Source organism: Phragmites australis, chromosome 14 (genome assembly GCF_958298935.1).
Source record: "Phragmites australis chromosome 14, lpPhrAust1.1, whole genome shotgun sequence".
NCBI classification, from domain to species: Eukaryota; Viridiplantae; Streptophyta; class Magnoliopsida; order Poales; family Poaceae; genus Phragmites; species Phragmites australis.
Window position 1 is genome coordinate 4,927 of NC_084934.1, and position 112,222 is coordinate 117,148.

Genomic DNA, 112,222 nt, shown 5'->3' on the forward strand with positions numbered 1-112,222 from the left:
CCGCTGCCGACACACTTTCCGACCCCCAGCAGGTGGTCGGGACCCCGGCCGCTAGGTCCGCCTCTGGACCACGTCGGGTGCCACCTCGGCGCAGGCTCGCTTTCAGCGAGGCCAGCCCAGGGAGCGCGCTGCTTGCAGCACATGCTCTCCTTAGGCACCCGCCCGTTCAGGCCACGCCGAACACTCCGGAAGGTCGGTGGATCTAAGATGTCGTTGCTTTGGTCGGCACTGCTCGTCGCCAGGTGCAGGCCGGGAGTCCTCGCACCACTTCCCAGCATGGTGCCGCCAGAGTCGGCTCCTCAACGGGTAACACCCGCACCGGCCGAGGGGTCTCTAGGCGGAGTGTCGTCCCCCTGGCCGTATCTGAAGCCCGGGATCTTCGTTTGAGCCTTGACGAGCGGAGGGGCCACGAGGATGCCCGAGTTACTCTCGAGCGTCAGCGGGAGACTCGGCAGGGGGTCGGGGCAGAGGACCAGGCTTCCTCTCTCCCGGCCCAAGGCCACCGGGGATCCCCGGCTCGCCGCCACTCGCCACCGAGGACCCCCGCTCGCGCTGCGGGGTACGCCACCGGCTGTCGTGCCTTCACCACCGAGCTCCGCCGGGTCAGGTGGCCTTCCAAGTTCCGCCCCGAGCTACCGGAGAAGTACGACGGGTCCATCGACCCCGTCGAGTTCCTCCAAATCTACACGACGGCCGTCCAAGCGGCCGGAGGCAGCGAAAAGGTGATGGCAAACTACTTTCATGTTGCCCTGAGGGGCTCCGCCCGCTCTTGGCTTATAAACTTACCCCCAGGGTCTATCGGCTCCTGGGATGACCTGTGCCACCAGTTCGTGGCCAACTTTCAGGGCACGTTTACGCGCCCCGGTTTGGAGTGCGACCTTCACGCCGTCCAACAGCAGGAGGGGGAGACGCTACGGCGCTTTATACAGCGCTTCAGCCAGGTTCGCAACACCATTCCACGAGTGGCCCCCCATGCTGTTATTGTTGCTTTCTGGCAGGGCGTCCGCGATGAGCGGATGCTCGAAAAGCTAGGTACGCACGAGATCGAGACCACTGCGAAACTCTTCGCACTGGCCGATAAGTGCGCCAAGGCTGCGGAGGCCAGGGCGTGGCATGCTCCTCGCCCCACCTCCGACCAGCCAAGTTCTTCCCGCTCCGACAAGCGGGAAAAGAAGAAGAGGAGGAAGCGCGAGGCCGCTCCCGTTGAGCCAACCCAGGTCCCCGCTCACAGGGTGCCGCAAGAGCCCGACCACCGGCAAGAGCGCCGGCCGGGTGTCGATCGACGCCCCGTCAGGGCCCCTGCTCGGGCTCCTCCTCGGGCCTCCGTGCCCACAAGGGCCCCGGCTCCAGCAAGGGCCCCGGCCCCCGGCCGAGCTCCTGCTCCAGCGAGGGCCCCCGCTCCCGCGGGGCCCGAGCCAGGTAAATGGTGTCCCATACACCAGACCAGATGGCACGACCTCACGGAGTGTCGTACGGTCAAAGGACTCGTGGAGCAGCGCCAGAGGGAGCGCGACGAGTCCCGCGGAGGAGGCGATACTGAGGTCGCCCCCGACAACGCCGAGCTCGGCTTCCAGGAGCCCGAGCATGCCGTCGCCTTCATCGACGGGGGCGCTTACACACCCTACTCGCGCCGTGGCATCAAGGTCATGCGACGCGAGGTGTGCTCGGCAACCCCGAGCGAGGAGGCCACAAGGCCCCTGAGGTGGTCGGATGCTCCGATCACGTTCAGCATGGCTGATCACCCCGCCAGTACTGCAGCCGTGGGACGGCTACCTCTGGCAGTGTCTCCCACTATCTGCAATGTCAAGGTCGGCAGAGTGCTGATCGACGGTGGTGCCGGCCTCAACCTCCTTTCCAAGGAGGCTTTTGAGAAGCTGCATGTGTCTTCCCGACGCCTAAAGCCCTCGCTCCCCTTCTGTGGAGTGACCCCTGGGCACTCCCTGCCCCTCGGGCAGGTTGAGTTGCCTGTCACGTTCGGGAGCCGGGACAACTTCCGCACGGAGTGCGTCCTCTTCGATGTCGCGGAGCTCCCTCTCCCCTACAACGCCATCCTCGGGCGTCCGGCGCTTGCCAAGTTTATGATGGCCGTGCATTATGCATACCTTACGGTTAAGATGCCCGGCCCCGCAGGCTCTATCTCTGTGATCGCCGACTCCGGCGGCGCCGTCTCCTGCGCTGAACAATCATACATGGCTCTGGTCTTAACGCAGGCCGAGGTCGATGGCTCTACAGGGGGCCCGGGACCCTCTTCATCCAAACCCCGACTCGTCGCCGACACCTCTGTTCCAACGAAGGAGGTCGTGGTGGGCGAAGACGCTACCCAGGTTGTCCGTATCGACGGCGACCTGGGCAGCAAATAGGAAAGCGCACTCGTCGCCTTCCTCCGGGCTAACATAGACGTGTTTGCCTGGCAACCGTCCGACATGCCCGGGATCCCTAGGGAGGTGATCGAGCATCACTTGGCCGTGCGTCCGGACGCCCGCCCGGTGAAGCAGAAGGTCCGGCGGCAGGCGCCAGAGCGCCAGGAGTTTATCCGCGAGCAGGTCAGGAAGCTCCTCGACGCTGGATTCATCCGAGAAGTCCTCCACCCCGACTGGCTAGCAAACCCAGTCATCGTCCCGAAGGCCAACGGCAAGCTTCGCATGTGCGTGGACTACACCGACCTTAACAAGGCTTGCCCTAAAGATCCCTTCCCCTTACCTCGCATTGATCAAATTATAGATTCAACTGCGGGATGTGATCTTTTATACTTCCTAGATGCAAACTCTGGGTATCACCAGATTCACATGGCCATAGGGGACGAGGAAAAAACTGCTTTTACCACTCCGGTGGGGACTTATTGCTACATGTCAATGCCTTTCGGCCTGCGCAACGCTGGATCATCCTTCCAGCGCGCTATTCGTATCACTCTTGACTCGCAGGTTGACCGCAACGTCGAGGCTTACATCGACGATCTCGTGGTCAAAACCCGAGACCGCGCCACCCTGCTCGAGGACCTTGCCGAGACTTTCAACAGTCTCCGCTCTACCCGCCTCAAGCTCAACCCGGAGAAGTGTGTCTTCGGGGTGCCGGCGGGCAAGCTCCTTGGTTTCTTGGTCTCTGGCCGAGGGATCGAGGTCAATCCAGAGAAGATCCGGGCCATCGAGCAGATGCGACCCCCAGTTCGACTCAAGGAGGTCCAGCGCCTCACCGGCTGCATGGCAGCCCTCGGGCGCTTCATCTCCAAGCTCGGGGAGCGAGGGCTCCCTCTCTTCAAGCTTCTGAAGAAATCCGGTCGTTTTGACTGGACGCCGGAGGCCGAGCAGGCCTTCCGCGACTTAAAGAAGTACCTTACTTCGCCACCCGTGTTGGTGGCTCCCTCTCAAGGTGAGCCCCTACTACTTTACGTTTCGGCCACTCCTCAGGTCGTGAGCATAGTGCTGGTAGTGGAGCGCGACGAGTGTTCGGGGCCGGGTGCTGGGTCCCAGCTCCCAGAGGCCCACGACCACTCACTTGTCCTCGTGGCTCCCCCTGGGCAAGGGGTCGAGCCCGAGCACGCTGCTCTTCCCAGCCAAGGAATCGAGCCCGAGTGCCCGGCCAGCCCCGACCATGCCGCCGACCCTGGGGGCTGCTGCAGCCCCCCGGGTGGGGCCACCGTCTGGGCCCGCCGGATACAGCGACCGGTGTACTTCGTCAGCGAAGTCCTCCGGGAAGCCAAGACAAGGTATCCCCAGGCGCAGAAGCTACTCTATGCCGTGCTCATCGCCTCCCGGAAGCTGCGCCACTACTTCCAGGCGCACAAGGTCTCGGTGGTTACCACTTATCCACTGGGACCCATTCTCCGGAACCGGGAAGGCACCGGGCGCGTTGTCAAATGGGCGGTCGAGCTGGCGGAGTTCGACCTACACTTCGTCTGTCGCCAGGCAATCAAAAGCCAGGCACTCTCCGACTTCTTGGCAGAATGGACACCCGTCCCCTACGTCGTCCCAGAAGAGATCTCTACCTATCCCGGGCACGACGCGCCCGGGTACTGGGTCATGCACTTCGACGGTTCCCTCTCGCTTAAAGGCGCAGGGGCCGTAGTGGTTCTCACCTCCCCAACATGTGAAGAGCTCCGGTACGTCGTGCAGTTGCAGTTCCGCGCATCCAACAACATGGCGGAGTATGAAGGTCTCATCGCCGGCCTCCGGGCTGCGGTGGGGCTCGGGATTCGTCGCCTCCTGGTCAAAGGGGACTCCCAACTAGATTGTGGCACATATGTACCCAACGTTACCATTACAAACATAACATTTCGCTTTTTTTCTCTCCCTTCGCTCTCTCCCTCTTGATGCCGATCCGAGCTCCTGCTGCCCGAACTCCTGCTGGCCCAAGCTCCTGCCGCCAGAGCTCCCGTCGGCCAGAGCTCCTGCGGCCCGAGCTCCAGCCGACCCAAGTTGCAGTTGGGATCACCAAGGTGGGGAGGTGGTGGATCCGGTCGGAGTCAGAAGAGTGTCAGCGGTGGGGTGCCGGGTTTTGGGGCGGTATCGGCATTGAAAGAGATGGCCAGAGTCGCGGCAATCAGTGGCGACAGTGGTGCTGCGTGGTGAGCGAGTTTGTAGGGGAGGGAATGAGAAGAGAGATTATAATAATTTGGTGTTATTTATTTTAGATTGTATAATCCATATTCTAAAGATCCATATTCTAATAATCATAATCTGGACTGTTAGAATCATAATAAAAAATAAACAGACCTAAGACTAAGCTAGCTGTCGAGGAAGAAATCCATGAATCAGCTAGCTAGCTGTGCTTTGACTGAACAAACCTTGCATGCATGTTCTAGCATTGCCTTCATCCATTGATAAAACAAAAGGGGAAACGAGCACAAATGAGCTCCTTTATTCTTCCTTACTGTATCACTTTGGGTTCAAGCACGCATGGCATTGGCACATATTCCTAAGACAAATATAGACGATTGATTGCATCTCACTATTGGAATTGTTAGCTATTTAAGCAAAGAATGGCGAGGTATCGTGTTTATGAATTATTGTACTATATGGATCGGCTTCCATGCACGCATGCGTGCGTGTATATATATACACATATAGTGTATGCATGCCTTCACCCTACCATAGCTAGACTGCTAGAACCTAGAGGATGGGTTTGCTGTCCCCTGCTAGGATTAGCCAGCTCGACTACTGTTTGAGGTATTTCAACATGACATGGCGCCAGGGCGAGGGCGAGTCCAACTCCAATAATCATATGGAGGGGGACTTGATGATGCAGCGTGCGGTGATGTTCACGGCGGTGCTCATGGCCATCCTGGGCGGCACCCTCTGCGTGGTCGGCCTCGAGCGCCTGATCCGCGGCCGGTCCACCCTCTTCTCCATGGTGCGCTTCCTGCTGCGCTTCACCTTCGTCCTCTTCCTCCCCCTCCTGTCCTACATGGCCTCCCACGCCGAGGGGAAGGAGGGGCAGCTCCAATTCGTGCTTCTGTGGTTGCTCCTCATAGAGCTCGTCCGCAAGAAGGTGGAGGTGATGGTGCGATCGGCCGACGGCTCCTTCTCCAGGGCCGCCGACCGGTTCAGGCCGATGGGTCACTCCGACGAGGTGACCCGCTTGGTGTGGATCGGCTACCTCATCTACTCCAGCATTATTGGACAGGGCTCAACTCTGGTGATGACCATGTTTTCCATCCTCTGGTTACTGGCCCTGGCGAAGCTGGGGCAGAGGGTGCTCAACGAATGGAGGGCCCAGGAGTCGTTGGCTGCCGCGGGCAGCGCTCACCTCATTTCAGGTTATATGCAGCATGTCCTAGAGGAGGAGGAGAGCCAGAGCGGCGGCGGTGGCTCAGGCTCTGGTGCTTCCACCGACCCCATGGCCAACTGCAAGTACTTGGTGATGGGGGAGGAGAAGCTCGTGCTCAAGAAGACCGGACAGCAGCCGAATTCCAAGGTACTCACGACCCCTCACTGTGGCTACGGTGTGGGGAGGTTTCCTCACGACCAAGACGAGCAAAAGCACGTCCATCTCCTCATCGACGTCAACAAGGTCAAGAGTTTGGTCACCGTGAATCAAATATGGTCGGAGCTAAAACAAACTCCGGCGCCATTGTGTTGCTTCAGCAACAGATGGCGAAACTTCATCGATCACCTGCGCTTCTTGTGCCTCTCTTTCTCTTTCTTCAAGCTGCTGCGGCGCCGCTTCGAGCACTACCCCATGGTGGAGGTCGGCTCCAAAATGGCGCGGAGGCTGATGCTCGAGGGCCTACTCAACAACCATGAGAAGGAACCCGACCGCAACGCCATTAATGCATTCAGAGTGCTTCAGCTGGAGCTCGACTTCCTTGATAACTACTACCAGGCTGGCGTCCCGGTTGTGATATCGGCTCCTTGGCTTTTCTTCGTCAACTTTCTCATGTCCCTCCTCTTTGTTTCGATATACGTCTTCGCCGTTCTGGTGATAGTCACACTCGGCGCCGATGAAAATTTAGGCAGATACATCATCATTGCCATGTTGCTTGTGATCACCCTCCTTTCCATTGAAATCACTGAGCTCCTCACCGTATACTTGTTCTCCAATTGGTTTCTAGTGCACCTGCTATGCTTATACACTGCCCCGGGGAGCTGCCTGTGGAACTGCCTGGCCAAGCCAATCATTTGCTCCTTCATTGCATTCCGCTTTTTGGTATTTAATTCATTCAAGCTTATGCTTAGACTTACCGGAAGGCAAATTAAGACAACAAAGATCAAGATCAAGCAGGTATCCATTCTCCAAGATTGTGAGCCAATTAAGAAATTGTTTGCATGGGCATCTCACGTGACACTGGCAACTGAAGCCAAGGTAGCCATTGTCGAGTCCTTGAAGGGTATCGACCTGGGCACCGGCAATGTCAGCCTGCCCCACATAAGTGGCTTCAATAGCCGTGGAAAAACTGCTACCGAGATCATCCTGGCGTGTCACCTAGCCACGGAGCTACTGGACATGGCGCATGGCAAGCGAAAGAAGAAGAAGAAGAAGCAGCAGCGGCAGCCCGAAGACTGCGACCGGACTGTCGCGACTACCCTGTCAAGGTTCTGCATGTACCTCGTGGCGCGCGCGCCCGAGCTGCTGCCGGACAACGAACCATGGGTGTCCGACAGGTACGAGGAGGTGAAGAGCTGCCTGAAGGAAGCGTCGCGCCGATGCTACTGCGGCGCGTGGGGGCGCCAGTCCTGGAAGGCGGTGATGGAGACGAACAAGGAGCATCTCAAGAACCCAACGGCATGGGCCGGCGTGAAGCTGTTCCAGCAGGTGCGCACAGAGGACTCTGCAGCTGCCTGGAAGAATCTGGCCGAGTTCTGGGTCAAGCTGCTCATCTACCTGGCGCCGTCCAACGACGTGGAAGGCCATGCCAACGCGCTGGCCTCCTCAGGTGGCGACCTCATCACCTGCCTCTGGGCCTTCTGCACGCACGCGGGCATCAGGCGCCAGCATGAGGACGACGGCAATCAGGTGTAGTAATTCCATCGGTGCCGTCCGTCCGATTAATAAAGCCATGTGCTGAATGCGGCATGCATGCATATATGGCGTGGTGTGGTGTTGCTTTGATTTATGCCGCCATTGGGTTCGTTGTGTTGTCTGTGGCGCGTGTCTTATGTTTGCTTGCATATGTCATACATATTTAATTTTTAAGGGTTGTTCGGCATTGTATTATTGTATTTTATTTGTTTCTTTTCAAAAATGTAATGAAATGATATTGAGGATTGCTGCAAATTAACATCAGTCGTCGTAAAGGTTAAACACCACATTTCGATCCGTGTAATTTACCATGGCCTCAGAGAACATTAAGATTTCCAAAAAAAAAAGGAAGAAATATACTTTGCTATTTGGTTGTTCATACCGTCGTGTTGTTCAATTCTATGCTAGTATATATACATGTCACTGCAGACATCATTAAGCTCTTAAAAATGTTCAATTTTGACTGTTAATTTTTCTAGTCAGTCACTACACATCACTACCGGAAACGAGACCTATGCTGCCGAGTGCATTATATCGGGTACTCGGCAAACAGCCACCTACGCCGAGTTCCCAACGAAAGCACTCGGCAAACAATTAGGCACTCGGTAAATTCATCAAAAAACACTCGGCAAACAATAGCACTCGGCAAAAAGAGAAAAAACACTCGGCGAATTCGGGCACTCGGCAAACAACGCGCCACGTGTCCCTCCGTTCGGCGGCTGACGGCGAGTCGCCCCTTTGCCGAGTGTCGTCTAACGGACACTCGGTAAACATGTATGTTTGCCGAGTGCCCGATATTAGGCACTCGGCAAACTATTTTTTTTCTTTATTTTCTTTTTTGTTTCCTTTTGTTCTCTTTTCTTTCTCGTAATAACAACCGACCAAGGGCCGCCACACATCGATTCCGGTACTACTGCAGTATGGTTTAAGGATGATATTGTTATGAACTTGGAGTTAGAATTCAGTCGTGCTTCAAGATTGAGATGCAGCAGATGTGGACTCCTGGGAGCAGCCCTTGGAATCAGTTGTGCTCTAAACATGTGTCAAAGATGCTACCGTGTGATGAGCTGAGCTCACAAACAAAAGAGAATGACAATTCTTCTTGCTTGCCTTAAAAAGGAATTTCTCTGCTATATACTATCATTCCAGCTGTCATCCAGACAAAGAAGGAATTTTCAATACTTGCCAAGTGGAAGAAGCAAAAGCTGTCACGTACGATGCTTAGAAACCGAAGCATCTCCGAAAAAGAATCGTGATTTCGAGAGGGAACGGATCAGGTTTGAAGCCAAAGTGACGGTTGAATCATCGTTTGACCTTGAAACTTTTTCTACACTCAACATACAACATAGAATATTCCATGTTAAACTTTGGCATTTTTCTGGGTCCATTTACTATTTTTAATTCATTAAGTGCATTTCCTGGCTTTTAATGGATATAAGTCAAATTTGATCTGCAAGTACATGAAATATTGAACAAAAATGGGTAGAAAAATCATATTCATGTTGTTGAGTCTATTTTTAGGCCTTACCCAAGAAAAATGGGTAGAAAAATCATTTTTCTACTCCGATTTTATTTCCTTCTCCCCGGCCGCCGCCGCCGCCTACCACGCCCCAATCCGCCGCTGCCGCCAGCGCCGCCCTCCCTCTCCTCCCAGATCCCCCTCCACTGCTGCCGCCCCGCCTCGCGCCGCCCTACCCGCACCGCCCCCCTCCGACGCCGCTCCGCGCCGGCCGCTCCGCGCCGGCCGCTCCGCCTCGCGCCGGCCAGGTCCCCCTCCTCCGCTGCCGCCCCGCCTCGCGCCGCCGCCTGACGCCGCCGCCCGACGCCGCCTCGCGCCGCCCCGCCCGCGCCGCCCCCCTCCGACCTCCTGCAAATCAATAAGGTATGTGGTCTCTCCATGCACACCAATTGTTTGTTCAATTGCCAATTGTTTGTTCAATTATTTGTTTGTTCAATTGTTCAATTGTTTGTTCAATCTCCATGCACACCAATCGGACGACCTGCCGCACCGATGGCTTCATTGAGCTTCTTGCTGGTGGACTCATGGGGCCCTAGCCCAAAATGAATGTTTGGAAAATGCGCCCACTGAAATAAATAAATAAATAATCAATATAGTGACATCGACTAAGTTGGAGCAGTCTATATATTGTTTTATGTACTTGTATACCTTAATTAAAATTTTAGAAATTTAATCAAATCTTAGTTAAAACAATAAGTATTTATGATCGGAGGGAGTAATAATTCATAATATTGGCTGTACCTTGTTTCACCTAACATATGTTTATCTACTTACTTACACTTAACGCCACATTTCACCTAAAATATATGCTAAAAGTTAACACTATATCTCACCTCAACTTTATATATACGGATGTCTTCTATAACCTTACTTAAAGTTGTATCCTGAAGCACATGCATGAGAAAGGAAAAAAATGGCTTCTCTCCCTCTCAATTGCTAATGCCAACTTGTGCATGAGAATTAACGATCTAGAATGCTTATTTCAGAGATTAATGGTCGTGTTGGATCAATCAGCGCCTCTTCAAAATATAAAAAGATCTAGACAACACAAAAGTTATAGGAGGACACATATAGTTTGTTGACGATCGTATGAGTCCTAGCCAAGTACATAAAATAAATTTTCAGCTAAAGTTCAATAAGATATGTCACTCTCGATATTTCTATTTGACTAGTATTGTAAATTTGAGGGGGGCCCGAGGTAGCTGGGAAGGAAGTTTCGTTAATTGGTGGTTTGACGTAACTTTCTTTGCGTTGCGTGCCCCATGTTGCTGAAGCAAACAACTTTCAAATCATGAACACAAAATCTAGTGAAAATCTACTGAGTTCTTTTTGGGAGGATTAGCTAAAATACTGATTATTATTATCTGATGCGTGTTACTCAGGGGGGGTTGGAAGATCCCTGTGGACGTACGGCGAGAAGTACGGCCACTTATCTAGTCAAAATGTACTTCTTTTTGAAAGGTTATCAAGACACAATCTTTAATAGGAGAAACTGGTTATGGTATTTAAAAAAAGTTGCTTGTTTGCTCGAACGAGTTACGCTTATTTTCTTTCTTATTTTCAAACTTAGAGGATTTACATAAACCTGGTCAACCCATCTCACTGTCTAAATAAAAGCCAAGTCTGAATTCTTCCAAGTACATGATTTGTGTTCCTTGCAGAAAAAAAAAAGTTATGTGCGTTGTTCCCTGGTGATAAGATCCTTGTTTTATTCCATTTCACCTTTTTGTAACTGATAAATTTAAGATAGAAATTAGTTTAATGATTTGTTCCTGTACTCTAAGCGAAACCAACCTTTCCGAACTACAATTTAGAGACTCATAGAATTAATAGACACTGATTGCTAAGCATAGAAAGCGCACATGTTATTAGTTTAGAAATATCGATTTTTGAAAGCTTCCACCAATGCTGCGTTTTTTTCTTTAGAAAACTTAAACAAAAATGGGTTTTCCTAGTTGCGGACATCTATGGGAAACTTATCTCCACACTTGCGATTGGTTTGATGCTTAGATGAGCGACATCCTCTCGTTACATGTGAATTTTCTTTCTTTCTTTAACATTAGACCGATACATTATTTCTCTAGGTCATAGTTAGATGTGGTCGTCTTGATGAATATATAGGGACGAGCTCCTAGGAAAATATGATCGGGAAGGAGAGGATCAGTCTGGGTTGTGGGTCATGCTAATCGAATAACTTTTCTATGTCAGTTTTGCTATTTATTACAAATGAGGTGCCGCCGAAATTTTGAATTTTGGCTAATTTAGGGTTTAGGATGTGCATGTCGCGTAACCTATGCGTCTCCCGTTTGAAAGAGTTATGGTTATAAATATGCAAGTCTTTGCATATCTATAACCGTAACTGTTTCGAATTGTCCACATTTTTTGGACAGCCCGAGGATGTGTAGATTGGGTTCGTTTCAATGCTCTACTCCGATCCGAGACAGAGTTTCGGCAGCGTCTCCCCGTTGTTCTCCGGATACACATTGTCTTGGCTTGTTGCCGAGACGTGTATTTGGAGAACAGCGGGGAGGTGCTGCCGAAATTCTGTCTCGGATCGGAGTAGAGCATGGAAACGGCCCAATGTACACATCGTCGGGTGGGATTAGGACCTATCTTTACCTATTAGATAGTTTGATGCATGCCGATTCCCTCTTATGGTAAAACACAAATATTTGATGGAAATAATTAATTGTATAGTAGATGAAATTGATTTTTATATTACTTGCTGAATAAAAAATATTATATGTGTATGTTTCCCAATATGTTAGAGCATGGATGATCGTGAGTGGATGTACACTGGCCGCTCTAGTCAGGGTTTTTTGACCGATGAATGGATCCAGAAGACCGATACATTTTTGGAATTAGCATTTGCTAGGCCTAAGGGACCTTGTGGAACTTGGTGCCCCTGCAGTATTTGTGCAAACGCGCGTCAACAAACAAAGGAGGTCATGGGTCAACACCTTTGTAAGAATGGGTTTATGCCACACTATACCCGGTGGACCTACCATGGTGACTCCGAACGTGCCAGAGAGGAGGTGGTGCGTCAACGCACCAACGACTATGATGTCGGGGTCGGAGACATGCTAGATGACTTTCATGACGCACATTTTAATGAAGCACGTATGGAGGAAGTGCCGGAGTCAACCGCAAAGGACTTTTATGATATGTTGTCTACGGCGCAGCAACCCCTTCACGGGCATTCCAAGGTTTCTCAATTGGATGCCATCGGACGCCTAATGGCTATCAAGTCCCAGTTTAGCTGCAGCCGAGAAACCTTCAACGCAATGCTGACAGTTGTTGGTAGCCTTCTCCCAGAAGGTCACATTCTGCCAAAGAGCATGTACAAGTCGAAGAAAGTCCTCCGTGCACTTAAGATGCCATATGAGCAGATACATGCTTGTCCAAAGGGATGCATCTTATTTAGGAAAGAACACGCAGACGCAAAGTACTGTGTGAAGTGCAATTCCTCTAGGTATCTTGAGGTAGACTCTGGTGATGGTCAGAAGAGGCAGCTCGCAATCCCCGTGAAGATCCTTCGGTATCTTTCATTCGTACCGAGAATCCAACGTCTGTATATGACTGTGGAATCTGCTAAACAGATGACATGGCACAAAGATGGGTGTCGATACAATCCTGACAAGCTGGTACATCCATCGGATGGTGAAGCATGGAAGAGGTTCGATCTGATTCATCGTGAAAAAGCTCTAGAGGCTCATAATGTACGAATTGCGCTCGCAACTGATGGGTTCAATCCATATGGTATGACTTGTGCCTCATACAGCTGTTGGCCCATGTTTGTTATTCCCCTCAATCTCCCCCCCCCCGGCGTCATCTTTCAACGAAAGAACATATTCCTGTCGCTGATAATTCCGGGGCCTGAATACCCGGGGAAGAATATGAGTGTGTACATGGAGCCGCTGATGGATGATTTGGTCCGTGCTTGGGAGGATGGGGTCTGGACATACGACCGAGCTACAAAGACAAACTTCAAAATGCATGTTTGGTACCAGTACTCCCTGCATGACCTACCGGCATATGGGATATTTTGTGGCTGGTGTGTGCATGGGAAGTTCCCATGCCCAGTATGCAGGGCGGCTCTGATGTTCATTTGGTTGACAAAGGGTGGCAAATATTCTTCCTTCGACAAGCATCGACAATTCCTTCCTCTTGACCATCCATTCAGACAAGACGTGCAAAACTTTACGAAAGATGTAGTTGTCAAAGGCTCGGCACCACCTAAGATGACCGGTGCCGCGGTTCGTGCTCAGTTAGACGCTCTCGAGGCCAATGCCCAAGGAGATGGATTTCTGGGATATGGTGAGCAACACGCCTGGACTCACAAGCCATGCTTGTGGAATCTCCCCTACTTCGATGATCTCCTTCTTCCACATAACATTGATGTAATGCACACTGAAAAGAATGTCGCTGAGGCCATTTTTGGAACAATCATGGACATTCCTGAGAAGACGAAGGATAACGTTAAGGCTAGAGTCGATCAAACGAGATTATGCAATAGACCAAAGCTAGACATGGCCCCTCCCAGAGGCGGGAAATCGTGGACGAAGCCAAAGGCCAATTTCGTTCTTACAAGGGCCCAAAGGAGGGAAGTACTTGAGTGGTTCCAAACCTTGATGTTCCCTGATGGGTATGCAGCGAATCTGAAGAGGGGAGTGAATTTAGCTACTTTGCGAATCAACGGGCTCAAGAGTCATGACTATCACATATGGCTTGAGCGGCTACTACCGGTGATGATTCGAGGCTATGTCCCCGAGGATGTTTGGCTAGTGCTTGCGGAGTTGAGCAATTTCTTCCGCCAGCTTTGTGCTAAAGAGTTATCTCATACCGTGGTAGCAGACATGGAAAGACTGGCGCCTGTGTTGCTCTGCAAGTTGGAGAAGATCTTTCCACCCGGCTTCTTTAATCTGATGCAACATATGATTTTGCACCTCCCGTATGAGGCACGAATGGGGGGGCCCGTGCAGGGCCGTTGGTGCTACTCAATTGAGAGATTGCAAAAGATTCTTCGAAATAAATGTAAAAATAAATGCAAAATTGAAGCATCCATAGCCAAATCATACATCCTAGAGGAGGTGTCAAACTTCACAACAAAATACTATGCTAACAATCTTCCCAGTGTGCATAATCCACCCCCCTCGTTACAATGCTGGCAACCCCAAAGATGAATCAAAGCTTAGCATCTTTAGAGGGCAACTTGGCAGTGCAAGTGGTGCGACTAACAAGACCTTGCAACATGAAGAGTGGCGCACTATTATGTTGTATGTCTTGACCAACCTATCCGAAGTGGAGCCGTACATGCAATAAGTGCTCAATACATTATTTCTCAACTAGTCACAAGTTTGTGTCCAACTCCGCTTCTTCTCATTGCTATAGGGAATTCAATGAGCAATTCTGGCATGAATCAAGGGAACCTACCCTCGAGGAAGCTTCGGCCCTTCTTAGAGATGGTGTGGGAAATGACATGACTGATTTCATTTCTTGGTTCAAACAGAAAGTGCTTTCTAACTTGGCTATTACACCAACTTGATTTCATTTCTAACTTAATTTCATTTCTTACATGCGACTAATACACCAAGCTATCCCGCTTAAACTTGTAGGGAACAACCGACGAGTCTATGAGTGCCGACTTGAGACAAGTTGCTGATGGTTGTGCCTATAGGGTCAGGTCATTTAAGGCTTACAACGTGAATGGATATCGCTTCCACATAGCAAGCCACGAGCAGAGTCGGCCCAATCGTAGAACAATAAATACCGGAGTTTTTACTCCAGGCTTAGATAGGGCTGAGTACTACGGAAGAATTGAAGAAATATACGAACTGAATTTTGATGGGAGCAAACCTCTGAATCCCGTCATATTCAAATGCCATTGGTTCGATCCAGAAGTTATGAGACGGACCCCTAATCTTGGGCTAGTCGAAATTCGACAATCAACTGTCTTACCAGGAGACGATGTCTATATTGTGGCTCAACAGGCCACACAAGTTTATTATCTCTCGTACCCGTGCAAAACCGTTCAGCGTCTTAAGGGTTGGGATGTTGTGTACAAGGTACCGCCACACGGTAAACTACCAGTCCCAAACAATGAAGATTACAACATAGACCCTAACACATATGATGGAGAATTCTTTCAAGAAGATGGCCTCGCAGGGAATTTTGAGATCGACTTGACGGAAGCTCAGGGCATGGAAGTAGACAATGAAACTGGTGCTGACGAGGACGAAGAAGACGAGGTTGAGAATGCGAGGGACTTGGAATTACTTGAGTGGTTACATTTAGGCAATGACAATGATGACGGCATTCCTCCTCCCGAGCATCAGGATGATTATTTCAACACGCGTGATAGTGATGATGAGACTTATGATCCAGCTGATCCCGATGATGATGATTATTTCTAATAACTGTATGTTTATTTCTAATAACTGTATGATTTATTCTTTCTCATAGCATGTTTTTTTTAGTATGCTTCATTTATTTACATCAAGTTGTAACATCCGTACTAATTGGTTTACTCGTTCTCATAGGAAGTGATTGAAGCATGGTGGGTGGTATGAGGAAGTTGACGTCGCTATACAAAAAGGCGACGGGGAAAGCCACGGATGCAAGTGACGGGTCCGGAAAGAGACCCCGGGGAAGACCTCCAGGAAGGCCGAGAGGCGGAGGCAGGGGTGGAGGAGGTCCTTCTATACCTGCTGTTGAGGAGGAGACTGAGTCGCCTCTAGGTGCGGCTGAGTCTGAGTCTGACTCGCCTATACCTACGGCTGCGACTCAGTCTGGGGATGAGGAGGAGCAGGTAGAGGAGGAGCAGGTTGACCAGGGGGTAGCTCTAGCTCTACTTCTTCTCGTGTGTGGCTGCGTGGTCCTTCTAGCCTCCCGAGGCGACCGGTGCCAATGGCTAGACGCCCGCTCATTCGACCAGATGGGGAGAAGTAAATGGCTCTCTCTACTCTCACTATTTTTTTGCCTTTATATCTTCAATATTTCAACACATACTAATAAATTGCCTTTACACTTGTGCAGGAACTGGCTGAGGGTTGGAGAGGGTGACCACTCACGCCATGTAAACGGCATCCTTGGACTTTTGATCAAGGAGAAGTTCCTTGGCATGGTTACTTTGGGCGGAGTAACCGAGCCGGCATACACATGGGCCCACTATGCAGCCGCGCCGGATGCCCGTGACAGGGAGAGAAGGGTGTTTCCCAATAGAGCCGAGCGGGTGAAGGCCGAGCTGTGGGTAAGTTTCTTTCGCACTACATTAGTCAATACTAATCGCATGGAAATTATTTAACTAATGACTGGATCCGTCACGTCTATATGCAGGATTTTTTTAGATGCGAGCCGGACTTAGAGGCTAAGGCAGCTGCTGTCGTCGACAAAGCTGCCAAGAAGCTTGTTAAGGATATGCACTACGAGGCGCGCGTCCAGGCCGTGATCAAATTTCACGCGGAACACCTTGGAGCGAAGGTGACAAAATAAGACGCTAGGACCATATCTCTGACCCGGGAGCAGTACCTGCAGGTAAAGTACATTAAAGCTTATTATTCCTTAGATTACTAACACTTAATTTCTTCTTCTTATATATCATGTACTTGATTATTTAGGTGCCTCCGGGGTGGTGCGCAGGAGACCTTCTGTGCTAGACGGTGATCGTGGAGAAGTGGTGCGCTCCCGAGTGGGAGGAGAGTCACAATGCTTGCCGGGAAAGGCGATTGTTGATGCCTGGCGCGCCACACCATCAAGGCAACCTCAGCCTAACTAGTTTCGCGGCTAGATGGGTATGCAATAGCATCTGTTGTTCCCAAGCTCAGTTCTCCTTAATTTCTGTGCGGGTGTCCCCTTTATGAATGTTATTGCTTTTCTGTTGCAGTCGGCAAAAAATGATGGTCAGCCTCTCTCCCAGTTCAAGGCTTATGCTTTGGCCCATAAGTCAAAGGCGATGCACGGGGTTGCATATGACCCGAATGACCTGGCCTCAGCGTACAGCAACGAGAACGTCAAGGCTCGCCTGGATGGATACACATCGATGGCAAAGGAGGTCCACGGCCCAGACTTTGATCCGAGCGAGCATGATCTTGATGGGGAAGTGGTTATGAGGGCGGGAGGAGGCAAGAAACATGGCCGGTTCTGGATTGGCGAAGGCACACTCAATACGGCCACCACTCCCTCTCTCTCTCAGCTTAGAGCTCAGAGCACGAGCTCAGGTCCGGGTATACGTCCTCGCCCAGAGCCTACATGGATTGCGATGAACGAAATCCAGGTTAGTTCTATTTCATTCATCCTCCATGATCTTTACATGCTTTGCATTGGAACGATGATGAGATTGCGATGACATACTGTAGGCCCAGCTGGATGAAGAAAGGAGGCTCCGGCACGAATTAGAGAGATCGTTCGAGGAGAGGATGGCGGCAGAACGATCCCAGTGGTATGCGATGATGACGCCCCTTTATGCTGCAATGGGCCAAACTCCGCCACCGATGCCAACCCCTTCTCGTCCACTTGCTCCACAGGCTCCACACACTCCTGTGAGTTAGTTTATAACCTTGTAATCACCATTATTGCCATTCCTACAATCATAGAGTGTTATGCTAACTATCTCCTCCTTTGTGCAGTATCCATCAGAGGGATCGAATACGCATGTAGCTGGAGGTTCGCACATTGGTACTCCACCTCACTTTGGTTTGTTCTCCTCACTTTGAAAACTTACTTTTGTAACCCCATATCCATACTTAGCATTTCTGTTTACTTTCAAATGCATACTTCTTACTTAGTGTTTCTGCTCCTTGATTGATGCAGGTTAAGGTGGTAATCAAGTGTGGAGTCTGTTACGGCCTGCAACATTTTCTTTTTGTTTGGACTATATTTTGCTATCTTGTCGCGACAATTTGTGATATTTGTGTCACTTGCGATGTTTATGCGACGGTTTATGTGATGTTTATGCGACGGTTTATGTGATGTTTATGTGAATGTGGTAATCTGTGAGATATATATAAATTGTTTTGAATTGCAGCGACAGTTTTGAATCTGGTATGGATCAATTGGTCGTCTGGTATAGAACAGTTTGCCGAGTGTTACACTTGGCAAACAAGGATATGCCGAGTGTTACACTCGGCAAACGTGACACGTATCGCAAGGCTGTTTAATCTGGTATTTTGGATGCCAGTTTGCCGAGTGTATACACTCGGCAAAGAGTGCTATCTCGGCGCTATTCTGTACTCACTTTGCCGAGTACCCTCCAATACACTCGGCAAACGTGATGTGATTTGCCGAGTGTATTCCACGGACACTCGGCAAAGTCGCGAGCGCCACATGTCCTCGGGTTTGCCGAGTGTATACATTAGACACTCGGCAAAGAGGCCGTTAAGGCCCTGGCGCCGTTAGGTCGCTTTTTTTGGCCGAGTGTCGTATTTGGCTCTCGACAAATATGTTTGTCGAGTGCTCGATATAAAACACTCGGCAAACAGCTGTTTGCCGGCACTTGTGTATGCCGACAGTGTTATGCCGAGTGTTTTTAGCGCTTTGCAAGTATCAAAATCCGGTAGTGCATTGTGGCAATCATTCTATCGATAAAAGCAGATATAGACGACGGACAAGCATGACAAGCTGAGCAGGTCCAGTGGAGGGCAGTGGCAACGGTAGGGTGACCAGACAAGCATGACAACAATGAATTTGGCTAAGGGATCAGACTCATTGGAAAGATCTCGTCCTAAGTTTTCCAACGAGTATAAAAACGTCTTCATTGGACTCTCTACAAAGGAGATATGGTCGTTTTAATACAATGTTGTTTTCTAAATCCGAACTGAATGCAGTGTACGAATTGAGGGCGATTTGTAGCCTGGCTTGACTTAGCACATATGGGCTGACGTCCAAGTGAAGTTGTGGTTGTGTCGGTGACGTTCTTTGATAAGCGTGCCAACTTGGTGTAGAGATAACTGGTGGGATTTGACCCTAATTAAGAGATCCGCCAACAAGCAAGGCGGATTGATGGCAGTGTTGCCTCTATATTCCTAAGTATCAAAACATCACAAGAATTTAGTAACATCTAATTCTCGCAAATATTAACATGGATAGCGAGGAATGAGCTCACCTCATTATTCAATCGACGTACAGAGCTCGTATCATAGGATCTTGTAATGGTTCTTTAGGGGTTGTATCTAAAAAAGTGATACCCTTGCCAGGCTACAACAATGAATTAATTCCCCTTATATGATTTTTTTGGAAGTTGCGACAAGTTGAAGTTATATTCTAGTGCAATGCTATTTTATCTTTTGACACATCGACCTGCACGGCTGCCGGACAGGAGTTAAGAATAAAATGTTAGAACACTAGAAAAATATGTTCAAGGTTGGCCAGAAAGGCATTGAGAAGCTTGTGATCGCAATCTGATTGAGTGTTATGAAAAGGCAATATGTATTCACTAAATATGCAGGATGTAGATATTTTGCTACCAAGTATTCGCTACAATAAATTAAGAAATATCTAGATATCGAGAAACATTTAGTTATGAGTCTTGTATTCTGCCACTAGTTCAGTTCCAACGATCATCGAGATTATAAATTGGGTGACATCCAACCATTTCCTCGGCTCATATTTTGCCCCTTTTATAGATCCAGTGATCATCATAAATTAAAAATTGGGTGACATCCAACCATTTTTACCTTGAGTCCAAAGAAAGGCTTTAGAGAAAAGCATGTTACCGGTGATTAGAGTTAAAATGCATAGTACACCTTCAGGCTTATTCATCCACACATGGAAGATTTATAAAATGACGTACCGGAATGCTCAATTCATTTCGGTATGAAACAAATTAATTCTATGAAAGTCCTCTCACTCCATTCATTCACTCACTGGGAAGGCTATTTTTATGCCTCACACAAGGAATTCCAGTAGGTGACTAAGCATATAAGACTATAGATTCCTTTCATCAAGAAAGTTGGCTACATCAATGAATTACTTCCCCCTAGCTATATGAATTTTGGAAGTTTCCACAAGTTGAAGTTCTACTCTAGTGCAATGTTGTATTATTTTTGACACAATAACCTTTACGGCGGCAAGAAAGGAGTTAAAAATAAAATGGTAGAGCACAAAAAATAAATATAATCAAGATTGGCCAGAAAGACACTAAGAAGCTTATGGTTCCTATTCATTGATGAAGTGTTATGAAAAGGTAATATATACTCAAAGTAGTTTCTAGCAGACTTCTTAAATATACAGGATGTAGATATTTTGCTACCATTTATTCACTAGAACAAATTAATAAATATATAAAAGTAGAAGAAAAAAATAGTTAGGAGGCTTGTATTCTACCAGTAGTACAGATCCAATGATCATTAGATATTATAAACTGGTTGACATCCAACTATTTCATATTTGATTCCAAAGAAATGAGGCTTGTATTTTGCCACTAGTACATATCCAATTATTATCATAAATCTGGATTTTAAGTATGAGACTTTGTAGACAAGTGTCTTAAACTTTAGTTTCAACCAATTTATTTCTTGATGTAAAGGAAAAATACAAAACTTTTCTCAAACAATGGAGAAAGGGCCCCATACATCAAAGCCAAATAAATAATCTCCAACAAGATTAGAAATTGGATCATTCAAGTCCAAAAGATAGAAAATAAATCCTATCCATCATGGTCGCCGGAAGAGTTTTCATCGAGACAAAACGTTGCTAACATTGTAGTATTGGAATATTGGGACTACTGAGAGCAGGAAAAAAAGAAGAACCTTCTGTCGACTAAAGTTTGATGTCGATTTATCCACACTTTCCTAACTTCTAGAGGAAAGCTAACCGCTTGGTGGCTAGGAGCTGTATGAGCGGTAACATACACGTATGAATCCTGTTTTTAATGGGGCCTGCTCTTTTTTGAGAGAGAGAATATGCCAATAATGATCTTAATGAGGTGCGGGGTTTTGCATCTAACATTCGTTGGGCTTTCCTCTGTGGGAGCATGCGACCCGGCTTTTTTTGCACAATAAACCCCTCTGATCAAAGATAGTGATAGGTGGTCCGCGGAGTTTTTGGAGTAGGGGTAGCCTAGTGTGTAAGCACATCAATGAACCGCAACAAACTGTCAAACGACCCTTCTAAGATAAGGGGAGATCCTTAGTAGAAGGGGCAAATCTAGGGGGGCAAAGGAGGAGAGAGAAGATCAGCCCCCTACTTCTTCATGCTGTGCCCGCCATTGCTCAATAGTGGTGACCCTTTTGACTCTTCCACCGACTTATATATTTACCGAATGCTCATACGGGAAAGTGAACTCCTAGGTCTGAAACTAGGAGTTGCTCCGAGAAAAAATCATTTCTTTCTCGTCCACTCCAGGGGTGCGACCACACCTACGCGGATTATAGGTTACAAGAATTGAGGGGAAGTGAAGAGTACCCAGGACATTCAAGGGTGAATGTAGACCCTGCTAAGATAAGGAGAAGTGAAAATTACCTAGGATATATGGTTACAAGAAATGATTGAAACGACCGCAGGAGGCGCACCCTAAGCTCAGCTTCTCGGAGCTGCTATTGCGAAATATAGCTTCCTTAATATCCAAATTTTAACAAGGGGGCTGGGCTACTCGTCTTCATAGAAAGGTTACCTGACCCGTACCCGTGAAGGGTGATAGACAAAATATTGTATCCGTGCTTATGCTCGTCGGCTACCGATACCCGTGGGTATTTGACTAGCAAGTCCTTAGAATCCCTCCCAGTCAATGCATATATTTAACACACGTCAAGATCAAATTTAACAAAGCCAATTCACATAAGTAACATACTGACTACTGCACAAATTTACTCTACTTAAAATACACAAGCTAATATACAACAAGAATTGCAACAACAAAATGTAGTAACCATAATTGCAACGACAAGAAATACACAAGCTGAGCCGTGCCACAGCAACAAGGCAACATCCAAGCATAATAGCATTACAACACATGGTCAAAGTCTGGAAAGGATCTGCATAGTTTGACTGATAAATATACCGATAGCTGGTTTTCTTTAGAATTCAATTTTCTATCGATTATGTATAGTACTAGACAATGACTATGAGCTATCCTTCGTAGCGATCGGTTAAATTAATACAATGCTGTCTTTTATATTAAAAAAAACTGATGGATTTCCGATAAACCCCGAAAAAAAACCCCAGCGCATCATCCACTCCTCCCTCCCTAGCTTCCCCAAGGCCCAAGCAAAAATCCATGGCGCTTCTCCGCCTCTCCCCTGCCATCCTCTTCTTCCCGCGCTGGCCCGCGTCCCACCTCCACCCACGGGTCCCCTCCCGCCCAACCCTCGTTTGCCTCGCGGCGACGCCTAAGGTGCCCCTCCCCATCGCCTCGCCTGCCTCCCTTGGGGACGACCCCAGCAAGTGGGACCCCGCCGAGTGTGACGCCCTCCTCCGCGGTGGCGAGCAGGTCGCCTCCGTGCTCCAGGAGATGCTCACGCTGGTAAGGATCTCCTTCCGCCATTTCTTCGGTTGCGTCACTTATGAAGTAATTAACTCTTTTTTTTAGTTTCTTTTATCACTATTTCGTTGTCATTAGCGTGTAGGAAATGACACAGTGATCCGTAGAAATGCAATACAGTTGTGTACGTTTAGCCCATTGCGACAAACAGATTATCCTCCATTTCCTTCTTGTACGGTCTAGTAATTTGGGCTAGATTATAATTTGCACTAAAATTGTCGTGGAACTATCTTTGGGGAAATTTGTACTTGAGTTCATGTGGCCCGAATGAATTGTTATAATTGATATTTTGGTGTGGTTCATATGTGTGGTTGGTGTTGGCAGATGGAGGACATTGAGACGGATGGTGCTTTTGAGCCGGTGGCTGTGGAGCTGGTGGCCCAAGGAGTTATTGGGAAGAGGGTCGATGAGATGGAGTCAGGCTTTCTTATGGCACTTGATTACATGATACAGCTCGCACAAAAAGATGCAGATGATGAGGTACTTAATAGAATCATTTCCTAACTGAGCCAAAATAATTTTTCAGTATTTCTTCTTCTCTAGAGGTCGTCCATGCATTTTGTTTTGTGTACTAAAGAGCATAAGTCAGCTATTTACTGTTGGCCTTGCCACATTGTGATTTCTTTAGAACCAAAATGGTCTATCTCTTATGCAGATGCTTCTTTCATTTGTAATTGGAAAATTGAACGTGCTTACTAGAAGACCCGAAGATGTCTATATTTACTCATGTTAAATTACTAGTTTGTTTTTAACATGCATTTTGAGTTATTAAAGAGATCGTGGATTGCATTGCGTCGATGTGATAACCATGGGATGAATGCTCCGAGACAATGTTATCAGACTGGACTTCTTGCTACAAGCCTGCTATATGCATTTTTTTCCTTAGCTTAGTCTATATGCATTACATGTCTGTCTTGTGATGGCAGCGCAAGTCTCTACTTGAGGTAATTAAGCAGACAGTGCTAGACCATCTGACAAAGAAATGCCCTCCACATGTAAGTCTTGTTTCGAGTGCACTCTGTGTGTGCGTGCGGGCGCCACGTGACTACTGACTAGTGCTACTTTATTTTACAAACCAGGTTCAGGTTGTTGGACTCCTCTGCCAGACTGAAAAGAAAGAGAGCAGGCATGAATTGTTGCGCCGTGTAGCTGCTGGTGGAGGTGTGTTTAAGAACGATAAAGGTCTTAAGTGCCAAATTCCTGGGGCAAATCTTAATGACATTGCAAACCAGGCAGATGATCTAGTGGAGGTATGTCAAAGAGCATGAGAACAATTGTACTTTCCTGATGGTCTTTATACAATAGTGTAATCTTAACAACCTGTTTCTTTTCAATGGAATATTTCATTGTCTAAAACTAAGGTTAATGTATAATTCTCATCCACTTTTATGGAACAACAATATTGTTGATGTAGTGAGCATTGGCTCTAGATGCTATGTGCTACTTAGTATTTTGCATCATTTCTATGAAGACATCTTTGTAGTGGCCCATGTGGTGTGGTGTGGTAGAGGGTTAACCCCACATTGGAAGTTCAAAGCGAGTAGTGCTAGCATACAATGCTTCTTGCCTCAAACACATCACATCAGATTAACCCATTTATGCAAATCGAGTACAGAAGCATAAGAGATGTGTTATGTGTGCATAGCTGATCCCACACAGGGGTTGGGTATTGAGCGAATTTTGGACCTGGGGTGTTATCCGAACACAAAAAGTATGGAATCCTTCTATAGTGAAAATGGGGGACCTGGAGTGTTATCCTAACACACAAAGTATGGAATCCTTCTATAGTGAAAATGGGGCCGTCTGCATCCTCTCGGTGGTTTCATTTCATAGTATAGTATATCTTTGTAATTCGGTAGTCGGCATTCGCTTTATGCGCATTGCTTGTCAAGTCTTTGTACCAAACTTTCTCTACTTGATACAATGATACGCAATACTCCTGCGTATTATAAAAACAAAAGGAATCTTTCTATAATCTGTTCTTGAATAAATAGAAAATTGTACAATGGAAGCATTGGCATTACTATTAGGAACAAACCAATCAATTAGTTGCTCTTAATTCTTCCAAAAGTTCTAAAGATTTGATCACTTGCATGGACCACCAAACCCTTTAACTAGCAAATTTTGGACATCTTGTTTGCACAGTACTTGTTAGCTTTTTTTTCCTTGAGACCAGGTACTTGTTAGCTTTAATACCCCTCATGTCATGCAGCCTGATATCAGACTTAATATTGTGAGGTATCGTATGAGAATGCATGGTATCAAGAACAAAGTAGATGGATATCGAAACAACAACAATGAAAGGAATCATGACAAGAGGGAAAGATTTGGTGAAGCTAACAGTTTGTGAGCACAACTTCAAAAGAGTACAAGAGATTGCCACACTTTGATAACCCTCTCGAACCTTTGAATTCTCAGATCTTTGCTGTATACAAGAATCTAGTGCTGAAGAATAACCTAGATGTGAATCCTTTTCTGTGCCCCTAGTTGCTTGTACTTTTGATGAAAATGGCATGTTGCTTGCTTGCTCCAGGTTCAGTTCCTGAACCCCGTTACTCTATATAGGTCCCTCTTTGTCATCCTCTAAATAGAAGTAGGAATCCTTATCAAAGTAGGATTAGGATTCATTCTAGCCTTTCTCCCTCCATGTCCTAAGAGGATATGAGTCACCTTCCTTAACAACAATGATGTACATTTGTTTGAAATTTGGACTATGTTTCCTTAATTTCTATTATCAGTTGCATACAAATATTCTTCACTTCTCCAGTCCCTTCCAGTGGATAAAAGCACCAATTTTGGTGTAAACATAAAACAATTGTAATATATAAAACATGACTTTGATTGGATTCCCGTGCATCCTCGGCTCCTCGCAAAGGACTGAACTGAGTTTTGAAAACCTGCATGTACATTCTGCATGTGCTATGCTATGCATATTTTGCATCGTCTGAAAATGCTCACAGTACTATTAGTCGAAACTACACATTTTTAAGCACTTCATTCTTACTGCTTTTCAGAATTCATTGAGTGCCCAATCTTTTATTTGCAGAGGGAGGAAAACAGAAAACTGTGTTACTTTTCAACCAAATACTAAGAGTCCCTCCTCTATTCATAGAAAAGCGTCAGGAACTTGCTAGCACTGTATGCTACACTTCAAAATAGATTACAAATATGCAATGCTAGGGCTCCTTTCTTTATTCCATCTCACTCTGGTTTAGATAGATTATCGAATCTGGAATACTAGTATGTGCAGTTAGAATTGTAAAATCTGAAATATATTTGAAACTCTCAAAATGGAACAGAAACAAGACACTAGATGTGAAGATCATTCCATCTCACTGTGCTTCTTGGAAATGATAAGAGTAGGCTGATAACTTTCGGAAAATAACTGCTTGTAGTAGTTAGTTTATTTTTGTTTCCATGTTGAAGAATCCTCAATCTTCTAACCTTCTTTGGTCAATACTACAGTCAATGGAATCCAGGGACACCATTCCCGATCGAAAACTTCTTGCAAGGCTAGTTATAGTAAGAGAGGAAGCTCGAAATATGATGGGAGGTGGCCTATTAGACGAAAGAAATGATCGTGGTTTGACTACTCTCCCTGAGGCAGAGGTTTGTTTTGAACTTGGAATTAGAATTTGTAATGCCGTGACTAGTTGCAAAAGTATCCTTTTTCAAAGGTCTTTACTGTATTTAGATGACTTATGTATGGTTGTTGACATGTGATGCTGGAAGGGACATCATCAATATGTCGTTGTCCCTGTATACTTCTGTGACTTACGTGTTGCAAAACTTGGGAAACTTTTCCCTTTTGCCACTGTGAGAAGCCAATCTCTTTTGTGACTGCTCCTTTAGGGCTTTGTTCCTTTTTTCCCCCACTTACATGAGCTCAAACATGATTGCCATTCCTTAAGAGTGCAAAAGGACGCATTTTTCTTTCCTTGTTTGTTGACCAAACATGATTGAATACTTTTGAAACATGGTGTCAGCTATAATGAGCGAGAAGTGAGATCAGACAGATCTGATATGCGGGCTACATGGTTAGTCAGATTAGTGATGTAGCCAACATGTCAGACCTGCTGTTGGTCATCCAGGGGCATTTTGATCTTAACTCAAATAAAGTGGCAGGGAAATGATAGTCAAAGCCCATTGAATAGATGACAATGGAAAAAGGAAGATCACGCTAACGACTAGTGAGCTAGTTGAAGGAGAAAGAAGTGTAAAACTTTAATTTAGAATGAAGGCCGTTTCCTTAGTGGCAGATGAAAAAAAATTCGAACTAAAAAAAAGATTTAGAGACTACCATTCAATGATTCGTCATTGTTGAATAGAAGGTTTTGTTTCATGTTATCCTAATGGACAGGTGAACTTTTTGAGCAAGCTCGTTGCTCTTAAACCTGGGAAGGCATTGGAGAGGATGATCATGGATGTTATGCATGGCAAAGGGGAAGGTACTGATAACATTGAACAATCGAATGTTGAGTCGCATTCTGAGCAGGATCATCTAACTGGAGTATCTGGAATGGTGAGTTTTGAGTTCTTGGCTCATTAGTATCTTTAGAAATTAGCGGATATTATGCATTAAATAAAGTACTCACTACTCATGCTTATGTGAGATTCAGCGAAGTGTATCAGGCCGCAAACCACGGCCAGTCCGCCCTGGAATGTTCCTTGAGACTGTTTCCAAGGTATTGTGCTCATCTTTTATTTTGTATCCGAACATTTGCTCTTTTTTAAGCATGATATGTTTTTTTCTTTAATTTTCCTCTATGTCTGTAAGGTCCTCGGTGGCGTATATGCAAGTAACACATCTGGCATTACAGCTCAACATCTAGAATGGGTGAGATGCTTGATTCATTCATTTCATTGATCACTTGCCTTATAGTCCACCTTTGTATGTTAATGATCGATGTGGTTTACCCTTAATTTCCTGTTATAGGTACATCGAACAACACTAAAAATTCTTGAGGAAATGGCCTTCTAGCGTCTTTATCGGGGATTCACTGTTATTTATAAACATTTGTTGGAGTCTTGTGAACAAAAGGATCACACTACACCAAGTTATGAACCCTTTTCTCCATACCGAATTTACTGGTGCGTGACAAGTGGTTCAAAGATTTACATACCTTGAGTGGTCATGAATCTTTTGGTTGAGAAGTGAAGCAGAAGAAATGATAAGCGGACACCTAAAGGCCAAAGATTACTCATGGGAAGAATGTGCTGTCGCCATGTGCAGTCCAGAAGTAAGTTACAAGTTTGTGAATCGTATGACCAAATGGTTCAATTGATCTTGAGTTCAGCTTTTTTTCCAAGTGCTGCTGGCAGAGGTGCATAATCAATCAAGTTGCACTTGACAATTGACCTGCTAGACCGAAGCTCTAATGCAAGTGAGTCATGATACTCATACTGGGCATCACCCTTGTTTCGACTTTGACTATAAAATGAGGGTGGTTTTAAGAGGATAGATTGAAGGATGGCTTTCCTCCTGAACGCCAGCTATGATTGTACAAATACTTCTATGTTATATTTTGAGTAAGTTTTACAGGGGCTGCTAGGTTAAGCGAAGGGGGTGCATAGGCCAACTCACTAGATTAACACAATCCATAATATATACAGCAACAAACTGCACATGCACTCTAGATTACCACTCCTCGCTGATGCAATTACACACCCATATATAACACCAAATCAGCAGCCCATATATAGTATTGTACAGTACGGATAACACGTACGTTTATACGGCCTCGTGCAGATACCATGCCCTAAACCGTAGTAGTATAGCCAATCAAGCGAGCGTCTACGCGCTCTCCTCCGCTGGCTTCGCCTCCTCGGCCGGATCAGCGGAAGCTCCTGTGTTTCTTCTTTCTTCTCGTCCGCCGGTGGCTCTGTCACTTCCGGCTCGGCCTCCGGGGTCTTCTCCTCAGCCGGGGGATTTCTTTGCCCACCAGCTCGGCTTGTCTCGGCTGGCGCTTCCTCGGTTTTGACGGCGGCGTCGGCATGGGTCTCCACGGCCGGGACCTCGACGACAGGCGGCGGTGCAATTTGTACCTATTGAAACGAACAAGCTGAAAGGCTCATATATATGAGTTATGGTAATTGTGCAAGCGTGCAATATATGTTATGTGGTCAAATTTGTGAGTGTTGAGTGGTGAAACTGATCAGTTGTGTTCTTCTTAGATCAAACTGTTTCTTAATTAGAAATTAAATTGCACTTACCCTCTAGCAAGATCTGACCTCAGTTGATGCCATGATCGAGATCGTCGAGTGGTCGACGAGAGGAGCTGCAAGATCGGAAAGTGAGGTATCTAGGCATCTAGCACAGCGACGAACTACAAATAGCTAGTGGGATGAGAAGGAAACACTTGAGGCGTTCTAGGAGCTGGAGGGCTATTGCTGACCATGCGTACTTCATTCATCGACCACGATTAATATCTTCACTGTGTAACTGCACTCGACTCTGATGGATTCGCTGGCAGGCCAGCTATTCGGGCTGTATTATTGGGCTCGATTAGGTGGCTACAAGCTTTGAGAACATTATTCAGTGTCGATTTTTAAACTGATACTACAAAATCAGCTACGATAGTAGCTGATTATCATTATCAGATTATATTCTAAATCAGCAGTGATAATCTGTTCTTGAATCAAGTTTTTTCAAAGTAAAAAAATAAATAAAAAATAAAAACCACCTAGACCACTCCCCTATGATATATACACCGTGTCGCTATGATATTATTTCCTTTTGACCTTGTTTGAAACTTTTGATAATTATTTGGGCATCAAAATAACTTCAAATAAAAAGTTATCAACTATAAAGTTGTAGATCTCATCTAGAGATACAATTGTTAATACCTCACTAAATACATGCAAACCGATACTTGTTTTCCCTACTTCAACATAAATCAACTTAAACATTGCATATATTATCATTTCATCATGTAATTACTACTGTTAGAGGATCATTTGCCTAAGTTACAGTTTTGTATCATTCCATATTTTATCTAACTTTGAAAGAAGTTGGCCCATATAGAAGTCAAGGGAGAGTATTGCATATACAATATGTTAATCATTCTTTAGTGGTTAAGTATTGCATATATTACCATTTCACCCTGTTATTGCTAATTTTATCTTTTTTTCATCTAGTAGTATTGCATATATTACCATTTCACCCTGTTATTGCTAATTTTATCTTTTTTTTCATCTAGTTTAGGAATGTTAGGTAGGTGAACCACGGCAAAAGGAATCGCGCTCGATAAGTTATAGATACCAAAATGGTTGTGGATCAAATTTGGGCATCTAGATGGCTTCAAATCAAAAGGATATCAACTATAAATTTATAGATCTCGTCAAGAATTGCAATTTTTATATAAAAATTGACTCCATCTGACTCCATATGAAAAAATTATAAATTTTCGAAGGCGAGTGGCAAACCATTATCACTATCGTTTCATAACATGAACCGGTCTCATTCTATTATCACTATTAGTTCTTGATATGAACCGATAATGATAATAATTTTTCACTGCCGATTCTTTTAAATGGATTATTATTTTTGGCTTTGGATATGAAATGGTAGTGATATGTTATCATTGCTGATTTTAAAGAATTGACGGTGATAGAGGGTGTGGATTGGTGTCTATGTAGTAGTGCAGCTAGCCATTGGTGCGTGTAACGATCGATCTCCCCCCCCCCCCCCCTATTCTTTCTATCTGATTAAGGCTTGTGATTTCAATATATTAGCTAGTGGAGATCTCAGCTGAATCACTACATGATTCAGTGGTGTCGCATATAAAGCTAGTTTTTTGCATACTTTTACAAAGGTTAGTTCGAAATTTTGAAATAGTTAATGACGAGGATATATAATTATTCATTATGTATTATATGAATACATCGTGTCTATAAGAGATACTCACTTTGCACGTGGCTTTTACTCATTCCGATATGATTTACGGAGTATCTAATGTATGTAGATAAATATCAGGTATGTAATTATACTGAAATGACGTCTAGAGGGGGGTGAATAGGTGTAATCTGATTTTTAACAAACTAAATCAGCGGATCAGATAAGGTGCGGAAGTTCTGCAGATTTTTCCGGAACTTCCGCAAATGTGCGAAAGTTCTGCAGTAATCTGCGAAAGTTCCGGACTTCCTGAAAGAAAATGAATTTGCGCCTATGCAAGAACAAAGTGATTCAATTTCACAAATTACCAAGCACTAGGAGATATCTTTCAACCTGTATATCCAAGTACCTGCAGCTCAAACCTTACAAAGAGATAGATCGAGTTGAAACCTTAAAAATCAATTCAAACAAGAGTATATAACCAAATATAAGAAAATGATGAGAGACACGAGGATTTGTTTGCCGGAGTTTGGTTACTCCACAAAAAAAATGCCTACGTCTCTGTTAAGGAGCTCACAAAGAGTCGGATCTCTTTCAACCCTTTTCTCCCCCAAGTGACCACAAAGATCGAGCTAGGGTTACTTACTGTAACATTCTGACTTGATCATGTTAACAAGTTACAAAATTCTCTCTAAATTGAAACTTGTTAGGGTTAATTAGGCTAACTAGGGGTTAAGAGATTAGGTACTTAGATGTATATATACTAGTATGCGTGTACATCATGTCTATAAGATGCTTAGGTGATTAGAAGTGCTCTAGAATCAATTCTAAATTAGTCTCTACTTTAAGTTGATTTATATGCTTTAGTTGAGATTTTTTATTCTTATGTGGAGGGTTGAACTTGAATGTCTCTCAAAATCAAATTCAAATTCAAACCTACTATTAGATTCTGTTCAACTCGAATCCAATTCAAATTCAAATTCCTGGATTAAAATCATCTTCCAAAAAGTCTCGAGATCCAAATATCAAATATTCTGAACAAAGTTGATATGAATTCAAAATCAAATCCAAATTCAAATACCTCAAATTGAATTTAAACTTACTCTTTTCCCAACTATTCTTTTTCCCTCTCATGGGCCGAATTCCTCCCTCTTCTCTCTTTCGGCCCAGCCCCTTCCCTCTTCTTTTCCTCGCGCAGCCCAGCCGGCGGCCCGTTCGATCGTCTCCTTTTTTTCCTCTCGCGCGCGCCATGTCCGACCCACAGCGACGCCGAGCGGCCCAATTCTCTCGCCCACCTCGCGCTGGCAGCCCAGCCGCACGTTCACGCGTGCGCCAGCACGCGCCCGCGTTGGCCGTCCACATGTCACCGATCCGATGGCTCAGTCCCTCCGCCCTCCTCCTTCCTTCTCCCTTCCAGCGCGACGACCACTTTGCCGCTGTCGTCCACCGGGGAAATATCCCGCGCGCGAGCCGACCAACCCCCCCCCCCCGGCTTCCTCGCTCTCTCTCCTTCTCGCCCCTCTCTCCTCCCATACCCTGCGCGCGTGACTTTTGCAACTGCCCATGCTTGGCTAGTGTAGAGCACGCCCATGCTCCGGGGAAAAAGGTGGGCGCCACTGCCACCTCACCACCTACGTCCTCATGACGCTAGCGTGCGCACACGCCTCCTTGTGCTCCCTCGCCGTCTATAAATAGCGCGATCGATCCTTCTCTCGCTCTTCTTCTTCATTCGCCGCGCCACCGCTCTGCCGCCACCGCCATTTCCGCCGCCGCCACCTCGTCGTCGCCCATTCACCGTCAATGTGCTGCTAAGAGGTACCGGGGGACCCTCATTTGTCTCTATGCCGCTGCACGTTCACCGGAAGCCCGATGGGAGCTCATCCATGCCAATAGCCAAGCACTTCCGTCGTTGCCTCTTCGACAAATCGCCAGCCGCCGACCTGCTTCTCGTCGTCCTTGAGCTCGGTGAGCCTCTCAGTCCCCCTACCATCCCCCTGGATAGCATATAGGCGTCTCCCAAGCACCCTTTTTGCTCATTGTCATGCGCCGCCTTCAGTAGGACTTCCGCCGCCGCGTTTAGCTCGCTGCCAACGTGTTAGAACCCCGTTCCTGTCGCCGGGCATCGTACCATGATGTCTAGAAGCCGTAGGGCCTTTCTTCGAAGCGGATTGGCGCCTCCCAGTGAGGGGGAGTGCTGCCCGACTCTTACCGTGCCGCTACCCTTACTTCGGCCGTGATTTGGCACTGCTTCCGTCGCTGGCCGCCGTCGACAAGCCTTCCTTCACGTTCCCCGTAGCGTGTAGAAGCCCAGCGTCAACAAGTCCTCGTGAAGTTATGGTGGAAATCCGGTACCGGTGACCCTTCCGGCGACGCCCCACCGAAATTTCTCGCCACCGGCCGAACTCCCCCCCTTACTCTGCCGCGTAGGCCGGCCTGCCTCCTGTTAGCCAGGCAGCTCAAACTCGAGCAGGCCAACACTGTGCAACCCGGCTCGTACCAAACCTGGCCCAGGCCCGGATCCAGCCCATTCGGCCCAAAATCATACTGTTCATGTGGGCCCAAGTTACTGTGCATGTGGGCCCCACATGTGAATAGTATCATTTATTAATTTCTCGATTTAAATTTTGATTAAATATTTCGGGAGCCGTAACTTCTCCATTGACTCCGATTTCGGCGATTCTTTAGCTGAAATTCATCTAAAATCGAGATCTACTCATCTGTCACATTGTGGTATCCATTAGGGCTCTTTTGGCTTAATACTTCTTTAATTTTGCCATTATTGATCGTAGTCGCGATTTCAGGACAACCTGAGTTTTGCGAGTGCTGCGCCGGAAGTATCCGAAGTGAGGAGGATCCCGATTACAATCAAGACTTCGAAGAAAATTTCGGAGAAGGCAAGTCCTATTTCCTTGATCATATTGAACCTATGTTTTCAAATAATATACCTGATCAACTAAAATCGGACTTATTATCGCATGTGCTATATCGCGTTTCCTTTCGAACTACTTGTAGTAGTTAATCCTACCAACACTGACATGCCATACATGTCATCATCCAAGAATACATATTACCCTAGGAATACATGTTGTTAGATATATTAACAATAGACGACGTCTTGATATCTAGCATGCTTAGGATGGAATACGTCTCCTCGGAGACGTCGCTTTTAAAAATACTTCGCTTCGGAGACAAGATTTACTATTATTAATGATAACTCATATATCATGATTCCTTGATAGTTGTGAGTTTCGTGATGGTCGGGAAATTCTTGATGTCATGTGGGACATGGAAGATGATGTGTATAAATGGGTGAAAACTGTTTTGGCGCGGGCCGGTAGAGTAGTCCTTCGGGGAGGATGCTCTTAGGGGCTTGAGTTATATGATGGTATTCATTGCCCATGAAGATGCCTAGCCTGGCCGCTTAAGGACCGAGTCTTGTGCCGTCATGCTTAGCCACCCCGTGCAACCATGCGTCCTGTATGGGCATGACTTGATTTTTCCTTCACTGGACTGAGTTGGGCATCATACCAGGAGGCTGAGAGCAACGAGCAACCAAGGATCTATCTGTCCCGCTGTTTGGAGGTTCAGGGACCGGCTTAGGCTTAAAAAGGGAGGCTGGCCTTCGGAACATGCAGCTTTGAAACTTGGTGTGTCTCGTGGAAAAGCCCGTCAGGAAAGGTTTTTGGAGAGTCTCGGTATGATTTGCTCCTCCGCTAGCTACGGTTGGAGGCTGAGCATATCGTATGGGTAAAGCTATACAACCTCTGTAGAGTGTAAATCTATTCAAATAGCCGTGTCCACGGTCATGGACACGCGAAAGCATAATCACACTTGAATAGGCTCTTGATGAGTGAGTTTTGATGAGTGAGTGTGTGGACTAGATGTCCGTATGATATGGTTTCTGGCTCACTCTGCCAGAAGCTGTGTGGTACTAGAGGTACACCAGATGTGATAAAAAGGGACTGTGGAGCAAGTCGTAGCCCCTCCCAGGACCGAGAAACCCCAGAAACAGCTCGTCCTTGGTTTCGAACTACCTAAAATATCTTGAAATGAATCATAGTTGATACAATTGGTAATCTGCATAAAACCTGCTTCTCGCTTAAAACTATGCCGCAAAACCTCATCCTTGAAATAACCATTATGCATCTATCAACCCTTTGAAGTAGTATAGGACTTGTTAGGTACCTTCCGTACTCACTCTTGCTATCGTCCAGATGAAGAACCTAATGCTGACTCCGCCGGAATTAAAGCCGGGGATGAAGAATAGTCTCTGAGGTTGCGTTCGCTCCCTCGTTGCTTGTGGCTTGGGTTTCTGTTTCCGTTGTGTATTCTGCTGACCGCTAGGCCAGGTGTGTAATATTCAGTATGTTTTGTAAGTCTTTTGTACCCAGAATCTTGTTATTTACATACGAAGTTTGACTATGATATTACAACTATTATACTGTGCATATTAGCTACTTAATCTAGAGACTGATACAGAAGGCACAGAAGATCCCGGTAATGGGGTCCTACACTTACTCACTTCGTCAGGGTGACACAAACGTCCCAGGGCTAATCACAAGCTTGGGAGCTCAATGGGCGACTAGGTGGACGAACCACCAAGAGCAACAAACAAGAAATCCACCGGCTTAACGAAGAAACAAATGCTCAAATGATGGCTTTGAATCTCACAAGCTCTACTCTTTAATATCACTTAATCTTAGCAAAAGATCTCACCAAGAATCACAAAGGGGAGTGAGAGAGGAGCTTTTAAGGAGCTAGAGCCTTTTGTCTTAAAGCTGGTCGAAATGAATACCTAACTCCTGTTGGATTGAAAATGTGCGGGATATAAATACTTCACAGCCAAAAACTAACCGTTACTCTCTGGAACGTTTGTTTGGATTGTTGAGCACTGTTTCTATGTAATCAAGTAAATTTCATGTTCCACTTTATAGTATATAGGTTTGTTTGAACCGTTGAGCACTGTTTCTATGTAATCAAGTAAATTTCATGTTCCACTTTATAGTATGGCATCCTAAACTCAATTTCAAAAGATAAAAGAATTTAAAAGCTATAGGATTCATGTGTCACTTTCCTTTTTCCTTTTTTGGGTACACCATTCGTCAAATTCTTGCTTGATAGAATTATACCTATCCATACTTCGTAAAGCTTATTAGTTCTCTAATTGTTTTGTCATTATCATTAAAATCCACTTAGGGGCCTAGATGCACTTTCAATCGCCCTCTTTGTGGTGATTAATAACAACCCAATTAAAACTTACAAAATATGTATAAATGATAAAAGTTTTGAATACTTATGATATAGAGAGCTCTCCTAAAAATATGTATTTGAATAGACTTCAAAATTTTAGCCTAAAATATCAATTGTATAATTTTGGAATAGTGTGAAGACTCCTCATATATCGTAGCACCGTAAGGTGCAACAATAATATATGTGCAAAATTATGAATAGATGAGATACACATGACATATTATTCACAACTGAAAATTGAAGATCCACGAACTTGGGCAAAAATGAAAAAAAAAAATAGGGTTTACCGAGTGTCAAAAAATGACACTCGGGAAAGGAGCCTCTTTGCCGAGTGCCAGATGTTTGCCGAGTTCTTCCTCTCTGGCACTCGGCAAATAGCCTCTTTGCCGAGTTCTTTCTCTCTGGCACTCGGCAAATAGCCTCTTTGTCGAGTGCCAGATGTTTGCCAAGTTCTTTGTCTCTGGCACTCGGCAAATAGCCTCTTTGCCGAGTACCCGATAGAAAGCACGTGGCAAAGTCTGAGACACTCGGCAAAGAAGCCGTCTCCGGTAGTGAGAACGAGCCTCTTCCTCCGACTATTTCGAGGAGATCAATGGGATCGAGGAAGGCGACAAGACTGTGGAGACCCCCGCTAATTCTAATAAGGGGGCCTCGTCCCTGAAATCCCAACGCAAAAGCGCCTCCTCTGACAAATCCTCCTGCGAACACTGCACGGCATACAAGGGCGCTGCTCCTTAAATCCCCCAGACTCCAACCGGCTCCCGATCCTGGTTATTTGCACGTTGATGGGTTGTGCTCTCCTGCAAGAGCCGGGTCTGTCACAATACTTGTATGCTGTTGACCTGTTGTTGACGGCGCAAAGTAGAGGCAGCTAGGAGAATGGTATCCAACAAGTTGATGCTCAATTATGCATTAGATCTCATTATTCCAGCCTGCAAAATACACATGGATGGAAATAAGTCTGCTCTCCAACGGATCAAACAGGTGTTGATCACGATGATGGGTTTGGGCCTAGTGATCGAGCTAGAAGGCTTCCTTCAGGCACGTGCCATGGTCGTCTTGCAGACCGTATCATGCATTGCTTGTCTGGTAAAACAATCATCTTATAAGCTTGGAAGACAACCCAATGTAGAAATCATATGTAAATCGTCTCAAGATTATATAGCAATACATGGGACGATGTATAAAACCGGTACCAATTGCACTTTTACTGGCACCAAGAAAATACTGTATCCTCTCCATTTACTACCCCACGGCAGAGGATCCCTTTCCGAGGACAGGCAGCAAAGAAGCCATGATCCAGAATTCTACTAGCCCCAAGCAAGCGAAGGAGTGGCAATAAAACAATAAAAATTGAAGATCAGTTACAGCAGCAGCAGCAGTATGCAGAATCCATAGAAAGAACAAGCAGGCAAATATTGTACAGTACAATACAATACAATACATAATATAGCCTGCAACTGCTACTGCTACCAGAACAAGCAGGAGCTGCTGCTCTTGTTCTGTTGATCATCCTCACGAATTCATCCATCATAGGCAGGCTGACTGGCTGACAGACATGATTGATTTGTCCATGGAGAATGAACAACAAGAGGCGATGGCGATGGCGATTGTTTAAGGAAAAGAAGGTTCTGGTTTTCTTACCAACTTATCAACTAGAGGAGTATCGATCTCGACCATTATTGGGATGGGATGAGATGAGATGGAAGAAAGACGTCGGAAAGCCGGCCGGGTGCCGTCGGCTACTCGGAGCGGGCGGCGAAGCGCTCCACCTTGGGATCGGAAAGGTTGATGCCGACCATTGCCTCCCCGAGGCCGCAGCTGACCTCGGCCAGGATGTTGGGGTCGCTGTAGTGCGTGACGGCCTGGACGATGGCGCGGGCGCGGCGCGCGGGGTCGCCGCTCTTGAAGATCCCAGAGCCGACGAAGACGCCGTCGCATCCGAGCTGCATCATGAGGGCGGCGTCGGCGGGGGTGGCGACCCCTCCCGCGGCGAACTGGACGACGGGGAGGCGTCCCAGCTGCTTGGTCTGCATGACGAGGTCGTACGGTGCGGCGATGCGCTTGGCGTAGGCGAAGACCTCGTCGTCGTCCATGTTGCGGAGGGCGCGGACGTCGCCCATGACGGAGCGGACGTGGCGGACGGCCTCGACGACGTTGCCGGTGCCGGCCTCGCCCTTGGTGCGGATCATGGCAGCGCCCTCGCGGATGCGGCGGAGCGCCTCTCCCAGGTCGCGGCAGCCGCAGACGAAGGGGACGCGGAAGTTGTGCTTGTTGATGTGGTGGGCGTCGTCGGCGAGGGTGAGCACCTCGCTCTCGTCCACGTAGTCGACGCCGATGGACTCGAGGATCTGGGCCTCGACGAAGTGGCCGATGCGGGCCTTTGCCATGACGGGGATCGTGACGGCGCGCTTGATGTCACGGATGAGGCCCGGGTCGGACATCCGGGCGACGCCGCCCTGGGCGCGGATGTCGGCGGGGACGCGCTCGAGCGCCATGACGGCACAGGCTCCTGCCTCCTCGGCGATGCGTGCCTGCTCGGGGGTGACGACGTCCATGATGACGCCGCCGCGCAGCATCTGGGCCAGTCCCACCTTGACGGAGAAGGTGGCGGACTTGTGCTGCTTGGAGGGCTCCAAAAGGGCGGCGCCGTTGTTGGTGCCGCCGTACACGGTCACCACACCGCTGCCGTTGCCGTCGGACGCCATTTCAGGTTTTCTTGGGAGAAGAGAGAGACAAAAGAGAATTTTTTCGCAGAAGGAAATGACGGAGGAGGAAGAAGGGAGGAGATGGTTCTGGGCTATGGACTCACTACACTGACTCCAGGGCAGGGGCGGCGGCCGAGACAAGAGTTTTTATAGCGGTGGATGGCGGTCCGATGGATGCACGGACGGCCCAGATGGATCCTTTCCTTTTTCTACTTGGGTGGGCGCAGCAGCATCTCTGCCGCCAGACCCAGGCCCAGTAAAACAACCACCACCAAAAGGACAAGAAATCCAAACTCGCATTCTCTTCTCCACTCCACGTTTCTTTTACTCCTTTCTTCTACCTAAAAAGATTAAAGGTTTCTTCTACTCTTCCTTTCTTCTCTGCCTTTTCTTTCTTTATTATTAAAAAAATGAACTTGTTTTGAAACAATTGAAAAGAAAAACAACAAGCCAGCCAAGGTTTTCCAATTAAATTCGTATAAACTAGTATCAATTGTCATGGAGATAAAACGAGTATGCAAGCATTGTAAAAAGATCCCTCCTTTTGAGACCGAGAGAAAACACACACAAACAAACAAAATTCCTAGCAAGCAAGTGGGTTTCAGTTACCCCACAAGTGAAGTGCGTGTGGTTGGTGCTGTAGGAGTCGTCGTGTCCCATAGCATACCATGGACCAAGGAAGCAGCAGAGCGTCTCCAACGCACAATTTTCATTACATACTCTTTATTGCCTTTGCTTGAATGAATTGTCACAAAACAAAGCTGTGACTGGGACGACGGCTACGTCCCTCCCTGCCTCTAGCCTCAATTTCAATTTCAGCTTCAGTTTGGATGGATGGATTGGCCATGCTTGGCTCAGGTGGCGCCAACAGCTCCGACACATTCAAGGCCAAGAAAACACTCACCTGGGATGCGATGCCATGATTCTTCCTCTTCGCGGTCCAATACCCAAATGTCCCATGAGAATACAAGATTGGCACATGATGGCAGAGATTGCTCATTCCAATGCACTCCCCCTCCTATCACCATTGTATTCATTCATACCCATTCAGGCAGCTATAAATTTCATCAACTCATACCCTCATACTAACAATAGGAGGAATGATATGATAGGACCGGGCCCCTAGAAGTACATACAACCCATGCTCTCTAGAGACATTGCAATTTCCTGTGGGAAGTCCATTCCTTGGTGTCAATGAAGGAGTTGTCGCCGTACTCGATTGGTCCGCATCGCCTTGGACTGCAAACAGCACTCTCAGACGGCTTCTTTCAGGATGGATATTCAGAATCCCCTCCACAGCTATCTTGCTCCTCCTCCCTCTTCAGAAAACAGTCACTGAAATTAAATTCATTCACCCATAGTGAGAGCACGAGGAAGAAAGAGCATTGCCTTGTCTAACAGAAAAACAGAATACATAAAACAAACACAAATTACGTAAAGCTGGATGACCACCTTCAGTCCAGTCCATCTCTTTGCATAGTGATACATAAGCTTCAGAATATTTTCAGCACCTCTCATTTGTCTGTGTTATCTCACTGACCACAAGTAGATTTGTGTTCCAGAACTACATAAGCACTTCACCTTTCAAAACCTGGAATTTATAAAGCATTTGTTCTGATGTAATGGGTATGGACTTCAGGACTTAGCGATGTTGATTATTACCTTGCTGATTTCGATATCATCTCCACATTCAGATCAGATGGGGGCTCCCTAGGAAAATAATATGAGCCGCCTCTGACAGACCCTTTTGGAATGGCAACTGGCAGATCAACATAACACATAAAGACATTATACATGATAAGTAATACCCATTCACATTGTACTTTTATAGGTGAAATGGTGTCAACATATTCCCCTAGCGGCAACTGAGGTCCAAGGCAGGATTGGTGAGCAGCAACCGAATCATTACTACCAAAATAAAGGCATGGATGAATCCCTATACATAAGCACAATGATGATAGCCAGCCCCTGGAACAAAATATTGTTTGAAGAAATTATTTCGGAAAATAATGTCTTGGAGAAATTGGATAGCTTATTAGCTAAATAATGGGAATCATTATATTGATAATTGTTTTGTAGTTTTAATTTCAATTTACCTACAAACCCCCTCAATAAGATCGTCTTTCTTGTTTCACCATAGATAAGTAAAGTTATTAGGATGATTCGTGAGAGCAAAATCTTCCCTGAACCGATTTGAAAATCCCGAATCCATATGCTCCAAACAAGATCAAGAAAAAGAGTATACATGTACGTGTACAAGATTCCATCTGGGCTTAGGTGTGGGTCCATGTGATTATCGGATGGATTTACAATGTTACTCCTTAAACATCTATAATCAAATATAATTCTTATCACTATGCATACAAATTTAAAAACAAAACTACTGAAAATATATACATCCCTCCAAGTGTGGGATATCCTGGGAGAGGTTCAGCTTACTCTGGGAATGGATGATCGGCACCTCTAGACACCTTTAGCCTCCGGAAAATTTTCATCCAGATCGACATATGGTCGTTTCTTTATTGGTGCTATGATGTTCGAACCATGGAAGGAGAACAGGAAGTCTTGGGCGCCATGGAGATGCAAATTTTTCATGTGGTTGGTGGTCTTGAATTGCTGCTGGACAACTGATAAGCTAGCACGACGAGGAATCGACCACCCCGGCTGTTGTCCGCATTGCGATCAAGATAATGAGATGATACAACATCTGTTGACTTTATGTGCGATCATGTGTGTTCTCAGCGCTCTCTCTTGTCGTCTTGCAACACCTCACTCCTAGCCAAGATAATGTCCATTTCCAAGAGTGGTGGCTCCAAGCTCAACATGTGGTACTGGTACCTAAACAAAATCGAAAAGGTTTTAACTCGTTAGTCATTTTGGTTGCTTGGTGGTTGTGGAAGCATAGGAATGGGTGCGTGTTTGAGGGAGTTTCTCCTAGTACTTGTTCCATCCTACAAGATATTCAAGACGAGGTCAAGTTGTGGTGTATGATTGGTGCAAAAGGGTTGAGTGGTATTTGGCCTTGATGACTTGACAGAGTAGTTTGGGTCGTCTTTCTCCAGCTGCTGATGAGATCAGGCTGTTCTAACCACACTGTAGAGGTGTGGTGGTTCGATTTCCTTTATTTGTCTTTGTGTTTGTGCTGTGTTTGAGTTGCGTGTGTGCGCTTTTGTTCTTGGTCCGCTTTGGACCTTTTCCCTCTTTTTAATATAATGATGCGCAGTTCTCCTGTGTGTTTGAGAAAAAAAATACATCAAAACTCTATTAAAATTAGTTGTATTATTCTGCCAGCAATCAACTAGTTCTTTTCAATTGTATATCTCATATATCCCCATTATTTACTCAAAAACATTTGTTTTTGCAATCATCTAGTTTCTGCCGACTTGTCCCCACTGTTCAGACTTCAAATTGGTGGTTGAACGAGATACCTCCACTAAAGCTTACAATGAAGCTATTAAGGTACCACCGTAGCCTACAATTTCAGCGCATGGGGAGTTGGAATACACTCACTGGGTAGGTAGTAGAAACGAGAAAGAAGGGAAAAATGTGAAGTCACACTAATATGTTACCATGCGGGCATGAAGGTCGGCGAGCTGAATGGGACAGTGGAGGATCCAAATAGCAGAAAACCTGGGCCAATGGGAGAAAGCACCATCCATGGTTGACTCAACACCCTTTACTGGTCAGTGTTTACCCTACCAAAGGAGTGGAAAGTAGTAGCAAGTTTTCCCCCCTCCACCTCCTCCTTTAGCTGGAAGAAGAAATAGCTGCTGCTGGAGCTGGGGATACTCCTCTTCACTCCAGCACACGATTTAGCAACTTGACAAGTACAGAGAAGAAATAAGGAAGTAGATGGGCATGCAAATAAAGAAGGATTTCTGCTGTGTTTACTAACAAGGAAGTTGATGGATCATTCCATTTCTATTTCTATCGCTGATTCCCAGCTGGGAATTAACAGAAGTCGCAAGCATTGTTCTAGAATCCAGTACAATCAGGCAGATGGAATGGCTGAATGATGTGGCATTACCTGGAAGTGGAGCTGCGAGCGAGAGATCGATGATTCGATGCTCTCTCTCTCTCTCTCTCTCGACGGCGCAGCAGCAGCAGGAGAGAGGAGCTCAAGGGCATAGGGTTTCTCTCTGGAGTGGACTCAAGAAATTAGGGGGAGGCGAGGCCCGGCCCAGTCCAGATACTCTCTCTCTCTCTCTCTCTCTCTCTCTCTCTCTCTCTCTCTCTCTCTCTCTCTCTCTCTCTCTCTCTCTCTTCTTACTACTCCAGTCCAGTCCAGCCATTTGGCTGGCCCATCGGGCTCTCAGCTTCATTTCAATTGCCAAAGGGAGAGGAGACGAAGCTCATTGGTGGGAACCGGATAACGAGATATCAAGATGATTGCGATCCTTTTCTTGGCTTCTTCTGCTTTTCCCCAATTTTCGCTAGAATTCCTTCTAATTAAATTTGGTATCAATTTAAACTCGAATTTCCCTATAAATTCCAATACTAAGCTGAGAAAAACCAATTAATTTTTTGCTACTGCTAAGAAATGATTTCGCTTATTTGCCAATTTAATTTGCAGTCATCAACTCAGGTGATCTAATATTTTATTGATATGAGTAACATTATAATTAAAAGATCAATTTTTAAGCGGTAAATTATTAATTTATTGAACTGAGATAGCATCTATGGTGTGCAAGAGCCGGGAGCCAGGCATGGCATCTGCTAATCCAGGAAACGGCGAATATGCTCCTCCACCGGCACCTAACGACAGCCAACTGCTGAGTGAGTAAAAATGACACCATTATCATCGTCTTCTTCTTCGCTTCTTCCCGTGCAGACAGTGGAGGGAGTAATTTAGTTTTCTTGGGCTTCTTCCTCTGCTGCTGGCACAACTGGATTTTGGAATTGGAATGGTGCTGCAGTGTAGGTTGATTGGTTTCCAAGATCAGATTTGATTAGGAAGGACTAGGAGGATACAAAACCACTGTCTGCCACCTGACTGAGTAGCGAGTAGGACAAGGATGGCGGCGGCGGCGTCCGTCGTCGTGCCCAAGCCTCCTCCTCCTCCTTCTACCAGCGCCTCTTCGGTGCTGAGGAGGGTCTCCCCCTCGTGGCTTGCCCCTACCCGCTTCTCCCCGCACCATCCCTTAAGAAGCATGGTCCGCCTCTCCTCATCCACGTCCTCGGTCTTACTGCCGGAGCCTGAGCCTGTCCACCAAGTCCAAGAAGAGGAGGAGGAGGCGTTGGGCTCGGCAGACTCGAAGCCCCGCCGCATCGCCCTCTTCGTGGAGCCCTCGCCCTTCGCCTACGTCTCCGGCTACAAGAACCGCTTCCAGAACTTCATCAAGTACCTCCGGGAGATGGGCGACGAGGTCCATCATCTTCCCTTCCCTTCCCTTTTCTTCTCTTCCACCTCATCAATTGCCAGGCTAATATATGCAGTATATTTCTCCATTGGAAAAATATGCCTGCTCGTTGGCTGCCTGCAGGTGATTGTGGTCACCACCCACGAGGGCGTACCTCAAGAATTCCACGGAGCCAAACTAATTGGATCATGGAGGTCCTCTCTCCGCCCCTAATCGCATATGCATATGCATTGCCTTATCTTTTATTTTGCGTCTCTAATTACAATATCTCCTACCGGTTATTAATTCTTCTTCAAGGATGGAGTAAACAAACCATATCGAAACAACATCCTTCTCAACCAAATCAAACAAAACCAAATTGCACCTTGTTATCAAATTTACAATCCAATCCTAGTATTACCATCACTCTTGACCATACGGGTATTTTTGTGTTCTGCTGTTAATATTACCGGTGCTTTCTTACTTCCAGCTTCCCTTGCCCCTGGTACCAAAAGGTTCCGCTCTCGCTAGCGCTAAGTCCTCGAATCATTGGAGAAGTTGCTAGATTCAAGCCTGACATTATTCACGCCTCTTCCCCTGGAATAATGGTATTTTCTACTACATGGGCTAATAATATGTCAGTATCCCAGACGACCTCTTCATACTCTGCTTACTGCTTATTTTGTTCATGACAGGTATTCGGTGCCCTAATTATCGCAAAATTGCTCTGCGTCCCTCTAGTGATGTCATACCACACCCACGTTCCAATGTGAGTTTCTTGCACTCAATGGCAGTAAAAGGAAATTTGTATTTAGGCACAACGGAATTATGGTTACTCACCACTTACCTACCAATTGCTTGGCACACTTCTGCTCCTATATATTGCTTTTCACCAGCATACATGTAGCTATTCTGCACAAGAGTTGAAAAAACTGATCTTAGTGCTTTTTATTCATTGTCAAACCGCTAATTTGAAAAATGAAAAGGGAAAAAAGCCTGTGAACATTTCATAGCAGAGAGAACTTGAGGGCCACAGCTTGAAGGAAACAGAAAACATCTTCTCTTATCTTGGCTAACACCAACAAAACATATTCCTTTAGCTGCATTCTGTAGATGCCATCTATTTGAATCATACTCAATGAAATCATGATTTTACATGCGTGGAGAACTGATGCTGTTGATTACGTCAGTTATATACCCAGATATACATTCAGCTGGCTTGTCAAGCCCATGTGGCTAATTATAAGTAAGTTTTCACTCATTTACTATACGAATACATTATGTGGCATGATTAGCCAACTGATATGTTTCTCACTTTTTAAAGAATTCTTGCACCGAGCTGCGGATCTCACACTGGTACCATCTGTTGCTATCGGTAGGGATCTACAAGCTGCCCGTGTTACAGCAGGTCTGTATAACTACAGTAATCTATATGTGGTTTCATTATCTTTTACATCTACCATCCTCCTCAAATGGTGCATGTTTCCAGCCAATAAAATACGCCTTTGGAACAAGGGCGTTGATTCGGAAAGCTTTCATCCTCATTTTCGAAATAAGGAAATGCGCTCAAGGCTAACGTATGTATTTTCTTTTTCCCTCGGTTGGTATTTGATGCATTGAAATTTTGGACTGCGGTGCTGAACGTATTGAAATGAACAAATATTTTCTCAAACATGTCTGACTTATGTGTTCTTTTTTTTCCCATCAGTAATGGCGAACCAGAAAAGCCACTTATAATCTATGTTGGACGCTTGGGAGTTGAGAAAAGCTTGGATTTTCTTAAGAGGTGAGCCCTTGGTGTGTCTGATTTCTATAATGCTACAGTGCAAACAGGATGGTGCATTATTCATTCTAGCCAGTGGATGTCTTAATATGTATCTTGTTGTTTGTGGCATAACTCTCTTTATATTGATCTTGTCAAACCTGGGTCGCCAATAACAACATACGGGATCACAACTAGTTGACCACAGCAATTGCCCAAATACAACACCTTCCAATCTGATTAGTTTCATCAGGTTATAGTTACTTGGGACCTCTGTCACTCTATGCTTTTATGGAGACCCTCACTTGCTGTTCATGTGCTTATTTAAAACCATAATGTTTTCTTGGCATACTTTTTGTTTCTATTCACTCGAGGTTTTCCTGTTTTCTTTTCTGGGGTGGCCTATCCTGTGATTTTCAAGTGTCATTCACTGCTGAATTATAGGTTTCTTATTTTGCAGAGTCATGGACCGACTTCCAGGATCAAGAATTGCATTTATTGGAGATGGACCATTCAGGTTAGCATTGTTATCCCCAGTCTTATGTTGGTATAGAACCAAGTAGTTAGTCTCCTCCTTTAGTGATAAATTTCACGTGAATGGATGATAACTTACTTGTGAAACATTATTGTGAGACTTCTGGGATGCTATGCTCGATTTTGCAAGGGAAAAAACTTCGATGGCCCTTAGCATCCATCCCCTGTAGAGAAATTCATAAGGTGAATTGCAGGTATATCTGGATTTGTGCACGGAAAACTTGATTCTTTCTCGTTGTCTTTTCATGCAGGGCTGAGCTTGAAGAAATGTTCTCAGGTATGCCTGCAGTGTTCACCGGTACATTACAAGGGGAAGAGCTATCACAGGCCTATGCCAGTGGGGATGTGTTTGTGATGCCTTCTGAGTCAGAGACGCTTGGCTTTGTTGTGCTTGAGGCCATGTCATCTGGAGTTCCAGTAGTTGGTGCTCGAGCTGGAGGAATACCTGATATTATACCAGAGGATCAGGAGGGCAAGACGAGCTTTCTGTACACACCAGGGGATGTTGATGATTGTGTTAGCAAGATTGAGCGTCTCTTGTCATGCGAAGAGTTTAGAGAGGCGATGGGGAGGGCTGCCAGAATTGAGATGGAGAAGTTCGACTGGAGAGCAGCGACGAGGAAAATTCGAAACGAGCAGTACAGTGCTGCGATTTGGTTCTGGCGCAAGAAGAGGGCACAGGTGCTGAGACCCATCCAGTGGGTGGTCCGGAGGTTGTTCAGGCCTGCGCCTGCCATAACGAAGCAATCATAGAAGTAAAGTATTCCAGTGTTCAGTGGGTTGAGTGCACATCAAAGGTAGTCCATGTGGTGCCGATAATTGGACATGTGATGCTGAAGCTAATTAAAGGGGAGGAAGCTGGAGCTCACACCACTGCAGTTTTACTACAATCCAATACACTGAATGATCACTGAACTTGCTACAATGAGATGAGAGGAGAGGTGGCATTTGCGCCTCCAGTAGTAGATTGTAAATCGTGTTTGTGTATTGCTTCGCTTGCTACACTGTTGATTGGTGACGATTTGGCTAGTCTAGTTACATTATTACATTCCTATTCCTTTGGTAGCATTGGTAATTTGTATATCTGTCTTCGGTTGCACAGGATAAGGATAATAAGAGTACCCGATATGTACATAGCGATATTAAGAGGGATTGCAATTTTTTTCTGTTGATTTTGTTCATTTAGTTATTTTACTAGCTGTTGGGGGAATGGTACTCCGCCCCCCCCCCCCCCCCCCACACACACACCACATCCATCCATCCACCCACCCACTTTGTCTGAAAGAAGAATGCACTAGAGGAACCAAAACAAAGAAGGTAGGGCCTCGGCAGAGACAGCTGGGTTAAGAGGCACGGTGGCGGAGCCAAGAATTAAATCAAAGGTGATTCATTTATAATTGCTAATATGAGACACCAATGGACATATTATTGCTTGTTTCTTCTACCTCGGACCAGAAGATCTTCAATTACGCACCAATGGCAACTGGGGGACTGAGGGGTACTCAAGGTGCGCGTTGGGGTAGTGGGTGACAGTCCCCATTGCCCCCTGCTTGATCCAAGGCCTTCGGAGCGAAGGTGAAGCCCAAGGCAGAGAAGCTTGAGTCAAGAATGAGCCTTCGCAGAGGGAGCAGGAGCTTCGGAGAAGGAAGCGGAGAAGTCTACTCCGCACTCGCAACAAAGGTGACCCCATGAATCCTAGGGCAAAGGGGCCTCATTCGAAGTGAAGCACCCTCCCGAAGGTCTGCCTAGATAGGTCTTGCATAGATGACATGATATGATGACAAGTTTGTAAGTGTGTCAACAATTAAAGGGGTATTTCGGTACGAAAGGTATGCCTTTGTACAGGGGTATTTTAGTAAAGATCCACATGATGGTTGAGATAGACTATAAATAACCTCATCTTGGACTGTAATAAGGCATTGAATTCTCACACATTGCGTACTTAATACAACCCCACTTTACACATTGTTTGATTCTCCCTAGTCTTCATTCTTCCAACTTATGAGATGACATACTTTTCTAAAAGAAAAAATGAAGGGGGAAAGGAGTTACGGCTATAAAGTTGAATATGATTAAAGCATATGATAGAGTTGAGTAAAGCATATGATCATCTGAGTGTGCCGAGGAGATCTCGTCGATGGCCGCTCATCGCTCTCCGCGCTTCGCCACACTGGGACACTGCCCCCCACCTTCTGCCCGCCTTGGGCACCCCTATATATCTTTTGTCGTTGTGGGTGCTGCCTCGTATTCGTCGGAGACCAAAGCCGCACGGAGCGGGGTCCTGGAGGGGGTGGCGTCATCACTACCACCTGCGATGGAGAAGGTATTATTTTCTCTTATAATTCTTTTCCTTTTGTTGTACTATTTTTACTGAAATTTTGATCATCAAATTTTAGACAAAAGTTTGTTTCCTCTTTATTTTTAGAACTTTATGTTTCTTCTTTTGATCAAAATTTTTCTTCCATTTTTTTTGTTAGAAGTTTTGATCAAAATGTTTCTTCTAGACTTTTTGCTTCTGTTTTTGAAATATTTTGCTTCAAAAATTTTGATCGAAACTTTTCTTCCTGATTTTTTTTATCAATTTTCGTTCCCAATTTTTTTGGCAAAACTTTTGCTTCTAGATTTTTTTGTTAATCTGAAAAGTTTCTTCCAGACTTTTCATCAAAAAGTTTTTGATCCACATGAACTTTTCTTCGTGGTTTTGATCAATTTTTTTCCCAAATTTTTTATGTCAAAACTTTTGTTTCCAGAGTTTTTTTATCAACTTTTTTTATCTGAATGTTTGGTCCAGATTAGGTTGCATTGGAGGGATTTGGGTGCAGCGCGGCGCATGTGAAGGGAAGACAGATGAATCTCTCTTACTTAAAAAAACAGTAAGACATGTTCTTTCATCAAAATATTCTTGTGCTCTCAAAAAGATTCCTCTATCTTGATTTTCCTCCACGCTTTCCCTCGATCAGTCCATCGCCCGCCTATCACAACCGTCCGTTCGATTCCGCATCCATCTCTACTCGCCTCCCTCCCTCCCTCACCCGCGCTGCTCCCCTCTCGCCCCGCTCTTCCTCTCTCCACGAGCAATTCCGCGTGGCCCCGTATGCCCACCGCCTCCCCTCACATAGCTGCGCCCACGCCATCCCCAACGTCGTCGCGTGCCCACACCTCCTCATCCCAAATCCTCAGATCCGCCTCCTCCTCTTCACCCTCGCACCGCACCTCCACACCACACCACACCCCACCCCAGATCCAGATCCACCGCCATTACCTTCTCCACCACCATGAGGATCAACAGGGCGGTGGGGGTGGCGGCATAGGGTGAGAGAAATGCCCGACCGTAACCCTAGAACCATTCCTCTCGTAACCTCCCTAAAAACTTGCACAAAAGAGAAACGGGCGGCAGCGGAGGCGATGCGACTGAGGAAGCAAAAACGGTGGCAGGAGGCGCGCGTGCGGGGGGCTGATGCCACGCATGGCACTGGCGACGTGGCCTTGGTTTCAACACGTCACGCACGTGCCCCTGTCGTCGCCGCTTAGGCGAGCAAGGGCGCATCTAAGACCGCAAGCCACGCAAATGGCGATGGAGCGGTGACATAGGCGAAGATATGATGCGTGTGACGCAAGAAGGGCTCATCTTGATGCCATGCTCGGCCTCGGTGGGCTGATGAAGTGGCGACAGTGGTGATGACCGTGCTAGCCAGGGATGGACGAAGCCATGGATAACTCAACTCAGCGCAACAGGTACACATCAGTTACTTCCATGTTTCAATTAGGAGTAGATCTTGATTTTAGATGAATTTCAGGGAAAGAATTGTCAAAATTGGAGCCAGAACGGAGAAGTTATCGTTCCCGGAAGTTTAATCGAAAATTAAATTGAGAAATTATGAAATGGTACTATTCATAGATGGGACCCACAGGTGGGGCCCATTGAACAGTAACCTGGGCCTGTATGAACAGTGACTCAGTGGGACCCACATGAATAGTCAGATTTAGGCTGAGTTGGGCTCAACCCAGGCCTAGATGGGCCGAGCTTGGGTTCGGATGGGCCAGGCTCGCACAGTGAAGGCCCGCCCAGGTCTTGGGCTGACTGGCTATCGGGCTTGGAAGCTGAGCTGGCCCACGGGGCACGACCACTGGGCGGCTGGGCTGGCCAGGCGGAGCCACAGCCCAAAGTTGTTTTCCACACGCGCGCACGGCGACGGCCTGGCTACATGCGCGCGTGGGCGCGCGACGGAGGAAGGGGAAAAGAGAACTCCGACAAGGGATCATGGCGGCGCAGCACTGGGAAGCTTGCTAGAGGGAGGTTCTCGCTAGAGTTCATCAACGACGAATGTACGCCGGCCATTAGCACGATACCGCGGGCTCAACTGGGGGCTCCTCGACGGTGACCGGCGGCGGAGGCAGCACCAGATGACGACCAGAGGGGAGATAGCGGCGTGGGAGGGATTGGGCATCACCTCCACTGCATATGTAGGGCCAATCCGGTAAGAAACGGGGCCTAGCACCACAAGGTATCGCAGCACTATGGACAGGCACATCACAGAGCAAAGTGCACACCAGCGGCAACGCTTGCACAGTGGCAGAGACAAACACACACGCTAATCAGCGGCTCGGGGCGACTACATGCTACCTACGCGGACGCACGAGGGGACTGGGAGGCACACCGTACGCAAGAACGACGATGGGTGGGGCGATGACCGGTGATCCATTGAAGAGGTGATGGTGAAGCTGTTCGACTACTGGCGTGACCGTCGGGCTTCCGACGAACGGACGGCAGTACAGGGACGGCGAGGGCCCCCTAGTGCTCCTCAGTAGCACGTCAATGGCGGATTGGCAACAGTGAGGTCGCAGCGTGTCACACCCAATTTTCAAGAGAATAAACCAAACGCATTTCACATGCATGCCAGAATCAAGTTCCCATACATATGGTGACTTCATAAGTGATAACATAATAATACCATTACATAACGATAAGGTTCATTACAAAAGGACCCATAGGTCCTGAAGAAAACACTACGATAACTTCTAGCGATAGCGGGTCTTCCATCCAACCACAGGCGTTGTCCGAGGGAGCGCCAGCCTACGACATGGTCTTCAGGTCGACATCTTCTTCCTCTTAGTACTCAGCTCCATCGACCGGGATGTCCTCGAAATCCTCACCTTCTGAGTAACATCAAGAGGTTAGGAGAAAGCAAGCGTGAGTACATGGGTTTCTCAGCAAGTGTGGGAAAATATGACATGAAGGCTTAAGGAAAGAAAGGCTTGACTCAAGTTTACTGCATCTATACCATTCTAATTTAGGATTCAAAAAGACATAGCAATCCTATTTACTATGTGTGATGACACTAACATTAAAGGAACAACTTATCGGATTCCATCCGACTACCAAATATTCCATATCTGGCTACTAACTCATCAGGACACCACTCGACTACCCAAAAACAACCATCCAAGATCCCTCACTAATCATGAAGAAGTCCAAACCCGCTCTTGACCGTGAGCATGGCCGATCGATCAGTTTTATACTCTGTAGAGTTTGCACACTTTACTCACGAGTCGTGATTCCCGTTTTACTTCACACTTTCGGGGTGTAGAGCCGGGGTCTCACTACAGGGCCTTTACAAAGCGCCTCCAAATTCATATGCACCCACTAAGGTTTCACTGCTAACAGAGATTCCAGCCACTACATAAATCCCTTCTTGTGCCACTCAACAGCCCATTGTGCACACAAGATAAGGAGGACATCTAATTAATTGATCAGACCGTACCCAAATAAGCCTCGTGGTTACACTGTTATGTTGGGTTACAGGCTTCACAAACCGGTCCTTAGGATCTACAACAGGTACTTGCACATCACCCAATGCGCACACAGCAGCCAAACCAACCAAACAACCTGCCTAGATCCCTATGATCAAATTTGCTACAAGGATTACCCAAACCGTTTCAAGTTGCATAGACCATTATTCAAATTAACATTTAACCAATCCGACTTGACAGCATGACTAAGCATTTCTACCCTTGACATCTAGACTACAACACAAGCAACATGGATAATCACGAAAAAATACTAGTAAACCCTAAACATAGGGTTTATATTGACAAGCATGCATCTAGAAAAATAAAAGATACACTTTCCTACAATGGGATCAATGGGATCAATGTGATCAAGGACACTTGCCCAACTGCGAGTTGCTCAAACGCCTCGAAAGTCTGGTCCTACAGGTTCACGAACTGCTCGTCTCCTATTGCAATTGTGCACACCGAAAATAAACAAGCATAAACATCTAAGAACAGTACACCAAACAATAGCAAGGCACTATAAAAATATTACTAATGGATAGAACTCGCTGCTACAATCGCAGGAGCGCAAGAATCGCCTAAAACGGAGCTCGTATGAATGTTATGAGGGTTTTAAGCTACATGGGCTTTTCTAAAAAAAACAAGGGCTAATTTGCAAAAAAAAAATTCTAAGGACTTATTTGTAAAAATCTAGGGGCCTATTTGTAAATAAATAAAAGCTCATGGGGGCTAAAAGGGAAATAACAGGGGCTGGAAGGGGAGTTTTGTGAAACCCAAAAAGTCTAGGGACCTTACTGCAAAATTACCTATTCAAAAGAATTAACAGATTAATTTTTATTTAGAAAACCTAATTATGATGTCAGCACACTAACGTGGTAGCTGAATTGGTTCGGTTGGCTGATGTGGCCGTGCCACGTAAGACAAAAGTGTCCACGTGGCCCGTTGATGTGGCATGGCTGGCTGACTGGGATTATGAGCAGATGTGGCGCGATCTAACTGGTCTGCGAAGGGGTAAGGCTAGAGCTAATCGTGGTGGCTGGTTGGAGATTCGACGGCTCAAGGCGGATGGGGGAAGTCGGTGGCCGGCGGTGACAAGGAGACGACAACACTGCCTTGGACATGGCCGGAACATCACCGACAACACACGAACAGGGGCTACGAGCTACCAAACTCGACGATAAATGACGCAATCAAAAGTGATGACAATGAGGAATCTCATCGAGGGCTTTACAGCGACCGGCGGGGTCTTGGGCATTTCTTTAACTATGAGACATGAACCACATCATGCACATCGAAAAGCTAGGGTGGTAATTCCAAACGATAAGCCACTTCTCCCCTTCTTTATAGCACCCTAAACAAACCAATATATCGAGGTGCTAGCTTACCCTTGAATTTTAATCTGCGAAGGCCTCTGATCGGTGACACCTTGAGATACACAAAGTCTTCAACTTCAAAGGTCAACTCTCGACGTCGATTGTCCGCATAACTCTTCTGCCTTGACTGCGTGGTTCGCATGCTGTTCTGAATCTCTTGTACTTGCCTTTTTGCATCTCTTAAGACTTCTGGGCCAAACACTTGGCTTTCTCCGGTCTGATTTTAGAATAGTGGGGTTCTGCACTTCCTTTCATATAGTGCTTCAAAAGGGGTCATCTTTAAACTTGCTTGGTAACTGTTGTTATATGAGAATTCTGCATAGGGGATATACTTATCCCAACTCTTGTCATTTTTTAAAGCACATGCTCTCAACATATCTTCTAGAATCTGGTTGGTCCTTTCCGCCTGTCCATCAGTCTGCGGGTGATAAGCTGAGCTAAAGTTCAACCTGGTGGATTCATGTAGACGCTGCCAAAAACGTAATGTAAACTGGGTACCTCGGTCAGATATTATCCTCTTGGGTACTCCATGAAGACACACAATCCTAGACATGTACAACTCTGCGAGCTTTGGTCCCTTATATGTCTCATTGACTGGTATGTAGTGAGCTAGCTACCTTTGTCAGTAGATCTACTACAACCCATATAGAATCATACCCGGACTGTGTTCTAGGTAATATCACTATAAAATCCATGCTGATTTCTTCCCATTTCCACTTAGGTACTTTCAATGGTTGAAGCAACCCGACTGGTCTCTGGTGTTCGGCCTTAACTCGCTGGCATGTGTCACACAGAGCCACATATTATGCTACTTCATGTTTCATTTCGTACCACTAATAATGATCCTTGAGATCCTGGTACATCTTTGTGCTTCCCGGGTAAATAGAGGAAGCTAAGTCATGGTAGAATTGACACCCAAATGGACTTGACATCCTGGAGCCTTTTCCTCCTTAATGAGTTGTTTGATCTCTAGAATCTTCTCATCTTCTTGTTGGCCCTTTCGTATATCCTACTCCAAAGTAGAATCCACTTCCAGTACAACTACATCTGCGCTGGACACAATGCCCAAATTAAGCTTCTCAAACTCTTCACATAGTCTAGGTTGTCTTTCTTGTATAGTCATCATACTAACATATGACTTTCTGCTTAGAGCATCTGTCACTACATTTGCTTTTCCTGGATGGTAGTTGATTCCCAAATTGTAATGCTTGATAAGTTCCAGCCATCTATGTTTTCTGAGGCTGAGATCGGGTTGAGTGAAGATATACTTCAGACTTTTATGATATGAGAAGATCTCGCATCTCTGCCCTATCAGGTAATATCTCCAAATCTTGAGTGCATGAACTATAGTAGCTAGTTCCAAGTCATGAGTAGGGTAGTTCTCCTCGTGCTTCCTTAACTGCCTTGAAGCATAGGCTCTTACGTGGCCTTCTTGTATTAGCAAACATCCCAAACCTTAGCGCGAGGCATCACAGTACACCGAGAACGGCTTCTGTGTGTCAGGCATGATTAACACTGGGGCGTTGATTAATCTCTTTTTTAATTCATTAAAGCTGGTCTCACGAGTGGGAGTCCACTTAAATTCCTTTCCTTTCTCCAGTAACTTTGTCATTGGTTTGGCGATCCTAGAGAAGCATTCTATAAAGCGACGATAATATCCCGCTAAACCCAGAAAACTCCGAATCTCTGAAATGGTTTGCGGTGGCTTCCAATTTAGGACCTCCTTCACTTTACTGGGGTCAACAGATACTCCCCCTGCTGAGATTATATGACCTAGAAAAGAGACTTCTTTCAACCAAAACTCACACTTGCTCATCTTGGCATACAACTGATTTTCCCTGAGTTTCTGCAGGACCATCCTCAAATGCTCCTCGTGCTCTTCCTCGTCCTTCAAGAAGACCAAGATATCATCGATGAACACAACCATGAACTTGTCCTGATAATCCATGAAAACCTTGTTCATAAGGTACATGAAGTATGCTGGGGCGTTGGTCGATCCAAAAAACATCACTGTGAACTCATACAGACCATATCGGGTGACAAAAGCGGTCTTGGGAATGTCCGATGCTCAAATCTTCAGCTGATGGTAACCTGACCGAAGATCAATCTTAGAAAAGATGCATGCTCCTTTTAGTTGATCAAACAAATCTTCAATGTGAGGCAAGGGATACTTGTTCTTAATAGTCACCTCATTAAGTGCACGATAATCCATGCACATTCTTTTAGTTCCATCTTTCTTTGGCACAAAGATAACCGGGGCTCCCCAGGGTGAGGTGCTGGGGCAAATAAACTCCTTGTCTAATAGCTATTGGATTTGCTCATTGAGTTCAGCCAATTGGTTGGCATCCATTCGATACGGTCTCTTATATATGGGAGCAATGGCAGGTACTTATTCAATAACGAACTTAATATCTCAGTCTGGTGGCATACCTGACAATTCTTTGAGGAAGACATCCGAGAACTCGTTGACTACTTTGACTTCCTCCACTGCCTTGGCCTGGTTAAGCTTGATGTTCCTTCCTGATTCTGTTGTGGCTTTGAACTCCACCTTGGTGACACATGTATGTGTCAACTGAACTGTCTTGGTGGCGCATCCTATCACTCCATCGAATTTAGCCAACCAATCCATTCCTAGAATGATATCTATCTCTTTAGATTCCAAGACGATAAGGTTTACATGGAATTCTACCCCTTCTATAGCAAGGCTTATCTTAGGGCATACATTCTTCGATTCCATTTCTCCGCCTAGAGAACTAACTACAAATCGATTTTTCATTATGGCTATTGGCAGATTATGCTTTTCTACGAACTTAGTTGAAATAAAAGAATGTGTTGCTCCGGAATTGAATAAAACTGTAGCGGAATGAGAGTTGGCGAGAAACATACCAAGTACCACATCCGGGGTGTTTTGAGCATCCTCTCCTGCAACGTGGTTGACTCGCCCACTCATGAAGTTCTGACGAGGCTGCTAATGTGGCTAACCTACAGGGCGATTCTTCTGCTGGTTGTTGATTTGACCCTGCTGCTTCTTGGGACACTTATTGGCAAGGTGTCTAAAGTTTCCATAGCTGAAGCATGGGCCAATGGTATTGGATCCCTGGCCAGTGTGACCCTACTGTTGCTGATTTTGGTTCATTTTGGGTGGGGCCTAGTAGCTGAAACGTTGCTACTGTTGCTGGGGCTGCTACTACCTTGGCTGACCGAAAGATCATGAGGTTTGGTTGGGTGCCCTCCGTTGCTGGTTCTAGCCTGCCTGACGGTACACCTGTCTTATGGGGGGTGGGTTGAAGCGGGGACAGGTGTTGCTGCCTAAGGATTGGCCCTATATCATTCGCTTGCGTTCTTCTCCTAAATTATACTTCTTCTTCTCTAGAATGAAGGCGTTGTCAACAAGCTTCTGGAAGCTCGGGTACTCATTGGCTGAGAGGGAGTACTGAAGTCCAGAGTTCAAACCTTCCAAGAAATAGTCATGTTTCTTTTCATCCGTGTCCACATCTTCGGGGTCATAGCGGGATAGATGCGTGAATTTGGAAAGGTATTCATGCACTGACATGGGACCTTACTTTAATCCAAGAAACTCTCTTCGTTTCAGTTTCACTTCCCCTGTTGGCACTTGGTGCTTGCAGAAACTGTCCTTGAATTCTCTCCAAGTAATCTCTTGGGGGTCATCATGGGCTGCAGTGTAACCTACCCACCAATCTGAAGCTGGTCCTACAAGCTGGTGAGAAGCGAAGAGGACTCTTTCCCTGTCGATGCATTGAGAAATCTACAGGTTGCTTTCAATTATCTTGAGCCAATCGTCAGCATCCATTGGCTCGACTGCCTATGTAAAGGTAGGTGGCTTGGTGCTTAGGAAGTCATTTAGCTTGTTCTACGGCTGCATTTGCGATGGCGGTGGCGGTGCCTAATAAGCTAGGGGTGCCTGTTGAAATCTTGCCACAGCCTATGCCAGTCCATGTAGAATCTGAGCCTGCACGGCCATCATCTACATTGGGTCCACAGGGTTCCGGTTGGTTCGCCTGTTCCATGAGGGAAATGTGTTCGGGTTGTCGTCCTGGGGGTGAGTATTGGGGTTACCACCTTCAGCGTTGTTTCTGTTGGCGTCAGTATTATTCACATTCCTTGTGTTCACCATCTGACGGTTGCAAGAACATGAGATTGGGATATGAGAACAGGGCAAGGACAGATGACACATAACGAAGAAATCATAAACTAATATATATAGATCAAAGACGGATACAACTGTGAAACACAAACTTTCACATCGCATTGACACACACAAAGGAAACCTAACACCTAAGTTCACAGCATCGAAAATAAACAGGTCCATTACATCATGAAACCAACGACTCTAAATGATGCTAAGCTACTACTGGGGAAAAATTGCTAGTTCAAGAACTATCACCACCCTCTGAAAGGTCCTGCGGTGCAACACGCAGAGCGGCGTCAAGGCGGAGCTTTTTGCGAGAGGGAGAGCGAGGCAACTCTGGCTCGGGTCTCTCCTCTGGTTCCTCCTTTGAGTCGTCAGTCATCATCGCCTGAAGGATGCAAATCCTCTCCTCTGCCTCGGCAAGCCTCAGGTGCACGTCGTGTAACTTGTCAAGGGCTCTGTCCAACTCCTGAGTCAAGGTGTCCGTGAGTTGAACCTTCTCCACTAGTCTGGCGTCACCCTCCCTGTTGGTGCCAGCAAAGATGACCTCCAAGCTGCCACTCCTACGCTGTGGGTAGAAGTTGTACTGCATAGTCTGAATAGTGCCATGGTACCTGCGCATATGACTGAAAGTGCCTGGCGAGCTACGTCACAGATCCCAGTTGCAAAAGTCTCTCTCGGTGCGAGGGATGAATGGATCATGTGCACCCTGTGGCCATCGTCGTCCGGGCGCTTCTCAAAGATGATTACCTCCACCATCCAAGAGTATCCATGGCCACCGAGCGGGGTCCTGATTCCCTTGTAGATCGGGGCCTCCTAATAGCCCAGACCCTCGAGAATCGTCCAAAGCTTGCGAGGGAAGTCCCTTGCCTGCAATCCAGAAGTGTGAAACTCCGCGGGCGGCTGGAACACCCAAGTAGCCTCTGTGGGACCTCTAGCAGGAATGAAGCCTCCAACCTGCTTGCGGGGCGTCTCCTTCATGCGGACCATCTAAAAATTTAAAAGAGAGGGAGGAGTCAGTAACCATTTTAAAAAGATTTTATAAACAATAGCAATAGAAAGGAGAACAGAAATGACATTGGTCGAGTAAAAGATTTTTAGAAACTAGTTTTTAATAGAGATATGTCCTTAATAATGACTATTTCTAGCTAGGATTACGCCCTACGGTCAACATGGCTCTGATACCACCTCTGTCACACCCGATTTTTAAGAGAACAAACCAGATGCATTCCACATGTATGCTAGGATCAAGTTCCCCTACATGCGGTGACTTCATAAATGATAACATAATAGTGTCATTACATAACAATAATGTTAATTACAAAAGGACCCGTAGGTCTTAAAGAAAAAACTATGATAACTTCCAGTGAAAGCGGGTCTTCCATCCAACCACAGGCGTTGACCGGGGTGCGCCAGCCTATGACATGGTCTTCAGGTCGACATTTTCTTCCTCCTAGTACTTAGCTCCATCGGCCGGGATGTCCTCAAAATCGTCACCTTCTGAGTAGCATCAAGAGGTTGGGAGAAAGCAAGCGTGAGTACATGAGTTTGTCAGCAAGTGTGAGAAAATATGACATGAAGGATTAAGGGAAGAAAGGCTTGACTCAAGTTTACTGCATCTATGCCATTCTAATTTAGGATTCAAAAAGACATAGCAATCATATTTACTATGTGTGATGACACCAACATTAAAGGAACAACTTATCGAATTTCATCCGACTACCAGATATTCCATATTTGGCTACTAACTCATCAAGATACCACCTGACTACCCAAAACCAACCATCCAAGATCCCTCACTAATCATGAAGAAGTTCAAGCCCGCTCTTGACCGTGAGCACGACTGTTCGATCAATTTTATACTCTACAGAGTTTGCACACTTTACCCACGAGTCGTGATTCCCGTTTTGCTTCACACTTTCAGGGTGTAGAGCCGGGGTCTCACTACAAGGCCTTTACAAAGCGCCTCCAAATTCATATGCACCCACTAAGGTTTCACTGCTAACAGAGATTCCATCCACTACAGAAATCCCTTCTTGTGCCACTCAACAGTTCATTGGTGCGTACAGGATAAGGAGGATATCTAATTAATTGGTCAAGCCATACCCATATAAGCCTCGTGGTTACGCTATTATGCCGGGTTACAAGCTTCACAAATCGGTCCTTAGGACCTACAGCAGGTACTTCCACTCACACAATGCGCACACAACAACTATACGAATCAAACCAACCTGCTTAGATCCATATGATCAAAGTTGCTACAAGGATTACCCAAATCGGTTCATGTTGCACATAGCATTATTCAGCTTAACATTTAACCCACCCGATTTGACAGCATGACTAAGCATTTCTACCCTTGACACCTAGACTACAACACAGGCAATAAGGATAATCACGAAAAAATACTAGTAAACCCTAAACATGGGATTCATATTCACAAGCATGCATCTAGAAATATAAAAGATACACTTTCCTACAATGAGATCAATATGATCAAGGACACTTGACTTCAACGGCGGGTTGCTCAAACTCCTCAAAAGTCTGGTCCTGTAGGTTCAAAAAGTGCTCATCTCCTACTGTAATAGTGCACACCGGAAACAAACAAGTATAAATATTTCGAGGCCGAGGGTGAACTGGACTCGCATTCACTTGCTGGGAAAAAGAGAAAGCCCCATGACTTCGTGGTCGAGCGCAGCTCTTGTTCGATTTCTCTTTCTTTGATCGCTTAGAACTTGATGGAGGGAAACTCACTCGCTCAAGATATGAACTCCTGGGTCTGGAACCAGGGGGGTTGCTCCGAGAAAATTGCTAAGTGGTGCTTTCGTTTCAAGGACCTGATCTAAGAACAGTACACCAAACAATAGCAAGTCACTATTAAAAATATTACTAACGGGTAGAACTCGCTGCTACGAAGTGCAAGAATCACCTAAAACAGAGCTCGTATAAAAAACTTATTAGGGTTTTAAGCTACAAGGGCTTTTTTGAAAAAGAACAAGGGCTAATTTGAAAAAAGAAATTTCCAGGGACTTATTTGTAAAAATCCAGGGGCCTATTTGCAAATAATATAAAAGTTCAGGGAGCTAAAAAGGAATTAACAGGGGCTGGAAGGGGCTTTTTATGAAACCCAAAAAGTCTAGGGACCTAACTGCAAAATTACATATTTAAAAGAATTAACAGATTAATTTTTATTTAGAAAACCTAATTATGACCTCAGCATGACGTCAGCACGCTGGCGTGGCTGCTGAATCGGTTCGGTTGGCTGACGTGGCCGTGCCACGTAGGACAAAAGCGTCCGTGTGGCTCGCTGACGTGGCATGGCTGGTTGACTGGGATTATGAGCACATGTGACTTGATCTAAGTGGTCCGCGAAGGGGTAAGGCTAGAGCTAATCGTGGTCTCTGGTTGGAGATCCGATGGCTCAAGGCAGATGGGGAAGTCGGTGGTCGAGCGAAAAGGAGACGACGACGCCACCTCGGACATGGCCGGAACATCATTGGCGACACGTGAACAGGGGCTATGGGCTACCAAACTCGATGATAAATGGCACAGTCGAAAGAGATGACGGCGGGGAGTCACATCGAGGGCTTTAGGTCTCGGCGATGACAGGCAGCGGTGAACGGCGGCAGGAGTCGACGACGAGCTTCGGGGATGAGGTTTCGGTGCGGGAGACGTAAAATTGAGGGTCGAGGAAGTCTCCTCGGGGTCCTGTGGTGCTGAAGAACTGGTGAGCCGACCTCAGAAAGCAACGGAAGAAGCTAGCGATGGCGAAGCTTACTGGAGCTCGGGCGAGGTGGCGATTCCGTTGGCAGAGAGGGAGAGCTGAGGGGTGGGATGTGTTCCTCGGGCCCTTGCGGTGCTGGCAGCGGCCTCAAACACGCCAGGGAAGCTCGGCTGCGGTGGTAGGCGCTCGGCGGAGCTCGGCGATGGTGTGGAGCGGCGGGGTTGTGGGCGAACGGGAGAGCGGTAGGGCTGAGCGACATCTATTGGCACGCGTGCGGCGGTTGCGGGATTCATGGGCGCAGGTGGAGACAAGGGCGCTGACAGTTTTGGACGCGCAGTTGCGGCGCGACGCAGAAGATACGGGAGGAAGACGTTGACATGCGGGCCCGAGCTATCAGATAGAGAGAGAGAGAGAGAGAGAGAGAGAGAGAGAGAGAGAGAGAGAGAGAGAGAGAGAGAGAGAGAGAGAGAGGAGTGGGCTAGGATGGCGAAAAGGAAAGTGGGCTGGGTCAGCAAAAACGGGCGTCACACAACGGCGGGAATGGCGGTGGAGGCGGCGCTGTGGTGGTGGCGAATTGGGTAAACAAGGAGCGAGGGGTCGGGCGGCTCTATTTATAGAGGGAGGCGGAGCAGTGAGGCGGTGTGGCGCGTGATGTCGTGCGGTCATCAGCGGCAAGGTGGTAGGATAAGCTTGCCGCATTTCCCGCGGGATGGACGCCTGCGCCATCCACGTGCGTGCGTGGGGGCGGAAATCGCGTGGCGCATAGGCATGGGTGACGCGAGCATGGACAACGCAAGCATGGGCGAAGAGAGAGAGAGAGAGAGAGAGAGAGCGGGAAAAACGAAGGCCGGTCCACGCGCGGGATATTTCCCAGAGAGGAGGAACGGCGGCCGGCGAGCGCATTGTGCTGCAAAGAGGAAGGAGGCCGGTGGTAGCCAATCGACGTGCGACGCGTGGATGGCCGAGCGGCGTGTGGGCGAGCGCGCGGGAGCGGGCCGGCGTGGCGCGGGCGAGCTGGGCCGGGAGAGCGTGCGGGAGGGAGAAAGGAGAGGGAGGTGGGCCGAGTGCGCGCGGGAGGGAGAAAGGAGCTGGGCCGACGCTTGGGCCAAAACTGAGAAGGAGAGAGGAATCCGGTCCGGGGAGGAAAAAGAAAATGGAAAAGAAATTTGGTTTTGGAATTAAATTCAAATGAGAGATTTGAATTTGACTTTGGATTTGGATCATTTCAAATAAATATATTTGAATTATGATTTGAACTTGAATTTTGAGCTTCCTAAGATGATTTCAATCAAGGAATTTGAATTTGAATTGGATCTGATCCGAATAGAATCTAAAAGTAGATTTGAATTTGAGAGACATTCAAATTCAAATCTTCACACAAAGAACCATAAAGATCACAAACCAAAGTATATGAACCAAATTTAATGCAAGAACTATTTTGAATTTGACTGTATTGCACCTTGGGACTCCTAGTCAACTTAACATACTTAATACACATATGAATGTATATATACTGCTGTATATACATTCATATGCATATTTTCTAACCTTAGCTAGCTAATTAATTATAATTTTTTTAATTTGTAGTAAAATTTGTAATTAATTAGCATGCTTAAAACTTAGGATGTTACACAACTGGTGCAAAGGAGTGCCTGTAGGCACTTATCTGAAGGGTGCTGCAGCTGTCCAGGGACGTTGCCGCTGCATGCTAGCAGGTATCTAAGTGAGCTATTTGTTACAATGTCCATTCGAAATGTTATACCTTGGATTAGGAGTTACTTCATTTCCTATCTAATAAGCTGGTTGCTGATTGCTGGAGCCAAATGAAGTCCTTAATTCTTATCATAATATCACAAAATATCTAAAGCAAGCCCTATCCTGAAGTTTCTATGCAAAATTGAGGCACTGAAACCATATGCTATGATTCTCATCATATTATCTCCAAATATCTAAAAGTAAACACTATTCTGAAGTTAAATTTCTATGCAAAATTCTTCCAATTCTTGTGGTTATCTCAATGACCCAGTCTATTTAGTTGAATTCTGAACTTAATCAATCCGTATTGTTCACAGATTGGATAAAATACTTGCCTTGGAGAGATTGTTTGATGCGAAATGCAGATGGAATTTCTATCCTGACCCAGTAGCTCATATCAGGTACATTTTGAGTGAAAGTTACTAGTCAAGTTTATTTGATGCCTTACCTCCACGTTATTGGTGCCCTCTAGAGTCTTACACATGTTCTTTTGTTTAGTTGACCGAATGCCCAATAAACTTCTATATATCCTTCGTGGTCGTTTAAGTTAATTCTTGCCTTTCCTCATGAATGTTTAGTTAAAGCTTCTCTTTTTTTCTGCAGGTTAGTTTACCATCTCAGAGCAGCATTAGTACTGGGGCCAAGGGGAAGAAAGCAGCTGCCAAGACAAAGAGAGCAAGGGCAGAAAATAAGTGAAGATTTGGCTAGAAGGGGCAGCTACACATTTTTATGAAGGAGTGATAGTTAATTTCAGTTAGGCCATCACATTCCTTTTGTTCAGGCCATAAGGCACTTGTGTAAAGGTTTCTGTTAGCGCTTGTGAAAGGTTCAGGTCATAAAACAGTTGTTTTGGCACTTTTTATGCATCGCTTGTGTAAGGTTCAGTCCAAAAAGCAGTAATGCTGGAGCTAATACGCATCAGTTGTTTGAAATTTTAGCTGGACTGCATATACAGATGAATTATGTGCTGTGGGGGACATGCATGAGTTGTAAGGTGATATTTTGATATTGATTTCTGATATGTATGCTATGTTATTTTTTTTAATAAATATTTGGTATTAGTTATAACGCATAACTGGAAAAAAAAAACATTACAAATGTTGCTCGGCTGCAGTCGCGGGGCCCACCGACCCAGTCGCAAAATATCTTCTTCACATCCGGATCTGATCTGGTCTTGTGGCTGGCTCCATCGATTCATCATCGATTGGTTGGTAGGCAGGCGCTCCTCCCTTCCCTTCCCAATTCCCCAATTCCCAATTCGCTTCGCTCCCAACCCTACCCCGATGGCTCCGCCGCCGACCAGGGAGGAGCCCGCCGCCGACCAACCGGTTACCTCCCGATCGGAACAAGGAGCCGACCAGGCTCCGCCGCCTCTACGCCACCAGCTCATGGGGGCCTGCCGCGCCGACGAGCGCCTCAGGCCGCTCCTCGTCCTCAACGTATCCTGCGCCGCCGCCGACGACCGATTCATCTCCCACCTCTCCCAGGTAAGATTCCTCTCCTCCCGGTTCACTTAGGTTATGTTATTAGGGTTTACGGATTCATTCATTTCGTCGTCTTTGCAGCACTTCGAGGTGTCGGAGCTGGGCATGCTCGCCAGATGCCTCTGCGTCCCCCTCGTCTCCCTCCGCGTTGGCAAGGTCCAGAGGCATGGCGCCCTCCTCTGCCCAACACCCATTAGGTTGGTACACTCCCTCCTCGCTTCATCTAACCGTCAATCCAGGGGGAAAAATTGCGATACGATACATGTTGAATTTCGTTCTAGACTATTGTACAAGTAATTCACCTTCTCATCCATCCTTCTAATACACAAGGATGCGGGGTCACTAAGATGGTAGCGCGTGGCCGCTTTATGCTTTGGCTAACTGCCTTTCCTTGTTTCCACGCAACTGATTATTTCATTGCATCTGCATGACATTAGCATTCACATCTCACATAATTTAACAACTTTCGTTGCGTCTGAAATTGTGTATTTTCTCCTCGCTTGCTGCTAGCTTTTACATAATATATACAGGTTAGCCAGTCGTTATAATGTTTCTGTACATTGATTATATGCACTTAGCCTCCTTATGCTATACTAGCCTTTTGTGGTCCTGGATGTTCTTTTACCCAATCTTCACAGTAATCACATACTCACTTCCATCTTAAAGAACCAGCTTGTTGGTTCAAAACCAAGCGAGTCTGGACCACAATGCTAAACATCCGTCTGTCCGTGCCACATATAAGTACAAGTACATGTTTGTGTTCTTTAGACTGGTTCCTTGGTAGGTTGCACTGAAATCTTCTACTCACGGATTGTCAAGCATGTTTTGCACCTGTTGAGCATGAACTGACCTAATACTTCATATACTTGCATCAGGAAATAGTGTTGCCCCCAATGGTGTCCTAAACTTTTATATGTTATTGTTGACAGGGCTAATTTGTTCTTCTTAAAAATATGTACTATCTATATACGCAGCCCGGCATGTAATTTCATGCAAAGGCACTGCGATATGTTGATTAGAATTTGGTATTCTAAATCTTGTAAGTACTGTATGCGAAGAAAACACTGTTGACCATTGTCCTTGCACAGAAAAATGAAAAAGTAATATTGGAGCTGTGTTGGTGCTTTCGCCAAAATGATGTGCCACTGTATCTATATGATGTGGTAATAGTGCCTGGTCTATGTTAATGCATCCTTTTTTCTGTAGGAATATATTAGTGCAACTTGGGTTATGGTATTATTAGTGTCCATGTAACAGAAGTCTAGTAAGTACTTGAGTGATAATTTCTATTACCTGCATGGGAATGTTATGTATTACGAGTGACATGTTTCAATAGATTGTTCAGGATACCATCTCCAGTAGTAGTACTCAACAGACCTTTCTTGCTCTTCCCTGGTCATTATTTTTTCTGTGGTCCACCTTACTCCTTCTCTGTCCTTTTCGTATCAGTGTCCTAATCCAGTTAGACCTGTGGAAGTGTGGATCATGCAGTTGCTGCCCTGTGCCACAGTACTCTGTATTTATTTATTAATTAATTTTGTTGTTCCGGTGACCCTCTCTGCTACAATAATAATAATAGCATTGCCTCTGCTTATCGACATGAGCATGTAGTTACTTTTTAGGAGAGATGTTTTTCAGCTATTACACCTAATTTAGAAGCATGTGTATCAGGGAATGTTCATGTTGATTCTGGGGTTACATGCTTCATCTTATTAGTGATGGCATTGTTCATCCTACCAAATAAATATATCTTTTCATTTGTAGGTAATTTGGGCGTGTGTCATAATCTCTGATATATGAGGAAAGAGAAGGTAGTTTCTTTCATGGCTTTGCAATATTTGTTACATGCACTGAACTAATCACATATTGCAATATTTGATGAGATTGATCAATAGGATTCCTAATAATTTGATGCTTTAGATTTTAGTTGCTGTATTTTAATGACCGCCTGCAAAGAGTGATATTTTTCTATGGATGTCCTTGTTCTGCAGTTATCATGTGAATGTTTTGCTGTTGCAAGCCCAGACTCTAGCATCATTAGTTTGCATAATACTTTATTATTTGGTTCATCGTGAACAGATGTATATATGCCCACACCAGTGTTTATTCTAAAACCAATTACTTGGCTTACCAATATCTTCATCATTCTGTGTTCACAGCTGTGTGTTTGGTCTCCTCTCTGTTACGATAACCAACGCATGCTTGTTACATAAATGTGTATTGTTGTTTATCAACATCTCTGCTATTAGGACCCTCTCATTTCCGTCTATCAGTTTGTATTTATTGGATTTACTCCTAAAATGGGGACTACTGTTCCAGATCACTTTTGGTAATTTTTATTTATTCTGCATTTCTTTTTTGGCGAAAATTACAGGGCACAGTTCTTATATCCTCCATATCACAAAGTTTTGTAAAATTGCTCATGTACAAGCAAAATCACAGTTTAGTAGTCCTTTCTGTTTATGTCACGTGTCAGGGAAGGTTTCACATGCTTGATTTTATCACCTGGGAAGAAAAGATCATTGATGTATAATTCTCTGATGTGGCAAAAAAGCTGAACAAGTAGTTGAACACATGGCCCCTAGACTTTTGTACTCTGACCTCCTTCCAACAAAAAGGCAGAGCTGCTGCTATTGTTTAAAAAGGGTTGTCAAACATTGTGTTTTGATGAATTCAAAGTCTTCTCTCTTAAGTGAGCCATGCACACTTATTTTGGAGAAACAGAGATATATGTTTTACCATTATAATTGTGCCTAGCAATGAAGATTTTGCACTATCCTCTGTGTTTCTAAGGAGAAAAATTATTAGTGAGCTTAGGCCTCAAGACATTGTTTTACCATTTCATTAGGCCCTTTTTAACAAGATTACTCTCTTGCATAGATATCTGTAATGGCACCTTTTTCAGTAATAACTAAAGCCTTCAGTTTTCCTTCCATTGAAGTTTCTCTTTCTGATCTGAGACGGTCGATTTCAAAATTATTTTTCTTTTTTCTTACTAGTGGTTGTGTTTTGTATGCTTGCATATGTCTGCACTAGCACCTCTTTGTATTAACTTCAAATTTTGCTTTCTATTGAAGTCTCTTCTGATCTATGCTGTTTCATTTGATTGAATTTCTAAAATACCTTATTTTTGTCTTACTATTACCTCTTTTGTGTTGTCTATGATTTTATCATAGCAAGCATTGGTCCTTTTGGCGAAAGCTTGTAGTTATCGTTACGTTATCAATATGTTCAGGGATCTCATGTACGCTCATTTCCTTTGTACAGAGGGAAGCTAAACCTTGGTCTTCTGCCTTCATCTAGCTTGCGCCTTACCTTTGCTGGTGATGATGGTTATTCGGAGCAACTAGCGCTCTTCAACAACACTTTCGAATTTTCAGAAGTTGTGATTGAGGAAATATCAGCTGATAATTCTGGACGCTCTTTCCTAATCAGGATTTCAGAATCAAAAGTATTTTACTACTGGTGTGCTGAGAAGTCAAAGGAACACGGAATGGAGCTTCTTTCAAAGGTTTGTATTACTTTTCGCATAAATGTACAGTGACCTTGATCTTGATTGTGATGTGCTACAAGTTGTCTACCTTAGAGAGAATAACTACAGAACTTAAGTTTTAGATCTACATGATACTAAAAACAAAACATAGAATGATATTGCCAATGGAGATATGCACATACTATTATTGATTCTTATTCTTTTCTTTTGTGTGTGTGCACAGATGAAAAACCTTCTGGACGGGAGGCCAACGCTCTCCGATCTCACAGGCATCTCCAATTCACGACTTGACGCTTTTGCTTCCCATTTACACACTTATCTTCTTACTTCAAGTATTGGTGATGTTAAATCGTTGGGATCATTTATTGACGTTCTGAGTACTTCAAGACCGCAAGATCAATATTTACAGCCCCACTCGTCTGTTTCCAAGACTTCCAGGTTTCGCGCCTCTGCAACTAATGCAACAAATGCAGGCTCTGTCTATCAAACCAGTCTAAGTCCCAGATCAGGCACTTTTAAAGATGGGGTGCCAAGGACCTCTTGTACAAAGGTTGTTGGGAGAGAGAAACTGAAGCGACGTGGGGAATGTTCAGGCCTGTCAACTGCTCCTATTGATGCAAACAGTGTCAACCTTGATTCTACCGGTGAGAAGTGTGATGTGGATTGTTCAAGAAACATTGTGACCTCAGTTCCATTAGACTCGCCTCTTTCATTTCCTTTGCTGCCATCTATTTATCCTCTTGCCTCTTGTCCGCTGCCTGAGGTTTATTCGGAGAAGCAGTTTAAGCCTTACTACTGCTGGTGCCCACCATGTCCATCTTCACTGCAATACAGTGTTACCCCTTTGCATCTGCCAGCTACATCTGTAGAACCTTTGCCCCTACCGCCTTTCAGTTCACTGCTATCGAATGAAATGCCGCCTTTAGCAGTTTCTGCAAAGCTGGATACAGCTGATCTCCCTTCCCTTAATCTACCATCGATACTGCGTGATCCCTTGCTTCACCTGCCGCTTCCCACTTCACCACTTGTGCCCCTACATGGTTCACAGGTTCCAACATTCACACCGTTGATGTCTGATCCCATTGTGCATGTCCCAGTCATTGATGTATGTTCTGCAGGCCAGGCATATCTGGTGAGTTGTGGACCTTCTATATCTTCAACTGTTCCCCTGCTCCCTAGCTTGAAGCCTCTGCTTCCAGAAGCAGAATCATTGGTCGAGAGAAGTGCTAGGGAAACACTAATGAGGCTCATAGCTTCGACACCACCTGCAAGCAATCCTCAGTTGTCCAACATTTTCCCTGTGGTCATGCCTGATCTGCCTGAAAATCTCTCTCGAGCTAATAATGTAAGTCAAAGAGGGTTGTAGTTCAACTCCGTTCAACTTTCTTGTCATGTGGCTTATCTGCCTTGGCTCTGTTTCGTAGGTGAACAAGCATGTTGATGCTACATCTTGCTTTGTTGATGTGTTTGGAAGTGGGATTGGAGCCATGGAATTGCACTCCGAGGATGGAGTTTCTAGTGGAGATGATTCTCATGCACCGTTTGCAGAATATGATGATACCAGCAACAATTGTGATCTGCAGCATTCTCAGCAAATTTAGTTTGCAACTGTTTGGCTTGTCGCTATGAAACGTCATAATATTTTGAACGGCAGTTGCATGTGCATGGTAATAGGCGTGACGAATGTGATGTGTTCTGTATGCAGCCTGTTTGCCATGATTTTTATCTGCCCAGCCAACGGGCTCATTTGGTTGGCAAATGTAATTAGTTGTCTGTACTGTGTTTATTTTACATACTAACTGCGAACCACTTAGTGATTTTGATCGTTTTTTCATGCACTTTCAGTTGCTCTTCCTTAGTAATTTTCTTTTAGGGGGTGGAAGATCGTACGCCGAAGCTGCTGCGAAGCAAGTTGTGTCCACTGTCCAGCGTAGATTGGCCTGTCGTCTTTGTGTGGTCTTTTTTAAAACCATAAAAACTCAGCTAGGGGAAAGAAACGTCCCCCCAGAGACTGTAGCACACCCCATGACCATTCCTTCGCCAGTTGCTGCCTCCCACGATGGCTTCTCCTTCGGGAAAGCTTTTTTTTAGAGCCTTTCGTTACAGTTAATTTGATCAATTAATATCTGCAATTAGCAGTTGTTAATATCTGTTGGAAATGGCAACTGACATCTATTTATCTTGTATAAACATATAAGCACAGTGCAATAACAATACAATCAATTCTCTCAATTTCGCCTACTCTGTGTCCAAATTACATTCCATACTCCAACACGTTATCGATCACTTTTGCTCTATACTAGCTAATGGTCCGGACAGTCACCGTTCCAAGCGGATTGCGTCCAGAAGGAATCTCTTGCTGGTTTCTTTGCCCAGGATGACTTCGTCAGAAGATAACCAGATGTCTCCCGGCTGCAAAAAATGCATGCATTCTTTGGCCTGCCAGCATCCAAGTACAAACATATACTTGGTCTTTGGCAATTTCTGAACGGAGGGAGTATTTATATTGTATAAACATATAAGCACAGTGCAATAACAATACAATCATTTCACTCTTTCGTCTACGCTTTGTCCAAATTACAACACGTTATCGATCACTTTTCTCTACACTTCCTAATTGTCCGGCAATCGCCGTTCCAAGCGGATTGTGTCCAGAAGGAATCGCTTGCTGCGTTTCTTTGCCCGGGACGACTTCGTCAGAAGATAACCAGGTGTCTCCCAGCTGCAAGAAACACATGGATTCTTTGGCCCTGTCAGCATCCAAGTCGACGCATCTATAAAGTGCTTCCTACATTTTTGCACCAAGAATCAGACACATGCATGCCACAGTGGAGAAAGGCACAAGTTACCTACGGGATACTAAGGCACGCTAATAATATGAAGAGAGGTAAGGATCGATCAAAACTAATACGATAGGCCCTAAATAACTGGTAAGTATTTCGGTGATTAATGACAAACGTATCATTGTGACTAACAATTTGTTTTAAAGGGAATCAAAAATTTAGTTCACAATAATAATTGGGTATTCTTGGTCCCTAAGACAATTATGTGGATGATCAAAGGACTTGTGCACCAAGATTAATGATCTTCTAGTTCTAAGTGTCACAAAGTAGATGAATGATACTTAGAGTAGTATAGGTTATTTTTCTTTAGTCTTTTGACCGTACTATAAAGAGGGGCTAAGAGTAGTAGTTTGATCTAGTGAGTCTAGACTTGATTTGATGCATACTTGTGAAATTCTAGCATGTAGTTCATAGAAGCCTATGGGTGACATGTTGAGAAGCTAGAGCTCAAGAAAGTTTGAATTGGACGAGCTCAGAGAAAATTTACTTCACTGGATGATCTGATCTATGTGAAGTGATCTCACCGGAGCATATGGTTATCTCAAGATAGAAAAACACTCTATATGCACCGGATGCTCCGATGAACAAAATGATGTAATCACTGGATGATTTTCTGGGTGACACGTGGGCAAAATTGTTAGAAGTGTTACACCGGATAGTCCGGTGATAGTGTAGTGAGAGCACCGGTCTATTTTCAGCAGAAGGAGGATTGCCAGGAAAAATTGAAGTTCAACTCACCAGATTATCCAGTGATACAATGATGACTTTACCGGACTATTTATTTTAGAGGCGATTCCAAGGCAAGAATTCTGAAGCTCAGTTCATCGGATGGTTCGGTGAAGGTGGTGTTTACATCGGACCAATTCTTGCAGAGAATAGTTTCTTGTGGTAGAACAATCTTCACTCACCGGATGGTCCGATGAAGGCAAGAATGGATCACCAGAGTAATATTTCTAGAGAGGGTTGTTTCGGTTGGATTGAAGGAGTTCTACCAGAGTTTTTCTTCCAGAGAAGATTTTGAGGGCAAATGAAGTTTAACCCATCGGATAGTCAAGTGATGGCAATGAAATCATCATCGGAGCATATTTTCCAAAGAGGGTTGTAACATGCAAATTTAGCTAGTTTGTACGCACAAGATGGTCCGGTGTTAGCTCGATGTTCCCGGATGATGTCACCGGACTATTTCTCAGCAGTAACGGCTAATGACAGTTGGCACGGTGGAAATTAAAGTTTGTACTCACCGGATTGTCCGGTGTGAGTAAGGTGATACTCACCGGATCATCCAGTGTTAACTGAAAAAGTGGGTGGTTAGGCAACGACTATAATTTAGATCTCTAGCCTATAAATACCACTCCACTTGGTTTCATTTGTCTATCTTGCGTCCCAGAGCAGTTCATACATTGTGTGTGTCATCAAGAAGCAAGAAAGAGCACTTGAGTTAATTTCCAAGTCACTAACTGAAGATTAAGGACATCATTAGTGCTTGAAAAGTAGCAAGTATGTATCTAGCTGTAGTCTAGGCTTCATCTTAGTCAAGTGAAGTTATTGGCTTGTTATTCTTGTTGGTTGGCAATACCTAGCCGATCTTTGGTGATTAGTGGTGTCTCAGTGAGCTCTTGGAGTTCTTGTGGGAGCCCTGAGAAGAGCTATGCACTTGGTTTGATACTCGCCAATCCGGAGATGGAGAAGTGACAATCATGAGGAAGAACTTGAGTCTTGGTGACTCAAAGGGGAGCAATATTCTTGGTGGATGCTCTAACGAGGACTAGGGGGGAGTGCCAACTCCTCGATATTTTGGGAAAGAATCCGGTGTTCTCTTTTCCATTTCTTTACTATTCCGCAATTTAATTTGACCATTTACATCTTTGTAAGCTTTCAATTCCGCATTTTCTTAGTGTCTTTGTTTGCTTGTTTAGTTGCCTTCTCCTAGCTTATTCGTGTAGTCGTATTTCTTTCCATCTAGACTAAGGTTGCTATTTGTTCTAGTTTTTTGTAGAAGTTTTTAATTGCCCAATTCACCCCCTCCCCTCTTAGACCATTCGATCCTTTCAACTATTCATAGATGGAAGCGCGTGAAAGTTAGTAGTCCACATGTCAGAATCATAACTTATGCATCAGTCTCTTGTACCGTTATTACTTTTGCTATTTTTACTATTATTAGTACCTTTATTATCATTTTGTTTTCTTATCATATTTTTAGTTGGATCTTGTGGGTTTTATCTCTAGCGTACCCCAACTTACTTAGGATAAAGACTTTGTTGCTGTTGTTATTGTTATTTATTTATTTAAGCCTCAAACATGCTTAAATAATTCACAGAAAATCAATGTAAAATGCATATGAATTGGTGACTACCTTCTATCATATTGGCAAAATATAAAGGCAAGGAGTCTATGACATTGGCTAGGATTGTAGTGTCGTTCGTCTCACGGAACCGCGCCTATGTTCACAGCAGCGATTTACTCACCCATTGTTGCGAGGTCTACACCATGTTTCATAACGACATGGTGATTATCCTCATCGTGTTTATCTAATATTTAATAGACAGAGACTATATCTTCGGCTGTGACTGTAGCATCACTCATTCCATCAAGAGTGGAGTTCAAGATTTTAGCAGCGACTTGATCGCTTGTCCTATATAGAAGGTCTACACCCATAGTCATTCATGACTCATTTTGACTAGCATTTTGGCTCAAGTACAATAGTTGTATATTATTTAATTTACTTTCATAGTAAATTAATAAATGCACTGTCATTTCATATACGACATGGCTGATATTTTCACAAAGAAATTTATTGAACTTGCATTGGATGGGATCAACTATCTAACCTGGGCTATGGACATCATAATCAATTTACCGAACCTCAACCAGATGCTCCCACTATTGTTGACATATACAAATATGCAACTTTGCATTTTTTGCGACACCACATCCACTCAGATATCAAAACTAAGTATTTAATAGAGGAAGATCTACTCGCTCTTTGAACCTCCCTTAAGGAGATATATGATCAACAAAGAGCAATAATGCTACCTAAAGCACTACATGAACGATCACTCATTCATTTTCAGGACTTCAAGTCTGTGGCGGTTTATAATTCTGCGGTCCATAAAATCTGCTCAAATAAATGCCGGACTCGCAAATATTTGGTTGAGCTGTATCTCCCATTGGAAAAGGCAAGCAAGTTCAAGGGGATACATTTTAGGCTCACTTTAATTCACAACCAGAAGACAATCTGGTGGCGGGCTCTTCTCATAATGTTCCTCAAAACAATCAAGATACAATCCAATAGAAGGAGGATGACCCCCTCAACATAGATGACATGCTTGTGAAATTTAATTCCCAAGATATGTTTAGAGACCTCAATTAGTTTCCTAATCATCCCCTATATGTCACTAGCCTACTTTTGTATTAGCAAATGTTCTATATTGTATATCATTATGTATCTCTGACTTGGTATTCGATAATATCAACATTGTATGTATTATATATGAGTTAAATTCATACTGAATTTTCTCTTTTATATATAGCATTTTTGTGGGAAGCAATCAGAGGGGGAGGAAATATTTTTAGTGGATAGTTGTACCACTAATATAATATTATAGGAGATAAAATATCTCTATACTCTTACAAAGAAACATGGAAAAGTTATGATCATCACTGGACGCGATGCATTAATTATGGGTTCGAGTCGTGCCACAATTATTCTCCCTATGAGTACACACAGTGATCGAGAATGCACTTTTGTATCTTGAATCCACTCGTATCCTATTAAGTTATAAAGATATCCGTTTAAATGGTTTTTATGTAGAAACTCAAACTAAAAATGGTGATAAATATTTATTTCTTACCAAATCAAATGGATATGACAAGCAAGTACTTGAAAAAAAAATTCCTTCTTTATCATCTGTATTGTACTATACATATATCAAACCCATACCACATGCTGCATTTAAAAAATATTTTTAGAACCTTGATAAATTCAAGACTTGGCATAATCGTCTTGGTTAACCTAGTGTAGGGATGATGAGAAAAAATATTTGCAATTTTGTTAGTCACAATATGAATGTTCTAAAATTTCAAAATTATCAGATTTTGTATGTACCGCATGTGCCATAGGGAAATTAATTTTGAGGCCCTCTTACCTCAAAATTAAAAATGAGCAACTCAATTTCCTTGAACACATTTAAGGAGATATATGTGGTCCTATTCAACCATTATCTAAACTATTTAAGTGCTTTATAATGTTCATTGATGCATCCATAAGATAGTCCCATGTGTATCTCTTATCCATAAGGAACCATACTGTTACTAAATTAATTGCTCAAATTATTAAATTATGAGCAAATTATTCTGAACATAGGATCAAATCCATTCAAATGGATAATGCTGTGGAATTTACTTCATGGACATTCAATGATTATTGTAAGAATCTAGCTATCAATCTAGAGCATTCAATACCTTATATCCTTACTCAAAATGGTCTAGCTGAATCTCTTATCAAGAAAGTTAAACTAATTGAATGACCACTCATACAAAATTATAATTTACCAATATCTTATCCCATGGTCATGCGGCCTATTTAATCCAAATTCGATGAACTGCATATCATGCAACTTCCCTGTTGCAGTTAGTATGTGAAAATCAACCAAGTATTTCTCATCTGTGTGAAAATTCGATTGTGTTGCGTATGTACTGATATCACCACCACAACTTACATAAATGGGCCTTCGTAGAAAAATAGGGATCTATGTGGGGGTATAATTCTTCAACAATCGTAACATAAATAGGGGATCTATTCACAGCCCGATATGTTGAATGCATTTTTTATGAGGATAATTTTCCAGTATTCGAGGGAGATATGTACCACAAAGAATGCAGAAAAATAGATTGGAATGACATAGGTATTCAGTCCTTAGATCCACGTACTAAAAAATCTAAATAAAAAGTTTAGAAAATCATAAATTTATAACACATTGTAAATAATCTGCCAAGTGAATTTATTGATTACAGAGTTGACAATATATCCCTACGGTGAATGTACCATAAAGAGTGGATGTACCTCATATAACCACTTATCTCTTAAATATAAATAAGAGGGAGAAATCTGGTCACAAAGAAAAATGCTTCTCAAAAGCATCCGTAGAAGCAAATTAAGATATCTTCTAAATTAGTAAATAAAATTCAATCTCAAGTTAAAAGACATCTAATATACCGTAGTGAACGCATATTTATACTGGTTACTTGATTCGGATACCTATATAAAGTCCGTGAAGGGCTTAAAATTCCAAATCCGAAAGTAAATCGTAGCATGCATCGTAAAACTAAAAAAGCCACTATGTGGCTTAAAATAGCATGAAAATGTGGTAGAACCATCTGAATGAGTTTCTTTTACAAAAGAGTTACTTAAAAAATGATTTTCTATGTGTATTTATGAAGAAATCATCAACATGATTGTGCATCATCTCAGTGTATGTCAATGGTCTTAATATCATTGAAAATACACAAGGACATTACAGAAGCGAGCAATCATTTTTAGATAGAATTTGAGATGAAAGATTTGGGTAAAACCAAAATTTTATTAGGTTTACAACTTTGAACACTTTCCTCATGAATATTGATACACCAGTCTACATATATCGAGAAAATATTGCAGAAATTCAATATGGATAAATTATATTCATCAAAAAACCCTATGGTCGTTCGATCCCTTGATATGGATAAATATCCATTCAGACATATGAATGATGAAGAAGTGATACTTGGATCTAAAGTTTCATATCTTTGTATCATATGAGCACCAAACCTGACATTGCATTTGTAGTCAACTTGCTAGCTAAACATAGTGTTTCTTCAACAAAAAAACATTTGGTTGGTGCAAGATAGATACTTAGATATCTCAATGGTATAAAAGGTCTTGATTTATTCAGATAAATAAAGATATGACCATGGTGGCATATACTAATGCTGGCTATTTATCTGTTCCTGATAATACCTGATCATAAATTGGGTTTGTCTTCCTATATGGTGGTACAACCTACTTGTGGAAATCATCAAAACAAACTTTAGTGGCCACTTACATTAATCATTTTGAAATAATTGTTTTATACGAAGCACCACATGAATATTTATGGCTTCGTAGAATTATTAATATCATAGTCAAGGATCATGCGGTATAGGTTTATCATAATCCCCTATAATTATCTATGAAGATAATGCTGCTTGTATTGCTCAAATGTAAATATATTATATAAAGTGCAATATCATAAAACACATTGCTTCAAAAATTATTTTATCCTCACGAACTACAGAAAAATGGAGAAATTAATATTTTGCAAGCAGAGTCTTGTGAAAATCTAGCATATTTATGCACAAAGTTGTTACCAATATCTACATTCAAAAAATATGCTCATAGAATTGGTATGAGACGACTTCGGGATTTGTAAAGTTTACGGGGAGTTAACTCCTAAAATATAACCTGTTAATGATCACCAGATCATGAATATTGCACTTTTTCCCTTTACGAGTTTTTGGTTTCTCATATACTATATTTAATGAAGCAATATTAAAAATAAGCATTCATATATGCCATACTATTTTCTCCTAATATTTTTCTCACTAGGGTTTAAGGAATTTTCGATGGCATATTATGATTATATTTCTCTTCATATTTTTTTCCACTGGGTTTTTGGATGTGTTTTCATTGTGTTAAATACAAATGATAAAATTGATCAAAGAGGAGTGTTAAAGTTTATTTGATCAATTAGTACATGCAATTATCAATTGCTAATGTCTGTTTGAAATGGCAACGGCCATCTATTCATCTTGTATAAATATATAAGCACGGTGCAATGACAATACAATCAATTCACTCTCTATTTTGCCTACTCTCTGTCCAATTACATTCCATACTCCAACACTTGATAGAAACATTCTAGTATCAGTAATTTTATATAAAGGTAATGTACGACCACAAAAAAAAGTTACTGATGCTAAAATAAAAGATAAAAGAACTCTAAAAAACACTTCATCGCTTGCCAAGAGTTGAATGGTCACGCGCCTACTTCGAACAACAACATCCATTTTCTCAAAAATGTTCGTGGGGGTGAATGGATGCCGGTGACATCGACATCCGACATCAAACAATTGTCAATGGAGTGCGCTAGAGCCATAGGAGACGGTGAGTCCGCCATGGAAGCCAGTGAGGTCGGTAACCCTAGCCGCACCAAGTCAAGCAAAGGAGAGGCCAAGCCGGGAGAGCACGACGGAGGATTCATCGGGGAGGGGGCACTCTGGCGAGGTGCGCATGCTGGCGAGTGGCCAAGACAACGAATCGGCGTGGCTGAGGGAAGAGATGTAGAGGGGGGATCGTTGGATCGACGCGAGTGCGAGTAAATTAAATACCCTGAAGTGGGTGTGAGGCCATATTCCTTACCCGCCAAAGCCACCCATTTTTCCAGTAGCGTCTGGCTGTTATTCCCTAGTCATTTTGAGCGTGAGGTCCTCGTTATCGTCCTATGTTGGATGCTTCATCTGTGCTTCATTCGTGCCCTGCTAGTTTCCCGCTTTCTTGACGCTGCTTCATCCGTGCGAGCCATTCCTCTTTTTTGTTAGGAGCAGCATGTTGCTAGCGTTCTCCGTGCTGACGGAGTCAAAGCGATCCTCCACCATTTTGAGCCTTGTCACGTTCGGTTTTTCAAAAGAATAATTAGATGTATTTTATATGTATGTTAGAATTAATTTCATCATACCTGTAGTGACATCATCAGTGATAAACAATTCTATATCAAACAAAACAACTTTATTGAAATAAATATAAGAGTTTTGAACAGCAGCGGAAGAACACGAGAACACTCCAGCGAAACTTTAGGGCACACCACATGCAATCGACTGAGAGCAACGCGACCTAGGACGATCTGTCTTCATTGTAGTCTTCAGCTTCCTTGATCTCTGTGTAGTCTTCTCCAACTGAGCAACATTTATTATTGAAAATAGCAAGTGTGAGTGCATATCATACTTCGCAAGTGTGGAAAAGCGTGACATGAGGGCTTGAGATAAAAAGGCTTGACTTAGGTTTACTGCATCTATACCATCTAATCTAGGACTTAAAAATACATAGCACGACTGATCGATCATGAAGAAGTCTAAGCCCGCTCTTGATCATGAGTATGGCTGATCGATCAGTTTTATACTCTACAGATTTTCCACACTTTACCCACGAGTCGTGATTTCATCACCCGTATTATCAGGTGACAATCGCCATGTTGCCATGCTAATCAAGCACTTGCACATTTCCTACGGTGTGTTGCTAAGAGATCACTATAAGATCTTTACAAAGCTCCCGCCGTCCCGTAAGCTCCCACTAAAGTTTCATCACTAATAGTGATTCCATCACTACAGATGCCACATCTTGTGTCACTCAACCGTCCACTAGTGCCTACAGAATCAGAGGGGTGGCTAATTAATTGATCAGGTCGTACCCATATAGGCCTCGTGGTTGCGCTGTTTAGCTGGATTACATGCTCCATAAACCGATCCTTAAGATCTAAAGCAGGTACTTGCACATCACCTAATGCACACACAACAAACATAACAACCAAACCAACCTGCCGAGATCCCTACGGTCCATGTTGCTACAAAAGATTACCCAAACCGGTTCATATTGCATAGACCATTAATCAAATTAACATTTATCCCACCTAACTTGACAGCATAACTAAACATTTTTACCCTTAACACCCAAACTACAACAACAACGACAAGAATAATCATGAAAAGTACTAATAAATCATAACATGGGATTCATATTGACAAAGCATGCAATTAGAAAGTAAAAGACACACTTTCATACAATAGGGTCAATGTGATCAAGGACACTTGTCTTCAACAACGGGTTGCTCAAACTCCTTGAAAGTCTGGTCCTGTAGATTCACAAACTATTCATCTCCTAATGCAATTGCGACAACCGGAAACAAGCAAGCATAAACATCTAAGAATAGTACACCAAATAGTAGCAAAGCGCTATAAAAACCAACAGATGTACTCGTTGCTATGATCGCGGGAGCACAAGAATTGTCTAAAACGGAGCTATAACAAAAAAGTTATAAGGGTTTTAAGCTACATGGGCTTTTCTATGAAAGAACAAGGGCTATTTGATAAAAATAGGAAGTTTCAAGGACTAATTTGTAAAAGTTAAGGGACCTATATGTAAATAAACAAAACTATAGGGGCTAAAAGCAAAATTACCTGTTGAAAAGAATTAACAAATTTAATTTTGCTTATAAAACCTAATTATGACGTTGGCATGCTCACGTGGCTTAGGAGGCTGACGTGGCTTGCCACGTAGGACAAAAACGTCCACATAGCATGCTGGCGTGGCTATGCCGATGGGGATTATAGAGACACGCGATGGCTTATTATTGGTTTTCGAAGGGGTATGGCCTGATCTAATCTTAGTCGTTGCTTATGGATCGGATGGCTCAGGGCGATGGGGGGGCATTGTCGGCCGGCGGCGACAGAAAAGCGGCAGCACCGCCTCTGTCGGAGGATGAACTCCACAAGCGGGGATCCGGAGGGACCCCCTTTGAGATTCGGCCGGGGGGGGGATGATTCTGAATCTACCTCGTACGCGAATTAAATGAGAGTAAATGAGATGCAGGTGGAATGGATGATTGGATGGTAGAGGAAATAAATGCTCAGGGGACTTTAGACAGGTTCAGGCCGCATGGAGCGTAATACCCTACTCCTGTGTGTATGCTATAAATGCTCTGGAAATGCCTCTCTGAGGATCTCTTGTGTTACAAGGGTTTTTTGTCTAAGTCTAAAGCTTCATGTGTCTTGTTCTTCGTCTGTTGAGCTTCTTGAACTTCTGTGTTGGAGCACCTCTCAGACCTCTGTCCACCTGAAGCTCCTTGTTCTGGGGAGCTCGCCCCTTCTTATACCTCGTCAGGGCGGCCTATGCCCAGAAAGGAGGGCGCGAGTTCCAAAGCGCCATAAATGGAAAGTAACTATCATGGGTTGCAGCTTGACGTTACAGGGGGGTGGGGTTGAAAACGCTCCCCCGTCCAGTCTTGTCGTCATCATCCCACTTTTCAGCGCGTGCAGCAGGGAGGGCCCGCCGGGCAGCCACCGAGCAGCGCCGCGTGCCCGCCCGGTCAGAGCGAGTCTGACACAGCAGGGCAGTAGGCGTTGCGCCTCGAGCCCTGCGACGTTATCCCGAGGCGCACCGGATGACGCGCGATGGGACCCACGCATTAAATGTCCCCACGCCTCTCTGCCAGACCGTGGCAGGGACTGACAGCAGGCGTGGGGGAGTGGTTGGAAGTGACAGGCCATGCGCCCTCTTAAATGCAGCATCGGGCCTCTCACCAATTGACACCTCACCGCTGAGCCCTTGTGGGGACCACCGGTGAAGGACTTCTCAGGCCCTCGGGGAACTCTAGGTGCTCGGGGACTACTGTTCATAGCCCCGAGCACTCTCTCCGGGATATGCCTTTTCTTGGTCCTCAGGGAAATCGGGCACTCGGGGACCACTATTCATGGCCCCGAACGCCCTCTCCTGGAACTGTGTCTGCTCGGGTCATCGGGGAACTTAGGTACTCGGGGACCACTGTTCATAGCCCCGAGCACCCTCTCCCGGAACTTGGTCTTCTCGGACCTCGGGGAAAAGTCTCTGAGGGAAGGCGCCATGTGGCACTCTGTTGTCCTAGCCTCGGGACTCGGGGACCCCTGGTTCCCATATCACCGACAGCCTCGGACATCATCGAAGATGCTCGATCTAGAGCGTCTGAGAATGGATCTCGACGGGATCTACTGCAACAGAAAGAGGAGCGCACGAGGATCCTCACCGTGGGGTTCTCGACGGTCGAGAAGAGCTCGGGGACGGCGGGCGGCGGTGAACGGCGGCAAGGGTCATCGGCGTGCTTTGGGGACGGGGCTCCAGCGGTGGAGAGAGGAATTCGACTATCGGAGAGGCTTGCTGGGGGTCCTGCAATGCCGAAGAGGCGGTCAGCGGGTCTCAGGCGCTACGGGGAGTGTTGGCGACGGAGAAGGGCAGCGAGGCTCATCGGAGCTCGACGAGGGTAGTCCTGCGGTGACGGAGCAGCGTCGAGGAGCGACGGGGGAGGCTTCTCGAGCTCCTGCAAAGCCGGCGGTGGCCTCAGATGCGTCGGGAGGGCTCGAACGCCGCGGATGACGCACAACAGAGCTTCAAGGGTGGCAATGGTAGCTCGACGCGATGGGACGACGGGGTTGAGGGAGAACGAGAGAGCGGCGAGGGTGGGGCGGCCTTTATAGGAGCGGAGGGTGTGCGATTGCGGAGTCGGAGTCGGAGCGTGGAGTGAAGGGAGAGACGTGGGCGGCGATTCAGTAGGCAGTTGCGAGCTCAAGCGTAGGAGGAGTGGGAGTGGAGGAAGGGACTGACAGACGGCGTCCGCGTGTCAGAGAGAACGGAGAGAGGGAGAGAAACGAGCGTCACAAGCCTCCCAGTGAACTCCTCCACACATAACATCGAGAGATCAAGTAAGCTTTCAATTGAGAGTGATTTGGGAGAACTTGGGAGGCACCACGCACATAAACTTCTCAACGACCATGGGTTCTTCAATTGAGTTGTTGAGGATGCCAAGGTTGTTGGGGGAGCCCGGTTAGCCGCATTGCAAAATCTTCTCTCGCCATCACGGAACGCTATGCCTTCAAACTCTTTCTCGTGTTGTCATGTGCACACGGTCCACTCCAACATGAATGGTTTTCACGACGTCCCATGCCTCCTTAGCGCTCATGTTTACGACGAGGGTGGAGATCATCTCCAGCGGTACAACTCGAAGTGCCATCCTTTCTTCTTGGAGGTCGGTGTCGTCGTGCCCGACATCGTCCCATATTCTACGCGCCTGGAGCATTATCTTCATTATCAATGCCTAGTCGCCATAGACCAAATGGTTAACCTAGGCGGCGGCCAGTGAAGGAAGAAAAGAAAAAGGGAAGCAGGAAGAAAAAGAAAGAAAAAAGAAATAAAAGGAGAAAAGAGGAAGGGGATTTTTCGGGAATTTTGTCGCCAAATCGTGATCCTCACGTTAAAGTTAATCTCTACGTAGTACTTAATTGTTCATAGATGGGATTCTATGGTTGGAATCGTTGCCAAAATTTGAGAGATGGTAGAAATCCGGGGTGTTGCATCATGTTTCCCCAGCATCTGCAGTCATCTGGCTCTGACGAGCCGCCGCCGCCGTCGTGGATCAGGGAGATGCTGATCTCCATGGACCACGCCTCCCGCTCCTACACATACCTGATGGAGGACGGCAACGTCAGCCTCACCGGCTCCCGCAACACCGTCAGCCTCTTCGACTACGGCGGCGGCGACGACTCGGGCACGCTGGTGGTGTGGAACTTCGAGATCGACCCGGTGGACGGCGCCAACGAGGACGCCCTGCTCGACTACCACCGCATCCTCTACAAGTCCTGCATCGACACCATCCCTTGTGCTATCAACTTCCTTGTCACTAGTATCAACTTCCTTGTTGATTTGTCATAAAACTAGAGGCAGCAATCATAAAACTAGAGGTGCTTGCTGCACATGATTCGTCACCACAGCATTATCTGAAACAACTTGCAATTCGGACCGAATTTAAACAACCAAAGATTGCCTACATTATTATTGCAGCCTTGAATTGACTGTTTCCATTACTATGCTGAGCTAACACCCAAAAAAGAAGAAAGAAAAAGATAAAACTGTCAAATGATCAAGGAGCCCATCGCCGCCGAAAAACTTCAAAGATCAGCAAAAAGGTGGTAAGTACTGGAATCAAGCATGATAAGCCGTAGCGCAGCAACCGCGGCCGCAACAGCCAATATGCTGAACCCAACAACATTCAGCCAGTGCCAGCATTTCTGGAGGCTGGACAGCTTATGCCTCTTCACCATCAGGTACATGTGATTTGCAAGAACGAACGTCAGGGGGAAGGTGCTGAGGGCACCCGTCAGGCTCATGAAGTCGCCAAGGAATGGGAGCATCGCCGCCACCAGCGTGTTGATGCTGAGGTAGCCTCCCCTGACAACAACTCTGAATATTATGTTGTGGATTGCAAAAGGACCGCCATGTCCACTTCCGTATCTTGTGTCCAAGAACTCATACATTGGGCTCGCAAATATCTGGGAAATATATGTACACGTAAAACTCATGTTAGTGCACTAACATTGGGAGCTACAACATAAGTAAATAAGATACTGTGACATAAATACTTGAAAGAGGTATAGGATTACATAAATCAAACCTGGACTTCATGGATGAAATGAAAAAGATCTAGTTCGGACTAGAGGAAGGTGGCTTACATGTAATGCTATGACAGTCTGAAGAAAGGCCGACAGATTTGCTACGGCTTTTATCCAAACTGGACCGTTGACGCTATTCAGTAGATAACCTGACGTTGAGGAACCATAAGCCCAGTAACCCATAAAGGTCACAGCATAGAGAGGCAATGAACCAACGGTGAACTGGAACCATAGAGCCTTCTCCATGTTCTTGACCACAGGAGGCCTTATTGTTGCCTGCAATATATACGCGACACATAAGGTGATTTCCTGGCAAATAACACTAGACAATGGCCATTTGTACTCACTTGAATTTCTGGCAGCATTCCGGTGTTGTAAGCAAATACAAGGTTTGCTACAGCACCTATTGTACTGAAGACTCTAGTTGAGTGTGATCCAGGAATACTATAATCCCTTGCAGGTGTGGTTATTCCTTTGTAAAATCAATGATGAAACAAAATGTCATATTAAACATACTTCCAGCACTGGATATTAGACAGTAAATGGAAATGCATATGAAATCATGGAATAAAAGTTGGCAAGGCGGCTGTAAAGGGGGCCAAAGAATAATACCATCTCTCAGTGACAGCACAAATGCTATCACAATATAGATGAGGCTGAAAACCGTGGAGAATCCCAACCAAATCCCGAGAGCAGATAAATAAGGGATTCCAAAGGCAAAAAGAGCACAGACAAACCCTGATATTGCAATGCAGTAGGGAAGTTTTAGAAATCCGTCTTCCCTAAAGAGTACATATGTTGCCTGCACAGGGGTCAGGAGGTCACAACTCACAAATTTGGAGGAAAATATCACACAAACTTATTTAGCACCATAAATAAATGTCACAAACCGAACCTTAACATTAACAAAACGTGTTAGTGGTTCTCGTAATATATATACCTTCAAAGCTTGGCCAGCTAAGATGATAAAGCCAGTGTTGATCATGAAAAGATTAATGTATTGCAGAGCCCATGTAAGTGCGTATATTTTTCTTCCTGTAGTCACATAAATAACAGAAAATCAATCATGTTGGGGCAGCAAAGTGAGTTTACTGTATTATGAAACCAATTTTATTTAGTGATAACTGTTTGAATTCTACCCAGATATACAAGCTCAGAATCTTGACGCAAGGGGAATGTTCTGATATTAACACTAACCATATATGCGTCCAGCAAGATCTCTGTATCTGATATGGCGTTTGCCACCAACTTCATGAAGTCTTGCAAGAAGAGCATTAGCGTACATCGATATTGCGGCAGCTAGGATCAGGCCGCATGTCCCGCCGATCCAGCCTAAAGGGACCATGATTGATCCAGAGTATCCAAGAACATATGCACTATTCACCCCCGTTGTCAGGACGAATCCAACTTGATACCAAGGATCTGAAAGTGACCAAAACCATCCAGGATTTAACCATACGTCCAAATTTATGATCCAAAGGTACTCGACAATTTTAGTATACATCTCCCCACATCATGGTGAATAAAAGGCATGAGTTGGGTTACTCTTCTTGGGTAGCATGTACTGTTTCTTGTGCTTCATGATTTGGTATGCATAGATCAGAGTGCCACTGACATGAAGTGGCGGACAGTGTAGCCTCTTAAGAAGATGAAGGTAGCTACAGTAATATATGAATATGATGATGGATATGCAAACATGCATGCCCTCTTAAGAAGATGAAGGTAGCTACAGTAATATCTGATGATGGATATGCAAACATGCATTCAGAAGAAAATTAGCAGTTGAAAAGACACAAATGTGAATCCTAATGTTCTTAATATTTGTTCAGTTCGGTTTTGAACCCAAAGTGAATCATCGATTTGCATCATGGTTCCACTTTGATGTACTGGAAGCACACAGAGAGTAGCCATCACTGAACATCAGACTAAATCAGCATACCTTTTTTTCTTGTATGTTGTAGATATTTCCATTATCAGAGTCTGAAAGATGTGAAACATAAATGTACAAGAATTTCCCAAGAATAACATAAATTCCATTTCGTTGAACTGTTGAAGTAAAGCGGCAACATATGAAATGAAGCGGCAATCAAGTTGTTAGAAGTTTTTATAGCAGAACAATTCATTCATGGACGAGCAGTTGATGGTTGAAGGTACAGAGTAGAGACAGAACGGGCAGGGAAAGAAAGAAAGAAAGAAAGAAAAAGGGAGTGAAGAATGAATGATTACCAACGCTAATCTGGTGCGCCGTATCCTCTGAGATGTGGACCCTCTCATCGGCAGCCATGATCTTGTCGGGCAGCAGGAGCGGCGCCCTCTCCGCGGTCTCCCCTAGACCCGGCAGGGTGGGCAAGGAAGGATAGTCGTAGTTGGAGAGGGCGGCTGGCCACTCGTCGTCGTGCGGGTGCGGGTGCAGGTGCAGGTGCAGGTGCTCCGTGCCCGTGGTAGTGCAAGAAGAAGAAGAAGAGGAGGCCTATTCATCATAACATAAAGAGGAAGGAGAGCCGCCGCATTAGCCCCCAAAAGTAGCATCGTTATACTCCACTTACAAAATTTGACTCCTCCTCCATTGATTTCGGCTCCATATTCGTATTCATATCCATATCCCCGCGTTGTTATTGATTGATGCATGAATCAACCGATAATTCAATTGGTGGAAAATAAAATGTATGTCTATTCGTGCGATTCGATCGTATCATATCCGTCATGTGGTGTTGTTCTTGTGGTACACGAGTCGAGTAGAGTGTGGCAAAAAAAAAAAAATTCCCTTTTTGTCATCTACTACACTAGTAGTAGTATTCTTTCATGGGATCGCCTGTGATTGCCATGTCATCTTGGCAGCTGAGTGCTAATTCAATTCAACTCAATAGAGTAAGAAGAGAAAGAGAAGGCCAAATTGTGCAAGAAAGAAGAGAGGCGGAGAAGACGACGACTCACATCCATTGCTTTGATTTGAGGGAATCCAATCAATGTAGGGATGTGGGCGTGCCACACGGCGGGGTCGCGCAGCAGCAGCCTCAATCGGCTCGCCTTGCCTTTTGCACGATTCCCTCACCACCACCACCACCACCAGCAGATTGGAGTAACTCTGCACAAAGCAAGCAAAGCAGAGCGATGCCTCCTCCTGCAATAAACGGGGAAGAAAAGGAGGTGGTGGAGAAAGAAATTGCAGTCGCAATCAACCGTAGCAAAGCCAGGCAAAACTCTTTCTTTTATGGGGTGCGGCAGCGAGCAAGAAGCAGAGAGCTGACGACGGCGGTGCAAGGCAGGGGAAGAAGAATGCGTTAGTTAGTTGGAGTTGGTTGCTTCAATCAACTCAACCAACAAGATCTTGTTGGATCGGAGGATGTTTTTTCAGTTGGTTGGAATATGGAAATTGATGGATTTCTCTCTTGCATCGCATCGCATCGCGCTCCTTCTTGGAATGGAATCCGCCTGCCTGGTCTCTTTTCTCCTCTCCTCCGCCAACAACGAACCGATCGATCCTAATTCTGCATATGACACTTTCAGTTCCAGAGACTGTTTGCAGCGTAGGAAAAAATGAATCTCTCCGTTCTCAAGCTCAAATAATATATACGTCTAGATCATTTCCTGCTTTAGAGAGACGGTGATTGATCGCTACTTGTGGGTCCAAAATAATACTGTAACCACGACAAAAGAAGGGAGAGACGAGGACACGCCATCCTCCTAAATAAATATCTTCATACAGTTTATATTTATTTTCCTTCCAAAAATAACTAGCATAAAGAGGAAAGAGGCGGTCGTGTGGTATAGGGCCAGTTAGAGTTAGGTTCCTTCCTCAAAGGTTGCATGCAGCAGAGCAATCTAATTTAGTAGATATCTATAATTTTCAAAAAATATATATTTAATTATTCATATATAATGGATGTAAATATACATCTACAGCATAACCCTGCATCTGTTCATCTAGACAGACTCGCTTATCAATGTCACAAAATTATCTTCATACGAGAAACTAATTACAGTTTCAACTCTTATATCCACTCATACAGTATCAGATTCGATCAACCAAACAAAAACTCAGCTTAACTTATCCAGACAGATACAAACAATCAAACACTCTCTTTTTTTAAAAAAATATAACTCCGATCAGATCAGTTTGTTTCGCGGACAAAACTTGTACGGACGACCAATCACGACCAAAAACTTTCTGGCAGCAAAGACGGCAATGGAGTATATATCCAAACTTTCTGGCAGCAAAGACGGCAATGGAGTATATATCCCCCGCATCTATCTGCGTGCCTGTCTGCACAACAGAACCTAGAGTCAACTCCTGCCAAAGGCGCGCTAGATTTCATCAGTATTTGTTTCATTCATTTCAGATGAACCAGATGCCTTTCCTTCCCACAATAGAATACAACAACATGCATGTTGGAGCTTGTATGTCATTCTGACAAGAGACGAATCAAGATTACAGCATCTTGCATAATTGTGGAGATAAACTCTGCAATACTTTCTTTACTCCTCAAGTTCATCAGTTAAATCAGCTGACAATGTGTTCGTAAATAGATTTTTAAAAAAAAAATCAGCTGACATTAGAATTCTACATACAATCCAGTGTCATAATATGCATATGATATGTCCGGTCTTCCAAATCATCTGGCTGCCACAAAATTTCCAAAATGTATCTGGTATGCTATTACTAACAGCAGCACTTGATCCCAAACTGCCACTATCCCAACTAAAAGCAACTCACCTGTACTCTGTTGGTTGTAAAAACACACTTGTAATCTGTAATTTTGGCTGTATGGATGGAAGCCACTACGAAATGAAATTCAAATCTCCACCCCGGTGACATTTCCACCAAAAAAGAAAAGAAAGAAACTAAACGCAACTCTGAATTCCATATTCTGGATTGTAGCACCTAACTGAAAGAAGTACTATGAATATAGTAATATCTATAATCCATCCTAGTAGCTCCCATACCGAATTCAGCACTATGGTGAAATTACATGATATCAATGCAAGGTACCTTTGGCTACCCGAAAGCAGCCCAAATATTTGTTCTCTATGCAAAAATATGAAGTTCTACAAGTTGCATTCTACTCCACTTGGCAACTTGAGATGGACCTACATCCTATTTTGTGGCATGAAATTGAGGAATTCGCAGACCTAATTAGTGGCAATCTCCTATTTAGTGGCAATCTCCCAGAGGCGTGCATATTGAGTGGTAAATAACTAAATAACCCCGGTATAATACCGGATGGATAAGTGGTGATTTGGTGAGATACAATTCGAATCATGATGATTATAGGCTTATAGCGAAAAAATGCAGTCTTCTTGAACAAGTACACAGTATGCATTTAACCGAAACAAGGATCACCTTCTGAGTTAGAATTGAGAAGTGAAACACTAGCACATCACTAAGCAATTCTTTCATTACAAGAAAGGAAAGGAAATAGTAGGTAGCAGGATAGTGGTGGATGACATGACGAGCTACAACTTGCCAATATAATTTGGGTGGAAAGTGCAGAGTTTGCGCTCTTGTCTTTGGTCGCAAAATCTGCAGTTTCCACCGCAGCAATTATACTGTAGTAGCTGATCGTCGACGGTACTACTTACAACACACTTGCAAGAATGAAAACAAGCAAGACGAGCTAGAGCTAGTAGTTGAGGATCGAAGGAGGAGCATCTACTTGTTACCGCCGGAAGGAGGAGGAGGCACATCGTTGTCGACAGCGGTTGCCTCGTCCTTGACTCCGACGAGCACAATCTTCTCGTAGACGACGTCCGAGGGGTGCATGGGGTACTCCACCGGCGCGACGGGGCGGCGCGCCACCACGGAGTACCAGAGAAAGAGCACAAAGAAGGTGACCATGGCGCCGCACGCGGCCGCGAACAGCAGCGACACTGCAGCACCCCAGGGGTTGTAAGGGGCGCGGTGGACACGCTGGGGCGGCGGCGTGGTGAGCAGGTCGGCGGGGTTGAGCGGCTGGGAGTGCATCCGGTAGGGAGCTCCGTGGATGGCCCGGAAGGCCCAGCTGAAGAGGCTGCAATTGCCGGCAGCGGCGGAGGAGGCCTGGAACTGGAAGCCAGTCAGCATAAGGCCCCTCCGGAGGACCGGGGACAGATCGAGCGGGTAGGAGAGCAGCGCGGGCGGCGGCTTGGGCAGGCGCGCTGCGGAGAGGCCGACATGGAGCGTGGCGGAGGTGGCGTTGTAGTCTATCCACGAGTGCAGCCTTTGCCTCCTGGGGGAGTGGGACTGGGTCTGGAGGGCGGTGCGGCCGGCGAGGTCAACTCGGATGTGTCGCGCGGAGAAGACGACGGCGAGGGCGGGGGGCGAGCGGGAGGGGAAGGGTGAGGGCGTGAGGAAGAAGGCGAGGGATGACTGTGGTGGTGGGAGGGCGAAGGAGAAGTAGGTGGAGAAGCCGCACCCGCCCGCGAAGGAGAAGACGATGGGGTTCCTGTACTGGACCCGGGCGCTGGGGGAGGCCATGGAGACGGCGCTGGAGGCGGCATTGGCGGAGCCGGAGAGGGCGAGCTGGGCGATGGCGCCGGCGCCGGGGAAGAAGTCGAGGGAGAAGGACGAACTGGCGGCGGAGGAGGATGGTAGCAGCATGAGGAGGAGCGACAAAATGAGCGGCGGCGTGTTGCGGCTGCAGCTACGGCGAGTCGTCATCTCCACTGCCATTGGCAGCAGGGTGGAGGAGCGAGATGAAAGGAGTGAGCAAGCACAAGATGGATGGAGTAAATCGAATCAAATCAAATCAAATCACGCCGCCACCTCTAGTAAGCAGGTTATCGTCATTAGTTTGCTGCTGCTAGCTTGCATTTGCATCTCCCGACACCGATTGCAATGCGATCATGACACTTGCAGCTTGTCACCTCAGCTCAGCCCATCCTCCTAAGATGAGATTGGGTCAGATTTACAGGCGAGATGAGAAGAGATGACACGGTGGGATGGAGTGGTTTGGCTTGCAGAGTGCAGGGGAAAGGGAGTGAATGGATAGATCGAACAGATGAGAGAGAGAGAGAGTGTGTGTGTGTGTGGCCTCCAAGCTGAGCTGCTTTTGCTTGCTTTTCATTCCTGTGTTGCCTTTTGCTTTGCCTGCCCGGCTGCCCCTCTCTCTCTCTTTCTCTACAGTGGTTACTGAGGAGGATCGAGGAGGGTAGAAGAAAGAAGGCAACACAACACTCCTTGGATTGACTTGGAGTGAAGAATTAACTGAGTGAGCTCGCCACCTAACCGAACTGAACCGAACCTAGCCTAACCTGCTGCCTAGCTCTAGCTGCTGCTCCTCCCCTTTGCCTCGACCTCTTCTTCCCCACTCTCTCTCTCTCTTCTGTCCTCTCCTCAAAAAGTTGAACAGACAGCCACCACTAACAAACAGTAGATAGACTATGAAAAGGAGTGCCTCGCTGCCCTTTCCAGCCTTGTTTCTTCCCTTGGTTCTTTTCTACTCGATCGTGTATATTTTCAGATCGATGGAGCGTTGGGTGAAGCATGAATATAAAGGACAGACCGAATCACGGGCGTGCTGGCAATGCTAAATATAACCTAGATGCATACATGATATAATGGACCAGTCCAGTCCATTTCATTTTGTAGATAGCGACATGAAAGTCCGATTTTGAACTGACATGAAAGTTCATGTTACACCCTTAACTAATATAAAAATCCGATTTTAAAATCCGAACTCATAAATCGGCACTTCACGACCTCCGACTGCTGAATCCGGACAGAGAATACCCCACGGTGATTCCACCACAGTTTTAGAACACATCAGCAGTTCAGCGTGACTCTTCTTGCCAAGTCATCCTAAAACACCCCAGCCGCTCTCTCACACACACGCACAAACGCTCTCTCCAAAAAATTTCCCATTCCCCATCCGAAGCTTTGTGGCGGCCCGGGAGGCGACAGAAGCTGTAGATCTGTGACGACATCTCCGACGGTGCTCCAGTGACAGGGCCGAAGAACTGATGTTGGAGTAAACCTGAAGGGTGGACGAGGTTAGTGCATCGGGCCCCTATTTGCTTTTGGGGAATCCCTTGCTTTTGTTTAGATGCGTGGTTGTAGGGTTGGGAAGAGTAAAAAAATGTTTAGATATCGTTGTTTACTTCTTTTTTCCTTTGATTTGCATGCACAATAGCAACATGGATGTTCTTGGGACCCTTAATGTGAGGTTTCATTTCAACGGGGAGTTCATCCATGATAGGAAGAAGCTGAATTATTATGGTGAAAATGAGGGGATGTCTTACATTGAAAGGGAGAAAGTGTCGTTGCCATAAGTGATTGGACATATGAAGGACCATTGCATTGTTTCGGTTGGCTACTTGTTGCACTAGCTGTTCCTTGGGCAGGATCTTGCCACCGAGCTTCGTGTTTTGTTGCACGACAAGACATGCCTGCACATGTCAAATTGCACTGATGAGGGATGTGTTGTGGACATATACGTTGAGGCCCCAAGGCACCATACAAGAGTCTGTTCAACATGGCAAGAGCAAAGCTAGCACAGAGTACAAGGGAAGGAGCTGAAGCAGTTATGAGCACTTATCCATATCACTGGAGTAGAGCATGGTTCAGGTTAGACTCTAACTGTGACTCAATAGATAACAACATGTGTGAGTCCTTCAACAAATGGATTATTGAGGCTAGGTTTTTTCCAATCATTACAATACTTGAGATCATAAGGAGGAAAAGTATGGTTAGGATTCAAGAAAACAATCCTAAGTTAGAAAGGTAGAATGTTAGCATATGCCCCAATATCTTGAAGAAGCCAAATGCTTATATCACTGAATCTGGAATGTGTCATGCTATTAGTAATGGTGTTGACTGCTTTGAAGTTAAACACAAAGATCATAGGTGCACTGTCAACCTTTTTGACAAAACATGTTCTTACAGGTACTGGCAACTGTCAGGTTTGCCATGTCCTCATGCAATATCATGCATTTTCTTCAAAACAAATAACCTAGATTCTTACATTCCCAACTGCTACTCAGTAGAGGAGTTCAAAAAACCTACAACCACTACCTACAACCAGTTGAGGGTATGCATAGCTGGCCCATCTCAGATAGGGAAAAGCCAAAAGCTCCACCTTATGTAAGGATGCTAGGAAGGCCCAAGAAAGAGAGGAAGAGAGAGCCACATGAGAAACCCAAACCAACTAGAATCTCAAGAGCAGGGACAATAATCAGATACAAAGTGTGCAAAGGTGTTGGACACAGTATAAGTATTTGTTCCAAAAAGAATGGAGGGCCTACATCAACAACTCCAGCTGCTACACCTGCTCCAAATGCCATGGTCATTGTGACCAGCACACAACAAAGCTCATGCAGTGCTGTAAAGATGTCCAGCAAAAGAAAGAGAAGTACAAGTGGCATGCCATCTGGTACCACAATACATATATCTGACAGTACAGGAACAACTAAGACATGTACTTAGTTCAAAATTACTCAATTTATGATACCTCATTCCCTTCCTAACCATCATAGTTGCTTCTAGTCTACTATGCAGAAGGAGGGATTTACCAAGACATCATCCAAGGCTAAGGTGTCCACATCAGTAGGTGGCAATGCTTCTCTGAATCTACATGCCAAGCTCCCATTGGCATAGGCAAGCTCTAGTGTTACAATCAATGTAACATCTGGAAGCTTTTGGTAAAGTTAGTACCCAGGAGCCACCAAAGAGAAAGAAATCTACACCAAAGCCAGGAAAACCACAACCACAACTTCTGTTGCCTCCTGGTGGTTCTGATCAGATGTAATGCAGGTGATATGCCTGTTATGTATTGCTAGAATGTTGGCCTCGTACTATGCTATATCAAGAACTTGTATTGCTAGGCTATTGGCCTGTTTTAAGTTGCTATCTGAACATGTATTGCCAGTCTATTGGCCTATCTTAAGTTGCTATCTGAACATGTATTGCCAGACTATTGGCTTGCCTTAATTTCCTATTTGAACATGTATTGCTAGAATGTTGGCCTATCTATTGTGATAAATGTTTGCCTCTTGTTGAAAATTTGTTGTGCTACATGTTTGCCTCTTGTTGGTGAAACAAATTCAGTGCATAAACTCAATTTCAGTGCATAAGCTTATGTTCAGTGCATAAACTGCCATCTCAATTAAACACTAGGATATAAGTACCATTAACACCAGGATACACTTGCATAAATTGCCATCTCACTAGCTAAACATGAATCCTAGCAAAACAAGCCACAAATACAACAATGAAGGCAACTTTCTCCTTCTCTAACTTGTTGACCCTCTCCATCAGTTGAGCATTTGCACCATCCTTCTCTGCCACGTGCTTCCTTAGACCAGCTACCTCTTCGACCTGCTCATCCATCGTTCTCATGGCTTCACCCAAATGCGACTTCATCTGCTTGTTCTTCTTCCTCAGTGCCCTAATGATGTCACACAAATCGATTAGTAGGTAATCGATGAACGCAGTTGTACTCTTCCTTTCATAACACTTCCAGAAATTGCATCCATCGGTCTGAAATCGACTCAAATCATAGCACAACAAGAAGAAAAATATCAAACCAATCGAATCTTCAGCCACAAAAGAGAAACTCACATGAGCACGGAAGCATTTCAGGTACTTCCTCCCTAGGTTCTTGTCGCTCCAAGATATCCACCGCGCTGCCTTCTCACCACACATGCAGGACACTCCAGGCTCATAGTAAAGAGGTCGCTCCCTATACCAAATGGGGGGACGCATACTCCCCATCGCCGCCGCCCAGTCGAGAAGAAGAGCCCGACTCGTTCGAGCTCCATGATGTTGCCATGTCCGGATCTTTGATGGATTTGAGGATTAGGCTTTCACCCTACCCCTTTAACCCCCTGTGCTCAACCCAGCTGCTGACTCAGCAAAGAGAGCCACGCTAGACGGCCGACGTGTTCCAAAACCGGGGTGGAATCACCACGGGGGTATTCTCTGTCCGAATTCAGCAGTTGGAAGTCGTGGAGTGCCCGGTTTGTGAGTTTGGGTTTCAAAATCGGACTTTTGTGTCAGTTCGAGGGTGTAAAATGGACTTTTCCTTTTTTGAAAGGGGTTTAGGATTGGATTAAACTTGGAGGAACGTACATCCCTTTTACATTTGGACCCAGAACAACACAAAATTTGAAAAGAAGAACATTGAGGTCCTCAGCGTCTTCTTCCTCCCATTTGATGTCTTTCGCCGCACATCCCGCTGTTGTGTTTATGCAAAACGATGCGAAACAATGAAGGCTAAAACCATCTCTCCTGTTGACTTGTATGGAGAAACTCAAACTTTGAGAAGGCACAGTATTCAGCACCACCAGAACTCCTCCAATGTGTCTTTTCCATTGTGAAAGACCATCGGAAGCTACACTATCAAAATCAGTAGAAGAAAACCACAACTGGCTCCTCCATGTACAACGTCGTCGAAGATGGAGGCATACATCGCCAAATCAAAACCCGACAACCCAAAACGCACACAGAAAAAGGGGATCGACAAAATCCCCCCCCCCCCCTTCACAAAGGAACCTGCTTACATACATAGACCACTCAAGGAGATCGCTGGAGAAGAAGTTGACAAGGACGCGGTCGCCGTAGACCACCTTGAGGAACAAAAGACGGCGTGGAACCCCTAGAACAAGCACCACCGAACCGCAAACCTACCAAACTACAACCATAGAAGCTACTAACTACACTACAAGCTACCCCCAACGTCGATCTACCAATTCCCCTCTCCCTCCAGCGCCGGTGAGGCCACCATAGGAGAGTGTATGGCGAGATCAACGCAGGATCGGAAGATCGCCTCTATGTCACCTTTTTACTATGGAGAGGGGAAAGTGTGCGGAAGTCTTCCTCTGGCTACCGACACAGAGAATTGAGGGAAGACCACACACGGCATGAAGGGTTGCGGGTAGGCTACGCTAGCACAAAATAAATTTTCTCTACCGCATTCAACCAGGAAGCCATGCGAGTAGGGGATCATGAATCGTTACCACTTGACGAGCAGTGCAGCGGAAGAAGAGTTGGAGCAGACCAATCCAACGTCGTGCGCGTCAAGTAGTCGATCGCCAACCTTGTCCCGAGCACGTCCCGAGCACCTTCCGAGTACTCGCGGGTACGTCCCGAGTACTCCCGAGCAGATCAGCACCGCAATAGTAGCAGCGCCTCCACGGTATCCACACGTACAAGGATGGAATCGCCGTGCGCCGGTGTGCTAGCACCGCGCGCCCGGCTAGGGTTTCGAAGGGAGTTCGGGAATAGGAGGCGGCTAGGGTTTCTGAAGAACACTATGCGCCTTGGCCCCTGCCTATTCTTATATAGAGCACGCTAATGGGCCTTTAATCAACATTAAAGCCCATTATGACTCTAAACCCTAATGGTCCTTTAATCAACATTAAAGCCCATTAGCAGATCCAATCCGCAAACTCGATCGCCTCTAGCGCATATTACCAACAATCTCCCACTTGCACTAGAGTCAGCACAAGTTTTATATTCCATCCCCTTAAGTGTGTGACCCGTTAGGTTCATGTGTAAACGGCCGCTATCCGGAAACCCTTTTCCGAATTGCAAGTCAATAGCGGTACCTAGCAGGACATATTGACTCCCGAATGCACACAAAGATCATATCGGCTGAACCTTGATATACTCATGCACCAATCCCTTTACCACACGATACCAGTCAAGCTCAAGGCGAGATTCGTGCCACCCTTGTGATAGCTCGACCATTCACTCGATCAAATAGTGGATTCACCATGATTAACTCTTTAATCACATTGGCATGGCCATGCACTTTCCAATCCAACTACCTCGAGGGGCCCAGAGATATCTCTCCCGTTATTTAGGAGGGGTAAATTCCATCTTGATCACTCACATCCCACGACATGTTTCATAACATACCCAAAAGCAACCTTTATAACTACCCAGTTACGGAATAGCGTTTGGAAGCCCCTAAGTGTGTTACTACACATTCTGGAATCAATGATGATCTCAGGTCAAAGGATTCTGTAGGTACACCATTTGAGATAACAACTGATGGCACATTAAAAATAACAATCCCAGCAGTATCTCAGGGTGGGTCTATCCAACATCATGTTCTCTAACATGTGTCCACATTACTGATTTGATATCTCCATATCTATGATCCGTGAAACATGATCATCATTCAGTCAAATGTGCTAATCTATAAATCATTATTGTCCCACACAATGATATGAGATTAGGGACTATTTAGAATAACATCATAAAAATAAAGAGTTTCACAAACAAGTCACATACTTGCTGATCAATGTAAATGATAATTATTCATGGAACCAGATAACAATTATCCAAAAGTACATTAGCATAGACAGAACACATTCTCTCACATGCACTAGAGTCTATCCCGCAAGTATCTAATACCCATAGAGCTCAAGTGTGCCTCATGCTTGGGCTGTGGGAGAGGCTTCGTCAACGGATCAGCAATATTCGAATCCGTGTGCACCTTGCATATCTTTACATCACCTCTATCAATAATCTCTCGAATGAGGTGATAGCGCCGAAGTATGTGCTTGGACTTCTGGTGCGACCTAGGCTCCTTGGCTTGTGCAATGGCACCACTATTGTCACAATAGAGGTCCATTGGACTGGACGCACTAGGGACCACACCCAACTCAGAAACAAATTTTCTGATCCAAACAGCCTCTTTTGCAGCTTCCGAAGCTGCGATATACTCGGCCTCCGTTGTGGAATCAGCAACCGTTTCTTGCTTGGAACTCTTCCAACTCACCGCACCTCCATTGAGGCAGAACACAAAACCAGACTGCGATCTCGAGTCGTCCTTGTCGGTTTGGAAGCTAGCATCGGTGTAACCATTTACAATGAGCTCCTCCTCACCTCCATAGACTAGGAACATATCCTTAGTTCTTCTCATGTACTTGAGGATACTCTTTACTATAGCCCAGTGACATTCACCTGGGTTCGATTGATATCTGCTCGTAACACTTAGAGCATAGGAGACATCTGGGCGTGTACAAAACATAGCATACATGATGGACCCGATAGCAGAAGCATACGGGATCGCACTCATCCTCTCGAGCTCATCAGATGTCTTAGGACATTGATTCTTGCTGAGAGTGATGCCATGTGACATTGGCAAGAAACCTTTCTTGGAATCTTGCATATTGAACCGATTCAATACCTTGTCAATGTACGTGCTCTGGCTTAATCCGATTAGTCTTTTCGACCTATCTCTATAGATCTTTACGCCCAATATGTATGCTGCCTCTCCTAAATCTTTCATTGAAAAACTCTTTTGCAATGAAGATTTGACAGCATCGAGCATTGGAATATTATTTCCGATCAATAATATGTCATCCACATATAAGACCAGAAACATAAGTGCGCTCCCACTAGTCCTTTTGTAAACACAAGGCTCTTCTTCATTCTTGATGAAACCAAACCCTTTGATCACTTCATCAAAACGAAGATTCCAACTCCGAGAAGCTTGCTTTAGTCCATAGATGGACTTTTGCAGCTTGCAAATCTTCCCAGCATTTTTCGGATTGACAAAACCTTCAAGCTGTGTCATGTACACATCCTCACTTAGGTTTCCATTAAGGAAAGCCGTTTTGACATCCATTTGCCATATCTCATAGTCGAAATATGCAGCAATTGCTAGGAGAATCCGAATAGACTTTAGCATTGCGACGGGCGAAAACGTTTCATCATAATCAACACCTTGAATTTGCCTGAAACCTTTCGCCACCAATCGTGCCTTATAGATGTGAACATTTCCATCAACGTCTATCTTTTTCTTAAAAACCCATTTACACTCGATAGTTTTCACATCATCAGGTGGATCGACCAAGTTCCAAACTTGGTTTTCTCTCATGGATTCTAACTCGGATCTCATGGCTCCAAGCCATTTTTCGGAGTCTGGTCCCACCATTGCTTCCGAGTAAGTCTTAGGTTCATCATTGTCCAACAATAATATGTCGCGCTGCCCCGTGGTTAGGAACATAAACCGCTCGGGTGCACGACTGAACCTTTCCGACCGACGTGGGGCTGGTGTCTCGACAACAGGTTCTGCAACATCTTGCATACCGAGTTGTGGTTCAATAGGAGCTGAAACACTTTCAAGTGGTTCCCGAATTTCTTCGAGTTGCACCGTGCTCCCACTAACTCTCTTCGCGAGAAACTCTTTCTCAAGAAAGACACCATTCCGGGCGACAAACACTTTGCCTTCTTCCCGGTTATAGAAATAATATCCTTTGGTTTCCCTAGGATACCCCACAAAGAAGCATTTATCATATTTGGGAGTGAGCTTATCAGATGACAAACGTTTTACATAAGCCTCACAACCCCATATCTTAAGGAAAGACAATCCGGGACGCTTCCCGGTCCATATCTCATATGGTGTCCTCTCTACAACCTTAGATGGAACCCTGTTTAACGTGAAAGCAGCAGTTTCTAGAGCGTATCCCCAGAAGGACAATGGAAGATCAGATTGGCTCATCATCGACCGGACCATGTCTAACAGAGTTCGGTTCCTCCGCTCGGACACCCCATTCCATTGTGGCGTACCCGGTGGAGTCAATTGTGGAACGATTCCACATTGCCTTAGATGATCACCAAATTCATGGCTCAAATATTCACCTCCACGATCTGATCGCAGAAATTTAATTGTCTTGCCTATATGATTTTGTACTTCATTCTGGAACTCCTTGAACTTTTCAAAGGATTCAGACTTGTGCCTCATTAGGTAGATGTAACCATATCTACTAAAGTCATCGGTGAAAGTAATGAAATACTGAAAACCACCTCTAGCTGTAGAACTCATCGGTCCACATACATCTGTATGTACTAGGGCCAATAATTCATTTGTCCTCTCACTTCGACCAGTGAAAGGCGTCTTAGTCATCTTGCCAAGTAAACAAGACTCGCATGTATCAAATGATTCGAAATCAAATAAATGTAGAAGACCATCTTTATGGAGCTTCTGCATACGCTTCTCATTTATATGACCTAATCGACAATGCCAAACAAAAGTGGGATTCAAATCATTAAGCCGAGGCTTCTTTGTATCAATGTTATAGATAGTTATATCCTCAAGATCCAATATATATAATCCATTTACTAATGGACAATTACCATAGAGCATACCATTCAAAAATATCGAACAACACTTGTTCTTTATTATGAATTCATAACCATCTTCTTCCAAACATGAAGAAGAGATAATGTTTTTGCCCAAGGCAGGAATATAATAACAATTATTTAATTCCAAAACTAATCCTGAGGGTAGCGATAAGGAGTAAACGCCAACGGCCAACGTAGCAACTTTTGCACCATTACCGACGCGAGCATCCAATTCGCCTCTTGCACACTTCCTAGTCCTTTTCAGTCCCTGCAACGATTTGTAAGTATGAATCATTGATCCGGTATCAAATACCCATGAATCATCAGGACGAGTAGCAAGATTAATTTCAATAACATTTATACCTGAAGAGGAAGTCTTACTTCCCTTCTTCTTTTTGAGTTCTTCCAAGTACAATTTGCAGTTCCTCCGCCAATGACCAGTCTTATGGCAGTGGTGGCAAGTGTCAGAAGCGGCAGGGCTAGCCTTGGGCTTTCCAACAGGTTTAGGCTTAGAACTCGAGATCTCATCCGAAGTTTTAGCCTTGTCCTTACGTTTTCTCTTCTTGCTATCCTTTTGAACCATCATCACATGACTAGAGCTCTTCTTAATGCTTTCCTCAGCAGTTTTTAGCATCCCATGCAATTCAGCCATGCTTTTCTCCATGCTGTTCATATGAAAGTTCAAAATGAACGGCTCGAAGCTCGCAGGGAGCGACTGAAGAATTACATCCGTAGCCAACTCAGGGCTAAGGGGAAAACCAAGTTTTTCCAGGCTTTCAATGTAACCAATCATTTTGATCACATGAGGACTGACTGGACTGCCTTCTGTTAACCTGCACGCAAACAAGGACTTTGAGGTGTTGTACCTCTCGGCCCGAGCTTGGTTCTCAAACATGCCTCGGAGTCCCACAATCATATCATGGGCATCCCTGTTCTCATATTGCTTCTGAAGCTCAGAGGACATACAGGCAAGCATGAGGCAGCTAACATCCAGTGAATCATTGGTGTGCTTCTCATAAGCCCTCCGATCCGTGGCAGGAGCATTATCAGCTGGTTCATCAGGATAGGGGACCTCTAGAACATATTCCTTTTTCTCTTGTTTGAGAACAATTCTCAGATTTCTATACCAATCAATAAAGTTTGTTCCAGAAAGCTTCTCTTTTTCAAGAATCGATCGCAAATTAAAACTGGAAGTGTTACTAGCGGCTGGTGCCATGATCTACAACAGAAAATGCAGGTTCAGCACTATGCCTATGTGAATCTTCTATTAAACAATTTAACAAAAGATACTCCACTATATGTGTTTTCCCTCTAACAACATATAGAGGATCAAGATCCATATTCAACTAAGTTCTAGTGAGCTTTGGCATCACTGCTAGAAACTTAGTGACATAGGTAAGCAACGCCTTGCTAATCACATCCATATGTGACTCTTGTTTGTTGGGTGGCATCGAATGCCCCGGCGCCCAACACCATGCCCCAAAGCCCAAAACCGTTTTGATAGCTTTATCAAGTAAACCAATACTATGCGTGTGGATGTCCGACATCCACTCTAACTGGTTAAGATAAATGATGGCACCCTGCTTTGGCAGACCTACCACACAATGATCAAAACCTTTGTAGGTGCAGCTATTGGAAGGGCATCAATTACTCTTGATTTTTCCGAGGGAAACTAATCTATCATGAAAATCATATCCACCACATATAAAACATGAAAGAATAGTATGACAGGAACATAAAAACATCACAGGCAATCATATTAACTGTGACATAGTATGGCCCCTTCACATGGTGATCTCCATCGCCACGGTTCCTGTCCTCCGGGTCATCATGCTTCAAATCTCCATGATCTTGTACTAGTCTATTACACCTAATAGCACTAGATAAATTACATGAGAAGAAGCATCACAAGTCGACACGCAGGCCGTTATACAATAACATGACAGCCTTGGGCTGCAATTAACCATGACTCGCAGGCCATGAAAAATTACACACATGCATCACATATCACAAGGCCATACCAGTCACAACATTCTCTGCAAAAACGAGTTAAGCGTAGAATCGAATTCTAATGTCGTGATGGGATCATGTTATTACAACAATCTATGCGTGTACGCAACGGCGGTCCCGAGCATCTATGAAATCGCTATGAAAATCTCATCGGATCGATCGTATCGAGCCAATTCCGAGTCATTCATAATGCCTCAATTTCCATTAGATCAATCCCATTGATCATCGCGTGAGGTTTTTCCAGAAACGATGACAGCACACACGACCTCGATCTGTTGTTCTCCCGACCATGTCGCGATGCACGCAGTTAGCCCCGATGGTGATTCCAGCCGGTAGGGGCAAGTCGCACGCAAAAACAGGTGGGAGATCGAGCTAATCTTTTTGGCTATGTGGTTTCATCGACTGGCATCTCATCCGATCTCTAATTCACCTAACCAACCGTGCATTGATCAATCCATCATATGAACTGATCAAAAACAATAGATCTAATCTATTTCTATCACATATCTTCTATATGTGACTGATCCAGATCGAAAACTACGCAGGATGGCTCTGATACCACTGAAGGGTTGCGGGTAGGCTACGCTAGCACAAAATAAATTTTCTCTACCGCATTCAACCAGGAAGCCATGCGAGTAGGGGATCATGAATCGTTACCACTTGACGAGCAGTGCAGCGGAAGAAGAGTTGGAGCAGACCAATCCAACGTCGTGCGCGTCAAGTAGTCGATCGCCAACCTTGTCCCGAGCACGTCCCGAGCACCTTCCGAGTACTCGCGGGTACGTCCCGAGTACTCCCGAGCAGATCAGCACCGTAATAGTAGCAGCGCCTCCACGGTATCCACACGTACAAGGATGGAATCGCCGTGCGCCGGTGTGCTAGCACCGCGCGCCCGGCTAGGGTTTCGAAGGGAGTTCGGGAATAGGAGGCGGCTAGGGTTTCTGAAGAACACTATGCGCCTTGGCCCCTGCCTATTCTTATATAGAGCACGCTAATGGGCCTTTAATCAACATTAAAGCCCATTATGACTCTAAACCCTAATGGTCCTTTAATCAACATTAAAGCCCATTAGCAGATCCAATCCACAAACTCGATCGCCTCTAGGGCATATTACCAACACGGCATGCATGCCATGGAGTTCCATATATATTAGCTCATGATAACAGTTACAAGAATTACAAGAAAAAGCATCTTCGACGTTCCTCTGGTGCTTCTACCTCGATTACCTCTTGGACTGACACTCAGCAAGAGATTATGACGTTGTTTCATTGTATGGTTGCTATCTCTAGCTCTGCACCAACATGTTCTATTGGTTCTGATACTTTCTCTTCTACCACTAAGAAACTGCCTTCTACATAGTTAGGTACTTCTCCTTGGATTATTGACTCAAGAGCATCTTTTCATATGACTTCTGATTTTTTTCAGTCTGTCTTTGCTTCATCCTCTTGTTTGTTGCTAGTCAGGACACTCTTAGCACTTCTTATTTTAGCATCCTTTTTGTTGCTCATGTTTCCCAACTCATCATGCAACTCATGTCAGCTAGTCAGCTCATTGACCATGGTTATCGTATTATCCTAGATTCTTGTAGCGAACATACCCTTAGAAAGATTGTAGTGGAACATATTTAGGGCATATATGTGATTTTGGTGATTAATGACCACATAGTCAATGAGACTAATATGTTTATCAAGTATATGCTTTAGTAAATCTCATGGATGCAACAAAAGAAAAGTCATCGAAGCCGGAACAAAGAGAGGAATGAATTAAACTTGTTCCATGAATTTTGATGTGATCAAATAGGATAGATTTCTATATAATCTTGTAGAGCTCTTCACAAGCCCGATATCATCAAAATCAGAGTTCATAGTGAAAAGTTATGTCCAAAATACTTAACGCTGTTCTATTGAAATTTGCCTAACCAGATAATCCGGTGCCCACATCAAAATTAGTCCGGTGCAATATTAGATAATCCAGTGAGAATAATGAAAAACAATCTGGTGTTCATAGAAAGTTTGAAGCGGAGTTTTTTGCCACACCGGATGATCCGGTGTTCACAAAATAAACACATTGAACTATTATTTCCATAGAGCTCCAAAATAAACATATGCACATAGGATAATCTAGTGCATTTGTCTAGTGCTCAGTGAGTCCTCATAGGATAATCCGGTGTTCAAATATGAGTTTGAGTGGGTTCCAACGGCTAGTTTTTTCTGATGTACTCACCGGATGATCCGGTACTTGTACTACCGTTATCATTGAATCATCTAGTGTTCACAGTTTTTCTGAGTCATTAGGGCAAGGGCTAGTTGGCGAGTTTGAGGCTATAAATACACACTCACTCGACCATTTGAAGGTGTTGGAGTCTAGAGAATCCTATATACACTTGAGAAGACATCCAAATCACCAAAATGCTTAAGTGTTCATCCAAGATGATTAAGCACACTATTAGAGAGTGATTAGTACTTATACGCCTAGAGAGAAGTGTTGCTAGGTGCTACAACCTAGAGAGTGGATCAAGGAGTGATCAAATTGTATACCAAGAGGTACGTCGACGCTTTTGAGTCTTTGTGATTTATTGGTAACTTGTTGACCCTCCGACTTGGTATGGAGCGACGATAAAAAGATTATGTAGGGACATGGATGTCCTAGTCTTTGTGACTAAAGCTTCGAAGTGAAGACGACACACAAGTGACCGAAAGAGAGGTTAATGGTGAGACCTCACCTTGGTGGCTTGGTGGCTCATCGTGCTTGAGGCCTTATCTTGGTGACTTGGTAGCTCAAGAACCGTAACCGGAAGAGACTTGGTGACCAGGACCATATCATTTGTGAAGCTCCAACATGAACTAGGGGTGGCTTGTGTGCCACCATTACCACGGGATAATAATCTTTTATACCGAGTTTGTCTCTCTATCTTATTTACATTTCCGCATTTATATACTTGCAATTTACCTTGCTAAAGTAGGTTGCAATCTCTTGAGCGGTAGAGTAGATACACTAGATAAACCTAGAGAATATTTAGATAGAAATTGAGATAGATTAATCTTATGAAGTTTTGGAGCTATTAATTTCTAAGTGTCCTAATTCACCTCCCCTCTTAGGATGTCATCATTCCTCACAATCCTGACTCTTGTGTTCAAGATCATCTCCCGGGTGCTCTGGTTGGTACTGGCACTCGGCGCCATGATTCTCAGCGTCTATTGGAGCTTGACTAGCTTCGTCTTTCTTCCGCCGCCGCTGTCGTTGGTCTCTTTGCTTCCTCGACTGCTGGCTCCTTCCAATAGTGGCATCATCGTATAGGTCATGTTTGTGGGTCGCGTCTATCTTCATTAGTTCATCGTGGCCTTTTAGGGTATGTCTCAGCAGATGCGTCCTTAGATTGTCAAGGTTGTAAGCTTGATAAATAGATTCAGCTTCCTTATCCTCATAGTGAGTTAGAGTCTCAACGTCATTTTGATATTGTTCACCTCGATGTATGGGGTCCAACTCCCTTCGTTTTGAAAGAGAGTCATAGCTACTATATTATCTTTATAGATGATGTCTCTCACCACACTTAATTTTATTTCATGTCTTCTCTTAGCGAGGTGTTATCTATATATAAGCGCTTTGCCACTATGATTCGCACTCAATTTGACACTCATATTCGTGTGTTTCGCGCTGACTCTACTAGCGAATTTCTTTCTAGGCATCTTCGTTCCTTTCTTGCTGAACAGGGTACGTTGTCTCGATTCTCCTATCCTGGAGCTCATGCTCAGAATGGTGTTGCTAAGCGCAAGCATCGTCATCTTCTTGAGACAGCTCATGCACTTATGACTGCCTCTTATGTTCCACCTCATTTTTGGGCTGAGGCGGCCTCCACTGTCACATACTTGGTCAATATCCAACACTCCTATGCTCTCAAGGGTCGGATTCATTTTGAGCGTCCATGTGGATGCCTTCCTGACTACTCATCTCTTCATCTTTTTGCTGTGTGTTACATTCTTCTCACCCCCTGTGAACGTACCAAATTGAATGCTCAATCTGTTGAGTGTGTCTTTCTTGGTTACAGTGCTGAGCATAAGGGTTATAGGTGTTGGGACCCTGTTGCTTGTTGGATGCGCATTTCTCAGGATGTTACTTTTGATGAGTCTCATCTCTTCTATCATCGTACCTCTCCTTTCACTTCTTCAACTTCCTTAGTTGAGCTTCCGTCTTTTCTCACTTTTCCTACCACACCCATCACTATTTCTTCTTCTCTTCCCCGGGCATCGTTAGTGCCCTCTCCTAATGTGCCTTTTTTAGTGTCTTTCACGCCTTTGGCCTTCACCTCACTTGCTCCTCATTCTTCTGGTCTTATTGAGCCCTTTCCTTTCCACGACACTTGTCATTCATGCTGTCTCTCATTCTTCTATGCTGCTTTCTGATGAGCCATCTTCTTATGGTGATTCTTGTGAGGAACCGTCCAAATTGTATTCAGATTAATCATTAGTATAACTATTTACATAATCACAACCACAATGATTAAGTAGAATCTAATCCCGGTAGTCCCGGCAAGTGTTTTATACCCAAGATCAAAACACACATCCTTCCAACATGTTTCATCACATCAAGGCATAATAAAAAGCGAGTAATTATAGAAATACTATAAGTCTTTGAGTGATTAAAGTTTTTCATTCATTTACAGGAAACGAATGCTAGGAGGACAAAAGAACAGTTGCAACTCCTAGCCGCTTAGAGATACTACGCATCGGAAAAATAAAGTCTATTAACACCAAAAGATATGTGGAACTAGTTGCCCTGAAGCACCACCCAAAACGTCATCACCCGAGTAGATAGCACTATTATTGCCCGTTACCAACATCGGTGAAAATGAAATAACCAAAAACTAATTGTTCCTCATCTGCAAAACTCGTCAAAGCAAACGTGAATACAAATGTACTCACAAGACTTAATGTATAATGGGTACATATAATAACTCGACTCTAAGACTATAAGGTTAATTGAATTCACATGCAAACACATTTTTGGACTCAAGTATGTGAGCATCTACACTTAAACTTATACCCTCCTATCATGAGATCATCAGCATAAACATAACTGCAACTTGAACCATCTCAACTCATCATCAACCATCGCAACCACTCCCAACAGACCATAACAATCCAATAACAGAACTCTACGATTAATGCGGATGGACAGAAGCATGCTTATGACCGAGAGCATGGTAATTCGAATTGTTCTTGCACCCTGCAGGGGATATATTTTTACCCACACTACTCGGGTCCATCCTCTTGGCCCCTGAGACAACCTTTCCCAAACCCAGAACTACCCACTTGCACATGCCTCTATTGCATCGGGGTTACCGCGAGCGTGTCCTAAACACCTCCGACTCCCCGCCACCTTGCTTATCCTTATTCTTTTTCTCTTACACGTCATAGGGATACACAACAAGAGTTAGCATGGCGTATGATATTCGGCTCATTCATCCATTATCTGAATATGTGGAAGTACGAAAAGTGATTAAGCCAACGGCAAACAACGGTCGGTGCTTAATCGACACAAGCAGTCTATGGCATTCAGGTTCCTCTCCCGACGTACCCCTAGCACCGTACATATCTCGTCTCATCCTCACACTCATGCTTCCCAACATCATTATTATCTTTGTGACCATTAATTAAGCCTATAACTCGTAAATAATGGTCGAACCACCGCTCGACTTCTACCGATGACCCATGCATTGCTAAGCATCTCGGATAACTTTTAAGTTAGATAACAACATTGTTATACCCAAGTTACAAGGATACATGTCATTAACAATTTAAGGTAGGAACAATGCATCAACATAAGTTCTACCCACAAAACCGACATTGAGTCGCTAACATGCATACCGAATATAAAGCGATAATTTATCAATTTAGACATCACACGATCCAAAGTATAAGACACAATATGCTTATATGCTTGCCTCTTTGCTATGGCGCTTCGCTCATGAAATCCGATTCGGTGTCGGCCTCAACCGCGTGAATCGTCGGCACATCACTCTCTAGACAGTTCAAGAATATATCGAATAAACCAATGAATGATGGAAATGTATGTGTATGATGCATGATCGTGAACGACATGAAAGGCACCATGCTTCGAAAACATTTGCAAGGAATGCTAAACAATTCAGGCTATAAAAGGTTTGAACCTCGCATAAGACAACCTAAATTCACAAAGTTCTGTGCAGCTGGCGGTCAGACCATGAGGGTTGAATAGAGAACAAACCAATACTGATTAAACCTGGTGATCAGATCGCAGCTGGTAGTCAGACTAGCCAAGTGGCAGTGTGACTCCTGACTTTGGAGTTTTGACTGAAAGCTTGAACCGACCTAGTCTCAACTGGCGATTAGACCGGTCGTGACAGCGGTCAGACCACTGGGCCGTACCGACGCCACCTCAGGAAGGTCGCTGGCAAAGGCTCCCAGTGTTGCCTTCGACTGTGAATGGTGCCAAAATGCTCAACAAGACTAGGAGAACGTTTTCTTGGTTGGCTCGGACAACACGCACACCAAAACTCGAGAAACCCCATAGATGAGATCTATAGCTGGGGTTGAGCTCGGGTTCAACTCGGTTTAAACCAAATGGGGATCGGCTAGAGCTTGGAAACGATGGGAAAAGGATAGGGAAAGGCTCACCTCAGCATGGGGAAGCCTTCTATTGGATAAGACAACTCTGGGGAAGCTTCGATTTGCATATCAGGCTCTAGGGTGGTTATCGGCTTCGAGGTAGCAGATCTCATGAGGAAACATCTCCAGCGATGGAGAAGAGGGGGAGGAGCTCGGGGAAGCCTTCGAGGAGCTCAAGGAAGTCACCACCGTCGATCTCGGACCGTTGGGGATGTTGAAGATGATATCTCCTTCTCTCTCTTGGTGTGGGTGAAGGAATAAAGTGAGAGTGAAAATGAACGAGAGACACATACACACACACACAAAGAGAGAGAGAGAGAGAGAGAGAGAGAGAGAGAGAGAGAGAGAGAGAGAGAGAGAGAGAGTCGGTCAATGTCTTAAGTTATATGCCTCTGCGCTTTGGCGGTCAGACATGGGAACTCCTGGTCAGACCACGAGAACGGTCCTTGTGCTGGAAGCTTCGTTCTTTTTTCCTTTTTCTTCCTTTTTCTTTTCTTCTTCTTCTCCAAAGTCTTTGGGGTCTTTCTAACTAGCTCTAAACCATTTCCACCCACAATTATAAATACATATATAAGGTGGAAACACGCATCGATTCGCAATGTGTAAATTTCTTTCAACATGCTTTAAATACTTAAATTAATAAATCATCCATGCAAAACACATGATGTCATGATGATTATGCACTCTTAAACCGGATTATGATTTTGGGGATATGACAATTCTCTTTGTGATCACCAATCGATTCGACCTCCAGATCAATTTGGCTTTGCTGGTGTTGTTCCTGCCGAGCCGTTTTCTTATAGTGATGTTGTTGTTCACAGGAATGACAACATGCGATGACAGAGAAGCTTGTTGCTCTTGGGCACATTGACATGTGGGATATTGTCCCCCCCCCCATGTTTGTCCTATCATGTGTAAATGGGTTTATAAGGTTAAGATCCGCTCTAATGGTTCTGTTGACTACTACAAGGCTCATCTTGTCGCCCGTGGTTTTAATAGGAGCATAGTTGCGACCATGATGAAACTTTTGTTCCAATGGCCCACATGATCACAATACATACTCTTCTTGTTGTTGCTTCTGTGCTTCAGTGGTCTATGTCCCAGCTTGATGTCAAGAATACATTTTTTAATGGTGAGTTGCATGAGGAGGTCTACATGCACCCACTGCTAGGGTATTATATTCCTGAGAGCATGGTTTGTCATCTCCATCGCTCTCTCTATGGCCTTAAGCAAGCCCCTCGAGCCTGGTTTGAGCATTTTTCTTCTGTGGTCATCGTTGTTGGTTTTTCTGCTAGTGCTTATGATCCTGCACTCTTTGTTCACACTTTCTCTTGTGGTCAGATTCTTCTTCTCTTGTATGCTGATGATATGATCATTACAGGAGATGATTCTGAGTATATTTCCTTTGTGAAGGGTTGTCTAAATGAGAAGTTTCTTATGTCCAATCTCGATCTTATTCGCTACTTTCTTGGAATTGAGATCTCTTATAATTCTGAGGGCTTATTCTGCAACAAGAGAAGTATATTTAGGATCTTCTTTATTGTGCTTTTTCTCACTGATGAGCACAGTGTTGAGACTCCTATAGAGCTTAATCTTTAGCTTTGTTCAACTGATGATGAGCCTCTTGCGGATCCCACTCGCTACCATCATCTACTTGGAAGTCTTGTTTACCTTGGTGTCACTTGTCCTGACATTTCCTATGCAGTGCACATCCTCAGTCAGTTCATTTCTTCTCTCACTCAACTTCACTATAGTCATCTCCTGTGTGTTTTGCACTATCTTTGTGGGACTATCTCTCATTGTCTCTTATTTCCACGTTCTAGCTCTTTACAGCTTCATGCTTATTCTGATGTTACTTAGGTTAGTGATACTTCTGATCACCGGTCTATTTCTGTCTACTGTATTTTACTTTGTGGTTCTCTCATTGCTTGGAGGACTAAAAAGTAGACCGCAATTTCTCATTTTAGTGCAAAGGTTGAGTTATGAGCTATGTTATTGTTGACAACGGAGCTCAGTTGGCTATGATGGTTACTTGAGGATTTTGGTGTTTTTTCTCCTGCACCTACTCCGTTTTACTCAAACAGTACATGTGATATCGGTATTGCTCGGGATCCAGTGAAGCATAAGCTCACCAAGTATATTGGCGTTGATGCTTCTTATACACAGATACATGTGATAAGGTGATTGCTCTTCAGTATGTTCCTTCCGAGCTTTAGTTGGTTGATTTCTTCACGAAGGCACAGAGTACAACTCAGCATATATTCTATCTTTCCAATCTCAGTATGGTTCATCTCTCATGAGTTTGAAAGGGGTGTTAGATATATAAGAGGTTTCTTGTATATTGTCATATGTACATGTGTATATATACTGGTTTAGGGCCTTTAGTGAATACAATTTGTTATTTCTAATAGTTTAGAAGAAGATAATGTTGTTTGATCTAAGCTGTTTGTAGATCCTCAGATTTTCTGAATACGGGAAATAGTGTTGGTTTGGGGCTCTATATGGAATGGAGGTTTTAGAGCCCGAATCTGCCCTAGAGTTAGTTGGGAGAAGTGTAGAGGAGTCATTTATCTTTCCAGGGTGTATTTAATCATCTTTTTGGCCTGGAGCTATGAAAGGAAGGAAAGGGGCAGGACTAAGAGCAACTCCAACTGACTCCTTTCTTGGCCCCCTACTCGTAAAAAGAAGGGAAAGTGCAAAAAATCGTCTCCAACCGACTCCCGTTACAGCCCCCGGTCCGTTGGGCATCCCTACTCCTCCCCTCTCCACCCCCACTCGGAGGGAAGCTCCCGGGACTCCCGATTCGACCGACCGGAGCAACCGCCGCCTCTTCCGTGCCCTCTCGGAGGTTTCATCCTGGAGGTACGTTTTCCATCTCCTCCTTCCCCATGCTCCGCCTCCCGCTGCCGCCCATCGCTGCCTCGATTTGGGCCGGCAGCCATGGACACCGCCTCTGGTTCTCCCGCCGCCGCCCTGCACTGCGCCGGGCCAGATCTGGGCCGCTGCGCTCCCCACGCCCCCTGCCTGCCCTCCACCACAGAGAATCGGAGAGAGAGAGCATCGGAGAGAGAGAGAGAGAGAGAGAGAGAGAGAGAGAGAGAGAGACCAACCTGGGAGAGGAGGAGGGCGCGGTCGATCCGCCGTGGTCGGCCCCCCGCCGCCGTGCCCTCGCACGAGTGCAGCTCGGGCCGCCGGCCCCTGCGCCATCCGCCCCGGTCGGCCGCCGCCCCTGCGCCATCCGCCCCGGTCGGCCGCCGCCCCCTGCGCCATCCGTCGCGGTCGGCCGCCGTCCCCTGCGCCATCCCCTCCTCGAGTCCCCTCCGCCCATCCGCACAGCACATCGAAGGGTGTCGGCCCCTCCACCCGCCGTGGCGCACACCGGAGGGTACCGCCCCCTTCGCCCCTTTGCGTCGGAGACCAGAGGGCGCCGCCCCCTCGGCCCTCTGCGCTGCACACCAAGGGCGTCGGCCCCTCCACCATGTGCGCCCCCATCGGAGAGAGAGAGAGGGATTGGAGAGAGATTGGAGAGAGGGAGAGATGTGGGGGAGAATTTGAGAGAGGGAGAGTTGCGGCTCAGAGAAGAGCAGAGAGAAGAGGGAAGAGAATGTAGAGAAGAGAGCAGTTCAGATAGAAGAGTGTTTTATGGTTGCAAATTCAGATAATTTTGTTGTTTTCACATGCATATGATTTATGATAGCTATGCACTTGCCACATGCTGTAATTTAATTGCTTTGCAATGTGATGTTGTGATGCAGGGGTAGGAA

General features: G+C 45.1%; 9 protein-coding genes and 1 pseudogene across 14 annotated transcripts; 6 read left to right on the top strand and 4 right to left on the bottom strand.

The window, feature by feature from the left end:
• Window positions 1-5,112: 5,112 nt before the first annotated feature.
• LOC133891144 (uncharacterized) lies at window positions 5,113-7,455 on the top strand. Its single transcript, XM_062331867.1, has one exon. The coding sequence runs from the start codon at window positions 5,113-5,115 to the stop codon at window positions 7,453-7,455; it is 2,343 nt and encodes a 780-aa protein (XP_062187851.1).
• Window positions 7,456-15,537: 8,082 nt separating this feature from the next.
• On the top strand, window positions 15,538-16,151 carry LOC133891759 (uncharacterized). The gene is made up of 2 exons (XM_062332504.1): window positions 15,538-15,918; window positions 16,010-16,151. Exons 1-2 carry the CDS (start codon window positions 15,540-15,542, stop codon window positions 16,018-16,020), a joined length of 390 nt encoding a protein of 129 aa, XP_062188488.1. The 5' UTR covers window positions 15,538-15,539; the 3' UTR covers window positions 16,021-16,151.
• Window positions 16,152-20,690: 4,539 nt separating this feature from the next.
• LOC133891145 (uncharacterized) lies at window positions 20,691-22,186 on the bottom strand (annotated as a pseudogene).
• Window positions 22,103-28,005, top strand: LOC133890771 (protein PEP-RELATED DEVELOPMENT ARRESTED 1 homolog, chloroplastic-like). 3 transcript variants are annotated; one of them, XM_062331305.1, is made up of 9 exons: window positions 22,104-22,430; window positions 22,773-22,928; window positions 23,375-23,443; window positions 23,528-23,698; window positions 25,914-26,057; window positions 26,809-26,970; window positions 27,062-27,133; window positions 27,226-27,285; window positions 27,385-28,005. In XM_062331305.1, the coding sequence occupies exons 1-9, from the start codon at window positions 22,185-22,187 to the stop codon at window positions 27,427-27,429; spliced, it is 1,125 nt and encodes a 374-aa protein (XP_062187289.1). In that variant the 5' UTR covers window positions 22,104-22,184; the 3' UTR covers window positions 27,430-28,005. The 3 variants fall into 3 exon arrangements, with proteins under 3 accessions (XP_062187292.1, XP_062187289.1, XP_062187291.1); XM_062331307.1 differs by having other exon boundaries at window positions 22,105-22,430; window positions 27,068-27,133; XM_062331308.1 differs by lacking the exon at window positions 23,375-23,443 and having other exon boundaries at window positions 22,103-22,430.
• Window positions 28,006-36,865: 8,860 nt separating this feature from the next.
• Window positions 36,866-38,375, bottom strand: LOC133890496 (probable pyridoxal 5'-phosphate synthase subunit PDX1.1). Its single transcript, XM_062330880.1, has one exon. The coding sequence runs from the start codon at window positions 38,238-38,240 to the stop codon at window positions 37,275-37,277; it is 966 nt and encodes a 321-aa protein (XP_062186864.1). The 5' UTR covers window positions 38,241-38,375; the 3' UTR covers window positions 36,866-37,274.
• A 4,561-nt stretch (window positions 38,376-42,936) lies between these two features.
• Window positions 42,937-47,041, top strand: LOC133890495 (sulfoquinovosyl transferase SQD2-like). 2 transcript variants are annotated; one of them, XM_062330879.1, is made up of 10 exons: window positions 42,939-43,606; window positions 43,724-43,794; window positions 44,070-44,187; window positions 44,275-44,348; window positions 44,770-44,825; window positions 44,904-44,987; window positions 45,069-45,156; window positions 45,288-45,365; window positions 45,802-45,858; window positions 46,127-47,041. In XM_062330879.1, exons 1-10 carry the CDS (start codon window positions 43,256-43,258, stop codon window positions 46,626-46,628), a joined length of 1,479 nt encoding a protein of 492 aa, XP_062186863.1. In that variant the 5' UTR covers window positions 42,939-43,255; the 3' UTR covers window positions 46,629-47,041. The 2 variants fall into 2 exon arrangements, with proteins under 2 accessions (XP_062186862.1, XP_062186863.1); XM_062330878.1 differs by having other exon boundaries at window positions 42,937-43,606; window positions 44,904-45,156.
• A 16,788-nt stretch (window positions 47,042-63,829) lies between these two features.
• LOC133890462 (uncharacterized) lies at window positions 63,830-69,488 on the top strand. The gene is made up of 5 exons (XM_062330837.1): window positions 63,830-64,154; window positions 64,233-64,348; window positions 67,419-67,662; window positions 67,868-68,989; window positions 69,069-69,488. The coding sequence occupies exons 1-5, from the start codon at window positions 63,951-63,953 to the stop codon at window positions 69,243-69,245; spliced, it is 1,863 nt and encodes a 620-aa protein (XP_062186821.1). The 5' UTR covers window positions 63,830-63,950; the 3' UTR covers window positions 69,246-69,488.
• A 13,105-nt stretch (window positions 69,489-82,593) lies between these two features.
• On the top strand, window positions 82,594-83,030 carry LOC133891147 (uncharacterized). The gene has a single exon (XM_062331869.1). The coding sequence runs from the start codon at window positions 82,594-82,596 to the stop codon at window positions 83,011-83,013; it is 420 nt and encodes a 139-aa protein (XP_062187853.1). The 3' UTR covers window positions 83,014-83,030.
• Window positions 83,031-83,074: 44 nt separating this feature from the next.
• On the bottom strand, window positions 83,075-87,315 carry LOC133890893 (probable proline transporter 2). Of its 3 annotated transcripts, XM_062331516.1 has the most exons (8): window positions 86,685-87,315; window positions 85,977-86,220; window positions 84,948-85,172; window positions 84,691-84,785; window positions 84,363-84,552; window positions 84,098-84,222; window positions 83,811-84,026; window positions 83,075-83,630 (listed from the first exon to the last, which is right to left on the bottom strand). In XM_062331516.1, exons 1-8 carry the CDS (start codon window positions 86,688-86,690, stop codon window positions 83,250-83,252), a joined length of 1,482 nt encoding a protein of 493 aa, XP_062187500.1. In that variant the 5' UTR covers window positions 86,691-87,315; the 3' UTR covers window positions 83,075-83,249. The 3 variants fall into 3 exon arrangements, with proteins under 3 accessions (XP_062187500.1, XP_062187501.1, XP_062187502.1); XM_062331517.1 differs by lacking the exon at window positions 85,977-86,220 and having other exon boundaries at window positions 86,685-87,313; XM_062331518.1 differs by lacking the exons at window positions 85,977-86,220; window positions 86,685-87,315 and adding an exon at window positions 85,690-85,796.
• A 1,755-nt stretch (window positions 87,316-89,070) lies between these two features.
• On the bottom strand, window positions 89,071-91,179 carry LOC133891603 (uncharacterized). Its single transcript, XM_062332330.1, has one exon. It carries the CDS (start codon window positions 90,397-90,399, stop codon window positions 89,401-89,403), a length of 999 nt encoding a protein of 332 aa, XP_062188314.1. The 5' UTR covers window positions 90,400-91,179; the 3' UTR covers window positions 89,071-89,400.
• Between the last annotated feature and the right edge of the window lie 21,043 nt (window positions 91,180-112,222).

Coding starts and splice junctions, on each gene's coding strand:
- LOC133891144 (XM_062331867.1), top strand. CDS start 5,113: ATGGGTTTGCTGTCCCCTGCTAGGATTAGCCAGCTCGACTACTGTTTG.
- LOC133891759 (XM_062332504.1), top strand. CDS start 15,540: ATGAGGAAGTTGACGTCGCTATACAAAAAGGCGACGGGGAAAGCCACG.
- LOC133890771 (XM_062331305.1), top strand. CDS start 22,185: ATGGCGCTTCTCCGCCTCTCCCCTGCCATCCTCTTCTTCCCGCGCTGG. Junction 23,699..25,913: donor AGGCAGATGATCTAGTGGAG/GTATGTCAAAGA, acceptor TCAATACTACAG/TCAATGGAATCCAGGGACAC. Junction 26,971..27,061: donor TAACTGGAGTATCTGGAATG/GTGAGTTTTGAG, acceptor TGCTTATGTGAG/ATTCAGCGAAGTGTATCAGG.
- LOC133890496 (XM_062330880.1), bottom strand. CDS start 38,240: ATGGCGTCCGACGGCAACGGCAGCGGTGTGGTGACCGTGTACGGCGGC.
- LOC133890495 (XM_062330878.1), top strand. CDS start 43,256: ATGGCGGCGGCGGCGTCCGTCGTCGTGCCCAAGCCTCCTCCTCCTCCT. Junction 43,607..43,723: donor TCCGGGAGATGGGCGACGAG/GTCCATCATCTT, acceptor GGCTGCCTGCAG/GTGATTGTGGTCACCACCCA. Junction 44,188..44,274: donor CCTCTTCCCCTGGAATAATG/GTATTTTCTACT, acceptor TGTTCATGACAG/GTATTCGGTGCCCTAATTAT.
- LOC133890462 (XM_062330837.1), top strand. CDS start 63,951: ATGGCTCCGCCGCCGACCAGGGAGGAGCCCGCCGCCGACCAACCGGTT. Junction 64,155..64,232: donor TCATCTCCCACCTCTCCCAG/GTAAGATTCCTC, acceptor TCGTCTTTGCAG/CACTTCGAGGTGTCGGAGCT. Junction 68,990..69,068: donor ATCTCTCTCGAGCTAATAAT/GTAAGTCAAAGA, acceptor TCTGTTTCGTAG/GTGAACAAGCATGTTGATGC.
- LOC133891147 (XM_062331869.1), top strand. CDS start 82,594: ATGGGATTCTATGGTTGGAATCGTTGCCAAAATTTGAGAGATGGTAGA.
- LOC133890893 (XM_062331516.1), bottom strand. Junction 84,223..84,362: donor TGTGCTGTCACTGAGAGATG/GTATTATTCTTT, acceptor GATTTTACAAAG/GAATAACCACACCTGCAAGG. Junction 84,027..84,097: donor GAATGCTGCCAGAAATTCAA/GTGAGTACAAAT, acceptor TATATATTGCAG/GCAACAATAAGGCCTCCTGT.
- LOC133891603 (XM_062332330.1), bottom strand. CDS start 90,399: ATGGCAGTGGAGATGACGACTCGCCGTAGCTGCAGCCGCAACACGCCG.